This window comes from Trichomycterus rosablanca, chromosome 8 (genome assembly GCF_030014385.1).
Source record: "Trichomycterus rosablanca isolate fTriRos1 chromosome 8, fTriRos1.hap1, whole genome shotgun sequence".
NCBI lineage: Eukaryota > Metazoa > Chordata > Actinopteri > Siluriformes > Trichomycteridae > Trichomycterus > Trichomycterus rosablanca.
Genome location: NC_085995.1, coordinates 33,770,852 through 33,881,347, shown reverse-complemented (window position 1 = coordinate 33,881,347; position 110,496 = coordinate 33,770,852). Strand labels below are relative to the sequence as shown.

The following is a 110,496-nucleotide window of genomic DNA, read 5'->3' as shown; positions in this document are numbered from 1 at the left end:
ACTTTGACACAATGAAAAGTAGTCTGTGTGCAGCTTATATAACAGTGTAAATTTATTCTTCCCTCAAAATAACTCAATATACAGCCATTAATGTCTAAACCACTGGCAACAAAAGTGAGTACACCCCTTAGTGAAAGTTCCTGAAGTGTCAATATTTTGTGTGGCCACCATTATTTCCCAGAACTGCCTTAACTCTCCTGGGCATGGAGTTTACCAGAGCTTCACAGGTTGCCACTGGAATGCTTTTCCACTCCTCCATGACGACATCACGGAGCTGGCGGATATTCGAGACTTTGCGCTCCTCCACCTTCCGCTTGAGGATGCCCCAAAGATGTTCTATTGGGTTTAGGTCTGGAGACATGCTTGGCCAGTCCATCACCTTTACCCTCAGCCTCTTCAATAAAGCAGTGGTCGTCTTAGAGGTGTGTTTGGGGTCATTATCATGCTGGAACACTGCCCTGCGACCCAGTTTCCGGAGGGAGGGGATCATGCTCTGCTCAGTATTTCACAGTACATATTGGAGTTCATGTGTCCTTCAATGAAATGTAACTCCCCAACACCTGCTGCACTCATGCAGCCCCAGACCATGGCATTCCCACCACCATGCTTGACTGTAGGCATGACACACTTATCTTTGTACTCCTCACCTGATTGCCGCCACACATGCTTGAGACCATCTGAACCAAACAAATTAATCTTGGTCTCATCAGACCATAGGACATGGTTCCAGTAATCCATGTCCTTTGTTGACATGTCTTCAGCAAACTGTTTGCGGGCTTTCTTGTGTAGAGACTTCAGAAGAGGCTTCCTTCTGGGGTGACAGCCATGCAGACCAATTTAATGTAGTGTGCGGCGTATGGTCTGAGCACTGACAGGCTGACCCCCCACCTTTTCAATCTCTGCAGCAATGCTGACAGCACTCCTGCGCCTATCTTTCAAAGACAGCAGTTGGATGTGACGCTGAGCACGTGCACTCAGCTTCTTTGGACGACCAACGCGAGGTCTGTTCTGAGTGGACCCTGCTCTTTTAAAACGCTGGATGATCTTGGCCACTATGCTGCAGCTCAGTTTCAGGGTGTTGGCAATCTTCTTGTAGCCTTGGCCATCTTCATGTAGCGCAACAATTCGTCTTTTAAGATCCTCAGAGAGTTCTTTGCCATGAGGTGCCATGTTGGAACTTTCAGTGACCAGTATGAGAGAGTGTGAGCGCTGTACTACTAAATTGAACACACCTGCTCCCTATGCACACCTGAGACCTAGTAACACTAACAAATCACATGACATTTTGGAGGGAAAATGACAAGCAGTGCTCAATTTGGACATTTAGGGGTGTAGTCTCTTAGGGGTGTACTCACTTTTGTTGCCGGTGGTTTAGACATTAATGGCTGTATATTGAGTTATTTTGAGGGAAGAATAAATTTACACTGTTATATAAGCTGCACACAGACTACTTTTCATTGTGTCAAAGTGTCATTTTGTCAGTGTTGTCCCATGAAAAGATATACTTAAATATCTGCAGAAATGTGAGGGGTGTACTCACTTTTGTGATACACTGTATGTATGTATGGATAGATAAATGTATGTATGTATGGATCAGTGGCGATTTCTCTAAGACTGCAAGGGAAACTCAGCTTCCCCTAAAATGTCAAAAATTAAATGGTCAAATATGTACAGTTGTGTTAACATTTCATTGACTACAAATGTGTTAGAACACGTTCATCTCGAAGACGAGTTCGTTCAGAATCAGCTACTTATCACAAATCGACTCGATTTTGTTAACTTCTCATACATTCTCGGAGCATCAATGCATTTGCCCATAGAAGCTGAGCGTCTATTCACTTCAACGGGACTGCATGGAACGTTTTTTTTCATTGCTTCGAAACTCGCCGGTTATTGGATAAATGCCACGATTTCGTCCCGCCCCCGGACGCTGAGCGTCTCTGGGGGTGAATGGAGCTGTGGGCGGGTCTGGACGCTGAGCTTCTGCAAGATGATTGGAGGATCAGTCGAAAGGCTGAATACCGTTTTGATTGACAGCTATTTTGAGATCTACACCGTCAGTTAATCACTGGGAGCTTCAGTCCCATCGCGGATTTTGCGAGTGAAGTTGAAAGACAAACTGCAACCCATTTCAGGGCATTTTCTTGAAAAGGAACGGAGGGCAGAATTTATGTATAAATAAATTGACAAATTTTATGATGTAAGCCGACAATGAGCTTCCCCTCTTTGAAAGACCAGCAGCCGCCACTGGTATGGATGGATGGATAGATAGATAAATGTATGTATGTATGTATGTATGGATGGATAGATAAATGGATGGAGGGAGGGAGGGAGGGAGGGAGGGATGGATGGATGGATGGATGGATAGATAAAGGGAGGGATGGATGGATGGATGGATGGATGGATGGATGGATGGATGGATGGATGGATGGATGGATGGATGGATGGATGGATGGATGGATGGATGGATGGATGGATAGATAGATAGATAGATAGATAGATAGATAGATAGATAGATAGATAGATAGATAGATAGATAGATAGATAGATAGATAGATAGATAGATGGATGGATGGATGGATGGATGGATGGATGGATGGATAAATATATGTATGTATGTATGTATGTATGTATGGATGGAAGGATGTATGGAGGGATGGATGGATGGATAAATGGATGTATGGATGTATGGATGGAAAGGTAGATGGATAGATGTATGTATGTATGAATGGATAGATGTATGGATGGATGGATGGATGGATGGATAAATATATGTATGTATGTATGTATGTATGTATGTATGGAAGGATGTATAGAGGGATGGATGGATGGATAAATGTATGGATGGATGGATGGATGGAAAGGTAGATGGATAGATGTATGTATGTATGAATGGATAGATGGATAGATGTATGGATGTATGAATGGATAGATGGATAGATGTATGGATGTATGAATGGATAGATGGATGGATGGATGAATGGCTTTAAATTTGTGATTCCCCATTTTGTGTTTGTCTCCATTGTTAAGTTACCCATATTGCACCTAAGTACCCGTGCTATTTGGGTTACTCTTTTTAACCAAAACAGTGGGCTGAATGGGTGGAGACTGTTGAGTGGTCACAGGTGAGACAATAAAGTGCCATATTTTAAACCCAACCACAGTAGACTTTTATTAAAGTGTTGCAGTGACAAAAAATAAAAAGTTTAAAAAATGAAATGCAGCAGGACAAAGCAAATATCAGTTGCATTGTTGCTGCTATTGCTATTGTTTACAGTTACCTGGGTTTGTTGTCAGCGTCTCACCTTTATGCGACCCTGACCAGGATAAAGAGTTTGATGACAGTGAAAGGAAATGGACTGTGACTCTGAGTTAGAACACAGTGGCAGTAATGCTGCAGTGGATTGAGTAATATTGTTAATGTGAATGTAAATCGTGTATGGTTAAAATAAACAGACTATGACTTTGAAAACTGATTTATTAACATTAATCAGGGTCCAGAAAAATATTTGTAAAATAACAAAAAAAGCACTTTGTAGAACTGTAGGGCAAAACTAAAAAAAAATTTATTAAGAACAGGCGTAAATTAACAACTACAAAAACTCTAATCAATCTTTTCCTATTGAACCAAGTTCAGTGTCAAACCACTATGTATTATGTTTTTAATTCTTGTACATTTTTATTTCATTAAAACAACACTACACTGCCTCACTGTCTCAGCCTGACCTCCATCCTGTATGGCTTGGGTGTGACTGTTATTCCATATATAGGAGTAAAATCTGGTTCTCCTGCGTCCTCAGGCCAAACAAACTTAAAGCGGCGCAGCAGGGTGACCAAAATAAGGAAAAGTTCCATGCGAGCCAGACCTTCACCCAGACATGTACGAGGACCTGCAAGAAAAACACACACACAAAACCACATTTTACCAACCTTACCTGGGTTGACCTGGCTTTAAATTATTATGTTATTTTACATTGGCTTAACTTCTCACCTGCAGAGAAGGGTGTGAAGGCATCAGGCTTCACAAACTGGCCCTGATCGTTCAGGAAGTTGGCTGGGTTAAACTCGTGAGGAAACTTCCACTGACCTTCTTCATTCAGCACTGAGGAGAGGTTGGGGATGATTATAGTTCCCTGAAACAACAACAACGTAAAAGAAAGAAGTAAAGAGAACAGCACGGGACACAAATGAGAATGGTAAGCCTGGTACACAAGTGAGGCGTCACCTTTGGGATGCTATAGCCCATCAGTTGGGTATCAGCTGTGGTACAGTGGAACACACTCAGAGGGACAGTATCGGCGATGCGCTGAGACTCGTGGATCACTGCTTGTATGTATGGCATGTTGTGTCTGTCATCAAAAGTCACCTGAGCTTTTCCTTCCAGAACCTCATCAATCTCCTGCTGGCATTTCTCTGGAAACGTGAGCCAAAGTTTATACTGCATATTTTTTTATTATCTTTGTATGCATTTTACCCCCTTTACTCCCAATTTAGTGTAGCCAATCTGCTGCTGGGGACCCCAACAGCGTCCAAGGGGGGTGTATATTCATCTGATACACACTCCCTCCGACGTGTGTGCAGTTCACCAATCCCTTGTTATTCACCCATACTTCAGTGGATTTGCGCGTAAGGTTGGCTTCCCACATGGAGAGCCACGCCCTGTCTTTCCCACCCAGCAGACTGGAGGCCTGGAATTTTGTCTGTGGGACTGGAATTATGCCTGCTAGAGGGGACCCAGCCGACTGGTAGCAGAGCCTTTATACTGCATTTTAAATATTTTTATTATTCTGCCCACTCCACACTGAAGTAAGCAGACTGATAATGAAGTGCATAAGTCATTCAGATTTCCTACCTTGAATGTCTGGATGCACCATGAGGTAGAGGAACGCTGTGAGGAGGGTGTTGGAGGTGGTATCGGTTCCAGCAGCATGAAGGTTTAAAATAAATCTCACAAGCTGTTCGACATCAAAGGAAGATCCCTCAACTTCCTATTAAAAAACATATCATGACATGAAATAATAGTAAGTGTTTTGATAAGATATTAATTCATTCTTTATTCTCGATCAACATGCTTTGTAACCATAATTTCAAACCTTATCAAGTTCATCCAAATAGCAGTCAACAAGATCTCGTGGCTCTCCTGGAACTCTCGTCTTTATGTGTTTGCTGATCATGGCTCTTGTCATTTTTTTAAGGGTATCAAAATTATCAAACGCTTTCTTAAAGGGAAGGGGCAAAGGTCTCAGCAGTGGAAGCATATCGTAGATCTACAACATATGACAGATTTAAGACTCTGACACTGTCTCATCCTCAAACATACTGTATACAAGAGCAAATCTACTGAATATTAGCATGAATACAAACATTTGTGATTGGGCAGCGATACAAAGACTTACCATTGCCCATGGTCCATTAGCAATCTTAGTCAATTCTGTAAACAGCCGAATATAAATTTTAAGGGTTTCATCATCGTACTCAAAGCGAATGGCAAATAAAACCAGCGAGATGATATTTGATGCTGCACTATGGAACAAAGTCTGAGGACTCATGGTGCTTCCTAAGAAAAAGAAAACAAAAAACAGGCTTCATAAATCCAAGCAGATATTTGATTGGAAAGCAAACAGAACAAACTGAATTTAACAAAATGATAATACCAGCATGCTTTTCCAATTTGGCAATGAGGTGTTCAAGCTCCCCCAGAATCCTGTTCTCCATAGACTGCTTCCCCAGGCCAAAGTTTCTCAGAGTCATGAGGGCAAAGCGCCGATGCTCCTTCCATGGAGCACCATAATCAGCAAATATGATTCCTGTCACATTTAACCCACATTAGTAACCTATAATATCAAATAATCTTTAATGATGACCTTTTTAACACTGGTGCAGTGGTGTAAAACCTCACCTTTTCCTTCAGTTACATGGCTGACCAATGAGTTTTGTGGACGTCCTGAAAAATCTGATGATTTGATCACCAGAGCTTCTTTTATAGTTTTTAAACCATGAAGAACAACAGCTGGCCTGCTCCCAATATAGATGCTGTAAATGTTCCCATAACGTTCAGCTAACTAAAAAAATACACCAGAAGTTTGCAGTTACATAAGAGCAGTGGTTTAGTCCTGTCTGAAGTAGTGGTCTAATGCACAAATTGTTTAATAAAATTAAATTTAAAATACAGCTAAAGAGCTGCTCAGGTGGCACAGCGGTAAAACACGCTAGCACACCAGAGCTGGGATTTCGAATACATCGTATCGAATCTCAGTTCTGCCATACGGCTGGGCTGGGCGGCTGCATGAACAACGATCGGCTTGGTAGGATAAGAGCATTACGACCACTGCTGGCTGCTTGATGCTGTCTGCACAGAGTCGAGGAATAATACTGATCAGGGTGTGACTCTGTGCAAAAGGCTGATCCTCATATGAACTCGCCTCGTGCAGGTGAAAAGATGCAGTCGGCTACGGCACACGCATGATAGTTTTGCTCTCCTCAATCGGGGCAGGGGTCAGCTCCAGTAGAGAGGAAGCAAAACACAACTGGGTAAAACATTGGATGTGCTAAAATCGGGAGAAAAAGGGAGAAAATGCATTTAAAAAATACAGCTAAAGACTGTGATTAAATTGTCGTTTCAATGTTAGTATATTCGTTTTACATCATCACAAGAAACCAAAATAAACATCGGTAAGAAAAGTTCATATTTGTATTTGTAACAGGCCATGTAGCTAGAAATACAGGTCCACCAGATGAACAATGACCAAGTACCATCACCAATAAGCCGGTAATAGGTGGTAAAGCATTGCTAAATGTATAAAACGCAGTGCTTGCTACAGAAGAGAAGTAGAGATTCACAATTAATGTTTGTTTGTTTGTTTATTAGGATTTTAACCTCATGTTTTACACTTTGGTTACATTCATGACAGGAACGGTAGTTACTCATTACACAAGATTCATCAGCTCACACAAGGTTATATTGAAGACAGTCATGGACATTTTAGTATCTCCAATTTACCTCACTTGCATGTCTTTGGACTGTGTGAGGAAACCGGAGCTCCCGGAGTAAACCCACGCACACACGAGGAGAACACAGAAAGGACCCGGACCACCCCACCTGGGGATCGAACCCAGGACATTCTTGCTGTGAGGCCACCGTGCCGCCCCCACGATCAATGTGATTTCCTTTACCAACCCTAAAGCAATGGCGGCTGGACACAGTGCATGCTACACTATGCAATGGGACCTAATGGAATTTCTGTCTGAAGCCAGAATTCACCTAATTAACTTTCACCTCGTCTGGTGAGCTTCAGATATCACATGGGTGAAAGATCCATGTTGTAAAAGGTCTGTTGTTTTTTTTGTGTCTGCTGTGTTGTTATTTTGTTTTGTGTTTAATTCAAATGATGCATTGTGGCAGTATTTATGTATACAAAACAGTTAATGCCAGTAGGAAACTGACAATGCATCTGTCCAAGTAAGTGGTGAAAGCAAATTCTCTCTGCAGATAAAGTGACGCCTGTTTTTATCCTTTACTAATTTTCATCATATATTTGTAACATTTAAGCAACATTTGATACATTTACTTTATGCTGTACAACTCAAGTTCTCAGATCTCATGCACCAAATACCCAAACAGAGGGTTTACTGGTTGTCAATTAAAAATTGTCCAGAATATAAAAATATGGACATGCTATTCCAAGTAAAGTAGATTCTGCTATCATTGCAATAACAATCAAGTGTATTTAATATGAGCTAGACCAGTATTTAAAGAATAAGACACTTTACCTTTTCAAAGTCCTTTAGAGGATTCTTGAGATTAATTTGCAAAAGGTTCCCGAATATGGGTACGACCCGGGGTCCAGGTGGGAAGTTCTTTGGTTTCTGAATCCTAATGATGAGAAAGAGGAGGCAAAAGCAAAAACCAAGAAGAATCCAAGAACCCAACATGATTGTCGTCCTGCGGCTCCACACACTGCAGACCTTTAGCATGCAAAATCATTTTACTTTACAGACTTTAATGTCTGGTAAATCATTTACAGAACTGGGATCCATTTCAGCTCAAACTCTAAGCTAAAAGAGTTCAACAGAGTTCAATGCTCTTATTTGTTATTCATTTGATGTTTTAAGCACTTACCTTACATTAAATATTTTGCTTATACTGAATATATTTAGAGAATTTAGTACAAAACCCAGTTCTTTCCTTTTATTTATGAGCTGTCTGGAATGAGGTGCAAGGTGCATTAAAATGTTGCTTTGAACAAAAGGTGTAAGTGGACATCGCCTTTTGCACATATGGTCATACTGATACAGAGATACGGTCATGATGTTTAATCTTTTGAGCTGTATTTATTCAAATAGACTTAAATATAAGAAGGGAAGGGATATTTAAGGGTTTAACATTTTGAGCAGAACCTCAAAAACTAAACTATGTCTGGCACTGCACATCAACTAATACCTGGCTAATACCTTTCCTACCTTGAAACATTGTGGTGCTATGAGGGTACTTTTCAGAAACAGGGACTGGTAAGAGTTGAGGAACAGATTACTTTAGACAAATATAACCACATTTGTGCATGCAAAGTCAGATCTCTGTTTGGGGCAAATATCTGTTCTGAATGCTCTTGACTGATCCAGCCTAAGCACAGGCTCAAACCTTTTAATTTTTTAATACTTTTTAATTCCTTTCATCATTTTGGGTGATTAAGTGTAGATCAAGTGTAGAGTGTAATTTCAGTGTGTAAAGGGCAAGGGTCCTCAGATGACACTGTGTCAATACAGAGTTACATGCACAAATGCCTTATAAAACTTTACTGTGCAAAAGGAAGACTTATATTTTCATGTCCGGAAGCAGTGTCGAGTTTTTTGGGCTCAAAAGAATCTGGGATGGACCATCAAACAGAGGAAACGTGTATTTGAGTAAGACGAATCTCCGGACCAAAGATAAAAAGGACCATCCACACGGGTTATACCAATATCATTAATACAACAAATGTAAAGAACCCTCCAGCAGTGACAATCAATTCATTTGTGATTAGTTTTGTATGTTCTCCTTATGTATGCATGGGGTTTCTTTCATATTTACTCTCGCCTTTTAAAAGCATGCCAGTAAGTGGACTAAAATTGGCCCTTGGTGTAGATCAGGAGTGCCCACCACGTCGATCTAGGAGTGGACGCTGGTAGATCGCGCCTCATTCCTACAGGTCAACGTGATTGACATGAAATGTGGCCACTGTTTATTTAATTTGCGGTTTGCCTCCACCTAGTGGACATTTTGAGAAATGGAAGTTATTACAGGTTAGAACGAACTGGCGCATGTGCTCCCCATCAGTGGCGGCTCCTGCCAAATCTCTCGGGGGGCAATTGTTGCGATGATGGCCAAGGTGACCCGTTCAATGGCTAAATTAAAGCTTAAATAATGAACATTAAGTCATCTGTCAGTTTGCCCTCACAAATAACTTTGAACATGGAGAGAGACCAGCTTTACCATTAATCATAAAATTAAGTAAAGCCTTCACACTAACAATTTAATTCAGTCTCGGTGCAGCAGATCCAGAATAAAGATTGGGGCATCGGGGCTGATGTGCAATGAATAAAGAAGTACAATTAAACAATTGGGAAGATACAATAAGTGCAATCACAATTCACAATTTAAAAATTATATTACTTACTTGTAATTTACTTGTAACTTATATAATTTCCCCCCCTTTGTAGATACTTGCTTGATGTTTGAATTTGGTCTGGGTGGCCCTAATTCTTAAGTTGCTAATTTATCCTGATTACTTCGACGACTGAATGACACGATGGAGTTGCTCCGAACTGAGGTAATGGTAGTCATGGTGACGAGATCGCGACACCAGGTTACGTGTGACGCAAGCACGTAAGTGCGAGCCCTCCCGAAACCCATTCAGATTGTATTGTAGCGCCTGCAGTTTGAAAAGAGGAGCCTTAACATGAGAGTCTATGAGAGCAATCCGGGGCGGCACTGTACGGAACACAACTCGACGCTGATTGAACTACGATATTCAGAGGCAAGACAGACTCCAAAACAGTCACAGCTGTGATAGAAAAATTTCTTCCCTTTCGCCCTTTGGTGGTGCGTCGCCCGATCGCCCTAAGGAACGAGCCGCACCTGCTCCCCATGGCTTCTATCCGGGTTTGAAAACATGCCAGTAGGTGTAGTTGCCGCTCTAAATTGCACCTGTATGTGTAAGTGATTGAATAAATTAGTGTTTGAAGCTTTGAGATGGTTTGACGCGCCCTGTCCAGGGTGTAATTTTGTCTTGCACCCAGTGTTTGTGACACATGCTTGCCCTGTAATGCTGAATATCAATATAGGCAATTGAAGCACATTTAAAAAATGACCTGTTGACTGAAATAGTAGATCTCAAGCCACAAAAGTGTGGGCACCCCTGGTGTAGATAAATAAACGTGTAAATGGGCGAGTATGTGGTGCCCTGTAATTGATAAATGGTCTCAGGTACTCATGTTCAGCAGGCTTAAGTTCCCTCACAAGAGGAGATTGAAGTACAGTTTTGAATGTGCTTTGCATCAATTACAGCGTGCTTATTAGTTTATAATAGGGCTGTAACGATACACTCTACCCACGATGTGATTCACGATACTGGGTTCACGATACGATTTTTTCCCGATTTTTTATTGAATTTGAAGACAAATTATGACAAAGTTTCCTTTTATTATTTCTCTTAAAAAAAGAATTTGTAAGAAGAATTTGAAAGTATTTGTGATTATCTTTTATTTATATTTATTTATTTACATCTTTTTTTCTGAGGTAGGTGCAAACTATGCAAAACAATTTTGAATTAAGCCCAATTTGGATGAAACAACCGCGAATTTGGCAACCAGGCGTATAGCGCCAATGACGTCCACCGAGCGAGGTGAATAGCGCCAGTGCCCTCTGCTGTTTAAAGTGAATATTGATTCATTATACATGTAAACCGATTTGAGTCGTGGAATTTTTAAATCGGTTATTAACTTTATTGTGGTGCATCGTTACATCCCTAGTTGATAACATTGTAAAATTCAGTGTGCCTTAAAGTTACTCTCTATTTATTCTCTTTGGGTGACCAGTCAAATAGAACTATTATTATAACAAATAACTAAAAGTTTTTATTCACAATTGTAATGTGAACCCTTTTTTTTACATCTAGGTTAGTAATGAGGAACAAAAAATCACATTGTCAGCACAGTGGACTACTATGTTTTTTTATATTAAAACAGTTCAGCGGGAGTACGTCGTATGGAATCCAGCTCTGCCTTGCCGGCTCGAGGCTGAGTGGCTGTATGAGCAACGATTGGCCTGTTGTTCAGTTGGGGGGCGGGACAAATAGCCGGATGTGGGTCTCTCTCTGTCAGAATGCGATTACAACCTCTGCTGGCTGATTAGAGGCACCTGCACAGAGATGAGGAAGAGTGCCCTTAGGGTGTGTCTCTCCGCATGCAACGCTAGGTGGCACAACACTCATCAATGTGTGGGTGGCAAAAATGCATCCGGCTGCTGCCCATGTCTCCGAGGGGATACGGGTTAGCTTCGATCTCCTCGGTCAGGGCAGGGTTCGGCATAGGCAGAGAGGAAGCACGATGCAAATTGGACAATTGGATGCGCTAAAGGGGGAGAAAAAGCCAGTTCAGCTGTATTTCGGCTTTGCCACCGCACCCACTGCGGACCCAATAAATCAACTAGTGTAAAGAATAGAAGTACTGTACTGTAGATTTTATTTGGTGTTTGTGCGCCCTCTAGTGGAATTAAGAGTTGCCTGCAGTCTCTTTTTTGATCTCGATTCGTCCCATGATGCATTGCTGCTTCAACGGCTCCAGTCAATTCAAGCAGAAGTGCAGCCCGGTGTGAGAAGCTTCCAGCGTGCATGTGTGTGTGGGCTGCCGTTCCTCGCTGTGTCGGTTCAGGAACCAGTGTGTTTAAAGCGGACCGGAACCTAAACCGAGCTTGGCCGGGCAGTACAGAGGGCGGGTTGAGCTCAGTGCTATGGGATCTTGTTCGGCCTGTAACGGGAAGCAGAAGGTTTAGGCGCCAGAATCGTAGTGCTGAGTCGGATACAAACACACACTGAGCTGAATTCAACAGCTGGATGGATTTGGATTCTGGACGAAACGAACCGGGAGCGATGGGAGAGTCCATACAGCCGGCCACACCGAGCCGCCATGAGAAAAGTCTCGGACTATTAACCGCCAAGTTTGTAACTCTGCTGCAAGAAGCCAAGGATGGAGTTCTGGACCTTAAAGCTGTAAGCGTGACGTTAGCCTGCTAGCATGCTGCTAACTTACTTACTTACTCATTCACTCACTCTGCAGTTTGTGTGCTGTAAATTTATACATCCCTATAAATGAATCCACGTTCGATTTAAACCTAACATTGGTTAAGATCATTTTGTTCAAGTTTTTTGCTTTGGTTTGCCTAGTTGAACAACAATACAAAAGTTGTCCGTGGCTTGGTTCCAAATTCCTCTCTGTTTCCTACATATGTGCCCTACAGTAGCGGATAAGCTACTGTTTTCAGCACTGTAGTTAGTGTACTAGGTGGTCAGTAATGAGGCATTTGCACTTCAGCCGAGAAGTTGGCTGCTGGGTAGCGAGATGTTCAAAGCATAAAAGCCTGCAGTTATCTTATATTCGCTTTGTAAAATATAATGTTTTGTAGTTGTTCGGTTTCGTTTTAGCTCTTGTTTAATCCAGGTTGTGTTGTAAAAGAATAATTTCTAACCTAAAAGTTGACTAAAAGTAACTGCGTGTGACTTAAGTACTTTAGTTGTTTCCAGTAAAACCGCGATACAAAAACTGTTCAAATTCCTCTCTGCTCCCTACATATGTGCACTACAGTAGCGGATAAACTACTGTTCTCTGCACTCTGTCTAGTGCACTACATGATCAGTAAAACTACATTTGCACTTTCGCCGAGAAATATCTACATAGAGCTAGTTATCGACATGGTTAAAGCATAAAAGTCTGGTTTGCGTGCAGTAAATTGCTTATTCATTATACAGTTGATAAAATAAAATGGGATTTAGTGAACTACTGTAATGTAGAACAACTTTTTTAAAGCCAAGGGCCCCTTTGTGTCAATTTTCTTACTGTCCCTAATAGACTTATTTAATAAAAACAATTAGACAGAGAGATAAATACTTTCCTTTGCAGGAAATTTCTTTGTTACATCTGCCACACAACTTGTTACATACATACAACATTCACTGACACAGTATAATAACAAGCTTTAAAGATTTACAGGAATATCTATATACATACATCTATATACAGGGCAGTTGTAGCCTAGCGGTTAAGGTACTGGATTAGTAATCAGAAGGTTGCTGGTTCAAGCCCCACCACTGCCAGGTTGCTGCTGTTGGGCCCTTGAGTAAGGCCCTTAACCCTCAGTTGCTCAGACTGTATGCTGTCACATTACTGTAAGTCGCTTTGGACAAAGGCGTCTGCTAAATGCTGAAAATGTGAATGTAAATATACATGTTAGATGTTGGTGTATGGATAGCATACACTTTTGGTAGGTATTTATTATACATAATTATGAATTATTGAGTCTGACTGCAGCTGTTAAAAAACACTTTCTGTACTGTTCAGTCCTGTTTATAGGAGGAAAATGATTCAAATTTTAATGATAGAGCCAAATACACAAGTTTTATTTTTCTGTTTTTATATTAATTATGTGATAGTTTTCACTCAGGTACTCATGTTCAGCAGGCTTGAGTTTATTCACAAGAGGGAGATGGAAGTACAGTGCTTCACTTCATTTACAGTGGCCTTAATAATTTATAACATGTTAAAATGTATTGTGCATTAATATTACATTTATTCTATTTAGGCGACCAGTCGAATAGAACTATTATTGTAACAAGTAACTGAAGTATTTTTTTGTTTTTAATAAGTGAACCCTTTTCTTTATATTCAAGTCAGTAATGAGGAACAGAAAAATCACTGTCAGCACAGTGTACTACTATGTTTTAATATTAAAATAGTTAAGCTGTATTTATGAAAGAAGCCTTTTAGTGCATAATTATGGCAAACAGTCCTCGTCCTCCCTCTTTGACAGCTTTAGATATTTTTAGTTTGTTTGCTGTTCGGGTGTTTAAAACCAGCACATCACTTTGCACTGAATTATTAAGCTGTAATGTGTACTACCTGGTGGCATATATCCTGTTTGTATTGTTATTTCAGGATTCATTCTGGTTTTCCTCCAGTCTAGTCGTATCCAGTTACCCAGTTATATCTCCTCTGCTGCTGCGGATTCCTACCCTGGTTGAGGAGAGAGTCAGTTAACAGTCTGAATTCTTACTGTAGGCTTTCCCCTCGGTTCAAAACAAGCTTTAGCTGCTGGAAAATAATGTAAATAACATTTTAATCGACAGCATTAATATTGAATAGTGACTTTGTAGGTTCTTGGTTAACCAGTTATTTAGTAACATCCTTAGTCTGTAACCAGTATTGGCCAATACTTTTGTTGGGTATCATAATTAGTGTAGGGATTAAAACAAGGCTTTAATGGTATAGAGATTTATATATAACCTTTTCATTCAAAAAATAAAATGATCATTTACCACCCCTTTGTCCCAATCCGATGGGTCCAGATTCTTCGTAATCACTGGACACAATGGATTATTGTTCTGACAGTCGTGATCTAAAGTGTAAAAGGAATTTCAATGCTAGTAAGGTCAGTGTTTTCTTAAGAAGTATACTTTTTGTTTTTAGATGTTTCAGAACAATTGTGTTGTGAAGCTCTGTTCAGCAAAAAATAAAAACCCCTTTACTAAAATCGAGAGCCGTTAACCTTGGTGTTTAAGCATTTACATAAACCCAAATAGACAAATCAAGTCAATAAATTTGCTGTACAGTTTCCGACTAATCAAAGTGAAATTACTTTGAAAACAGTGGGTTTTGGGGTTTTCCTCTTTATATACAGACTGTTTAATGAGTGTACATTAATTGTATAATTAACAATACTTAAAGAATACAATTAAATACCATCAGCTTAATACCGTTCACCACCAAGGCCCCAGGCTAGACTTAGAAGCTTATAGAACATCACAATTTGAAAGCCTATATCAAAGCAGACGAGCCTTAGCTTCACACCAGGAAACAACAAATAGTCTCCAAAATACCACCAAACTCCAAGGAAAAAACAGCTCATTCATCTGTCTTCAATAACCAGTACACTATAGGCCACTAAACCAAAACAGATTAAGCCTTTTGAACTGCAGACAAACCCAAGCTCAGATACATTAAACATCCTGTCAGACACACCAGTTGCTCCTTCAGTGGGAACTCAAGCAACGAGTAATCATATTCATATTCATATTCTGAAGCCTGAAATCAAAGAACACCCCCAACTGACTACCATAAACATTTCTCCATCATCAGAAAAAAGTATCCAAAACACAACCAGATCTACACAGATGGGTCCAGAACAGAAACACATGTAGGAGCAGCTTTTCCTGCTATCGACCACAATCACAGCATCCACCTACCACAACTCTGCTCTATTTTCATGGGAGAAGCATATGCTATACTACTCGCCAGGAATTTCATACAAAACAGCCCTCACAAAAGCTTCCTAATTTGCAAGCCATGGAATATTTAAAACAGACCCAGACCACCCCATTATCTCAGAACCATTTGCAACAGCAAACCAAAATAGTTTTTTGCTGAAAACTGACTCAGAAAATCAAAAAATGTATAGTCTTGTGAGGAAGACAGAAAAGGAATACCACTACCTCTCACTGGACCAATCAATTTACAGAAGATGCCATATCAGCCATTCAGACTTAAACTTAATCCTGCTGTAAACCCCATAAGACAGAACGACTGTAGGGAAGACACTTTATGGACCTATTTGAAAAGACTATAATCCCATGAGCTGCATTTAAAATAATTAGAATTTTGTTGTAAATGTGTTTGCCGTGAACGAATCATGTGTTAAGGTGGCAATAAATAGCAACTTACCAACTAACCAAAAGATTATTCCTTAGAATTTACACCTGTGTTCTAATTGAAAATATTTTCCTTGTCTTTTGTTTTGCCACCCAGGCTGCTGATACTCTGGCTGTCAGACAAAAGCGGCGGATATACGACATCACCAACGTTCTGGAAGGAATTGGTCTGATTGAAAAGAAATCGAAGAACAGCATTCAGTGGAAGTGAGTTGACTAAGTTCAGCTACAGCTAGTTTGAGCAGTACTGACTGAATCAGGCACCAAAACTAAAATACAATAAAACAGTGTTTGTTTTTGTAAATTTTTTATTATTATTTTGGAACAGTTACTTTCCAGTCTTTATCAGCTGACCATCATTAGTGACCATGAACTGAGCATATATTAATAAGTAGGGAGTAAGAATGAAATGCAAGTCTCAAATAAATACATAAATAATAATTACAAATAAATAAATAAAAGTAACTCAGGAGCCAGATATTTATGCAAGTTTTGCTACGCCTCCCAAAAGTTTCATTTGATGTTTCTGAGAAAGTAAATACACATTAAAAAGACTTTAGTAGTAATTCCACATACTTTTAACTAGTGTAGTGCAGTATGTAATTTGGGACACAGCACACATTTTCCATCCTGAGGATATCGGAATTTAAAATCGTTGTTTCCTCTGAATCAAAAAATGTTACAAGAAAATTGAACAAGCCCATGTACATGACCGCTATATAGTGCTCAGTAAACAGCGATTGTTAGCAGTTTATCTGTTTTGACTGAGCTCTGATTTTTGTGTCTCACCTGCTGTTTTTTTATTTATTTATTTATTTTTATTTACTGGCTCTGCTCCCTCAGTGTACAGCAAGAAATTGTACTGGCTCTGTTGTGTTTGTGCATTCAAGTAAATTACCAGGTTGCAAGGGTTTGTTCCAAATTGATCATGGTATTCATAGTAATTATACTATGTGTTTGTGTTTTAGGGGTGTAGGTCCTGGCTGCAACACAAGAGAGATCGCAGATAAGCTGATTGACCTGAAGCTGGAACTGGAGGATCTGGACAAAAGAGAACATGAACTTGACCAGCAGAGGGTCTGGGTTCAACAAAGCATCAAAAATGTTACTGATGACTCACAGAACAGTCCATATCCTTCATTTGACCATTTTACATTATTTAACTGACTGATTTAATATGATGCACAAGAATCCAGAGCAAGGCTGCTCGAAATTATTTTTTCCTTCAAATATAAATGTGTAAGATCATGTGGTCTCTTCTTATAGCCAAAATGAACGGCTCTTTTAAAAACAAATTTAATGTGAACTGCTGGCCAATAGCGCTGTAAAACACCTTTGACCTCTGCGCCACCTGAGCACCTTTCTTAAGTATTTTTTGTTGTTAGGATTCGGTGCATATACACACTCTCACTCTCTCTGATTGGTTTAATGGGGGGTTTCTGTATAATGATGGGGTTTTGTATGTTGTGTGTGTGTGTGTGTGTGTGTTTCCTTAACAAAAACAACTCTGGCTTATGTAACACATCAGGACCTTTGCAACTGCTTTAAAGGTCAGTATGCACTCTCAGTAACACAGTCATGTAGTCTGACTCAAACTCTACAGCTTATATCTAGTCAATATTCTGACTATTAAATTATATTAAATGATGCAAAATATTCACATCTTTGTAAAAAAAAAAAAAAAAGCAGCTTGTGGTTTTTGTTCAAGATTTAAATCATTATTTATGCCTTAAGTGTTCTGTTCGGATAAGAACTGCAGCACTTGCTCTCAGAATGAGTATAAAAACTGTGCGGGCAAGTTATAAATCAGTACTGTCAGTCTGTTGCTCCACTTTCAGTTCCAATAGTGTCAGTTATTGATAATGAATTTAAGACACTGAACTGAAAGCATACAAGGACTCATTTGTTCAAACAAGGAAATTGTTGGTTAATGGTTAACATTTTAAATCAGAGCCCTGCTTTAATACGCTCTACTTTTCTTTTCTGCCACCAGGTGACACTCTGCTAGCAATTCGGGCTCCTTCTGGCACACAGTTAGAAGTACCGATACCAGAGTCTGTAAGTACAGTGTTTAATTTTCAGTTTCAGCTTTCAGTTTAGGTTTCAGCTCAGAACCACTGATTACTCATCTTACTTAGAAATGTGCATAACGAATTTCTGGCCATATGTGATAACCACTGGGTGGAGGACTTGCTACCAGTTTAGTGGTGCCATCTTTTTGGCCAGAGTCCACATAGTACTGTGTCGACAATTTCCTTCCCTTTTGGGATCACCTTCTGCTCTAATTCCACCACAAGTCTTTGCTGAAATGCCCAGTGATGTTCTGTTTAACTATTCTATTTCTGCATTTTCCCTTTTTCTCAGAATCTGGTCATACCCAATTACTCAGTAGTCTCTCCTCTACTGCTGCAGACCCTGACCCTGAACAAAAAGGGCCGTACCTAACCCTCTGGCACCTGTGCAGTTTTGCCACCCACTTAGTTTCACCTGTATGAGGCGGGTTCACACAGGGATCAGTATCGCCCCTGAAGAGTCACTGAGCTCCATTATTCCCGTATCTTTGAAGACCAACCAGCAATGGGGAATCCTCTTGGCCCGCCCACCCACACATAGCCAATCATGTCTGTGTAGGCACCAGGCCGCACAATAGCAAAGCTAAGATTTAGACTTGTGAGCTTGAGATCTCAGCAGTGGTGGGCTAGTGTTTTTTAGCGCTGTGCCACCTGAGCGCCCATGCCCAGTGATGTTTGAGGGAAACACAAATGTAACGCATTTAGCAAATTATATAATAATAACTTTCATACATTCATGTGCATTATATGACTTTCATTACTAACTTCTCAGCCAGCATGGGATAGTGCAGCTAGATTTCATGTAAAAAGGGATAAACGTGCTCCCCTTGCTGTCCCCCTACATGCTACACAGTAGTTACTGTAGTTGATTTTGGTGAAAGATTGATGTTATGAATATTAAATTTAGTTTTTTATGGAATCTATTAAACAGACCCCTGGAAATTGGTAATTATTGCTTAATTTTACTTGTTTTACTTTCTCTTGTAGGTAGTTAATGGACAGAAGAAGTACCAGATCCACCTGAAGAGTTCCTCGGGTCCCATTGATGTTCTCTTGGTGAACAAGGACCCGTCCAGCTCCTCTCCGGTTGTCCTACCCGTTCCTCCACCAGAAGACATGCTGCAGAGCCTCCCAGCCTCGGCCTCCAATGCTTCTACCACAATTGCAACCACCAAACCTGCAGGAAACAGTTGTACAAGTTCAGCACTGAATACACAGACTCCTGCCAACACAACTGCCGCTGCGCCTGTTACAGGTTTCAAATTTGTTTAGAATTATTGTGGGTTCTAGTACAACGTTTTTTTTTTTTTAATAGTCGGCTCATATAATTATGAATGGCACCAAGAATGGCAAAGTACTTAGATAAATAAGTAGAGAAACAGAATGAATGCTTTCAGAATGCTGTAGTACTTCATATGATTAAACAATAGCATCGGACTATGTACAGTGAAGTAACAAGTCCCCAGGTACCTTTATTTGCCATCAAGATGGCAAGAGGAAAAAAATACTAGTGAAGACTTAGTGATCTTAGAAATTTTTGCTGGGACAAGCAGATGATGGGGTCAGAATTTGATCTGTGAAATACACCAAGAGAACAGTACCTGCTAAAATGCTTCAAACCCACAGTGAGGGAGTTTGGTGGTCCATTTGGCTGTTTTTACAGTATAGAATGTTATTGTCATATATCCATAAACATGTGTACCGTACAATGAGATTATTTTCCCCCCTGGCATATCCTGTGTTGTTTAGACGCTGTGGTCAGAACGCAGGATCATCCATTCTGCAGCACCTCTGCAGCCAAGATTTGAACACACAACCTTATGATTGTCAGCCCAAAGCCCTAATCAACAAATGCCACTGGGAGAGTCATTTCAAATGAATCCATAACAGGGGTGTAAAGTACAATGCACATGATAAAACCATATTTTGTTAATTTGATATGAACTGTATTTAAAACCAGTGTGAAAAACAATACCTCAGAGGGTTTAAAGCATAAATTGTCAAGCTTTGTTTTCTTGGCAAACATTGTCCCAACACTACTAAACTAGCACCACCAGTCTAAACCATCAACACAGGGTGGGTTACTAATCCATGGATTAGTGCTGTTCACCAAATTCTGACCCTACCCTTTGCTTGTCTCTGCAAAAATCACATTTCTGATTTGTTCCTGTAAGTCTGTGCCTGCTATTGCCCCAGCTTCCTAATCTTGGCTGGCTGACTGTTGTAGCCTGTCAGCCTCAAGATGCTTTTCTGCTCCCGTTGTTGTAAACAATAATCATTTCAGCTTCTGTAAGCTCTCATATCTCCTTTCAGTCTTCTAACATTTTTACTGTTGGTGTGTCTTAGGTTTGGTAGAAGCGCCCAGCACTGCTCTATCAAACATACCAGCCAGTCAGACTTCACCAGAGGAAAGCCAACAGCTACAATCATCTGCCTCATTGGACAGCAGCTCCTCCCTTCCTGAATCCTCAACAGTCTTTGAACCAATTAAAACAGACCCATCAGAGTGTAAGTGCAAATTTTTCAACTTAAATAAATATATATAATATATAAAATCTATATTATCATGGGAAATTAAAGAATAGTGAACCTTGTTAAGTGATTAAACTTTAAACCTTTACACTAGCTTTCCTTCTGTTCTGTCGACTTTCGCATAATACCCAACAAAACTGGTTACTCTGTTCTTGTTTGGATTCCTGTAGTACTGGACCTCCCCAAAGAACTGTCAGAAATGTTTGACCCTACTAAAGGTAAGACATTTAAAGCTATCTTGAAATGTACAGCACACACTAAACATGATATTGAGATTCATCACATTCTTGGGAATGCAAATTGCTCTCTTACTGGTATATACAGGAAAAAATATATACATGTTAGGTCAAAAGTTTACATACAGGTGGGGGGCATGTATGCATGACGGTCTTTGGTGATTTCTACAATCTTTTCATGACTGAACAAATGGAACACAAACTTATTTGTTCACTAAACTCTGTAATTAACCTGCTAACCAATAATGTACTAAGCAGTCTTTGTTGTATTAATGTTGTTGGTTAAAAAGGGTCATTTAAATACATTTTAAACAGCCAATGCTTGATTTCAACTGAAAGAGGAGCTACAGATTTCCACACACACACACTTGAGAGCTCAGACTGTCAAAATTAGTCCCCCCAGTTATTCCAGTTAACTGACACTGCACTGCATTGGATGATGAGTGTTATTCTGTCACTGCTCGAGTTGCTTACCTATTACAAAAATGCTCTAGTATCTGTTAAAACCTAGTCTGGAACACACAGTATCAACATGTTAAAACTTTGTACATTGTCGCACTCGGGTGATGCAGCCCCAGGGTATCCACACAAACACAATTAGCTGTGTTTGAGGGAGAGAAGGTACAAGATGGGGGCAAGTCACATGGAGCTTAGCGTAGCTTTCTGTACGGGATATGGCTCTGTGTGGGAACTCGACACTGGCAGGTGATAATAAGCAGCCCCAGATTGGACACGTGTTGGAGGGGTGTGTGGTAATCTGGCTTTGCTTGTGCATGCGGTAGCAGATTCACAGTTGGGAATCGGAAATGACTTAATTAAGGAGGGAAATAGATCAAGAGGGAAAAAGAGGTCACCTGATACAAACTGTGCTGTTGCTGATCTCTGCTCTGTGTTTTTTGTGTGTGTACAGAAATCATGAGTGCAGATCTACTGGAAGAGCTGATGTCATCAGAAGGTAAAACTGGCCATAAACCAGATCACCTGTACATAATTTACTACTGAATATAGACGGTGCTTTATTAAACTCTGACTGTTTCAAACCTGTAAAAAGTCAACTGTAAATTTTGAAGATATGTATACTATCCATGTACAGTGTTTTATTTATTTTACAATAAAATAGTAACTTTCCATTTGTCCATTCTGAAGGCATTTAAAAAAATCTTTGTATGTTAAAAGATGTGTGGCAAATTAGAATGTGTTAAAAAAAAAAGTATGGGGGCGCTCCTTTACTGAGATCTGAGTTTGAATCTCAGCTGTGCTATCGGCTGTGCTATTGGCCGGCCTACACGGACACACGATTGGCTGTGTCTGCATGGGGAATAGACAGTTCTCAACTAGGGCTGCCTTATTTCTACTGCAATTTACTAGATGCCTGCAAGATGCCTGCACAAGGCTCTCTGTATATGATACTGCAGTCTTGAGCAGGTGAAAAAAAAAGCAGTGTTTTGTCATTTCAATTATTTATTAAACCCTGGGCTCAGGGCAGGAATACCCTAGACCAAGCACCAATCCATTACAATGCTTTGGTCATCTCCCCTTACACATAGCCAGTCATGTCTGTGTTATTGTTCGACTGTCTGATCGATAGCACCAACAGGTAGTGGGTTAGTGTGTCTGAGTGCCCTGTTTTAGAAATTGTATTATTAGTTTTTTTTGGGTTTTTACATGTTGTAATCTTGGAGTGTAAAACTTCATCTAAAGCATCCAGAAAATATGTATTTTATTTTCATTCTACATGGGACATTAGCTCTGAGTCTACTGCAACCCTGTCCATGATAAAAGGCTCCCTGGAAATGAATTAAATGAACTAAATATATTATTTTTTACTAGTACATTTAGCCATATTTTCCAGGTGTAGTTTGTGTGACTATATCCAACTAGTTGTACTTTTTATAGTATTGCATAGACTGCAAAGTCTTTTAAAACCATACTGCTATGTGTAGCACAACATGGACAATTCGTGCTTTCGGGTATGAATTTTAACTGTGCTCAGCAGACTCACTATTGACTCACAATTGGTTGTGTCTGAGGGACAGAAGGTTGGACTGCATCTCTTTGTCCATTGTCACTGCAGTGTGACCTCTGCTGTCTGGTCAAGGCAACAGCACAAATAGGATACACAGGGCATAGTGTGATTCGCCGTCAATGGCATGTCATTCTGTGCTGAAATTCGATGACTATACTGTCCGATGGGATGGAGCCAGCCTGAGGGTGGTGCATGCAGCTGAGACATTGCAATAGAACATTAGAAATTACCACATTGGCAGACAGTTATGTGTATATTATTATGCTATTAAGTAGTTATAGACTCACCTCACCACTGCTTGATCTGTTGTATAGTCTAATTCTGTGTGAAGAGCAGCTGTCTGCCTATTTAGATTTTTGTATTTATTTAGATATTGACTTTTAAAGCGGCAGTGGTAGCTCAGTGGTTAAGGTACTGGATTATTAATCTAAGGCTCACTGGTTTAAGGTCCATGTTTGCCAGGTTACCACTGTTGTGCTCTTGAGCAGGGCCCCTAACCCTCAATTGCTTGGATTGTATATGCTTACAATTGTAAGTCTGAGAAAAATGTCTGTTAAAAGCTATAAATGTAAATCATTGTGTATTATTACATTGCTTAATATGCTTTTTGCTAGTCTGTACAACTTTTGCAAGTATGTACAACTTTGCAAAATGTAATTCTATTTAATACACTTTCCATGTGCTCATATAAATTACATAAAGTGTTGCATATCATTGTACCGTGTACATTAAACGTTTATATACACCTGTAAAGAACATGCTTTTTTTGTATCATGTTCATGGTTTCCTCTTGACTGAATGGTTGGAACACATAAAAAATCCTGAAATTACATTTTTATAAGTTAATTGTGGGTTTTCTGAAACATATTGGTAACAAAAAAAATAATAACCTGCTCTGAGTTTTTCTGTCTTTGATATTAATAATAGTAAATTTGAGTGGTGCTTTGAAGTGCAGAATTTCGAGCAAGGCCCTATAAAGTGTACACACACATTTTTGACAACTGAATATTCAGACTGGTTTGGCTACTTTGAAATGTATGAAATTTGAAAAACACTGACCAGTCTGCTTGTCTGGGGGAAGATAAAAACTACATGATGTGTCATGTGCTGTGCTGTCCTCTAGATGTGTTTCTAGACTATTATATTACCTTATTGAGCATTACAAATACTAAACAGTTACTTATCAGTACTAAACAGTTTATTATTCTGCTTGTATTTTAATGCTTTAACATATTTCTTTCTTGCGATCTAACCACTAAAATTCGTATAGTAGTTTGTTCCTACGCTTAATAAAAGTCCGCCTGATGTACCTTTTAAGGAGAAGCAGCTCAAAAATAAATCCATTTTTTCATTCTCTTCATTTCTCTTTCATAGTTTTCTCTCCGCTCCTCCGCCTCTCTCCTCCTCCGGGCGACCATGACTACATCTATAACCTGGATGAAACCGAGGGCCTGTGTGACCTTTTCGATGTCCCTATTGCCAACCTCTGACCTTCAAGCACATGCTAAGAGTAGTGTTCCTGTATTTAAAAAGAACCAAACAAACCACCTTTTTGAACCGTTTGTAGAGGTAAAAAGTGTGGTTCTGTTTCAGATCCATGTGAATAAGCTGATGTACGTGTGTGTATATAGAGTTGTATGTCTTATTTTTGTTCCTCTTTTGTATACCCCTTACCCAAAGCTGCAATCTACTGAATAACGGCACACGTTTTCCTCACCCGCTGCCTGATACATGCTTTACTCATTCCTGTTAGATTTTATTAACTTTTGGCTTCTTATTGAATTTTAAATGACTGTACACAGATCTGACTTCCATACCCCAAATGAGTTCATACTCATCTTAAGAACATTGTACTTTGCTACATTGCTACTTTGTTTTTAAATACATATATCTCTAGAGCTTGAAGATCAGTCTAAATAATTTGATAAACACCAGATGTGTTATTTACATAAACCAGATCTATTTCCTAACCTTGGTGAACGTTGAGTTCTTTGTACATGGCAACATTTGCTTACATGGTGTCTTAGAGCTTGCCAGTCTATATTTTCATAGTAGTTCGTATTTTACACCTATAATGGACATGTATCTCATGGCAGTCTTAGATTCTTTTTTTAAACTTTTCTTTTATTGTGATTTGTATTTTGGTGCTCAGGCGGCACAGCGGGCTATTACACTAGCCCACCACTGCTAAGATCCAGGTTCGAATTTTAGCTGTGCTGTCGGCGGGCGGTTATCCACACAGATATGATTGGCTATGTCTAAGGTGTGGCCGGTGGTCAAAGCCCTGGATTGGATTGCACCCAGTGTTTCCTGGTGGAACTGGACCCTCTGCAGCCCTGACAAGAATAAGCGGTTGATAAAAATGTAATAAACAAATGATTAGATATTTTCTGTCTTTAAAAAATTTTCAAAATGTGAAAAAGAGAAGAGATCTAGGCTCATGATAACATGAATCTGATTTAACTGTGGATACAGTCACCCATGTTCCAGCAGGTAATAATTAATGACGCCTGGTTTTGTTTCTTGGTTTATGTTTAGTTATTCGGATAAGTCCCCCCTCCCCCAACGTAACCTGATAACTCATCTCACCCAAACCAAATCATGTCTGTCATAATTACTAATGAGGAACTAGGTCATGCCTCAAAGTTAATCATTAAGTTAACATTATGAAACCTTTTTACACTATTAAACAAGTTCCTTTTTGCAAATTCTGAATCCAGCAGGTTTTTGGAAACCCTCTAATAATTAAACAAATGTTGACTTTTTAATATGTGCTCCAATAATTCAGTCAAGACTGCCATGACATGCATGTCTCAAGTTAATTTAAACAGAGTGACACTCTAACTATAAAAGGCTCCAATTCTTCATATTTAGCTTTAAACTGATCTGTAACCTTGCTACAACTTTTATTTGTAAAGTATTATATATACATTAAATTTTTTCACAGCTTTTAATTTTGCATATATGTTTATGCAAAGCATCAACATGTTAAACCATCCGATTTGAGCTTATAACTGAAGGGCATTTCATGTGATGCTAAAACATCAATACCTGATGTGTAGTAGTCATAGTCTTAAAACATACAAGTGCTGATTACACTTTTATAGATGACACTTTCAGAGGCACTGGTTACAGTCGTTGCTGAATGCAATCTTTATTATTTAAAAAAAGGAAAGAAATGTTCTACCCTTAAACAAAACACAGGGAGGTTTCACACCTGCTTTTTGTTCTGGATCAGAGTGTAATTAAACCTGGAGTTTGGTACGTATGTATAGGTAGATCTGAAAGCTCTTGGTCTGTCTGAAAATGGTCTAGGTCTGTCTTACAGGTTTTACCACGTGTAAATGTGAATTGCTTCTGAGGCTGAGCATCAGATAGCGAGATTTATAGAACATGGCGTTACGTTGTGTTTAAGGTTGACTGGTGGGTAAAAGGATGCTGTGATCAACTAATAAATGCAGAAACTGTATGTTGCTTGTATACAGCCTACAGATTAAAAAAAATATCTTTTTTTTAATCTACAATAGGAGCAAGGGGGCATTACATATGTAAAGAGCTGCTTTGATTACAAGCTGCCAAGTAAAAGTAGCACCAAAGGAATTGAGAAATTAAACAATAGTTATGAAAATGCATATCTGTTAATCTTATATTTTTAAGCTAAAATTTCCTGCACCTAAGAAAGGTTTGATAAAATATTATCAAATATTTGTAAACAGTTCATTCATAATGCAGGGCATTAACATACAATAATTAGAGGCTTTTATATACATTCTTTTCTTGAAACAACTATCAGGTTGCTTAAAGCAACTTAACCTTGTATAAATAAAATGAGTACATGCATTTATATTTAAATTCTTATTACTAAACCTGGTTTGGTCTTTTCTGTATCCATTTGAAATATATGTGTGGGTAACTTAAGCTATTAACGCTGACTAACATACAGATGGATCACCAATTTCAGGAAAATAGAAAAGCAACACAGTGTCTTTGTAAGGTATTAGGACACAATGAGCTTTCAGAACAGCTTCAGTAGCATCTCAGCAAAGAGTCTGAAAGTCTCTAGAACTATTTCAGAGTAATGTCTTAACATGTTGGTCAAAAATCTCCCATAGCTGTTTGGCAAGGTCAAGATGTGGTCAATGTGAAAGCCACAGTATATGATTAAAAAATCAATGTTTAAAAATCAAAATAATAAATAAATAATAATTTTTATATTAATAAGACATTTTCCAGCTGACTAGAATTTTTTAAATATAAAAATTACCTCGTGTTCATTTGCAGTGACCCAAACAATGACATCTACAGCACAACAGAGCTGTCGTGCTCCCTTAGTGTATGAGTCAAGCATTCAGGCCTGCACCATTCTCTTGGTCTTAAAGAATGATTTGTCTGGTTGTGTAATTATTTTCATTTTGTTATCTTGATCCAAAGTCAACTGGACCTGCTCAGGATTTTGATACATATTACAGAGCGTGACTGGACACCTGGAACCATTTCTTCGGGTTTTTACTTTAACTGATCACCTGTCTATAAAGCAACGAAACCTTATCTTGTCTCAAGACAAACATCCTTACCCTCTTTTTCATGTGTTAGATTTTATCTTATAGTCCTTATGCATTTACATGTATGTATGTATGTGTATTTTTGTTTGTCGTCACTAAAATTGGACTGTAGTCATGTTTGATATTAACATGATATTAACCATCTTCTGTTTTCATAGCTTACCACTCCTCTCTGGCCTGAGTTTTTGAAATGACTGCTTCTAGCCGAAGGATATTTTTATGGTTGTAAAAATCACTGGACAGTTTACATTTATTTTCTTACAGGTTAGGTAGACAGATGAACATGGTAGCCACAGACGGAGCTTTTTTAGGCTCTTTTCATTCGCACTTTATAACAGTCTTATCAGGTTTGGTCCACTCCTTTTTTCTAGATGATGATTAAGAGCTCGTTTTAGGTTCAGGGAACTGTTAAAACCTTCACTCTTTGATCTAAATGCCATCTACCGAATACGTTTGTAACAGAGCTGTTAGTAGCCTGCCAGAATGGCTCTATGTGAAAGAAATAAAAGAAAGTTTTGTAACGTGTTCTGATGATTCCGTGCTTCAGAGTTTCACTCTTTTTTTTAACTGAGTGTTTGTAGATTATAGTTCTTTTCACAGGAAGTGACTGCACTACATGAAACTTCACAGCCTATTTTGAAAAAAACCAAAGTGTGAAAAATTATTTATATATATATATATATATATATATATATACTGTATATATATACTGTATATGTATATATACAGTGTATCACAAAAGTGAGTACACCCCTCACATTTCTGCAAATATTTTATTATATCTTTTCATGGGACAACACTATAGACATGAAACTTGGATATAACTTAGAGTAGTCAGTGTACAGCTTGTATAGCAGTGTAGATTTTCTGTCTTCTGAAAATAACTCAACACACAGCCATTAATGTCTAAATAGCTGGCAACATAAGTGAGTACACCCCACAGTGAACATGTCCAAATTGTGCCCAAATGTGTCGTTGTCCCTCCCTGGTGTCATGTGTCAAGGTCCCAGGTGTAAATGGGGAGCAGGGCTGTTAAATTTGGTGTTTTGGGTACAATTCTCTCATACTGGCCACTGGATATTCAACATGGCACCTCATGGCAAAGAACTCTCTGAGGATGTGAGAAATAGAATTGTTGCTCTCCACAAAGATGGCCTGGGCTATAAGAAGATTGCTAACACCCTGAAACTGAGCTACAGCATGGTGGCCAAGGTCATACAGCGGTTTTCCAGGACAGGTTCCACTCGGAACAGGCTTCGCCAGGGTCGACCAAAGAAGTTGAGTCCACGTGTTCGGCGTCATATCCAGAGGTTGGCTTTAAAAAATAGACACATGAGTGCTGCCAGCATTGCTGCAGAGGTTGAAGACGTGGAAGGTCAGCCTGTCAGTGCTCAGACCATACGCCGCACACTGCATCAACTCGGTCTGCATGGTCGTCATCCCAGAAGGAAGCTGACGCACAAGAAAGCCCGCAAACAGTTTGCTGAAGACAAGCAGTCAAAGAACATGGATTACTGGAATGCCCTGTGGTCTGACGAGACCAAGATACACTTTTTTGGCTCAGATGGTGTCCAGCATGTGTGGCGGCGCCCTGGTGAGAAGTACCAAGACAACTGTATCTTGCCTACAGTCAAGCATGGTGGTGGTAGCATCATGGTCTTGGGCTGCATGAGTGTTGCTGGCACTGGGGAGCTGCAGTTCATTGAGGGAAACATGAATTCCAACATGTACTCTGACATTCTGAAACAGAGCATGATCCCCTCCCTTCGATAACTGGGCCTCATGGCAGTTTTCCAACAGGATAACGACCCCAAACACAACCTCCAAGATGACAACTGCCTTGCTGAGGAAGCTGAAGGTAGAGGTGATGGACTAAACCCAATTGAGCACCTGTGGCGCATCCTCAAGTGGAAGGTGGAGGAGTTCAAGGTGTCTAACATCCACCAGCTCCGTGATGTCATCATGGAGGAGTGGAAGAGGATTCCAGTAGCAACCTGTGCAGCTCTGGTGAATTCCATGCCCAGGAGGGTTAAGGCAGTGCTGGATAATAATGGTGGTCACACAAAATATTGACACTTTGGGCACAATTTGGACATGTTCACTGTGGGGTGTACTCACTTATGTTGCCAGCTATTTAGACATTAATGGCTGTGTGTTGAGTTATTTTCAGAAGACAGTAAATCTACACTGCTATACAAGTTGTACACTGACTACTCTAAGTTATATCCAAGTTTCATGTCTATAGTGTTGTCCCATGAAAAGATATAATAAAATATTTGCAGAAATGTGAGGGGTGTACTCACTTTTGTGATACACTGTATATATATATATATATATATATATATATATATATACACACAGTGGGGTCAAAAAGTATTTAGTCAGCCACTGATTGTGCAAGTTCTCCTACTTAGAAAGATGAGAGAGGTCTGTAATTTTCATCATAGGTACACTTCAACTATGAGAGACAAAATGAGAAAAAAAATCCAGGAAATCACATTGTAGGATTTTTAAAGAATTTATTCGTAAATTATGGTGGAAAATAAGTATTTGGTCAATAACAAACAAGCAAGATTTCTGACTCTCACAGACCTGTAACTTATTCTTTAAGAAGCTCTTCTGTCCTCCACTCGTTACCTGTATTAATGGCACCTGTTTGACCTCGTTATCTGTATAAAAGACACCTGTCCACAGCCTCAAACAGTCAGACTCCAAACTCAACCATGGCCAAGACCAAAGAGCTGTCGAAGGACACCAGGAAGAAAATTGTAGACCTGCACCAGGCTGGGAAGAGTAAATCTACAATAGGCAAACAGGTTGGTGTGAATAAATCAACTGTGGGAGCAATTGTAAGAAAATGGAAGACATACAAGACCATTGATAATCTCCCTTGGGGTCAAAATGATCATGAGAACGGTGAGCAAAAATCCCAGAACTACACGGAGGGACCTGATGAATGACCTGCAGAGAGCTGGGACCAAAGTAACAAAGGCTACCATCAGTAACACACTACGCCGAGAGGGACTCAAATCCTGCAGTGCCGGGCGTGTCCCCCTGCTTAAGCCAGTACATGTCCAGGCCCGTCTGATGTTTGCCAGAGAGCATATGGATGATCCAGAAGAGGACTGGGAGAATATCATGTGGTCAGATGAAACCAAAATGGAACTTTTTGGTAAAAACTCAACTCATCGTGTTTGGAGGAAGAAGAAAAACCCAAGAACACCATACCTACTGTGAAGCATGGGGGTGGAAACATCATGCTTTGGGGCTGTTTTTCTGCAAAGGGGACAGGGCGACTGATCCGTGTTAAGGGAAGAATGAACGGGGCCATGTATCGTGAGATTTTAAGCCAAAACCTCCTTCCATCAGTGAGAGCATTGAAGATGGAACGTGGCTGGGTCTTCCAGCATGACAATGATCCCAAACTCACCGCTCAGGCAATGAAGGAGTGGCTCCGTAAAAAGCATTTCAAGGTCCTGGAGTGGCCTAGCCAGTCTCTAGACCTCAACCCCATAGAAAATTTGTGGAGTCCGTGTTGCCCAGCGACAGCCCCAAAACATCACTGCTCTAGAGGAGATCTGCATGGAGGAATTGGCCAAAATACCAGCTACAGTGTGTGCAAACCTGGTGAAGACTTACAGGAAACGTTTGACCTCTGTCATTGCCAACAAAGGTTATGTTACAAAGTATTGAGTTGAACTTTTGTTATTGACCAAATACTTATTTTCCACCATAATTTACAAATAAATTCTTTAAAAATCCTGCAATGTGATTTTTTTTTTTCATTTTGTCTCTCATAGTTGAAGTGTACCTATGATGAAAATTACAGACCTCTCTCATCTTTTTAAGTAGGAGAACTTGCACAATCAGTGGGTGACTAAATACTTTTTGGCCCCACTGTATGTATATATACGTATATATATATATATATATATATACAGGTCCTTCTCAAAAAATTAGCATATTGTGATAAAGTTCATTATTTTCCATAATGTAATGATAAAAATTAAACTTTCATATATTTTAGATTCATTGCACACCAACTGAAATATTTCAGGTCTTTTATTGTTTTAATACTGATGATTTTGGCATACAGCTCATGAAAACCCAAAATTCCTATCTCAAAAAATTAGCATATCATGAAAAGGTTCTCTAAACGAGCTATTAACCTAATCATCTGAATCAACGAATTAACTCTAAACACCTGCAAAAGATTCCTGAGGCTTTTAAAAACTCCCAGCCTGGTTCATTACTCAAAACTGCAATCATGGGTAAGACTGCCGACCTGACTGCTGTCCAGAAGGCCATCATTGACACCCTCAAGCAAGAGGGTAAGACACAGAAAGAAATTTCTGAACGAATAGGCTGTTCCCAGAGTGCTGTATCAAGGCACCTCAGTGCACCTCAGTGCACAACGAGAAGAGGTGACCGGACCCTGAGGAAGATTGTGGAGAAGGGCCGATTCCAGACCTTGGGGGACCTGCGGAAGCAGTGGACTGAGTCTGGAGTAGAAACATCCAGAGCCACCGTGCACAGGCGTGTGCAGGAAATGGGCTACAGGTGCCGCATTCCCCAGGTCAAGCCACTTTTGAACCAGAAACAGCGGCAGAAGCGCCTGACCTGGGCTACAGAGAAGCAGCACTGGACTGTTGCTCAGTGGTCCAAAGTACTGTTTTCGGAAATCAAGGTGCCAGAGTCTGGAGGAAGACTGGGGAGAAGGAAATGCCAAAATGCCTGAAGTCCAGTGTCAAGTACCCACAGTCAGTGATGGTCTGGGGTGCCATGTCAGCTGCTGGTGTTGGTCCACTGTGTTTTATCAAGGGCAGGGTCAATGCAGCTAGCTATCAGGAGATTTTGGAGCACTTCATGCTTCCATCTGCTGAAAAGCTTTATGGAGATGAAGATTTCATTTTTCAGCACGACCTGGCACCTGCTCACAGTGCCAAAACCACTGGTGAATGGTTTACTGACCATGGTATTACTGTGCTCAATTGGCCTGCCAACTCTCCTGACCTGAACCCCATAGAGAATCTGTGGGATATTGTGAAGAGAAAGTTGAGAGACACAAGACCCAACACTCTGGATGAGCTTAAGGCCGCTATCGAAGCATCCTGGGCCTCCATAACACCTCAGCAGTGCCACAGGCTGATTGCCTCCATGCCACGCCGCATTGAAGCAGTCATTTCTGCAAAAGGATTCCCGACCAAGTATTGAGTGCATAACTGAACATAATTATTTGAAGGTTGACTTTTTTTGTATTAAAAACACTTTTCTTTTATTGGTCGGATGAAATATGCTAATTTTTTGAGATAGGAATTTTGGGTTTTCATGAGCTGTATGCCAAAATCATCAGTATTAAAACAATAAAAGACCTGAAATATTTCAGTTGGTGTGCAATGAATCTAAAATATATGAAAGTTTAATTTTTATCATTACATTATGGAAAATAATGAACTTTATTACAATATGCTAATTTTTTGAGAAGGACCTGTATATATATATATATATATATATATATATATATATATATATATTTATTCTTTTTAATTGTTTTTTTACAAAATATTTACACAATGTTTAATATAGAACAGTGAAAACAAAGTAGAACTGTCACCTCACAGCTGTGTTTTATTCCCAGATGGAACGGTCTGGGTCCCTTCTGTGTGGAGTTTGCATGTTCTCACTGTGCCTGTGTGGGTTTTCCTCTGGGAGCTCCGATTTCCTCCCACAGTCTAAAGACATGCAGTCAGGTTTTAAATCATTGTCCTGATCTAATGATGCTCCAGCTTCAGCTCATTAAGAGGTGACCTAACATTGTCCTTAAAAACTTACAAATAAAGAGTACATTTTGCCTTGTTATTAATAAATGAGCCTTTTTGGCAGTGGTAGCTCAGGGGTTAAGGTACTGGACTTGTAATTCTAAGGTTGCCGGTTCAAGCCCCACCATCACTCTTAACCCTTAATATGAATTCAGTAATAATTGTAAGTTGCTTTGGATAAGTGTCTGCCAAATGTCGCATTGACCATTGCAGTGGTTTTCTCCATGCTACACTTCCATAGCTCCTACTTTAGTGTTCTTGTAGACACTTGAAGTTGACTGACTTTTTGACAGTTATAGGCTATGGTTTATGATGCCAACATGCTTTTGGCCAAGAAGCAAATATAAACTATTAAAGTAAAAAGTTCACACACCCAGAATGATCTACTGAGTCAAAAATATTCATATAGCAAACTAGATATTTCATTTGGTGGTCTAAAAAGGTGCCACCCTGATTTCACAATAGCGACTACAATTGCATACAGTTGGTAACTTAAATTGTTCCAGTATGAATGGGGCGGATCTGACTGGACCCTGAACCACAGGCACTGCAAAACGTTTAATGCACAATTTGGTAAGTAAACCGTAAATTTAGAGAAATGTTGTTTGGATATTTTTGAAGACATATAGGTCTGTCCATAGTCATCACCCACAGCCATGCAAACTATACAACTAAAAAAAGCCCCTGCACCAAGATAGAAACCTCTAGAGCTTCACTGAGGTTTGTCGTCTCGCTTTCTGGAGTTTTGTAGCCAGATAAAAAGGAAAGATATGTGTGTTTGTGTATATCTGTGTATATAGAGGTTTGTTTCGGAAGAAAAAAGCCTGTTTCAAGATCTACAAGACATGGGCCACAGTGCACGTGTTTTTATGTGCATTTAAACTTGATTTCAGCTGTATATTAATATCATTGATATGGAATGATTTATACATATTACATTTAACCCCTATGTACCTACGGTTTCATAGACTCTGATTTTAAGAACTTAGTTGTTTTTAAGAAGTTTGTGTTCCTAATACTCTGTATAAACATTTATAGTCACTTTAAGTTTTATTATATTAAATGTATATGTAAGATTACTAATGTTTTGTAATAAAATATCATTAAATCCTAATATTTTGCGTTATAACATTGTATAAAGGCAAACAAAATATGTACAATTTGATTCTTTCAGGTTTTTACTAAAACAGTAAAATGGCTGAGTAATCAAGGCTTCGTCCTAAACCGCACACTCCCGTACTTAATAGTGCGTTAAAATGGGTTTTCATTATTGGTTAACCAATTGTGCCGTACTATATAAGTTAGTACTCTAGTTTGCGGTTTGGGACGGAGCCCGGGGCTTGGCGTCCCTTCCTCTGGACTTCATTCAACCCGGAACTGGGAATGTCGTTAAGGCGGAACAACAAACATGCCCGTACTTTCTAAACAAGCGGACTACACAGAAGTGTGAAATAACGGCGTTTGAGACCTACCTAGTGCACTTTGTTTATAGTTTTGAGGTAATTGAAACTTAGCTTAGTTCTTGTACTCAAACTTGAAAGGAGTGTGTAACACGTACGAAGAGCTTTGCAGGAATGAACTCAGTCGGATAGTTAATATTTTTAGGAGAAAAAGCTCTGATGTGCAAAGATTTTCTTCTCAGCAGGTAGGAAACGAGGTTTCGCTGATCAGAAACGTTTCGGGGAAGTTTATTTGTGATGACTTGGTTTAAGTTTGTGCAGAAGTTTGAGATTTGTTCAACACGCCTCAAAATAACAGTGAGGATCACTGAGGTTTCTGATTTAATCCCACAGATCATAGTTTTTTATATTTGTGTTTCTGGAGCTTGATAACTTATATAAATAACCTATGTTGGCAAGATCTCGCTGAAATGTCCTCTGATTTCTAACATATGTGCGGGTATAGCTTAATAAATAATGTATTTAAACTGCAAAATCAGCGTTTAGTTTAAAATAAAACTTTCTTCCATTGTTTACCAGTTCATTTCATATTGAACTTTTAAAAAGTGTGTGGGATTTACTTTATAAAGTACATTTCCCTAAATGTATCTGCTTTCATTTCCAGTCTTCTTATCAGTAATTACGACCATGTTTGTTTGTTTGTTTGTTTATTAGGATTTTAACGTCATGTTTTACACTGTGGTTACATTCATGACAGAAACGGTAGTTATTCATTACACAAGATTCATCAGTTTACAAGGTTATATATCGAACACAGTCCTGGACAATTTAGTGTCTCCAATTCACCTCACTTGCATGTCTTTGGACTGTGGGAGGAAACCGGAGCACCTAGAGGAAACCCACACAGACACGAGGAGAACATGTAAACTCCACACAGAAAGGACCCGGACCGCCCCACCTGGGGATCGAACCCAGGACCTTCTTGCTGTGAGGCGACAGTGCTACCCACTTAGCCACTGTGCCACCCTACGACCATGTAAAGCTCGCTTGGCTGTGGTTAGTCTATCTGAATCTGATTTATGTCAGACCAGTTTTTGTTTTACATACATACATCCACAAATTTTCTATCAGCATTTGGTGACAGATGTGGATTTTCCTCTGGACTCTGGCAAAGAGAGCACTGTTCTATGTAATCTGGAATGTGTTAAATTACAAAAGTCCTGTTTATATGTGCACAGACAAGTCACCAGCTGTAGTCAATAATAAACATCACTGAAAGGGAATCAGTGGGCCGTGGCACAAAGTTAAAGAACAATATGAAAATTGCACCTGTATATACACTGATCAGGCATAACATTAATTCCACCTCCTTGTTTCTACACTCACTGTCCATTTTATCAGCTCCACTTACCATATAGAAGCACTTTGTAGTTCTACAATTACTGACTGTAGTTCATCTGTTTCTCTGCATGCTTTCTTAGCCCCCTTTCATGCTGTTCTTCAATGGTCAGGACTCTCCCAGGGCCACTACAGAGCAGGTATTATTTAGGTGGTGGATGATTCTCAGCACTGCAGTGACACTGACATGGTGGTGGTGTGTTAGTGTGTGTTGTGCTGGTATGAGTGGATCAGACACAGCAGCGCTGCTGGAGTTTTTAAACACCTCACTGTCACTGCTGGGCTGAGAATAGTCCACCAACCAAAAATAACCAGCCAACAGCGCCCCGTGGGCAGCGTCCTGTGACCACCATCTAAAACGTGGACCAACTAGGTAGGAGTGTCTAATAGAGTGGACAGTGAGTGGACACGGTATTTAAAAACTCCAGCAGCGCTGCTGTGTCTGATCCACTCATACCAGCACAACACACACTAACACACCACCACCATGTCAGTGTCACTGCAGTGCTGAGAATGATTCACCACCTAAATAATACCTGCTCTGTGGGGGTCCTGTGGGGGTCAGTAATTACAGTCAGTAATTGTAGTACTACAAAGTACTTCTATATGGTAAGTGGAGCTGATAAAATGGACAGTTAATGTTATGGCTGATTGGTGTATATATTTTTACTCACAACATTGATAGATTATGTCAGTAAAGATGTAAATTCAGAGTTTAGTTTCTAGTAAATTCTGTCTGCACTGTTTGTTTGTTTATTACACATTCAACAAAAGTTAAATAGAACAGTGTGTGCCTGCACTATGAACTAAATGTATTTTATAAGAAATGTATCTGCTTCCTCTTTTGTTTTGCTAAATGGATTCTGGTTACTGGTTAAAATCACTAATCAAATGTAAAACTCATTTGACTGTTGACTGTGTCACCAAGTAATTGTAATTTCTGCCAAACCTGTTTTTGGATTAATTGTGACCATTCAGACACATCTTCCTTCAACATAAGGTGACGGGTTAGAATTTTCATCCTGCTTCGGCAAAGAGACCATTTTATCCAAAATTACATACAGTTACTCTTTGTTCCTGGGCCCAACATTGGTAACTTGAACCAACAACATTCTGATCACTAGTTCAGTTACTTATTTACAAGAACACCACTGCCACTGCATATTATCTAGCAAGGACTTAGGAGGCCACGTCACAAAGTGAAACGACAATTAAAAACGTACTGTACTACCAAAATGATCAATAATTTATGTTGCTGTGTGTATATATGAACCCATCATTTACATTTACATCGACTTACAATTGTTACTGAATACTGTCTGATCCTGCATTAGATTTTTTGAGGGTTAAGGGCCTTGGTCAAGGGCTCAACAGTGTCATCTTGGCAGTAGTGGCCGATTACTAGTCCAGCACCATTACCACTGCATCTTCAGAAGGTAGGTATGGTAGATACCTGGGAACATGGTTCATGGATCCTAGAAACACGGTTGGTAGATCTTTAGGAATTTAGTTGTTAACTCATCAGGAAAGGGTTGGTAGGTCCTCAAAATAAGGTTTGTAGTGCTTCAGATAGTATTTAAAGCAGGGTTGGTCAAGCTTTAAAAAATAGGGTTGGTTGAGTCTAAGGAACAGAGTTCAGAGTCTTTAAGAGCAAATATGGTAGGTCTTAAAAACACACTTGCAAAAAAGCTTGATAATGTTGGTGAAAAAAGCATCACATCTGAACCAGTAGACATTTAATGTGTTGCTCTTCACACTACTGGAACGACATTTCAGTAGCATTTGCAGCATAACTGCTGGCATTTATTTTTAATTTTGCCCCCAAGAACATTAGAGAGGTTGGGTGCTGTTTTGGGGTGACGAGGCCTGCTCACCATCTGCATTTGCAGAGGTATTTGTAGGGAACCAAATAATGCATTTCCAATGCCTCATACTCCAGTTATGTCTACTTTGCACAGCTTCACCCGATAGTTGTTGTTGTGCATGATAATCTTAGGCTTGTGTATGGCTGCTTATCCATAAAAACCCAAACAATGAAGCTCTGAATGAACAGTTTGCAGCACATTGCATTATAGCATAAGATTTGAGATGTATCAATCCTGGTTCTGGTGAAACCCTGTCCTGCATAAATTAGATATGTTGAAACCTGGACAAGCCAGTGGTAACTTGGTGGTTATGGTGCTGGATTAGTGATCAGAAGGTTGCTGGTTCAAGCTACACCATGGCCAAGTTGCCTCTGAGCGCGGCTTGTAACCCTTAGTTGCTTGCATTGTATTCTTTACAATTGTAAGTTGATCTGCTAAATGCTGCAAATGTAAATAGAAAACATGAAAATATGCTGACCTGAATTGAGAAGCACTAGTGTAATGGACGTTATTGTAAATATCTGTAATTGGGGCATTACAATGACGACCTTTCATTGCGTGGTTGATTGTGAGTGGTCGAACTGGCAGTCTGCATGTCCCATACATAGTTGCACGCGAGTGGACAGACTGAGCTGTTTCGAGTGGGGGTTTCGGAGGGCGAGAGAGACTAGCACATTAGAGAGGGAAGTGTGTATGCATAAAACCACAGTTTCAGCCCACCCTGCTGCCTCTTCCACACGAGATCTGCTTTTACACGACCACATAGTTCTAAATTCTCTCTGTCTCTCTGAGTCTGGCTCTATTTGTCTCGCTCTACGTAGTCGTGGGTGGATGGGTGCATGTCTCAGGGTTCGGAGCATGCAGGGGCACGCTGAGAATGAGGCCTGAGAAATACAAACACATGGCCATGAGCCTCTTCTAGTCCTGAGTTAAGTGTGCAGCTTGAGAGCCAAGCCTCTAAATCTAAGCAGAACGAGGATTGTGCTTTTGGTGGTTTACTTTTTGTAAACTTCCTATTGGTTTGCACAGTATTTCCTATAATTGGTGCACTATGTTGTCAAAAGTATAAGGACACCTGGCCACTGTGTCCAGTGTGTGTTTGGAAATTTGTCCTCTTTAAATCAAATAGTGTTAGTAAGTTCATGTACTGGATTGGAATGCCTTGCTTTGGCTTACAATCGATGTTCCAATTTATCCCAAAGGTCTTTACTGGGGTTGAGTTCAGAGCTCTGTGTTTATAGACTTGGCTTTGTTTATGCTCATGCTAGATGGAGCATTTCCCAAACTGTTGCTAGTAAGCAGGAAGCATATATTTTATTTTATATAATTGAGTTTCTTGTTAGCAGTGGGTGTGACAAACACCTGAAATCAATAAACAGAAGAGACGTTCACATGCTTTTGGCTATATAGTGTATATATGTACGTATATTTTTGGTATGCAGTGTTTTCACACAATGCTTTTAGTGACTAGGCACCACAAATTAACAACATTGGCAACTGCTCAAGTTGTGTCAAGTTGTGTCAAGTTGTGTCAAGTGCTATACCTTTTACAACATTAATGTTAATTAATTTTGGCACATTTTTTAAATTGTCTTTTATTTCTCCAAGGAACAGTGTATATACACAAGATGCCGCATAGGACACACCAAACTGACCCATACACGCCTGCTTAAAAGAGACTAGGCCCCACTTGCCCCCTCTGTAAATCAAGAACTTCTATCAAACAATATTCTCTACTCATGCCAACAAATGAACACCATCAGAACACAATTCTACAGTACAAATAGCTACAAGGAAATCTTCACACCCAAAAAACTGTTTAAATTCTTGGAATCACTTGCAGTTACAAACACCATATAAGTTAGACCCTCACAGTAACACGAACACTCTTAACCCACCACCATGACGTTTACATAATCTATTAGTTAGCCATTGCAGCTGACATGGCGTTAAGAATTAAACAAACAAACAAACTTCTCCAAGGTTGCAAAAGTCCCTCTGATGGGCTAAAATTTGACATTTAAATCAATTCATAAATTGGCTATATAGTGTATATTATACTTTTTGTTCTGTGTTGCACCCTGGTCCTAGAGGATATTCCTTTCAGTATGTACTTGTATATAGCTGAAATGACAATAAAGCCTCTTGACTTTTGACTAAGCCATGCAAGCACATTTGCCTTTGTTTTCTTAAGACTTCAGTTATTTTGACTGTATGGTTTGGGTTCTTTTCTCCAGATTTTGTTTTTTGAAAATAAGAGTAAGTTCTCTAATGTCCCTGCGTCATTTGTGTTTCCTTTGATGTTTAATGTCCCCTTTGTCCCTCAATGTGAGTCTGGTGTCCTTTAGATCATAAGCACGGCCTTTCTTGCAGCTACCATGCCTAATTATCGTTTTCTCTGTGTAACTGTTGTTCCTGCTGCATTTAGGTCATCCTGCCACTCTTTTGCCACTCAATTGTCTGCTGGCTTGTACTGACAGGACATTTAAGGTAATTGCCGTGGCTCTGTAGCTTTCTCTATTTAAATGGTAAAGAAGTGAATCCCTGAGAAAATACGGAACCTTCCTAATCTTCACCATGATTGTGTTTAAAATAAGGGATCAACAGAAGTACTGAAGCAGAATTTAGCTTGCAGGTACTGGCTGTGTGACTTTCAATTGAGTAGCTTGTTTAAATATTACCATCTTGAAATGTCTGCTAGCTACTTTAACTCTCAGGTGGCTCAGCAGTCTACTATGCTAGGGTTTGAATCTCAACACTGCAGTCTCCAGTTTGAGCTTGAAAATGGTTTTGATGTGGTTTCACTTAATTGACGATACAACAGTGACTCTTGCTGTCTGGTTGAGAGGTCATCACTAGCGAAGGGTGATAACTGGAGTATAGTGCATTCATGCTATTGTGCACTTTTATGGTCAGTTACAAATTAAGTACTAGTATAATTGTCAGTTTTCTTGACATTTTAATGCTTAAATTGGATCTTAAGGTCTCTGGTTCAAGCCCAACTACTGCCAGGTTGCCACTGTTGGACTCTTAAGCCCTGAACCCTCAGTGGCTTGAATCATGTACAGTTACAATTGGATACAAGTGTCCATTAACATCAATGTTCTGATAGACTTTTTGTAAATGTAGATAGTTGGTCCCAACACTAAGGACCTTTGCTTTGACATGGCAGTCTTGCATGTGAGACCGGTTACAGCTGTTGAAGTTTTTTACGCTGAGGTTGATTAGAATCAGGCAGAGGAGGTCACTGAACCCTCATCACATTTCCTTGTCTAGAACACAGAGGCCGAGCTTCGGTGCTAGATGTGTTACTCAGTCACTCCTGCACATATGGAAGCACTTGAGCTTGTTAAACAATTCGACAGAAGCTTCTGGTAATAAAAGCAGAGTGTGTTGGCGAGAAAGAGAACCTTTATAGCAGATATACTGTCAGCGATACGTGCTTCCCATATTCACATATGAACTGTTTCAAATGAACTGTGCTCACAAGTTCTGCTTTAAAAGAGGAAGATGCATTGTGAAAAATAGTAGTGCATTTATAATGCAGCCTTCCTATCTCTGTACTGCTATTACGGGTTCGGGTGATATGACCTACTGATATCTGGAGGTTATTTCAACTAGTAAGGGTGGCAGGTGGTAGTGTGTGTGCCATACAGCAGCAACATGGGACCCGAGTTTAAACCTCTCCTATTGTTGTTGTCTTTACAGAGTTTTCTTTGTGGTAAATTGGTTTTCTATTATTTTCCAAAACCATGTAGACTGCCGTTTGACTGCTCTAACTGATCCCTAATGTATTTTTTGGCTCCGCCCACAAACAGTTTTTACAGCGTCTAGAACTTTATAGGACTTTTTTGCTAGCTTAGTAGTTACATTGGATTTTTCGGAGATTCTCCACCGTCAACATAAAAATGAGCCGACTTTATATTCCAGATGTTTTTAAGTACAGACATTAAATAAATAATTAAATGAATAAAAAGTACTTAAAATATTAATATTAGTGGGACATTCCGCTAGCACACCAGCGCCGAGATTCTGAACTCCTCAGTTTGAAACTTGGCGTTGCCACCGGTTGGCGCCATCTAGCGGGCATAATTGACACGTTTCTGCTAGGGTGGGATGATCGGACTATGTGGGTGGGGTCTTCAAACGTTGTGTAAGGACCCTGATTGGCAGATAGAGAGTCACCTGTGCAGAGCGCATAGGTGAAAAAGCATTCTGCAAAGGGCTGCTCGCGGGTCGGAGGAGGCGTGAGCAGCAAAATACCCACCTCAACTAAAATCAGGGATCCCCCAGCAGTGGAAGACAAATTGGCTATACTAAATTGGGAGAATGGGAGAAAATGCATAAATAAAATAGGGAATATATATAAATATATATATTTTAAAACTAGATTATTTCCAACAAAGATGTACACATTTAGAGTGTATAAAACTCTAAAATTGCAAAAGTCTGTTAAGATATAACATCAAAACTTGAAAAGAAAAACATCGCATCCTAGCTAGCTAGTATTGTTTCATTTTGTTTGGTTTCTCTATGAAGTAACTAGCTAGAAAACATGTTGCTAGCATGTTTACGTTAGCTTGCTGGCATTTTTTATTTTGTTTTTGCATCCTCCCGATTTTCTGCTAAATTAGTCGTGTCCGATTGTAACTTCTTTCACTGCTGCAAAACCCCACCCTGACCAACAAGAATTGCAGATCATCACCTGCCCCTCCCTTCCCCGTGCACAGTCGCTGACCTTCTCAGCTGACCGTCTTTTCCCTGCCAGATACGGAGTCTCACAGAAAACAGAATGGCGTAGAGATAGCCATGAACTATCATCTGTCATTGTAAATCAATTTCTCATGCATGCGCCTTGACCGGCCAGCAGAGGCAGCAACTGCAGCAATGAGCAACCCATTTGACAATCTAGCACCCTAATTGGTGCACAGCCTGGCTGGTTGATAGCACAGCTTGACAGTGGTGGATGCTCAGGTGGCGCAGAGGTAAAACACACTAGCACACCAGAGCTGGGATTTCGAACACATCGTTTCGAATCTCGGTTCTGCCATCCGGCTTGCCTGGCAGCTACATGAACAACGATTGGCTGTTGTTCACACAGGGTGGGAAGTCGGACCAGGGCTCCTCATAACTGATGCAATGACGGCCTCTGCTGGCTGATTAATGGTGCCTGCACAAAGTCGAGGAATATGGCGTTGACCAGGGTCATTGACATTTTGACATTTTCAGCATTTAGCAGACGCTTTTATCCAAAGCGACTTACACAATGAGCGGAACACGATGAGCAATTGAGGGTTAAGGGCCTTGCTCAGGGACCCAACAGTGGCAACTTGGTGGTGGCGGGGCTTGAACCAGCAACCTTCTGTTTACTAGTCCAGTACCTTAACCACTGAGCTATCACTGGCCCACAGGGTCAATATGAACTCGCCTTGTGCAGGTGAAAAGATGCAGTCGATACTGCACATGTGTCGGAGGGGGCGTGTGTCGGAGTTGCGGTGCTCCACAGTCAGCAGTGGAGGGTTTTATCGGTAGAGGTGAAGCGTGACACAATCAGGATAATTGAATATGACTAGATTAGGGGAGAAAATTGGGGAAAAAAAAAACAAAAAAAAAAAACTTGACAGTGGTGGGTTTACGCATTAGAACGCTGTGCCGCCTGAGCGACCAGGTTGCTACAATTTTAAAGACCTTGCATTGGGACTTCAGCTATCAATTCTTTTTTCTTTTTCTTTAAAAATATTTTCTTTATGCATTTTCTCCCCTTTTTATCCCTTTTTTGCATGTCCAATTGCACGATTGCGTCATGCTTCCTCTCCACCAATGCCGATCCCTGCTCTGATTGAGGAGAACGAAGCTAACCCATGCCCCCTCCGACACGTGGGCAGCGTGCCGCATGCATTTTATCACCTGCACTTTGACGAGTGCAGTGCAGCTCAGCGTTGTGTACGTAGAGACACACCCTGAGAGCACTCTTTTCTCATCTCTGTGCAGGCGCCATCAATCAGCCAGCAGAGGACGTAATTGCACCAGTCATGGGAGAGAGACCCCATCCGGCTTAGTCCCGCCCATATCTGAACAGCAGGTCAATCGTTGTTCATGTGGCCGCTCAGCCTTAGCCGGTAGGCAGAGCTGAGATTCGATACGATGTATTCAAGATCCCAACTCTGGTTCCAGCTTGTGTTTTTACCGCTGTGCCACCTGAGCGGCCTCAATTATTTTCTTAAGGACAAACTAGCTAGCTTGCTTTCTTTTGCTATAAACATTTACAGCTACATTTATAGCCAGTATTATTGTGGAGTGTTAATAACGACGAGTTTGACTGGTTTGCTATGTAACACTTTCTGTCTGTTTGCATCTTTTCCAGCGTTTTAGGGGGACAGGCATCCACTTACCAAAATGCCACAGCAAAAGGATATAGTGAAGATCGCCATTCAGATGCCAGGGGCGTACCCGCAGCTCATTCAGCTGGACCAAGTAAGCTCCTCCATCTTACACTCAGCGTGTGTGTGTGACTGATTCGATGTCAAATCTTATAAAACAGATGCAAGATGTTGGAATATTTTTTCTCTTACATGAAAAATACTAGTATATAGTCTGTTTTAAATCATTTTAGTTCTGGAATTTTCCTGCCTGCCGGGCGATTTAGGTCGGTTTTGTCTGTCTCTGCTCTCACATGTTTGGAATGGGGAAGTAAAGAGATAGAATTCATTAAATTGAGTACAGACAGGCTGAAACAGATTTCTGAACAGCATTCACTGGGTGTGTTTTATTAATGCCCTGCTGAGCTGAAAAGAAATGCATGTGTACATTTACAGGCAAAGGTTTACATACACTTATAAGCAATGTTTTGCGGCATGGTGGCTCGGTGGGTAGTACTATCGCCTCACAGCTGGAAGGTCCTGGGTTCGATTTCCAGGTGCCGTGGTCCAGGTCCTTTCAATGTGGAGTTTGCGTGTTCTCCCCGTGTCTGTGTGGGTTTTCTCCGGGAGCTCTGGTTTCCTCCAACAGTCCAAAGACATCCAAGTGTGGTGAATTGGAGATACTAAATTGTCCATGACTGTGTTTGACATTAAAAGACTTGAACTGATGAATCTTTTGTAACCACTAACCTGTCCATTACATGAATGTAACCTAAGAGTGTAAAACATGATGTTAATGTCCTAATAAATAAATAAATAAATATGAGCAATTGTGTATAGTGCTGGCCAATTTAATAGGTACACCTAATTCGTATGTACACTCACTGGCCTTTTTATGAGCTACACATACCTTTATCTTGTCTGTACAGTCATTGGCCATTTTTTGAGCTACCACATTAATGCACTTTGTGTGTATACAACAACTAACTTTTACCCACACCTGGGCATTGTATGGCCCCCGGGGCACATCCGGCCCTTTTGCTTTCCCTGACCGGCCTGCATGAGGTCAGTGGTGTTTAGAAATCAGACATAAAAATGTGTACATCATACATGCAATACAATAGCATTGTTTTTATTTTGAAGGGACTGTTATTTTTTCAATTTACCTAGGTTTTAATTTATGTTTGTGCGTGTGTGCAAGTATTTATTATGTGTTTAGTTTGTGACCAGACAGCTGTGTTGAAGGATTACAGTTTGTATTGCCATCACCAGACTAAACAGAGAACTGTAAGAACTTGAATGATGTAGAGTGGTCATATCCGAAGCTTTGATGGCTAAACTTCAAAAGCAACAAGGACTTATTTTATAAACCTGAACTATTATTCAGGTCAGTGTACAAGTGTATGAGGTGTAAGAGTGATGACCTCACTGTTAATGCTGGGAGGAGAATTACCAGAAGGAAGTTGCTCTAGTTTCTGGGTATGTGTTTCTAATAAATAGCTTAGTATGCCTCTGCAGATACTCTCTTGCTCTAAAATCATCACCTTAAGGCTTGACAAAAGACTGAAGGACAAAGCAAGTCTCCTTAAGATTTAACTCTTGGATGAAGTAAAGTTGGACACACACCCTTATTTCTCTTAACTCTTAACTGTGCTTAGTGCAGACAACACCTTCCGGCTGCATGTAAAATAAATGCTGTGTATTTAACAAGCGAATGATATGAATAACCTGACACAATAATTACGCCACCTGGCTTGTACTTTACTGGCCCAGAGAGCCATGTTTTTCCTGAAGTATGTTAAGTCAGTAACATTAGTATTTTTATGCATAGCTGGTAGTATGGGCTGGTAAAATATAAAAAATAAATAAAGCTTTACAGCTGTATGAAGCAGAAGCTGAAAGCTAAACATGTTTCCCTCTTTAACAGGTTTACAGTGAGCAGTGGTGCAGGAACGGTGTGTTAGTAGTTGCATACCTGATGCATTCTGGTCTCTCCTTGAACTAGAGATCAAACGTTTTTTGTCCTACACTTTACTTGAAAGCCACATGAACAGAAATCAGACACCTTATAATTACCCATGATTTGAAGTACTTCATTAACAACTTTAGTTTTGACTAAAAGCCCTGGTTCATTTACCATCCTGGTCAGGTTTGCAAAGGGTCCGGCTTCCCAGAAACCCTAGGCTCGAGGCAGAAATACATTCCAGATAGGGCACCAATCCATCTTGGGGCTTTGGCCATCCTTTCTCAGGCATAGCTGATCATGTCTGTGTAGCGTAATAGACCGTTGTGCCTGAGTGCCGACTCAGCGTTTGCCTGGCTAAAGATTGTTGCTCCTTACATGGATAAAAAACCTTCTGGAGGTCGGCTGAAACAAAGATTGACTTATTTGTCTAAGGCCTAATAGAAGGCCCCAAGTACACCAAGGAAAGACAACAAGTACACATGCCTGAAACCATAAAAGAAACTCTTACACAAGACAACACAAGAACAGTTTTAACCTACCTTGCAGCCATAAAAATGAAAAAATAAAATGGCCCAAGATATAAAGAAAAGATAAAATAAACAGACAGAAACTTAATACCTATTTTGCCATTAAATGACACATATGTGTTAAACATGGCATTAAAACTAGAGATGGGACGATCGATCGGCTACGAATCGGTATCGGCCGATTTTTAATCAAAATATGCTATCGGCGATCGGCGATATTTCCTAAAAGTAGCCGATCCGATCGTGTGATATATAAAGACCATGTTAAGTTAACAGCTCAGTGGATTGATCCAGACTTTGAGCTACGAAGCACCAACCATCACATCACCATTCATCAACAATCGTACAGAAACCATCGTGAAAGCTCTTACGATGTAATTTTGCTGATTGTAATATTTACTTTAAAAAGATAATTCAACCCGGTCACATCTGAGTCGATTCTATCAGCACGTTATATAAACTCCTGGTTCACTTTGGTAAATCGTAAGGGGTTCTTACTTGTGATGTAGATGAGAACAGAAGACGTTACAGAGCCAATCCGAGGCAAAAGTTTATTCATTACCAAATTCGTTAGTTCAGGATCATCTGCTGAACTTTTAGAAAACTTTTAGCTCCTTAGACGGAACGAGTCTGACTCGGTTACAGATCTGTGGTAATAGCAGTTTAATTAAGCTTTTTAATTAAGCTTTTTAATGTAAGAGAGTCACACAAAATGTTCTGTAGTAGCTGGTGTTTATTTAAAACCACGACATTTAATTAATAACAGTAAACACGGAGAGATAACTGAGAAGAGAAACTTACGCTTCACATAAAAACGAATCAACTCATGAATCAATGAATCACTTATAGCGATACTGTGAACAAAGCGTCTCTTCCAAAGGCACAAACACACACACACACACACACGCACGCGCGCGCGCTGCTCCGGTTTATCTTTACTGTGAGGCTCTTTTTAAGTTTATTTACTGCTAAACCCCCCCCCCCCCCCCCCGATCGGAATCGGCTATCGGCCGATGTCCCTGAAAGGAGATCGGAGATCGGAATCGGTGCCAAAAAACCCCGATCAGTCCATCTCTAATTAAAACCCAAATAAATTTGTCTACGGTGACATAATTTTCCTCCCAATCTAGTCGTACCCAATTACCCAATTGCATTACGCTTCCTCTCTACTGGAGACTAACAATTAAACACATACTGATAGACTGCAAAACACTAAACTCAGAAAGACTGAGGTTTTTTAATGAAAACGAGACACGAAATGTGCTTAAATGTACAGCACCAGGGAAAATTATTAATTTTTTAACATATTTTAATCTAAAACATCTTTTATAATTTGTTTTAAATGACACAAAGTGAAGAAGCAACTTGAGTACTGCCGTATAAATGACCCCAGCGTGTCATTATGTACGGCGCTAAAACTAATCAATAAATCAATCATTCCTCTCTACTGACGTTGAACCGTACTCTGACTGAGGAGAGCCGGGACTAAACCACACCCCCTCTGACACATGTGCAGTAGCTGACTGCATCTTTTCACTTGCATGAGGCGAGTTTATATGTGGATCAGCTTTGTGTACAGGGGCCACACCCTGATCCCATTATTCCCTGTCTGTGTGCAGGTGCCATCAATCAGCCAGCAGAGGTTGTAATTGCATCAGAAATCCCCTCCTGCACCCTGCCCTTGAACAACAGCCAATCGTTGTTCCTGTAGTTGCCCAGCCTGCTGTGTGGCAGAGCTTAGATTCAAACCAACGAGATGTCAGCTCTGGTGTGCTAGCGTGTTTTACCGCTGTGCCACTTCAGTGCCCCACGGTGACGCCTTTTTTAAAGAAGAAAGATAAAGCATTCGAACCCAACAACGCTGTACCTTCTGTCAAGCTTGGTTATGATGGCATTATGCTGTAGGGCTGCTTTGCTGTGAGTGGAACTGGTGCATTACAGAAATTGGGACTTTTTTTGAAGCCATGCCTGCAGAATCGGGACTGGCAGTACAGTGTTCAGTAGCCGACTGCATCTTTTCACTTGCATGAGGCGAGTTTATATGTGGATCAGCTTTGTGTACAGGGGGCCACACTTGTAGGTAGAGGCCATGCCTGCTGTACTGGGACTGACAGTGGTACCAAGATTTAATAGTGATAACAATGCATCTACATTTTTTTAAAAGACTAATGACATTTTGATTGTGGAAGTTCCACAGCTCTCCTTGTCCACAGCAGAAAAAAATGCTAATATATTTTATGGCTAAAGAGTGCTGTAAGCCATAATCTTTGTGATTGGTCCTTCGAGAACCCTGTGTGATTGTTCTGGCTTTCCTGTAGCTGAGTGTCTGTCTCGGGTAATGGTTTTGTGGTTGTGGTCAGTGCTTTGTTTCTTCTCCCCTGAAACCTTGAGGTGAATGGCTGTTCTGCTTGAGTGACAGAGTGGCCAGTGCCTCTGCTGGGTTCACCGGCCCGTCCGCCACAAATTACAGTTCGCTGATCGGTCTACCACTCGACACCAGAAACTGTAACTGGTTTACCACACCGGCCACCACTAATTGCTGCGTTTCCTCTGGGCAGTAAGAAAAACCTGTGTGCTATATTTATTATTCTGGAGAATTTTAGGATATGAGAAGGCTGAGAAGGCTTGGGCTTCACATTTAGGATTTTCCTCCTCACAATTTTCCTTCTAATCTAGTCATGTCCAACTACGTGATTGCGTTTCGCTTCCTCCGACATGTGTGCAGTAGGCGACAGAGAGTCATGCACTCATCTCCATTATCCCTCGTCCCTGATGCAGGCACCATCGATCAGCCAGCAGAGGTCTTAATTCCATAAATTATGGGCCAGCTGTAGCCTAGTGGTTAAGGTACTGGACCAGTGATCAGAGGGTTGCTGCTGTCAGGTTGCTAGGTTGCTGCTGTCAGGCCCTTGAGAAAGGTCCTTAGCCTTCAATTGCTCAGACTGTATAATGTCATAGCACTGTAAGTCGCTTTGGATAAAGGCGTCTGGTAAATGTTGAAAATGTAAATGTAAATTATGAGGAATCCCGCCTGGCATCTAACCCTGACGGACAAGCAAATCATTGTCTGTGTAGGCGCCCAGCCTGCTGGTAGCAGAGCAGTAGATGTCAGCTCTGGTGTGCTAGCGAGTGCTCCATCTGTCTAGCTTACTTTTGAAGTAAGCTTGAGCCCAGTCAGCAGCATTTCTGGACATAGTTGACATACTGACTCTGCTGTGCGTAGTACTTAGTGTTTGTTGATGCAGAGATTAACCTCATTTATTGACGATGGTTTGTTGAAGTATTCCCAGGCACCTGTTGATGTGATGATCTAAGCATGTTGCTTTACATGTTGTGCCATCTAAGTGATTGTAGGTCATTTAATGATTAACTTATGATTTAAGAAACTATTGTCTTCATCATCATCTGAAAATAAATGTTGTTTCTGACAGGCATATTCTATGTTCTTTTTTTATTTTAGAAACAGCCCCTTACTGCTGTCATCAAAGAAGTTTGTGAAAAGTAAGTGTGTGTGTGTGTGTGTGTGTGTGTGTGTGTGTGTGTGTGTGTGTGTGTGTGTGTGTGTTTGGCTGAGAGAGGGGACAAACACTATGTTGTCAAATGTATGTGGACACCCCACTTATTTACTGAGTTTTGGTTTTGGGCACCTATTGCTGAAAGGCATATAAACATTATTTGGTTTCCAGCTTTTTTACAACTCATTGCTATTGAAGATGTTGGAATGTGATTGGGAGCCATGCCTGTCATTAAAACAAACAAATTCCCACAGACACATTCCAAAATCCCTAGAAGAGTGGAGGCTTTTTGAGCTGCAAAGGAGGGTCCAGTTTAATGCCTGTGGTTTGGGGTTTGATATCCAGATGCTTTTGATCACATAGTGTCATGTTTACAACAGAGGAATAATTAAGGATTGCTAGTTGTTTTAACATCTAATTCCATTGTTTTTATTTAAGTTTTTTTTTTTCTGCAAACACTTTATTAATAATGCGTCAAACTAAGTAAAATGTTTTTAATGTACTAAAAAAAAAAAGTAAAAAAGTATTTGCTTTTGTGATTTCATACCAGTTATACAAATTATTATTACCTTTAATTAGACTAGACACTCCAGGCATGATTATGCTGTGTTTTATTGAAACAAAATATAATGTTTCTAGCAATTTAGAGTACATAAAAGCTCTTAACAAGCAACACATCATTCAGCATAAAAAACAGTTAATGGATTTGAAGTTATTATTGATATTTGCACACTCTACAGAAGTTAAAGTTTCACATTTAGGATAAATTACTTATTGTAAAAATTTGATTAAATTTTTTACTGGTATCAGATCTGTTTATACATGTAAATGCAGCCTTTTTTTTTACACATATTTAAATGCTTATTAAAAGTGTATATTATAATTACAGATATTATTTCTGTTGAATAAATGTGGTTTGTGCTCTTTTAAAAGGTGGAATCTTCAGTGCCCAGAAAACCATGCTTTTCAGTATGCAGACGGAGGCCACACCTACATCACTGAGTCTGTAAGTCATTTCTCGAAGATGGTTTAATTAGCACCTTTGAGGCTGATACAAAGTCTTAAAAATATCAAATAGTGCAACTGTCAGAGTATATACTGCATGCATATGCATATGGTTTTAAGAAAAGACTCAGGATATTGCCTCAGTAAGTGGTACAATATTGAGGTCATTAGCATTTAGCAAACATTAAAAATAGAAATAATTACAGTCATGATTAGTCAGTTACCAAATCTCTATCCAGGGTGGGGTAGCAACACATATATACCAGACATTGTTTAAACTGGTTTCTAAACAACCAGACCAACTGTTGCAGCAAATTGCATAGTAGTGCATTGTCACAGTTTGTGGTCAAACAAGTAATAATTTACTCAGGGTTTACGACATGAGGTGTGGGATTATTGTGATTAAACTCTCTGGCTCAAGCACATGGTTTCAAACACACATACCAGCCATAAACCAGCCATGTTGAAAATAGTTCAGTTGTTATAGAAGGAATAAATTACCCCTGTGATGCTATATTTATCACTTCTGCTTTTTCAGATCTATATGTACTTGTGTGTTGATTGTTTTCCACCACAGAATAATCACTTAATTTAACACTGATTTTTCTTTTGGTTGTTTGCATATTTTTATGGTCCACATACTGCTTTGGGTTTGGAGTTGATCGTTCCTGACACAGCCCCTTTTTTATCCTGGCTTAGGATATGTACTAAGAGCACACTGACAAATGCACTCCCCAATGGCCAGGCCTTTTTGGCTGTACCCTCTTAGACATTAGCCAATTATGTCTGTGAAGATGCCGACCAGCCAATTGCAACACTGAGATTCAAACCCTGGATCTCGGTGATAGTGGGCTAGAGTGCGACATGCCCCAATTTTAATTCTTTTGTTTAGTTTTAATACTGTAAGCAGGTCTACATGTACATGTTTTTCTTAGCTGTATTACTTAAGCACTGGTGTGACTCGGTGTTTTGTAAATTTGTGTAGAATCGATTGGACATTAAGAACGGCAGCATCCTTTGGCTGACCAAATCTCCGGTGAGTGACTTTCTCCTTTCCATATTCACACAGTCACACAAGTTGTTGATATCTAATCAGTATTCTAAGTTTTGCGGTGTCTGATGTATTTATACTGATACAACACTGGTGGTGTGTTGCAGGGCCTCTGTGCGGAGGACCTGTTCAGGGGCATCCAGAGCTTGGATTCGGATATACGCTGCAAAGCACTGAAACAGCTGGCTGCCGTCTCCAAGGATGTTACCTTTGCTCAGGAGTTCATCAGTAGAGACGGACACTCCATGCTTGTCCAGATAGTAGAAGATGACCAGGAGTGCGTATCTAGTTCCTAAAACTCCCCTAATATCATTTAAAGTCTTCTGTTTTACCCCTGTAAAAGCTAGTGAAATGCTAATAGCATAACCTTGTCCAAAACTATCATGTAAAATGAAGCCACCAATCAAAATGATTCAAACAGGTAATGGAAAGAAAAAAGATCAGTTAGTGCTTCCATCAAGCATCAGAATATTCACTACAGTATTTACAAGTGGCTGCTTTTTGTATCAAGTGTTCAGAAGGTTTATATGCTGACTCACTTTTATAAGGTACACCATGCCAATGCTGGGAATGAAGCTGTTTGCCCTCAGAACATCATCAATTCTTTGTCATCATTCTTTGTGTGTTCCTAAGAAGTTGGAAGCATTTGTTTGAGATGTTGGTACATGCCAGCGTAATTGCTGCAGATTTGTTAGCGGCACAGAAAATCTGCTGCTCCACTAAACCCAACGTTCTCAGTTGAAAAAGTAAAAAGCCATAAAAGTGCACTGAAATATTCATATTAATGCAACTAGCTTTAGACTTGTTCTTACCTGTCTTTCGTGACATGGCACATTATGCTGGAAGTAGCTATTATAAGATGGTAAGTAGGGCAGTGTTAGCTCAGTGGTTAAGGTACTGAACCAGTCATCAGAAGGTCCCTGGTATAAGCCCTGCCATCACCAAGTTGCAAATGTTGGGCCACTGAACAAGACACTTAACCTTCAATTGCTTGCTTTGTATGCATTGGATCAGCTGCAATTGTATATCTTCTTGTATAGAACTGTCTGTTAAATGCCATAAATGTAAAGTTTGGTCCATAACAGAAATTACATGGTCAGCAGCAATATGCAGTCAGGCTGTGGCATTAAAATTATACTCAGGCCAAATGTTCCAAGGAAACATTATCATAGCATACCACCACCATTAATAGCAGCCTAAGCTGTTGACCAGATACAGGGCTCTAGACTAACGTTTTGCACTGGTTGCACTGGTGCGCCTAACTTTTTTTTCTTAGGTGCACCAGCACAAAAGTAGGTGCACCCAAATTTTCGACCGCATCGCATTTAACACCGCAGTTTTACAGGTTCACTTTTTTTTTTTTTTTAAATCACTGTCCATACAGGCAATATTGACTTATATATAACTAACAATCTGGTCAACATGGCCTCGTCTGATGATCTGTTTGCTGCTGCTTGCCGCTGAAAGGCAGTGGGGAGAGGGGACACTTGGGCAGTGCATTTATCGCGGCATGTAATGTGTTTTATAGATGCATTGGGCTTTTTCAGCCTTTCAATTCGAAATGTATTAGAACCAGTCACAAATATACTATTGCCGGCCACTGTCTTCCCATGCTCTTTACAGTTAATATAGTAATTATACAGTTAATTATAGTATTATAGACTAATTATAGCACACTTATAAAAATTATAAAAATGAGTAAATGTGTATGTATGTGTGTATATCTATTTATATGTGTGTGTATATTTAAAATTATATGTTTGTGTGTGTGTGTATGGGGCTCTAGAGTGTTAGGGTAATCTTAAATGCAGTGCATTATATTATCTGCTTTACTGTATCTTTTACACAGATTCCCAAAATCGCTTGCGGTGCACTCACTGCGTATTTTGACTACATGTATTGTAATATATTATGGTCTTTTAGTTATTTTTATATTTTACTTAACAAAAATATTGTCGTGTTTTTACTTTCACTATCGCCACACTTTACCGCTAGCATTAGCCCCTTGCTACTATAGAGGGTCGGCTAAACTTACTGCAGAACGTCCGAACGCACGTGTATAAACCTGGTGCTGCATTCTGATTGGCTGAGCTGAATGTCGCTCACATATCACCGCTAGAATATTGTCCCGCCCTTCACTATCTCTGATTGGTTTAGACCATGATATTGGCCTAATGTGTGTCTGTTTTTTTTTTTTTTTTTTTCCTCGGATGCCTGGTGGCACCGGTGCGACCTGAGATTTTTTTAGTCGCACCATTGAGAAATTAGGTCCAAATCCAAGGGACCAAATTGGTCGCACTCTAGAGCCCTGAGATATATTGATTCAAACTTTTATGACAAATTCTGACCCTAACATTTTATCAAGTCTTTAACAGTCAAGTCGTGGTAAGTTTGTGTTCACTGTAGCCGCAGATTTCTGTTCTTGGGGTCCTTGGGCGTTGCAGCGATACAACAGTTTGAATCTCAGCTCTGCTTTCAGTCAGCTGGGCACCTGCACAGACACACGGTTGGTTGTAAGCCTGTAGGGGGAGGAGCAATGTCTAAAACAGGGTTCCTCATTGCTGGGCAATTACACCTGTGCCTGCATGGTGGCATCTAATCACAGATGGCAGTGCATGGCACTTTGCACACAATACTATGGTCCATGTTCAGTGGAGGTAAAGATTGGGGGTCCATGTTGCTATGTGACACCCACCCAACTCGCACAGTGCCATCCTAGGGAGCTAATATTTTAAACCCAAGCAGTAAAGCCAGAATTTAATGAGGTTTCTTATATGTGCAGGGCTCCTTTGATAATGACCCACACACTCACAGCCTTCATGGAGCTGATGGACCATGGTATTGTCTCCTGGGAAAACCTGTCCACTATTTTTATTAAAAAGGTGAGAGCCAAATCATGCACATTCTTCAAGCACGTTTAGCATGTGTCAGTTTTTACTGAATATTTTTAATATATTATTTTTAATCTATGTAGAACAATCAAACTTTAATCTGGGAGGCAAATATAAAACCTACACTGTGTGATAAATAGAAACCTGAAAATTTCTCTCAGCAACATGACTGGATTTGAATTTTGCCTCAGGTTACATAAGACACAAAACCAGTTGGTGCTAATTGTCCAAACTGATTAAAAAATGGAATGTCTCTTTAGAGTAACACTATTTAACCTGTAGTGTTAAAGTTGATATTAGGTGATGAAATTCCTTTTTTGACTTTTCTGTGTGTGTATACCCACAGATTGCCAGTTTCGTGAACGCTCCAGTGATGGACGCCTCCATCCAGCAGGTGTCCCTGGATATCCTGGAGAGCATGGTGCTGAGCAGCAGCAGTCTGTTCCGTCAGATTCGAGAGGAGATCACCCTGGATAGACTCATATCCCACCTGCAGGTGTAAGGACATTTGCACAGTTTATCTGGATTTGAAACAAAGCAACTTTATATCATGTTAATAATGTTTTCATTCTAATCATTCTGAAAGGTGTTTATAGCATGGCTTTTAAGATGTTCACCAGTATTACAGAACCTAAACATTTACTATTGACTTTTTGATCCATAAGAAAGTATGCCTAAATGAAATGTTAATAAAAAAAGGGGCGGGGCTGAACAATACCAAGACGTGAAACGAAGCTTTGTTTCCTACACCAAGTTTGTAGTTTGTCTAAAATGGGACACTACACAGGGTGTTATTTAAAGAAAATAGTTTTTATTCTCATAATACTTTGTATACGTTTAAAAAAAAATAAAAAATAGATTGCAGAGACAAATAATAATAATTAAATAAACAGATTTTAGCTGGCACAAACACGAAATGAACTTGAACACGAATGCCCCCTTATGGAGGCTTCAAATGATTGAGGGTCCGATTTCGACTGACCCCTCCGGATCTCCGAGGACTTCTGTTTACTTGTTTTTGGCGGCATGTTGTTGCTGAAGAGTTGTTAAAAGTGATACTGATAATACCTACACACATTCAGCAGAGAGAGACAAAAACACCACTTACTCCATCCCTGCTCGCTTAATTAAGTATATTTTGTACTGTGTTTAGTTTTGATGCATTGTTTGTGTTGTCTGAGTTGTAGAAATTATGGAGAAAATGTGGGTTGCTTTAAAAACCTTGCTTTACAGTACTTCACATCAACTGACCTTTTGCCTTATTGCAAATCTTCTGCCACATGCATCAACCCTTGCTGACCGAGGAGAGCCACAGACTAGCACCTGTCCTCTCGGACATATGCAAAGTTGTCTGCTGTTTCTTTTACACCAGCAAGTGCCAGATTTTCACAGAGTGCCATACAGAGAGATATACTATGCCTTAAGAATCCTCCAATAGACGTATCGGTACCTCAAACAGGGTCTGTGATTTTTTTTTTTTTTGTGCATTACAGGTCGAACCAGCAGCTTCAGACCAAAGCCATGGCTCTCCTCATGGCTCTCCTGCAGACTGCCAGGGACTCTGACAGGCGGGTGAGTTACCCTATTTCCTTATGCCATTGTGAACGTGGACGACCTTTGTTCAAAAAGAAACATGAGGTCCTGTTTCTGTATTAAGCATATTAAAGGCCCTGCAGTGTATAAATTTCTTCCTCTTAACAACATGCTAATGTCCATCGCAGCTGAACTGATACCTCAACTTCCTCTGTTCTTTTTGTGCAGATTAGTTTGATGGACATTCTAACACAGGGAGAAGTGCTTTCTCATTTTAGCCTAAAGTCACCTCACTTTAGTTCTGTTTTATTCGACAATTACAGGAAAAGTTTGTAATTGTAAATGTGATTGATGGGGGAGTGGGTACATTTTTACTGATGTACTAAGAAAAGGATTATTTATATGAAAAGGTTTGCGTATAGTGTCAGTAACGGCATTAAAACCAGGTCATCTTTGGATTATGTGTCCCACCCTATTTGGCTGGAATGAACTTCTCAGAGAAATTGGTCAGAGTGAAAGAACAAAAGTTGTTTTTGAAAAACAATTATGTTTCAATCATTGTGTGTGTTTTTTTAATCTGCCCTTCAGCACTTAAAATATTTCACGTCTCTTTGCTTTGTTTACCATTATAAGCCTTTTTTGATAGCCATAAACAAGCTTTGCATAAATTTTTGATTGAATCTTTGACTCCACCAGTATTGGTGGCGTGTTACTGAACGTTTTATACCATACACATTCCTAAAAAGTTTAAAGTGTAAAATGGTAGTCTTTGTTCCTTATTTTGTTCTCTTTCTGCAATGCAGCATTTCCACTGGCAGCAAAACAACCGCAAAGCACAATGCTGCCACCATGTACAATCAAACATGGTGGCAGCATTGTGCTTTGGGGTACTGTGTTGTTGGGATGGAATGCCTCACCTTTTTTTTCCTACTTCAAACATACTTCTAGTCATCTTGTCCAAATAACTGAATCTTTTTTTGTTTGTCAGAGCCCTGTATAGGGTGTTAGTCCTCTGCAAGGAATCACAAACTTTTACAAACAAGTTCACAGTTGAGAGTAGCCAGTTTACCTTCTGCATATTTTGGACAGTGCAAGAAAACTCGTTTTTAGTATAACAGCAATGCATTTGCTGTGGTTATGCATTACTTGAACACCCCAAGGAGTGCAGCATCGCCTGTGCTTGTCTTACTCACTTTGTGTCACAAACATGATGTTGAACAGTGTCCTCACAAGAGTTGCTTGTGTTGTGGTCTGAATCCTTATAAGTTGCTTACTGAAGCAGATGTGATTTGTTCTGTATTTCAGGATCTGTTTGCCTTCCTTGAGAGGAAGAATCTTCGCCAGTTTATTTATAAGGTGAACTTTAATTCATGTTTAATAGCAATAAACATGTTGGTTAGAAATGAACATACGTGTAAACTCCGATTTCTCTGTTTCAGAATATAATCCACAGTTCAGGTCAGATTGTAGATGAGATGGCTCACTACCTGTATGTGCTACAGTCCGTGTGTCTGAATCATCTGGAGGCTCGCATGAGAACACCTTTGGACTCCTTTAGCCAGGTGAGCTTTCTCTCCTTAAAAGGCTTGTCGCATTTTCTGCCAGAAATGTCATTAAAATTTGGATGTTTTCTAATTTGACAGTAAACAGAATAAAAACAAATGTATGCAAAGTTGCATATTTGACAGAATCTGTTAAAATTGCAGGGATGGGTCTTTTAGAGACTTAAAAAAACATCCAAAACCAAGTATTTGGATAGTCTGAACTGCGTAGCAACATTATATAATTTCACTTCACATCAGCTTCTCTGTCTGCTCATATAAACACACCCTTTTACTTGGTGGCATGAATTATTTATTTACTCCTCTTTTCAAATGTATAATTTATTTGCAGCTGATGTCGTAATTACAGCAATTACGTTTTATATAAATGTTTACATGCAGGGTCAGGACACGAGGACTGTGATGCTTTAAACTGCATATCTAGCAGAAACAAAAATGCCTAATTATAATTATTTATTCAACAGTTATTAGAGTTGAATGTGTTAATAAATCAGTGCTGAAGTTTAAATTAGAATTCATTTGAGTTTTATTCATTTCTGATTGGTTTGAAGTGACATATATAATAATAACATTTGCCAGTTTATTACATGACAGTAAACTGAAGTGAGTGGCTTTTGAGAATATCTTTGAATGTCCCTGAGTGGCCTAGTCAAACCGTATCAAACATTAGAGATGTAAATATGGCATTTCACAGACCCTCGCCATCCAGTATGAGAAAACTTGAGAGGATCTGCCTTGATGAATGTATAAACTGCCCAAATTCACGTGTGTAATGATTTTCGAGAAGCAGCTGTAATTGCTTCTACAAATTATTAAAACAATGATCTGACTGCTTTTGTAAGATATTTTAGTTTTTGTTTAATTAGTGTTTGAAAATCTCAAACGTACTTTCACTTTGTCTTCATAGGTAAATAAGTGCAGATTGGTGGAAAAATTTGTACTTATATTTGCATTCATAACTAAATTCACTACACAAATTGCGTAGAACATTAAGGGGTCTAAATGCTTTCTAAATTCACTATATGTGATGTCCACTGTGTTGTTGTATAAAATGATAGAATTTATCCAGCTATCCCTTTCATACCATGGTATTTTGTTAGTAAAATATTTGCATATGTAAATGAAAAAGCTAAAATTCTGATGTGGTTGAAAGGTGGAAATTTTTACTGTACCTCAGATACTTGTGACCCAAAGTTATTCATGCTCCATATGCTGTTATAGAAAATATTTTATTCTTTTTTTGAACTTTGAATCTAAAAAAGGTTTTTAAAAAATCACTCATCACTCATTTCTCTGTTTGTGTATGTTTTAGGAGCAGCGGGAGGCTCTGCACAGTTTAAGGCAGGCTGTGTTTGAAACGGACAACGAGGGCAATTTAAGTAATGACCGCCGGCGTTCGCTCTGCGCTAAAGAGTTTAAGAAGCTTGGTTTCTCTGTGAGTATACTCTACTAATGGTTTTATATTCTTCATTTTCATTAACCACTTTATACTGTTCACACTTGGACACACCGGGCACAAGGCAGGAATACCAGCGACAGATCGTCATGGCTGGATGATAGCACCACTGATAGCTTAGCTACTATGTTCCTTCATTCTTTCATATTTTTACTATTAATTTTTGTGACCTCAAATGTTTTAGATGACATGTTCCATAGACCGTACATTTTTAATGTGTCATTTTGTCTTTGTGTTGCAGAACAACAGTAATCCAGGACAGGACCTGGGACGGATTCCTCCAGGACTTCTCGCTCTCGACACCATGACATACTTTGCCTCCCGCTACCCTGATGCTTACAGCAGGGTAAGATACAAGTGACTCATTCACAGAGATACATACTACTTAGATGTCCAGTGATGCTCTTGTGTAAAAAGCATTGTGAATCAATTTCCATTATGCTGGTGTGTGCTGAAATAATACCCAAACAGTCATGCTCATAAAGCTCTTTGAATATAATCACTTCGCTAAAGTCTGATTTAAGGAACTGCATTAAAAAAATTACTTAAATCTTCAAGGGGTTAGCTAGACCACTAGCCAGTCTGTTGGTCAGATTTATTAATTAAACTAAGCTCAGTTAAGCAAGTAAGATGATTAAAGTGCTGGTGGGGGAAGGGTGGTGTTATAACCAGACCTGTTGTTTAATGTTAATTGCAGTTATTGACTAAATAATTTTTCCTTTCAGCAATTACTCTAGCCAATCAGCAATTCAGGGTTCGAAACCCCAGCTGTGCTATCTGCCATCTATATACAGACATAATTGGTTATGTCTTGAATTTGGCTATGTAAACCAATACTCGAGTGAATTTACGTACTTCAACCAAAACATGCAGCAAGCAGAAGTCCCCAAATTATAGCCAAATTAAAACCCACCCTGTAAGCATAGATGACAACCATGCAGAAATAGTTCTTATATTATAAAACTGTTGTCTTATCTTAGCACACATGTTTGTTCTCTGGTGGACCTATATAAAAACGACCCAATTTGTAAAAATTCTGGACTTCAATATCATATCTGAATCTAAAGCACCTAATATATTACCAGCAGTCTTAATGGCTCTGTAATAGATGGTCAGAGGTTTAAAGTGTATGCCATAGGTATAGCCAAATATATGCTCAAGTGGGATTAAAAACCAAACCTAACCTAATTTGGACTTATAGTTCTTGGATTTTGGTCCACACTTATTTGCATATTTAATACAGCTCTTACATTATAGCATAAGAGTAAAACAGTATTTTTTTCTTTGTTTTTAAAATTGCTGTAGTTTGTTTTGGAGAACAGCAGCCGTGAGGATAAGCACGAGTGCCCATTTGCCCGCAGCAGTATCCAGCTAACTCTCATTCTGTGTGAGATCCTGCGTATCGGAGAACCACGTAAGTTCAGGACCAAAACCAAGCATAATGTCCAAACAAGAGCACATAACAGTATCATGAGTTTCATTTATCTCTATAGTCTCTTTCACACATGTTGGTTTAACTGGGCGTCAACTGCTAATGAGTCGACTTAACGTGGTGAACGTGACACACAGATTTACCAGGTCTGGTACAATTGCTGAATAAATATGTGGGAACAAAAGCTGATGTCACCATCTAAAAGATATATTAAAGATTTAAACATGATCTTTTTTCCAATATGCTTTCCCTTGATCTTTCTGTACTGTGTTGGAGTGAGGATGTCTGTAATAATTAGAACACTGCACAAAATCTCACCTAATAATTCATACATTACTTAAGCTTGAACATGCCAATGTACAAACACAAAAATCTTATAAAGCTTTGTTTCCATGTCATGTATGAGATATTTATCAGTGTTTTATACCCAATTTATGCAACATCATCTTTTAAAAAACTAATCACAAACAAGAAATAGCTGCAGATTTAAATGACTGAGAAGTAAAAGTGCTTTTAGTGGCCCAGTTTCTATTGCCACCCCACCCAATTCAGTCATGGCCAATTGACGCTTATCTTTCTCTTGTGCTGCCGCCACCCACAATTGAGAAGGGCAGAGGCTGTCATGCACCCCCTCTAACAAAAGCAAGCTCTTGCTGGTCTGTTTAATAAATGTGGTTTTAAATAAAACACTGGTTAAGGTACTCTACTATTGACCGGCAGGTTGCTGGTTCAAACCCCAAGTTCCCACTGTTGAGCCCCTAAGGCCCCTAAACCTCAATTATTTGTTCTGTATTTAGTGACAGCTGTTAGCTGCTTTGGGAAAAGGCGTCTGCTAAATGTCGTAAATGTAAAATGTTACTTTTAGACATTTTTTTTTGGCAAATTATCTTATTAAACTGTGTATTGAGTTTAATTTTATCAGTTTTTTGTTGAGCTTTATTGAGCTTTTTTATCAGTCTTGCTCTCTCAATTCTTGTCTCATTTTTCTTCTGTCCTGCAGCTTCAGAGACAGGCTCCAACTACCACCCCATCTTCTTCGCGCAGGATCGGCTGCTGGAGGAACTTTTCTGTATTTGCATTCAGCTCCTCAACAAAACCTGGAAGGAGATGAGAGCCACACAGGAGGACTTTGATAAGGTACATTGTTGTATTTTTTCACCCCTTTTGACATATTAGACATATTAAGGTGTTATAAAACTGCTTAATACTGCTTAATATACATCATCAACATGTACACTTACTGGCAACTATATTGGTCTGTATTTGTACAAACCCCATTTACGGGAAAGTTAGGAACTAGAATTTGCATATAAATGTATGACTTTGCATAACAAAGTTTCAGGTTAGAAGTAGATGATGTATGTTGATTTTTGTTAAGAGAGTGGTGTCATTGTTTAATGTTTTATGAGACATTAAGGGATATTTGATACCGAAACCAGACTCTAGCACCAATACCAATGTAAAGATAAAAAGAATTAATTATAGGGATTTCCAATTATTTTTAGAATAATCAAGTGTTATGCTTAACCTTAGTTTCAATCCAGCTAATTATTATCTCACCTGGGAATGCAATCACAGTTAAGTATCACCATCCATCATCATATTGTTTAAATGATGTAAGATTTCAGAGTTAAAATGGATGAGGAAAATATTTACTAGCAGTGTACATATAAATCATGATCTTAATAGTAAACAGGTTCTTGAGAAGATCAGGTGTACCGTTATGTGATTTGTAGATGCATAACAAACTAAAACAAAGCCATAAAGAGATGCAGAAACTTTTGCAGATGAAGAAGTTGGTAATGAATGACGTGTCCCTGTTTTTACTATGAGCATTTTAGCAGAAAAGTCTTTAAACTGTCTCAAAACTGACTTGTGTGATTAAGTTGGGTGCGAGCAAAGACTTATATGTGCAGTGAATTTTACAAAGAGTAAATGCTTTTAATTAATTAAAGTCAGTACAGTGAAATAATTTTACCTGTTAAGTAGAAATTTCGAGAATAAAGTCTAAATGATTTCGAGATTAAAGTCGAAATATTATGGCGATAGCAACCTCCTCATGTTAAAATGAGGGATGTTCATGATTTGGTAAGTTATACTTTCTTATTAGTTTCACATATAAAGAAATCCCCAATCTCCTGTCACATCAGCACCAGTTTGTTATTAGCATAAGGGCACTGACATGGCTTTGCAATAAACTGTGTTTATTTAGAAGAACGTGCGCTCAAGTCTGCGTCGTTGCCAGTACTTCAACCGAGCCTTATGGACTCGCACGATAAACTAAAGCCGTATGGCATCGTTATAAATGGTTTCATTGACGGGTTTAGTCATCACGTCATGCGGATGGAAGTGTATTACTGAATAATCACAGTAACTCACATTGGAGACTGCCCTCAGCGCTCTTTGGCCCAAATATTTCGACTTTAATCTCGAAATAATTTTGACTTTATTCTCGAAATTGAAACTTAAACGACTTTATTCTCAAAATCAAAACTTAAAGTTTCAGTTCAATGCAAGTTAAGAGTACAGGACGGTGCAGAGCCTAACATATCTAGGAGAAAGCATATGTAAGCCTTCATCCTCCTGGATTGTTAACTGTAAAGTAATGGACGAGTATATGTCCAGATGTTTTATTAGTTCTTTTACCATGATTTTAGGTGAGGAAAATGCATCGTAAAACTGAAGGTCTCAAAGGTGCTCTTAAATGAACATCTGTAAATTGTCGTACTGCGTGACTGTGTGAAAGTGACCAGCTGTGCTGCTGATTTATAGTTAGTCATAAACACACAGCACAATGGAATATTTACTGCTCATCTAAACAAGTTGCACAGCTACAGATACTGAGAAGAAAAAACGCCAGTAATTCTCCTAAAGCAGCAGATTGTTTCTGAAATAGCTCACTTTTTATTGTGTGACAGAGTGTCCTGACTAGACAAAGTCATCTGACGGTGCCCCCAAAACACAAAAGGTTTGGGTGTTAACAGACGACTTTTTAACCTCTGGGCTGAAACAAGTGGCTTTTGTTTTTCAGTGAGTGCTTTCCCTCACAGTCCTCGTAGCTAGAGTCATGGTTTTTAAAAGGGTATTAGTGTCACAATAGCTATTCTACTCGGTTGGAAGTGAACTCTGTTGCAATCTGTTCCTAACACAATTGCTTAGTTAAATCAGCACTAAATGGTGCACATGATCAACAAACCCCAGTCCAGACAAAACATAATGAAGGACAGAAGCTCGCTTTGTAAACAAGTGGGTTTTTTTGCATATGTTTTTTTTTTCTCCTGCTTTTAACAGAAAATGAAGCTTTAAAAAGGCATAATTTTTGTTAAACTATTTATGAGGGACAAAACTTAAAGAAATGGACTAAAACAGAAAAGGAATCTCCTTATGCTAATGTTAAGGAATCCAGTATTAATTGTACTGATGTATTAAATTTACCACAGAAGCAAATTTTGTATTTGGGGGAAAAAGTGTATGACTAGGGCTATAACGATACATTCTACCCACAATGCGATGCGATTCACAATACTGGGTTCTTGATACAATTTTTTCCCAATTTTTTCCCAAACTGAAATTGAAGACAAATTATGACAAAGTTTCCTTTTATTATTTCTCTTAAAAAAATAAAATAAAATACAGTATTTGTGATTATCTTTTATTTATCTAAATAATCCCTATTTACATCCCTATGTATGACATTATCGTTCTTAAGTTAACTTGCAGAAATATAACTCTGATTTACACTAGATGCTAAGTATAATTTTAGTAACTAGTCATTTCTAAGCTGTTTAACAACACATTTCAATTTTACATTTAAATTTGTACAATTTACTTGTAATAAGGGTGTTTCATACAGACAACAGTGTGATGATACGCAAATTAAGAAACACTAAACTTGCTAATCTAGCTAGCTAACTTATGTTAACTCGTTTATTTGGACAGGTTGGATTGCTGTTATGTAGATTCTTCAGAATGGAACGATGCAAACTGAGACTCTTGATGCCTAAGTCCTATTCATCTTTAGCTATGCCAACTGAAAGCTATTTTACTAGCTATGTTTAGCTAGCTGGCCAGCTATGTTCTAATGTTTTTAGTGTTTTTTAGCAGTAAGACATATCACTTTGATACATTTGTATGTTCGTTTTTTTTTATCCAGCTATTAATCTGCCAGTCTTTCTGTCTACAGTTACCTGTCTGTCTTTTTACTGTTGGTCTGATTAGCTTTATGTCTATCTGTCTGTCTGTGTGTCTAGTGGTGTTTTTCTGTCTGTTTCTGTCTACTTTTAGGCATGTCTTTGCTTACTTTTGTCTGTCTGCAAGTCTGTTGATGGCTATCTATCTTTCTGTCTGTCATCTGTCTGTTCCCGTCTGTTGCTGTATGTATATTTGTCTAGACTATTTGTTCAACCATATGTCCTTATTTCTTACTTTTTCTAAACACATCTACAGTGGATTGCAGTGCACAACTTTTTTGGGGGGTTGCTGTGTTTTTAAAGCAGCCTTAACACATTTTCCCCCACAAGATGTGAGCTCATTGGTTTCTAGTTCATATTCCTCCATATGTGCCATTCGCTCTGTTTTGTGTTCTTTACACCTCTGCTCTGTACCTCCCCTTCTCCTTTAAACCCTTTTTTTTCTTTTCTTTTTTCCATTTTCTTTCTTCTCCAGTTTTTTTTACGTCTTTTTCCTGAACCGCCAGACTGTGCTGTTTGTCTCCACTGTTAATAATCTCTGGCAGCCCGTTTCTCCAGGCTGCTTCATGGAGCCCAACATCAGTGTGTGTGTGGGTCCAGCTGTAGGTTTGTGTGAGTGCATTGGTGTGTATTCTCTCATTTAAGGGTGGGTGTTTAAAGGGATGCTCCTGTTTTGGGAAATATGCATGTGTGTTGCAGGTGCTTTAGGGGAGGATCTGTAGACTTGCATGTGAACACACACACACAGACACACACACACACAGACACACACACACACACACACACACACACACACACACAGAGGCACGAAAAGGTGAGGATTCATAAGGACAGACTTTACCACAGCAGAGGTAGGTTTACAAGATTAATACTTAATTATAGCATTAAGTAAAGGATGACAATTTCAAGAGCTGATCTTCAAGACTAATGCTGAAAAACAGAAATAGAAAAGAGATTAAAAAAAAAAAGTCTGGGCGAAATGATAGTTGTGCTGTGATTGTGTTTGTGTGTGTTGACAGTACTTTAGCTGTGTTACTCAGTACCAGTTAGCACTAGCCCTTCGCTATCAGCTGTGTAAAAAGCTTTTTGCTGTTAGTCCATGTTGCAGAACTTTAGTGTTTGTTCTCATTACTTGCCTTTGATATGTTTTATATCTGGATGTCTTATTTAGTTTTAACAAAGTATCAAACATCTTAAAGACAACTGCAAACACTTCTTGAAATTTTTAGCTCTTTGCCAAACTAAACTGATCGAACCATATCATCCAGTGAAGATTAACATATTTATGTACATGTGCATGGATGGTAGGTAGGATCAAGAAGAAAACAAAATATCGTTTCAGGATTTCATTATGACTGTATAATGAATCCAGCTTTAAATTTGCAATGGTTAATCTTTTTCCAGTGTCAGTGAAATCTGGAACTGTTCAGTGCTTTTCCATTACAAAGCTGGTAAAATCGGTTAGTACCAGCACCAAATTGCTTCAGAGCTGGAAGTAAGAAGCTGTGACGTCCAAGCATGGGACTTTTTAACTACCTTAAAAAAATAGTGTCTTGAGTGGGTGGGGGTTAAAATGACTGATGTAGCAATTGTACTGGAACAGAATAACTGCTGCCATAAGGATTATTATAACATAGAAAAAGAAACAAAGTTTCTGTGAAATTTTTGCAGATCAACATTTGGTGAGAGTAAAGTTTGCAAGAGAAAGCAGGTGCAAATTATAAATTTGTTGAAATCTGACCTGTGAATTTGCGAATGTGATGATTAGGCCGACTGCTCTGCTGTATTGACCTCTGAAGGGGTCCTTCAGGTGGGTACACAGCTGAACCAAAATGCTAGAAGTACTTACTGATGGAGCATACTATCTAAAATGTAATACAATATTACTGTCATACAATATATTGTATTGTAATACTTACTTAATACTTTTACTGTAATACTTAATGTTTCTTACGCACCTTGAGCCTTACTTAATTATAAATTTTTAACTGAGTCACCAAAAACATTGATGTAACCATATATTTATTTATATTTTTATTATGAGGTGGTTTTGTCCTAGGACCTGATACCCTGATATTTATGAAGCTTAAATAAATGATCAAATTGTCTGTCTTGCTAAATTGCTAATTAAACCACAATGGTGAACCATTTCAGGCTAAAATCTCCTTGGCTCAGCATGCCCACTATGCATGGTGGCTCAGTGGGAAGCACTGTTGCCTCAAAAGCAAGAAGGTCCTGGGTTCAATCCCCAGGTGAGGTGGTTCGGGTCCTTTTGGAGTTTGCATTTTCTCCCTGTGTCTGTGTGGGTTTCAAAGATGTGGAGATACAAAATTGTCCATGACTGTGTTCGATATTAAACTTGTGAACTGATGAATCTTGTGTAACGAGTAACTACCGTGTCTGTCATGAATGTAACCAAAGAGTGTAAAACCACATCTGGTATCTGGTATATTTTTTCAAAGTTTTCCAATTTGTCTGAATGCTTTTGTGTAAATTTTAGAAGCATTTGTTTTGTGCAGGGTGTGGGAATGGAGATGGCTGTTGCAGTTTATTGATTCTTATTTGCTTTATTAAAAATATTTTTTTCTCTGTTTTACTTTGTTGTCACATCTTGCGTTAGGATCTAAAACCATTTCATGTGATATAAAACAACACAAAACAATTTCAAATGTATTTATTTTTTTCAACATTTGTTCATTCATTAAAGTGAAAATGGTTAAACAACCCCTATATAACCATTGCTTTCTGTTTCAAGAGAAGCAATTGCTCCCTCATTAGGCCAGTCAAACATTCTAGTTTAGCATTGCCATGCTCCCGTCCATGGATTATTAGAGAGAGAGAAGGTGGGTGGGATAGAGCAGGGCTTGGTTGGTGGTTGGTTGGTTGAATTGTATGGATGTGAACAGAGGTCAGTCCTCTTTAAACGGCTGAGTTAGCATAGCATTGTGCTGCTGTCACCACCACAGCTGGAGATCCTGCACTGCACTGAGAGAGTCTGAATTCTTTTGTGTCTGCTCATTCTTCTTCTTTTCATTTCCACCTCTTCGTCTTTCCTCATCTTACCCCGTCCCTCCCTCGCTCCCGACCTCTGCCAGAGGTGAAAAGAGGTCAATATGTTAGTGTGTGTGGGAGTGCTCATCAGGTCTTTTTTGGTGGGGCAGGTCACTCATTAATGTCACATTACGCATGTAGACATGCTTGAGATGCTATGCTGCTCGTTTAACTAATGCAGCTCAGCACGGTAATGAATAACAAAAAGCACTCAAGTGATGTTTGCTCAAGAATCCCATGCCTGATGCGCTGGTCTGTGTGGTGTTTGTATACGCTCGTGTACAGGTGATGCAGGTGGTACGGGAGCAGATCACGAGGACCCTGTCGAATAAACCCACCTCACTGGAGCTCTTCAAGAACAAAGTAAATGCACTTAACTACAGCGAGATCCTTAAACTGCGCCAGACCGAGAGGCTGCACCAGGAGGAGACGCTTGCACCGCCAGTACTGTGAGTAAGCCGTATCAATGTGACACACCTATCAAGCAGTGGGTAACACTGTCGCCTTACAGCAAGAAGGCCCTGGGTTCGATCCCCAGTGGGAGCAGTCCGAGTCCTTTCTGTGTGGAGTTTGCATGTTCTCCCTGTGTCTGTCAGTCTAAAGACATGCAAGTGAGGTGAATTGGAGACACAAAATTGTCCATGACTGTTTGACATTAAACTTGTGAACTGATGAATCTTGTGTAACTAGTGACTACCTGTTCTGTCATGAATGTAACCGAAGTGAACTTAAATTTTTGAGGCATTGTAATAAAACTGGGAATTTGTGATTGTGCCTGCCAAGTGGCCCAGCAACATATCATTCTTCCTATTCTCCGGAGTTTGTGAGTTTGAACCTCTGTGATTGCTTCAAGTTCACTGCAAATCATTCAAAATGCAGCTGCCCGCCTGGTTTTATCCAACCTAAACACTGCCACATCACCCCACTGCTGCATTCTCTTTACTGGCTTCCTGTAGCTGCCCATGTTCAGTTTAAAACAATGATGCTTGCCTACAAAGCCAAATACCACGCAAGCTTCAAGCCACTAGTCTCACTCATCTTGATTCTCCACCCAGAACTCGAGGAACTTGATGACCCACCTCTTTACTAAGCACTAAGCTGAGAACTAACATGCACTTACTAGCCTTCTATAGCATCTTATTTATTAAAAACACCTTAGTTCTAACTGGATTTCAGCATATTTGTATCACTGGACTGTTGTTTACTTAAACTAGAGTAGGCAAATGTTTACAGTGGAAGCAGAGCTTCTGGATAAGAGCGTCTGCTAAATGCCGAAAATGTAAATGAAATGTGCAGAAATAGCAAACTCTTTCATTTCATTCTCTTCAACTGCTTTGTCTTGGTCAAGGTCAGGCTTGGCTGGAAACACTGGACACAAGGCAGGAATACTTGACTAACATGAGTGCCCAGCCATACAAATGCTGTTTTGACTGAGTGAACACAAATTCCCACAGACATACTTCAAAGTCTTGTGAGAAGCCATGTGAGAGCCTTATTCGGAAGCATGGCGGCTGTTATACTTAAAAAGGTCACATAGAGGTTTTACTGTTACTTGTTTTTGAAATGGGAGCTGATACTTATTTAGGATTGGCTGGTGTCAGCTTGTTATAAGAAGAACATTGTGTATGGTTTACCAGGATATTGAATGCACAGATAGTTATAAACATTGCTCATCCTGCATTATTTCCAGTAGTTTGATGTGTGTTTGTATTGATTTTTGCAGTGAGCTAAAGGAACGTCTGAAGCCGGAGTTGCTGGAGCTGATCAGGCAGCAGAGATTGAACCGCCTTTGTCATGGTACCCTGTTCCGCAAAATCAGCAGCCGCCGGAGACAAGGTGAGAAACCTTAATGTACCGGTACATCAAATTTAGGGCACTAGGGTAATGCAACAGTTTACCACCGCTAAGATCCACAGACAACCACACTCACCTTCGTCTGAGGATGAAAGGTTGAACAGGAAATCAGCTCCTTGATGCTGCAACAGCGACATCTACTGTTTGGTTGAAGCACCAGCACGAGGTTTACTCTGTTAATTAACATTTAACAAACTGTAATGACACAGTTAATTGTGTACTTATTAGAAATAACTTATTGCGTACACTTTTGGAAACAAAAGCAATACATTTAAGTGCTGCCTGCATCAAAATTGCACACTTACCAAGTATCATCCTGGCTTTACTGTCTTATTTTTTAGCCTGCTCAGAACAAAGTTTTTAGTTTTTTTCTGTTATACATATTATTATGTATTGTTTGAGTCATCATCGTAAATGGTAGTTTGTACCCAAAGGAAGAAAATCTTTTGTAACAGCTGATGACTGATTATTTCAGATAAGTTGTGGTACTGTCGGCTCTCTCCTAATCACAAAGTCCTGCACTATGGTGATGTAGCGGATGACTCGGATACACCCTCCATCGAGAGTCTGCAAGAAAAGAGTGAGTGCTCCTCTCACATTTCCTTTTCCAGTGATTCATTTAACATATGCTTTTGATTTTTAAGACTTTCCAACTGCAGTCATTCCTCACAGACTGATCCTGTAGCTTTATCGTGTCTCATTGCTGCTGGTGTAGATACCGTAGCCACGTAGCTCCAGTGCAAAACTAAAATATGGACTTCTTTATTTCTTTGTTGTTGTTGTTGTTTCTCAGTCCCTGTGGCAGATATCAAAGCTTTGCTGACTGGGAAAGACTGTCCTCACATGAAAGAAAACAAGGGCAAGCAGACCAAGGTTTGGTTTGATCAATTTCAGTTTTAAAATGTTGCACATAAAGTCTGTAATAAGTTCAATATTGACTCTCTCACATGTAAGAATTAATTACTTTCAATAGTATTATTTGTGTTTTTGTTGTTTAGGAAATGTTGGACCTGGCATTCAGCATTACGTATGATGTTGAGGAGTACAGCTTGAATTTTATTGCCTCTTCCAGAACAGATGTACGTATTGTTCATTCGCTCTCATCTTTTTTGACAATGTTTACTGTTTTTTGTATCTTTTTTTGCATTTCCCCCAAATTTTTCTTCCTATTTAGTCGTATCCAATTGCCCGATTGCATTACGCTTCCTCTTGACCACTGATGTTGATCCCCGTTTTTTTGCAGTTGAGGTGGGTATATTGCTGCTCACGCATTCGCTGACCCATGCGCAGCAGTTAACAGAACCCTTTTCCACTCATGCACTCTGCACAGACGGTCTCTCGCCAATCTGGGTCCTTACACAGCGTTTAAAAACCGCTCCCACATATTTCGGTCATCCCTCCCTGCAGCCAATTATGCCCGGTAGATGGCATCCAGCCGACCGGTGGCAACGCCGAGTTTCAAACCGAGGAGTTCAGAATCTTGGCGCTGGTGCGCTAGCGGAATATCCCGCTGCGCCACCTGGGAGCCATTTAACATTTTTTTTGATCAGTGTATATCCTTCTGTTTATTTCTTTTTGGTGATCTCACTCTCTCTCTTTTCCTCTTTCTGTCAGTTCTGCTTGTGGACAGACGGGTTGAACGTTCTTCTGGGGAAGGAAATGAGCAGTGAGTCGATGCGCAGTGAGCTGGAGATCCTCCTCTCCATGGAGATCAAACTCCGCCTTTTGGACCTGGAGAACGTCCCTATTCCCGATAGTGCCCCACCCGTCCCCAAACCGCCCAGCAACTTAAACTTCTGCTACGACTTCAGCCAGGCTGAGCAGTAACACCACTGGATGAGAAAAAACTCTGCTCCTTCTACACAATCCACACCAGTCTACTAACAGATGGAAGGTTGAAATGTTCTGTTCTGCAGATTACTGGGGAAAAGACAATTGTGCCTTAGAGATTAAACGTGTTAAAAGCCACTAAACCTTGACTGACACTGTCGAGAACGATGCTGCACGTCACTGCCTTTGTAGGACTAAATTAAAAGTCAACAGATTTCTATACTGGAGGAATTGCAGGGTGCACATAAATACCTTTTCTTTTATTCTTTTATTTACTGCACTCCTTTCTTAATAGTGTTTACTCTTTCCCACTTTCTTAATCATATTTCAAATGGACTGCAGCTTAATTAGGTACGTTAGGTACGTTAAATATCAATCATAATTATTCATGATATTTTATCCAGTATTGGAATAAGTAGAAGTAGAGTTTTGTAAATGGTACACCACACAAAACATTATGAAACTCGCTTACTGCTACTAATACTATGTGATTTATGACATTCAAGTTCTTTCAAAATCAACTTCTGGATGTTTAGTTTATACTGAATGTAAAAAAGCAATTAAAAACAAAACTTTTAAAGAAAAAAATTGGTACAAAGCAATATACACTGATCAGCCATAACATTAAAACACCTCCTTGTTTCTACACTCACTGTCCATTTCATCAGCTTTATTTACCATATAAAAGTACTTTGTAGTTCTACAATTACTGACTGTAGTCCATCTGTTTCTCTACATACTATTTTTACCTCCTTTCATGCTGTTCTTCAATGGTCAGGACCTCCACAGGACCATTACTGAGCAGGTATTATTTAGGTGGTGGATCATTCTCAGCACTGCAGTGACACTGACATGGTGGTGGTGTGTTCGTGTGTGTTGTGCTGGTATGAGTGGATCAGACAGCAGCACTTCTGGAGTTTTTAAATACCGTGTCCACTCACTGTCCAGACTATTAGACACTCCTACCTAGTTGGTCCACCTTGTAGATGTAAAGTCAGAGACGATCGCTCATCTACTGCTGCTGTTTGAGTTGGTCATCTTCTTGACCTTCATCAGGGGTCACAGGATGCTGCCCACAGTATATTTGTGGTTGGTGGACTATTCTCAGTCCAGCAGTGACAATTAGGTGTTTAAAAACTCCATCAGCACTGCTGTGTCTTATCCACTCATACCAGCAAAACACACTAACACACCACCACCATGTCAGTGTCACTGCAGTGTTGAGGATCATCCACCACGCAAATAATACCTGCTCTGTAGTGGCCCTGGGAGAGTCCTTACCATCGAATAACAGCATGAAAGGGGGCTAACAAAGTATGTAGAGAAACAGATGGACTACAGTCAGTAATTGTAGAACTACAGTGCTTCTATACGGTAAGTGGAGCTGATAAAATGAAAAATGAACAGTGAGAGTAGAAACAAGGAGGTGGTTTTAATGTTATGGGTGATCAGTGTACAGTGGGTACAGGGCACAGTGCTAAATGCTCATGGTACTAGCGGTGTTGGAAGAAAGCTTCATAATGTGGATTGCAGATTAAATTACTGTTTTGAGAAACAGAATGAAACGAATAATTAATGCAACCTATCATTGATCCTAGCTAGAGCTGTTTAGCCAAGACATTTTTTTTAGTTTTGCACTGGAACTAGGAAGCTAAAGGTACTATTACGGATGCAGATTTGGTGAAAGTGTTTAATCCATAACCGGCTGCCGTGATTTAAAAAATCATTCTTAGCCAACCTGTAGCAACTTCTTAAAATATGAAATATTGCTGATTTAATGAAAACAAGAATAATATGAATTTAGTGCGAAAAATTATTAAAAAAGGTACGAGATGGCGCCCAGGTGCTGCAGCGGGATATTCCGCTACGAGATTCTGAACTCCCCGGTTCAATACTTGGTGTTGCCACCGGTCGGCTGTGTGCCATCTAGCGGGCACAATTGGCAATGCCTGCAGCAGACTTGTTTCTGCTTCTTATGACCGGACTATGTGGGTGTGGTCTGTGGGTTTGTTGTGCATTATGAAATCTGTAATCATATCAGTTTCTTCCCAACAGTGGGCTTTTAATTATATTTTATAATTATTAATAATTATATAGTAATTGTATATAGTGTAAGTTGTGTTCATTTAGTGGTTGTTTATATACAAAGGCATTTTGCTTCTGTTCTTCACTTCCATTGTTTTTATGTTTTAAATTATCCAACTAAAGGTTCCTGGAAGTGAGTCAGTTTTATATGTGTTCAATTAAATTGTACCAAGACGTCAGTACACGGTTACAGTGATGGTTCTGATAGACTAAGTGTCTGTAAAAAAAGTTAAAAGCCACCAACCAAACAGCACAAATTGCATTTGTACTTCTGAAACCTCACTGTTTCTGTGATGATTGGTGATATGATATGATATGGTGATGATTTTCAAGACGGAATAAAAATAAAAAAAAAGATTATGTCTAGCCGCTCAGGTGGTGCAGCGGTAAAATACGCTAGCACACCAGAACTGGGATTTCGAATACATCGTATCAAATCTCTGCTCTGCCATGTGGCTGGGCGGGGCGGCTATATGAACAACGTTTGGCTGTTGTTTATCCAGGTAGGGAGCTGGATAGGGACCTCATAACTGATGCAATTATGACCTTTGCTGGCTGATTGATGGCGTCTGGAGGCGAGGAATAGTGCTGATAAGGGTGTGGCTCTCCGTGCACAAGGATGATCTGCATATGAACTCGCCTTGTGCAGGTGAAAAGATGCAGTCGGGTACTGCTCACTTGTCGAAGGGGGCGTGTGTCCGTTCGCTGTCCTCAATCAGGGACGGGTCAGCACCAGTTGAGAGGAAGCATAACATAATCAGGTAAAAATTGGACGCACTAAAAATGGGGAGAAAAAGGGAGATAATGCATTAAAAATAGAACCAATTTTACACATTTTTCCACTTTGTCCAAATGTACCAGCTGAAGAACATTTGATTTTGGATGTTTGCTTCTTTTCTTTTTCCCTGGGGCTAAAATGCCAATGTAGCTAAAAATAATAGTCTGTTTTATCCCCAAAATGTTTGTAAATCCAACCAATCCATTCAACGCCGACTTGTAGAGAATTTCTGAAAAGTGTTAATGGTCTTTTTAAACAGCACAGAAATCACATTTTATTGCCAATGTTTACACTGATTTAGTTACTTTGATAAAATAATATTTTACTCATATCTTGGGGGACATTTACATTATGTTTCTGTTTCCCCAACATCCTGCTGCCATTTTCCATGTAACCATATGGGAAGAACATGCAAAACTTTTTACAGATTTCAGGACTCATGTTACTCTGTTGTACTCACCCTACCAGCTTTACCTCCATCCTGGTTCTCCTGCATAATCACCTCAATGCACCTCAGAGTGCAAAGTGTCATTTCTATCCAGTTCCATCTGACTGTTTCTATGACATTTTAATGTTGTTTTTCTTCATCAAAAAATAGTTAAATTTTGTTGTTGTGCATTTTTCTTTTTAATCATGATAGTTATTGTTTTATTTTCAATTGACCAAGACGTCTGTCAACTACAGCATGGCCAATAATAATAATAGTGATGAATAATAATAATATTTTTAAAACCTTTTGCTATTTATTTTGTAAGTCTGTTGGTATTTTAGTAAAAAAAGCACACTACAAACATGTCAGTAATAGATTTGCACTGATACTGTTACAGTAGCACCATCTAGTAGCACTTCAGTTAAATAACATTTACATTTTCTGCGTTTAGCAGATGCTTTTATCCAAAGCGACTTACAGTACTGTGACAGCATACAGTCTAAGCAATTGAGGGCCTTGCTCAAGGGCCCAGCAGTGGCAACCTTGCAGTTGTGCGGCTTGAACCAGCAACCTTCTGATTACTGGACTAGTACCTTAACCACTAGGCTACAACTGCTAACATGACTGGTCTGGGATAGTACGAATAGTGTTCGTTAAACTGAACACATTATGGTTAGTGTCTGTTATGCCAAATTAACCGGTCAATGGTCAATTAAATTGTCAGTTATCATTTTCTATGGCATGATAGTCCAGAATGGTTCACGTTGTGTCTGTTATTCCAAACCTGCTGGTGGAATTTCTGTAAAAGAACATTCAGACCTCTGGATTTCAGCCTTAACACAGTTTGGATGGATCATTATATATACTGCATTTTTATAATGTATCATACAGTAGAGTCTGCAAGAGACTGATACATTAGGTTCTTAGCCTCATAGTTCCAGTGGAAAACAGTTCTTGGCTCAAACAGTTGTCCCCCCAAACCCTGCACATGGTACATATTAGTTTGAGGAGGCATAAGTAGCTCATGGGCTTGTGTCCTCACATGGTTAACCAAATAATCATAGTAAAACACTTTTCTGACAATCTTTCCAATGACAGACTGTACACATCCTGTAGTTTTAATTCATGCAGTTTGTTTCTACCACTGTACTTAAATAGCATCATTTTTCTGATTGTAACAGCAACTAATTAACTTTTTACTGCTTTGTGCACTAAATAGCTGTTCAAATGAAATGACTGGATGTTTTGGCATGCAAAGTCGATGTATTGCTGGAAAGAACGCACTGTTGAGACGTGACTCTTGATTGGTATGAATTTCTTAATCATTTAAATAAATAAAAGTTTCTAATAACCTTTGTACTTTTACTATTTTGTTTAAATTGGAAAAGGTCAGTGCAGTTTAGGGCTGAATGATTCATTCACTGCTGGGCTGTTACAAGATCAACAAACAATAGGAGATTAGTCAGAAAGTACAGAACGTTTGTGACGTGTTTTCCCTTAAGACGCACATGGTCAGATTTGTATAAAGAGTTTCTAATAAGAGAAGATGTGGAGAAAACATGTTGAGGGATTCTGGCCTAGATGTAGGAAGGAAAGTTTCATTCAGTCATTAATAATGAATTGTTTAAGCCAATTTATCCCTCATAAAGATCGAGCTCATAGTTACTTGTAAGTTGAAGTAGATTGTGTCCCAAACCTAGCACTACTGTAGCAAAAAGTATGTTTTGGAATTAGGAATCTAGGGTACTTAGGCAGTGCACCAGTCTATTACAGATCCAGGTTAGAAACTTAAAGGATCTATGGCCGGCTAGACGTCGAAACAGACATGATTGGCTGGGTCTGAGAGGGGATTGGAACCCTGTCCAGAGTGTGTTTATGCATTGCACACAGTGATTCCACATGGAATCACCTCAACCCTGAGCAAAATAAAGTGTTTGATGAAAATGAAAGGAAATAAGTGTTTTATGAATAATATTGTCAATCATTATGTGGGTAGCACTGTCGCCTCACAGCAAGAAGGGCCTGGGATTGATCCCCAGGTGGGGCGGTCTGGGTACTTTCTGTGTGGAGTTTGCATGTTCTCCCCGTGTCTGTGTGGGTTTCTTCCGGGTGCTCTGGTTTCCTCCCACAGTCCAAAAACATGCAGCCAGGCTCATTAGAGACACTGAATTGTCCTATAGGTACCAAGCCGCTAGGATGCATAAACCAGTGCATTGTAGTGTAGGGGGTGTATAGGGAGGGTTGATAGATAGATATTGTCACTCATTATGTAGCAAATAAGAAATGGTTTTAAATCAACTAAACAATCACTGGTGTTTGCTTTGCAATGTCAGTTAATAACAGATTTAGACATATAGTTAAATGACTGATAACAAATCAGTTAAGTGTGAAGTTCTGAGTCACTAATGTGGAGAACATTGACATGAAGTAAAAAAAATACTTAAACATTAGCAGACTTCCCACAAGATACCCTAAACAGATTTACATTTACGGTATTTAGCGGACGCTTTTATTCAGAGTTACAGTTGTGACAGTATACAATCTAAGTGATTGAGGGTTAAGGCACTTGCTCAAGGGCCCAACAGTGGCAAACTGGCAGTGGTTGGGTTTGAACCAGCAACCTTCTGATTAATAGTCCAGTACCTTAAACACCAACCTACAACTGCCCTTTTGAATTGAATTAAAAACACCATTAAGAGAACTAGATCAGTAAATCAGTTTCTGAAACATTTGATTTATTTATTTTGAAGCGTATTGTTGTCTAACACCCAGTTTATGATCAGATGTAACTTTATCGTTGCATCATGTCCTGGTTGGGCAGCCCCAGCTAAAATGAGTTCCAGGAGAACGCAGAATGCCAATTATTTATTATACTAAGGCAGTTGCCAACGTTATGTAATTTCCTGTACAGCAAATACAGTCAGTGCTTTATCTTGTTTCACATGATTTATCAGGCTTGGTACATAGCAACTGGTTGGAACTTTGACCACTGAAGGCCTGAAATGGGAGCGGCTGTTTTTTCTTCATTTAGATTCATATTCTGACTACATAAACTGTGTAGCTTAGAAAAAACAAACAGTAAAATGTATATTATAACAAATATGGTTTATTAATAATAGAGGGTACAATAAAATGAAACAATTACTGTATGATAACTTCACAAACCATGTATCTGAGTTTCAGTGCATTATGGAGCTTGCAGCTTTCCACTGAAATGAAAGATTAATGCTATATAACACTACAGGAGTAAGTGCTATCGTACTAATCCAGACCAGCAAATAATTAAAACACTTGTTCAGGGATTTAGTCAATTTTCAGTACTTTCATTACAAAAGTCTCACATCTTATTAATAACAAGATAATTATTAGCAATATAGCACAACATAAGGAATATGTTTAGTAAGGAAGTAATATTGTTAGCTGATATATAGCATAAATAAAAAAGAGTACAGTTATACCTGCACTGGAATTCTGTCAAAGCATAAAAAAAAACACACATTTAGTGGATTGGAGTAGTGATGTGATCTGATGTGATATTTTCCCCTGGTTGAGACTTGGCTCTTTATTTATATCTCAACAATACTGGCAATTTTAAATCCTGAACTCTAAAAAAGAAACTAAATGACTGTTTTGCAGTGGCCCAAGGTCTTGACTTAAACCCAATAGAACTGTGGTGAAACCCGAGTTGAACAGTGTGTGTCTGCAAAAATGAGTGGACTAAATTTGCTTCACAGTGATGTGAAAAACATCAAATTACAGGTTTTAGATGCAGTCAATGTAATAAGCATTGCATAACAATTCTTAAATGAATGAATTTGTTTTACAATATAAGGTTTTTGTGTTACAATTGCACTGTTAATGCATAACAATAAATGCAATCAGATATAGGGCATTTACATTTACCCACACTTACAACAACTAGATGTTTCTGTGTGTACAGTATATGAGTACTAAATCTAAATGTTTGCTTTTGAATTATACTTCAGTAGGTGTAGACATGACTAATTATTGTATTATTTAAATAAAGTGACTAGGAATAAGTGATAGTTTTACACATGTTGTAAAGCAAACCAGATTACAAATGATCTCAAAATACAATTAACTCATCGTTAGTGCATAACACTGAATACATTATTGCATACTTATGAAACCTTTTTAAAGTTAAATATTAGTTTATTACTTAAACATTTTAATAGTACATACAATTTCATACACTGTATGGTCAAAATATGTGGCCACAATCCCATTCCAAAATTATGGGTATTAATATGGAGTTGCTCCTCCCCTTTGCAGCTATGACAGTCTCTACTCTTCTGGGAAGAATTTTCAACAACTTTTCTCTAAGATGTAAAGTGTGTCTAAGGGACGTTGTGTCCATTCAGTCTAAAAAGCAAGGTCAGGTACTTATGTTGGAAAATGTCTAGTATGCACTTGATGTTCAGTGGGGTTGAGGCCAGGGATCTATGCAAACCAGTAAAGTCCCTTCATACCAAACTTGACAAACAATGACTCTCCATGGACAAGACTTTGCACACAGACTTAGTCTTGCTGGAACATCCATGCTGGACTGTTGCCACAAAGTTGGAATGTTTTATACACCTGTTAGCAATGGGTGTGACTGAGCTCGATAATAAGGAGGGGTGTCCACATATTTTAGGCCATTTACTGTAATATGACAATGCAGTTGTTTACAAATGTTTGGTTGATGGATTTTTGGAAGCTGATAATTGTGCAAAAGCTTAAAGAATAATTACCATCGACTAAAATAACAATAAAAACATGAAAACTGTCTTTCCCACTGTCAGTTCACATTCACTATTACAATTCCTCCTTCACTTGCACCAGCTCCACACTGGACTTGCATCCAGGCCCAGGCAGCGATAGATTATAACGGAGCATTATGCCATGTCTGTTCCTTCACTTGTGTCAGCACCACAACCTGACAGCAGAAATCACTGTTGCAACCCATGGCAAAAAAACAACACAATCTCCACAGTTAGAGGATGTTCACCCAGCTGAACACTGATTTCATGACACATTCTTTACACAAATTAAATAAATGATATAAATTAATGGTAGATCTTTTACAAATAACATAGTGTTATGTAAACACTATTGATTGGATCAATCAATTGAATAAACATTATTTCATTTCTTTGAGGCATGTTTTACAAAGCAAAAATGTTCAGCTATTAAACAAATGATCAATATGACAATAACTCTTGACCTCTCCCTGGTAATGAGCTAGCATACTGGTCTGCTGCACCACTAAAGCACACCAAATTTCTAGTCTATAAGCTTGTGTAAAAAGCAACAAATCAGAGTGTGAGGATCAGGTCTGCTCCTCCTACAAACCGATAGTGCACTTCCTCCAGGAATGGCAGGTGTGATTGAAGAAAGTCCACTTTAGTTACTGTAATGTCCTTACACATGGAGATGTCCAGCGTCCTCAGTCTCCTACAGTGCTGCACTATCAGATTCAGTGACCTGGCAGAACACGCAAAACACAAAAGCTACGTCAACTGCCAAATATTCATCCTAAAGTTGGTGTAATTCACACCATGTGTAATTAAGTGTCAAATTGATGTTGGCATTCATTGTTGACTATTTGCAACAATGTGTGTGTGTGGGGGGGGGGGGGGGTATGTGAGTATGGCTTTTGCAACCATTAAAGACACAATTCCAGTTCTTCCCAGTCTAAGAACTTAAACTGCACTTCATTGGTTCATGTTCCAGAGGCTGAGGTGTGGTTTGGGCCGGCTTACCTGTCTGTGATGGCATTACAGTAGGCGAGCTGCAGGTGCTGAAGCCTGTGCAGATGTGGCAGGGCACGTACCAGACCCTCGTCTGTGATCCGGTTACAGCGACTTAGCGCCAAACTGGTCAGGCAACGGCAGTGAAGTGATACAGACACCAGGCTCTCGTCGCTGATCTCCGGCAGCATGGAGAGAGAGAGTCGCTGCAGCTCAGGGAAGCGTAGCACCTAGAGGAGAAACATCTACACTGTATGTGCCATAATACATCACAAAGAAGGAGATTATTTATTGGTCTGATACCAGTACTCTACCAATACTCAGTAGTTGATGGGAAGAACAGTGTGACTAAATTAATGGAAAAATTCAAAATAAATAAAATTTATATTCTACAGAACCAAATAAAATCAAACCGAATAAAATCAAGCCAGGTTGCATGTCATTTTCATCCCAATTTACATGCAACCCGATAATAGTTTCTAACAGAAAATGAGATTTTCATCGTTCACATTTGACAATTAGTATAAGGTCTCATGTGAATTACTATAACACACTGTCCTGCTTGCTTGTACTGACTGAACTTCATGTACCCACTTCTGTTATACTGCAGTCTGTCAGTTTGGAGCAGGCAGTCAGGTCCAGCTCCTGTAGGCCCTTAAGTGCTCGTAGTGAGGCTGCTTCCTGCTCCCTGAATGCCCCAAGGTCCTCGTCCGTGACCAACCGTGGCTTGTCCTCAAACGGCATGCTGGGAGGCTGGAAGAAGCCCATGTTCCCGAAGGTCCGGGTGAAGCTCAGTCCTTTGTCCTCCTGCATGATACAAACATTCAATGTTCACACTGTATGGTGTAGTGCTATGAAATGCTTGTGGTTAGGCTGGTTTACCCTGGGTTTAAGTTTAAGCGACTTTATTGTCATTTAAGCTACGGTGGATATAAAAAGTATGAGTATAAAAAGTATAAAAAACAGACCAAGATGAATTAATTAAAAAGGAACTGAAATCATTTAGAGAGTAAAAACAACTTAAGAGTAAGATAAAGTGGTCATGGAAGTGTGCACACCCTTATTGGAAATGTGGCTGGGTTCAAAACAAACCAATCACATTCAAGCTTATGTTAAACAGTAGCCAATGCCTGCCATCCATTAAAGTTTACTTATTCATTTAGTTGTTTTACGCCGTGCTTACACCATGGTTATTTTCACAATAGGAACGATAGATAATTCTCATGTCAGTCTATCATCATTGTCAAGTGCTGTTCTTATGATGTTCTTTAAATGCACCCGTATACCATTTTCTTAAGAAATTAAAGATTGTTTTGATAATGGCTTGGTTAAAGATTTTGTCATAGACTTTGGTATTGTTTGAGATTTTCATTCCTGTGTGTTTCATGTGTTTAATAGAAATAAATATGTCTTTAATAGAGGTATTGTGAAGGAATCACAGAGTTAATCGTGTGTGTCCAATGCGGCACCTGGTATAAATCACCTGATCAAATAGTTTCTCTGGTTAATTTTTTTAGTTGGTGGAAGTTGTCAGGACATATTTTATAAAGTATATTTTTTTACTTTTTGTGTTCCATTGTACTGGCCATCAATTAAAGTGACTCTGATAAACTGCATATAAAGTTCAGCTCTTTCTCATTTTTCTGACAATTACGTAGTTGCCATCCTACAGCAAAAGCCACGGTCCGCAAAGAGCTTCCAAAACATAAAAGTCATCAACAAGTGGATCAAATATGGCACAACAGTGTCATTACAAAGAACTGGACGTCCCTCCAAAATACCTCCCAAATGGTACAATTGTGTGTTAACATGCCACTATCTTAGGTGGGTTTAGCCTGAACCTCATGGACTGTAATTACTCTGCATCCAGAAATGTCATTCCTAAACTCAATTTTATTTAAACAGGCTACCATAACTTTTCAGCAACTGGATTCCTCACCATATCCTTGCTTGGCTTATAGCTATCAGTGGGCTCCTTCATTCCCATCAACCCCCAGTCTGTAATCTCCTTGCAGAAGCCAAGCCGCAGTTTCACCAGTCCTGGGAGATGGGAGATGATGGCACGAACGCTCGGATCGGTGAGGTGAACACAGGAACTCAGATCCAGCTCTCTCAAACTGGTGGTAAGTAACTGAGCCAGTGAGGAAACATCCTGATACCAGAGAGAGTAAACACATAAATAACATTAACACATGGCATAATGTAGTACTAGTGTTCTGGATTTCTTCACACATTATCATCATAAGCATCATCATCATCATCAAGATTAAAGACTAGACATTATAACACTCTGACTTTGACCAATTAAGGTAGCAACGGTCTCCTCTCATGCCTGGGAGCCATTCAGCATTTGGCCTATTCAGCAATTTTCACCTGTTCAGACAAAAAGCATTTGTAGATGTGTTTGTACATGCACTAATGTTAGATGAGAAGGCCAAACTCACAATCGTTGTTACGATTCTCCCGAGGTTGGAGCACCAAACTTGTCAATCCATGTCTTTATGAACGGGACAGGAAAGGTTTCTCAATTGCTACCAGAAAGTTGGATGTATAGCATTTAGACGTACTTAAGGCCATACAGTGTTGCTTTTTACTGCTGTGAATGGCGATCCTATGCCGCATACACCACCTCATTCTGTCATGCAAATAGTATTAGCTAAATGCTTTTTATTTACCGTGGCGAGGCCACACACAGAGAGTTATCATGCATGGAGAGTCAGGAGTATCTTCGTCGCTCAGCTGGCACCTCATTGAGTTGCAAAGGTAGCAAATTGCAAAGCGGAGAAACCCCGTCCAACTTTCCCACCCAAAGACAACCAATTTTGCTTGTTGGATGCCCGGCCAGGTCGGTAGCGGTGCTGAGATTTGAATTACAATAAACATGTCTTAAACTAATGGTCCTGTCTGATTATGTAATTCTAGCAGGCACACCAAGACATTTACTGCTTACCCTGATATAGGTGCAGTTCCTGAGGTTAAGGTTCTCCAGCTGAGCTCTGCACTGTGGAGCTGACAGACCTTTAACCAGTTCCACTCCGCTCACATGCAGACACTCAGCCAGGTCCAGTGATGTCAAATTCGGCAGTGCCATTAAATCTGCCAATCCTTTATCTGTCATTCTCCAGTCCCGGGCCAGAGACAAGCTCTCCAGCTGTTTGAGATTGGCAGCTATGGTCAGCACACTGCGGCTGGTCAGCTCGGTACAGGCACTTAGATCTAGTTTCCTGAGGCTCCGCTGGTGCCTGCAGAGCAGCTCAATAGAGTAATCTGTAAGCTCCTTACAGCCTTGCAAGCTCAGCTCCTTCAGATGAAGATCTGAAACCTGGGCTAGCAAGCGAAGAGACTCTGGGGTGATGGAGGTGCGACTCAGGTCCAGGCAGCACACTGTTGAGCTCTGATCCCGAAGGAGTCTGAGCAGGTTTCTTAGAGAGAGCATGGCAGAAGATCCCAGACCCACCGGGCAGCCACGGTAAGGGTCAAACTCAAAGGCAATGTGACAGCCAGCGAGCGCTAGACGTCGAAGTCTCGGCGTGCAGCCTGTTAGACGATTGAAAGTGAGATCAGAAAGGTAACGGAGATCAGACAGGTCTAGCTCTTCCAGGTTCCTCAGTGCAATTCGAACCTAAAAATGTAGAAGAGTGGATTTTAAATTAAGACTAAACTTGTGATTACCATCTGTTAAAGGTTTCTCATGTTTATGACTGTTGTGTTAAAAGTCTCACCTTCTGCCGTTGTTCCTCGCGGCTAAGAAAAGCTCCTGACATGAAGAGACTGTCTAGACCATTAAGGTCAAGCTTGCGCAGGCCACTCAGGCATGGTAACAGGTTCAGCAGTGAGGACTCAGACATGCTGCTCCCCGGCAGTGCCAGTCCCATTATCTGAGGACCAAGATGAACCCTGAGCTCCTCCAGAACCTGCCGTGAAAGGCTGGAATTGTCCACATGACTGATTATCAGACTGCATTGAGAGCGCTGAGCAAGACCACGGATAAAACCCAAAGATGATGTGCAGGCCGGGAAATGGAAGGTGACATTTCTCTGATAAAAAGAGCAAGATGAGTAAATAAAATAACTATTACCAAGCAACTGTCATTTAAAAGTTAAGGGAAACTAAATTAATTAATGAACCTGAAACTGGTGATCTTGGCTGGCTTCATACCAGCTTCTACACACCAGTGAGGCCTCCTTTCGATCCGATGAATGAAGAAAGCTAAGGATGTGGGAAATGACCTGTGATGATAATGATGACAATTACACATTATAACATCAGTAGAAAACATTTTTTGTCTATTAATTTATATTTAGAAATTATTTAACCAGTCAAATGTCACTGAAAGTTCATTATCCAAAAGTGTAGAGCTATTATCGTCCAAACTGCAGGTAAGGGGTAACATGATTTATTACCTGAATTGTACAGGTGGTGAATAAAATATTAGAAACAGTACATAAAAAGAATCCTGACTCTGTACAGAGCTGCACAGCTATAAAAGAGCTCTGTCTATAAGCATGTTGATAATAACATGAGGCTCCATCAATTAAAGCCAAACATTGACTGCCCAAAGTACATGTTACTTACTTGAAAAAGTGTCACAGTCTTTAGTTATAGACACAGTATCACATAGAGAAAGCACATAAGCAAATAGAAACAGTGGTCACAATTCAAAACTATCAAACAGGAATAGTAGAAACTACTAATTAGATTAATTAGGTGGAATTTATGACAGAAGCTGTCATTTAGAAAATGTTTATACAAAGGACAATGCACAAATATATATAATAAGGTATATAGAGCACAGAAACTGGACCACTGAGCAGCAAAAGAAAATAGAAATCTGGGTCTACTGTCATTAAATCTGTTATATCTGGACAATGGGTTAAATCTCAGACAGTGTTGGGCGTTTCACCAGGGCAAAGAACCAATACAAATACACACACTCATACTAAAATGATCTTTTGTACTGGCCTCGCTAAAGTCCTATATTTTTTGAACATAAAATGTGGACTAGTAGGAAGACAATACATGTCTAGGTCAGGAAATCAATCAGTTTGAATGAATGAACACCAATTCTGCCAAGTGAAGAAGTCAAAGATCTGACCAGAATTGTACCAGAAGCTTGTTGATGTCTAATGTCTATCAAAAGCAGGTGATCAAGGTAAAGAAAGGGTAAGAGACATCAAACCAAATACTGATGTACTGTATATATATATATATATATATATATATATATACAGTATATATACATATACACATATACACGTATACACACACACACTGATCAGCCATAACATTAAAACCACCTCCTTGTTTCTACACACACTGTCCATTTTATCAGCTTCACTTACCATATAGAAGCACTTTGTAGTTCTACAATTACTGACTGTTGTCCATTTGTTTCTCTACATACTTTTTCAGCCTGCTTTTACAATGTTCTTCAATGGTCAGGACCACTACAGAGCAGGTATTATTAATTACACATGGATCAGAAACAGCTGCACTGCTGGAGTTTTTAAATACTGTGTCCACTCACTGTCCACTCTATTAGACACTCCTACCTAGTTGGTCCACCTTTGTAGATGTAAAGTCAGAGACGATCGCTTATCTATTGCTTGTTTGAGTTGGTCATCTTCTAGACCTTCATCAGTGGTCACAGGCTGCTACCCACAGGGCACTGTTGTTTGGGGTTTTTTGGTTGGTGGACTATTCTCAGTCCAGCAGTGACAGCGAGGTGTTTAAAAACTCCAGCAGCACTGCTGTGTCTTATCCACTCATACCAGCACAACATACACTAACACACCACCACCATGTCAGTGTCACTGCAGTGCTGAGAATGATCCACCACCCAAATAATACCTGATCTGTAGTGGTCCTGACCAATGTAGAACAGCATGAAAGGGGGCTAACAAAACATGCAGAGAAACAGATGGACTACAGTCAGTAATTGTAGAACTACAAAGTGCTCCTATATGATATATATATTGTGACCAAGTATTGGGCTTTTATGTTATGTTTTCAGAATGTTATTTTATGTTTTGTTATGTTATTGTTATGTTTTCAGAAGACTTAAAATAAACGTATGAAAGTAAACATTGTAAAAGCTGTTGTGGACCTGAAGTATCGAATCAAATCATTTACTTGCAAAAATCTTGCAGAAATCTTACAAATTTCAAAACTGCCATAACACACACGGTTCTTTACAACTGCATGTCGGTTTGATTCCAACTTATATTTTAGTATATTACAGGCACATTGTGTTTTACCATGCCGGTATCAGGATAATATTAATCGTGTCTACTCACCTCGAGTGGCAGAGCTGGTGTTTCCATCATCTATCCCACAGTCATTCAGTAACTCAGTCATCCCAGCTCATCAGCATCAAACCATCATGTAAATTCAACTTATACTCAGTCACACCCAAAACCACATCTTATTAAATTATACACAGACATTTCATTCTTAATAGTTCGACGATTAATTCTCCGTTTTGACCTTAAACTAAATAGTAAAAGTCGGTTTATTCTTCTTTTCGGTTCATGTTTGGGTTCACATAAGCACAGACTCGACATGAAACACACATGTGAGCGGGTATAAAGATAAACATTAGCCTGTGCACCGGAAGAATCATATGACAGACGGGCAGAGGTTTATGGGTAATGTAGTTTTCCATTACCGCGTGTTGTTGTTCTTTATATCCGGCAGATGTCGCGTTTTGAATATATTGTATAAAAACGTTCTTTTTAACGTTTTTTTTCTGCCAAAAGCAAGTCTCAGTGGCCACACATTGGAATAATTAATTTTTAATTCATTCATTAAATGTTTCAATTCACCCATTTCACTGTACCATCCTAATCAGGGTCCAGCACACGTGGAAACACTGTGCAAAGGCAGATACATTCCAGACAAACCATAGCAGACCCACTTAGTCCCTCACTTACATTTATGGAGAACATTTAAAGTTTTAAACACAAGTCCTCAGGAACAGTGGCAGCTCCTGCCAAATCTCTCAGGGGGGCAATTGTTGCGATGATGGCCAAGGTGACCCGTTCAGTGGGTAAATTAAAGCTTAAATAATGAACATCTCAAGTCATCTGTCAGTTTGCCCTCACAAATAACTTTGAACATGGAGAGAGACCAGTTTTACCATTAATCATAAAATTAAGTAAAGCCTTCACACTAACAATTTAATTCAGTCTTCATCAGATAGCATTTTATTTTAGGTGCAGCAGATCCAGAATAAAGATTGGCATCGGGGCTGATGTGCAGTGAATAAAGAAGTACAATTAAACAATTGGGGAGATACAATAAGTACAATCACAATTCACAATTTAAAAATTATATTACTTACTTGTAATTTACTTGTAACTTATATAATTTCCCCCCCTTTGTAGATACTTGCTTGATGTTTGAATTTGGTCTGGGTGGCCCTAATTCTTAAGTTGCTAATTTATCCTGATTACCACGATGACTGAATGGCATTTCCCTTAATGACACGATGGAGTTGCTCCGAACTGAGGTAATGGTAGTCATGGTGACGAGATCGCAGCACCAGGTTACGTGTGACGCAAGCACGTAAGTGCGAGCCCTCCCGAAACCCATTCAGATTGTATTGTAGCGCCTGCAGTTCGAAAAAAAGAGCCTTAACATGAGAGTCTATGAGAGCAATCCGGGTCGATTTTTAGTCAGACTGAAATCGCCCCAAAAGGGGTGGTACTGTACGGAACACAACTCGACGCTGATTGGACTGCGATATTCAAAGGCAAGAGACTGTCCAGAACAGTCACAGCTGTGATAGAAAAATTTCTTCCCTTTCGCTCTTTGGTGGTGCATCGCCCGATCGCCCTAAGGAACGAGCCGCCCCTGCTCAGGACCATGTTGCTGTGTGGCAACCACTTTACCAGCTACGACACTAAACAATAAACAATAAAGTACAGGTCAAACCTCTCTTGTTAGTTGCAGGTTAAGAACACCTGGAGTAAGATTATGGGCATCTACACAGGACATGGGTCTTAAAAACATATATTACTAATATTAAATTAATCTTTCATTTCAGAAATCAGAAGGAAATCAGAAAGGCTTTATTGTCTTTATTGAAATTGAGTTTACAACAAAAAATACGTTTCTTCCAAAGCCACATTCTAACATACACTATACAGTATAGTCAGAAGTAAGTGGACACCACTTATAGTTTTTGAGGTCAGTGTTTTAGACAGACCCATTACCAACAGGTAAACTTTTTCAATATTTTAGATAAACATTACAATTAAATTACAAATACAAAACACACAAATTAAAAGTAATAACCACTATTTATTTGGCTACAGCAACATACAATATTTTCAGTAATAATAAATCCACAGATTCAGAAAAACAATAGATTAATTCACTTATTACAGTAACATACAATACAATTAAAATAATGATTGTTTATATTTACAGTTTTCACAGTGTGACTATTTTATAAGTTACAGCAACCGTACAGATGAACTTTGTGGGTATTTAATTATCACCTGTAGCCCATCTGCTCTGTATACACTTTGATACCCACTTGTACAGTGACAGTGACAGTGAGGATATGAGTGGAAGCTCAGTGGTTATGGTACTAGCCTGGTAATCTGAAGGTTTCTAGTTCAAACCCTACCACTGCCAAGTTACCACTGAGCCCCTTAGCAAGGCCCTTAAACATCAATTGCTTGCAGTGTATTTGGACATGATTATAAGTTGCTTGGATAAAAGTGCTTGTTAAATGCCACTGTACTTGTATTTGTGTATCAGGTGTTGGAGGTTGTCAATTCTGGTAGATTAATGGTGCTCCAACCACAAATATAAAGCCAACAGAGTCCTCTGATCAGAAAGTGTCCACTGATAAAAGACTAGATGATAATGACCACTTGTTATGCATGAAAAAAGAAAACAGCTCTAGTCTCTGACTGCACACCTATAACCAGTGCTAACAGAGTATGTGTTCCTAATAAAGAGGCCAGTAAGCTCAAACAACATTTATAAATCTCGCAACACTGCTGCACTTGATACACTCATACTAGAACAACTGTGTTATTAGTGGGTTAGTGGCAATGTTCCAAACACTGTCTGGTCAGTGGAGGTCCTATGGAGGTCTCTTTCAATTGATAAGTGGGGTACAGGGGTGACAAAATGAACAAAGCAACAGTATTTTTACTACATCTGTATACTTGGTGTAGATGTATGTATCAGTTAGGTGAATCTAATAAAAGCCTAAGGTATACATTTTATGTGAAATAGTTCTATACTATACAGATGCTAAAATGATTAAACAATTAATTTACATGTAGACTCTTAAAGTACAGATTTTGTACCTTAAGTGTGCATTCTGTATCATGAAAGTACAAATAAACCATCTATAGTACACACATATACAATAATGTACCTTCACATGTAAAAACATACACACCTCAAATACAAAATATGCACCCATGAAAAATACGTTTTCGTACCTTCCTTCTTAGTGTTTCTTAAGAGTGGTCTAATATTATACACAATATTTACAAGCAAATCTAAAAAATATTCATAAAATGCGCTATACATACTATATACACTATAAGCTATACTCTCTCTCTCTCTCTCTCTCTCTCTCACTATATATATATATATATATATATATATATATATATATATATATAAAAAACAATGGAAAATGTCCCCTTGAAAAAATACAGTTATAAATATTGTATGAATAAGGCAGCTTGTAAAAGCATCTGTTTCTTGTTAATAAAAATCTGCTACATTTTTCCTTATTATTATTATTGGCGGGGCCCTTCCTACATCTGGATGTTATAAAGGAGAGAGATCTGCTTAAAGTTTACATTTTTACAGCTTTTATTATCATATTCTTATAATTTCAGACACAATTAATGAGTGAAGTGTGTTCAGGTTAGTGCTTACTTTCCTAACTGTGATTATTAAAATGCTCACATTTTTCTGCTGATGGACTTGAACTCCATCAAAAACAAATTCATATTCAAATGTGTTTCCTGATGACTAGTTTTTTTTATTTCCATTTCATTTTCATTAACCACTTTATCCCTGACAGGTTTGAGGCAGCTTAGGTTTTACCGGGAAACACTGGGCATAAGGGAGGAATACTCTGGACAGGGTGCCAATCCATTGCCCAGCTGATGGTAGTTACTTGTAGTTCACGTGTTGAATGCTGCAGATTTGGCCAGGATACATGCCTGAGTGACCTTTTACAGGGATCATATCGTTATAGTCAGATGACAGGGCCGAAATATCTCTAAAAAGGCAAGGGATGCTCACAGGCAGCCGTAGTGCTGATCCACTACGGCTCGGAAAATGGACAAGTCACGAGTCGCCAAGAATCATTAATGCCAGGGTACGTGAAGGCTATGCCATCTGATACGGACCAACAAAAGGGCTACTGTGGCTCAAATGACTGGTGATGAGGGGAGTAGAACACAGTGTAGTCGTAGGCAAATCAGATAGCTCATGCTAACCCCTGTCCATCATTATAAGCACTTACACTGGGCACATAGGCATTGGGACTGGACATCAAAGCAATGGAGAAAAGATGACTGGTCCAACTGTTTTCTCCAAAAAACACCACATTTCATATAAATCATTTTCACCACCAGGATGCACTAAGGGACGATCCACCACACAACGTCAAGAAACTAAATCTGAACTTTTCAACTAGACTGTAACCCCAAACATTATTCTAAAAATTGAGGTTGCATAGCCTAGCCAGTTGTGAGAACAACCAGCACCAGCACTGGAACTGGAAAACAAATTGATATAAGACTAAATTTTAAAGAAGCATTAAAAATAAAAATGACCCAGCCGACCCTTCATACTCTCATTACCCACTAACAACAGCAAACCACCGAATTTACCCTAGATGTTTCAATGATTGTTCTATGTTAATCCTCATCCATCTTCTCCTTTCCCACTATTTCTCTCCTGTTTGGTGGTGGCCCTTCCTGCACTGAGTGCCTATCACTGTCAAGGTAGGAGGGGCTAACAGGGGGTCCCGGTATGGTGCTGTCCGAAACCTGGGAAAGTATATCGGGCTCCTGCTCTGAATGAGGCCTGTGGATCGGAGAGCCTGGCAGCACAGAGGAACAAACAGATGGCTGGAAAAGAAAAGAATTCCAGAGTTATTTCCAGAGTTCTATAAGAACTTTGATGAAAATAGAAGACCGGTACAATATACAAATATCAGTGAATTGCTTGGATGTACATGTTCTACTCATTCGGTCACAGAAAAAATCATTTAAATTTCAGGACTGTACATGAAATGCAGTACATGCCCTGTATAAGTGTACTTAAAAGTGACTTTAGCTGTATAATAAAGAGTGATGGGAAAAGTTTGAAAAGTGGAAAATGGAATGAAAAATGGAAGAACAATGTAAGTAAAGATCATTTACGACTGTTTGTACCTGCAGTGAGACACAGGACCTGTTGTTCTTTTTCTCCTTCATTTTGGCCATTGCACCTCGGAGACCTGATTTCTCTTTCATTTCCAGTGCTGCCTTTAACAGTTTGGGGGTCTTGGTTCTTGTGGGGATCACCGGCACTGGCTCCTTCTCTTCCTTTTTCTCTGGCTTTTTATCTGCCAGCATCTTCCTTCATGACACACACACACACAGAGAACTCCCCATCAGCAACAGATAATAATATATTGTACTACATCGCTCAGTATTAAAATGACAACCAAGTAATGGTAAACGTAAACGTGTTCTTTTATTAAGTTTATTGTGTGGCTCTTACTTTGCTTTCTTGCGGAGCAGCTTCTCAGACTCAGGATAATGCACCAGAATTTCGTTGAGGCCCTTTTTTTCTAAGATGAAGAGGTTGGCAAAGCCATGTGCTATGACGTTGGCAGTCCGCCGGTTTCCTCCTCCGACCGCTAGTAAGCTTTAGTCAAAGAGACAGAAAGAGAAATGCTGTAAGCTTGTGCTTTTATCTTAGATAGCAGATGATTCTAGGCAAAATATGGTGGCCGAATAAATAATCTGTTGGCTGTAGTCCATTCCAAAATGGGACTGCTCACAGCAGCTATTTGTAGGCTATTTTTAAACTAATGAGAATAAGCGATTATTTGAAAGGGCACATTGCAATTGTCCTTCTTGAAAAAAAGCAACTAATATATGGTTCAGACATTTTTATTCAAAATAAAGGAATGATGGGCAGTCATAGATTAATGAAACGTGTAAATTATTTTACTGCTATTTTCCCACCTCGTTTAAGGTTAGCTACAGAGTGCCCAATCTTCAATGGGAAAAATGGCATAGTCAACGACTTCTTTGTCTGTTTTGGTTAATCTGGTAATCACTGCCACCCCTACATACAGTTGTGACCAAACACAATGCGTGCAACTGAGGGTAAAGGATCTTTCTCATGGGCTTTGAGTGGTGAGGTTTGAACCAGCAACATTCTGATCACTAGTTAGATAAAAGTGATGAGTGTGGACGAAGAATTGGTTCTTATAAGAGGTGTTTTTTTTACCTGATCTCACCAAACACAGATCCTGCCTTTAGTGTCACAAACACGGTCTTTCCATCTGGACCACCAACCACCTGCACAGCTCCTGATTTTATGATGTACATTTCTCTGCCCACCTCACCCTGCATAACATTGATACACAGCAAAGTGACTTTTACATAACACTTTTCTCATTTAAATATTGTGTAATATAGTACGTAAGGAAGCAACAGATCACTTTTCTAAGAAGTTGCCTTTCCTAAAGGCCTCAGATTACTGTTATTTTTGTAGCTAGGTGTGTAACCAGTGTTAATGAACAATTAGCTTATCACAACTACATTTTTAAACATACAGTACATAGTAATAAGCAATATAAGCAAATTAATAATGAGCAAAATAATTATACGGGACCTTTTTGCAGACATAGTCTCCAGGAAGGTACACAACTGATTTAAGTCTTTTCAGCATGTCATAGATCATCTGCCTGTCACAGCCCTGAGAAGAAAATAAAAATAATATCATCAATAGTGTAAGATACCTTAAACACTTTAAACACCCCAGAAAAAATATTAAAATAATAAAATGTTAAATCTCTAGACACTTCTACAAACTATGAAGGAACAATCTAAAGGATGCACACTGTTTTTCTTATCCCTATAGCAAAATGAATAGCATTTTTATGTCCTAACATGCACTGCTGAGCTCTATTACTTAAAGGTACAAAAAGGTAAGATACACAGGGGAAACAAAATGTTTCATCTTGTGACCTTTTACTAATTAGGAATCCCAAATGAAACACTTCTGTTCACTAACACTGGAGACATTTAACACAGTGTTGTGTACTGATTTTATGTGTTCTTACTGAACAAGGTTTGAGTCTCAGTTAACATTGTAGTATTTTATGTGATTTATATGAGACTTAACCAAATGTGTCAAAATATGCCATAATATACCAATACAATCAATAATTTAGCACAATTGAGTAAATTCCAAAGCTGTTCAGAGTGGTTGAGGTCAGGGCTCTGTGCAGGCCTCTGGCGTTTCTTCAAACCGAGCTTTTATCCATGTCTTTATAGACTTTGCTTTGTTTACAGGGACACATGAATCAGAAGAATATAATTTCCTTTATATAACTGATTTATTCCAGCTGTTAGCAATTGTTATGGCTGAAACAAGAATTCATACTTTTGTCCATAATTAAGAGTTTCAAATGAAACACTTCTGTCTACCAACATTGGAGACATTTAACACAGTGTTGTTTACTGATGTTGTGTGTTCTTACTGTACAAGGTTTGAGTCACTGTTAACATTGTAGGATTTTGTGTGATTTATATAACACTTAACCAAATGTGTCAAAATATACCATAATATACCAATACAATCAATAATTTAGCACAATTTAGTTCATTCCAAAGCAGTTCAGTGGGGCTGAGGTCAGGGCTCTGTGCAGGCCACTGGAGTTCCTTTAAACCGTGCTTTTATCCATGTCTTTATAGACCTTGCTTTGTTTACAAGGGCACAGGAATCAGAAGCAGATAATTTTATTTATATAACTGATTTATTCTATCTGGTATCAATTGTTATGGCTAAAACATATATTCATTAGAAGCAGTTAACACTGTAGTATTTTGTGTGATTTGTATAACACTTAACCGAATGTGTCAAAATACATTATAATACACCAATAAATACAAAAATTTAGCACAATTAAGTTCATTTCAAAGATGTTCAGTGGGGCTGAGGTCAGAGCTCTGTGCAGGCCTCTGCAGCTTTTGTCCATGTCTTCATAGACTTTGCTTTGTTTACAGGGACACATGAATCAGAAGAATATAATTTCCTTTATATAAATGATTTATTCCACCTGTTAGCAATTGTTATGGCTGAAACAAGAATTCATTAGAGGGGGTGTCCCAATACTTTTGTCCATAAATAAGAGTTCCAAAAAAACCCTCTTTTGTTCACCAACACTGGAGACATTTAACACAGGGTTGTTTACTGATTTTATGTGTTCTTACTGTACAAGGTTTGAGTCTCTATTAATATTGTTGTATTTTAAGTGATTTTTATGAGACTTAACTAAATGTGTCAAAATATACCATAATATACCAATAAAATCAATAACTCAGCACTCTTTTAGAATCTTAAAGTTAAAAGTTTAACCAAATGTAGACTATCATGAGAAACCATACCTCAAAGAGTGGGACTTTGCTGACAATAGAGTAATTGACATCCACTGCTATATCCAGCCTCATCTTGTCTGGTAACTGCATAAGCAACTCCTGTTCATCTAAACACAGAATGATATTAGTTTTGGCTGATATTTTGTAAATGGATTACTTTTGTTTTTGCTTAATTAATTATTTTAATAACTCCTGATCGTCTGGCTCATGTGTGCAATAAGAACCGGAAAACCACAAGAATTGGCAAGCAGGCCAGATACCCTGGGTCCAAAGATGCTATATTCTTACCCAGCATGCCCTGAGACTGCCAAGTATAGTTGTACCAAGTCTTAATCCGATTCTGCACATCTTTGGGGATGCGGTTGGAGCCCATGTACTTGACTGTATTGTCCATGCATGAGCGGTAGTGCGTCTGATCAGCTGTGGCTGCACCCACCACGTCTCTCATCTAATATGAAACAAACCAGTCTGTTTTACAACCCATCCATTCAACTAAACCGATCTACTAACACTAAAACATATCAGAATGAAAAACGGTATACCTGTCCTATCATAATGGAGAAGATGAATACCCCAGCAAAGTAGTTGACAAGCTGAAAAAGTCTCTCAAAGAGATTGGTCGGTTCGGGCAGTCCACCAATAGTAATCAGAGTCTTCACAGCAAAATAGTAACACCGGATGTACCTGCAAGAAAAAATAGCTTTGCATTTGGTAGAACTAGGGACTTCGTTCTTGCAAGGCAGTCCCTAAACATATAGCAGTGTAAAGCTAACTTGACTGTGGAAAGTTTGGTTTTTAGGAGACCTTGACAAGGCCAATGCTTTGTGTATATTTTAATAGATGCACTCATACTAATCCTAATTATATGGGCATAGAGTCCCCAGCTATAGTCAATCATAATCATAAGTGAGAAATGGCACAAACTTCTTGCACACCACCAACACCACTGGGACCACTGTACCACTGAGGGTAAGGCAGAATAATATATCAGCTTAATGTTGTTGATAACCAGGTCCCCAGTTTGTGTTAAAAGCATGATAAGAATTCACATAAAAAATTATCTGCCAATAAATTAGAAACGCATTACACATGCCAAATAAGTAATCTGGAAAAATGATCTTCAAATATAAGGCTGAAATCTAGACTTGTTTTGCAAACGTCATGAGGTCTAAGACTGGCTTGATTATGCTGAAGTGTGAGCCTGGCATTAGCAACACTGGACAAAAAAATCACTATAACCACGTACGCATTGCCGATTCCATTGTAGACCCATGATGAAGAGCCTATGCCTTCTAGGTCAGAAAACCAGTAATAAAGACAGGCATTGAAGTGAAGGGCGTACAGCAGGTAGCCAGTGGTGCGAATGACTCTGTGTACAGAAGACAAAGAGGATTATTACATTATAATAATTAAATGATGCCCTAATAGTGATATAACATAAAATGCTCACCTGTAAACATAGGCCTTGGTCAAAATTGCCTCCAGTCGGACGTTAAACTCAAAGTAAGACAAGATCTGTAATACAGTGAGAGAGATTAGGATTCTGATTGTACTGGGTCAGGTTAATGTGTTAATTGTTAATGAGGTTTTCACTTACACACACTAACATTGGTAATGACTGACAAAGTGACAGTAACATGTTCACAGATTTAAACTAATAGAGATTGTCTCAAAGCATTCAAATAGATTTGTCAAATAGATTTGTAGTTATATTTTGGTGAAACAGAATCAAACCCTGGCAGTGCTGTTTCATACTAGGTACCTATGGTTCTACAAATAATTTAAACTGGGTTGCACTATTAATTGTTTTTTTAGCTGGTAACCATCCAACATTTCATGGGTTTTTGCAGGTCAAGCATTTTGTGTGATTTGGAAACAATAATTAAAACACTATAAATCTATCTTTTTTTGTATTTTATTAATATACTGTATAAGGTGATGAGGAGAAGACTGAGGTGCACATGTATCAGAATTCAAATAATCTATTTTATATTTCAATTCCCTTTTAAAGAAAGTGATTCAACCAATTACAAAGAGCTATATTGCTGCTTTTTACTAATCAGTGACCAGCATTTGCTATATGGTTTTTGCTAGTCACACAATACCATCTCTGCTTTAATTAAACCAACAATAGACAAATAATTTGCACTATAGGTCAGCCTAGTTTACAGAAAGCCAAGCCAAGCTGTTTATACAACAAGGAGTCCCATTTTTTATTTAAAACTTAGCACTTTTGCATAAAACTGATTTCATGCAAAATAAACATGCAGACAATTAAACTGTCACCTCCAAATAAATAAGTTCAGGTACTCCCATGGATGTTTAAAACCAATTTTACATAATAGCCTGTATGCTTCTAACTTCATGGAAACAGTTTTGGAAATGCTGTTGCTCCAGCATGACATTGTTTGACTGTTTGCTGTAGAAGAACGTCAGTGGCCTGTACCTAGCCCTGACCTTAAATTTACTCAACACCTGGGAATAAATTAGAATGTGGATTGCGAGCCAGGCTTTCCCACCCAACTTCAGTGCCTGATCTCACAAATACTGACACTCTACAAAATCTCCCTTTAATTTTGGTCATATAGTGTAAAATTTCAAAATGTTCAAAGCCAATTTAAAGTAGTTTTCATTCAAAAATACTACATTATTTTACATACAGTGTATCACAAAAGTGAGTACACCCCTCACATTTCTGCAAATATTTCATTATATCTTTTCATGGGACAACACTATAGACATGAAACTTGGATATAACTTAGAGTAGTCAGTGTACAGCTTGTATAGCAGTGTAGATTTACTGTCTTCTGAAAATAACTCAACACACAGCCATTAATGTCTAAATAGCTGGCAACATAAGTGAGTACACCCCACAGTGAACATGTCCAAATTGTGCCCAAATGTGTCGTTGTCCCTCCCTGGTGTCATGTGTCAAGGTCCCAGGTGTAAATGGGGAGCAGGGCTGTTAAATTTGGTGTTTTGGGTACAATTCTCTCATACTGGCCACTGGATATTCAACATGGCACCTCATGGCAAAGAACTCTCTGAGGATGTGAGAAATAGAATTGTTGCTCTCCACAAAGATGGCCTGGGCTATAAGAAGATTGCTAACACCCTGAAACTGAGCTACAGCATGGTGGCCAAGGTCATACAGCGGTTTTCCAGGACAGGTTCCACTCGGAACAGGCCTCGCCAGGGTCGACCAAAGAAGTTGAACCCACGTGTTCGGCGTCATATCCAGAGGTTGGCTTTAAAAAATAGACACATGAGTGCTGCCAGCATTGCTGCAGAGGTTGAAGACGTGGGAGGTCAGCCTGTCAGTGCTCAGACCATACGCCGCACACTGCATCAACTCGGTTTGCATGGTCGTCATCCCAGAAGGAAGCTGATGCACAAGAAAGCCAGCAAACAGTTTGCTGAAGACAAGCAGTCCAAGAACATGGATTACTGGAATGCCCTGTGGTCTGACGAGACCAAGATAAACTTGTTTGGCTCAGATGGTGTCCAGCATGTGTGGCGGCGCCCTGGTGAGAAGTACCAAGACAACTGTATCTTGCCTACAGTCAAGCATGGTGGTGGTAGCATCATGGTCTTGGGCTGCATGAGTGTTGCTGGCACTGGGGAGCTGCAGTTCATTGAGGGAAACATGAATTCCAACATGTACTGTGACATTCTGAAACAGAGCATGATCCCCTCCCTTCGAAAACTGGGCCTCATGGCAGTTTTCCAACAGGATAACGACCCCAAACACAACCTCCAAGATGACAACTGCCTTGCTGAGGAAGCTGAAGGTAAAGGTGATGGACTAAACCCAATTGAGCACCTGTGGCGCATCCTCAAGTGGAAGGTGGAGGAGTTCAAGGTGTCTAACATCCACCAGCTCCGTGATGTCATCATGGAGGAGTGGAAGAGGATTCCAGTAGCAACCTGTGCAGCTCTGGTGAATTCCATGCCCAGGAGGGTTAAGGCAGTGCTGGATAATAATGGTGGTCACACAAAATATTGACACTTTAAGCACAATTTGGACATGTTCACTGTGGGGTGTACTCACTTATGTTGCCAGCCATTTAGACATTAATGGCTGTGTGTTGAGTTATTTTCAGAAGACAGTAAATCTACACTGCTATACAAGTTGTACACTGACTACTCTAAGTTATATCCAAGTTTTAGTTCTATAGTGTTGTCCCATGAAAAGATATAATAAAATATTTGCAGAAATGTGAGGGGTGTACTCACTTTTGTGATACACTGTAGATTGTTTTCAGTAAGGGCGGCACGGTGGCTAAGTGGGTAGCACTGTTGCCTCACAGCAAGAAGGTCCTGGGTTCGATCCTCAGGCGGGGCGGTCCGGGTCCTTTCTGTGCGGAGTTTGCATGTTCTCGCCGTGTCTGCAGTCAGGTTAACTGAAGACACTGAATTGCCCTTTAGGTGAATGGATGTGTGTATGTGTGTGTATATGTGTGTGTCTGCCCTGCGATGGACTGGCGCCCCGTCCAGGGTGTTACTGTGTGCCGTGCGCTCATTGAAAAGCTGGAATAGGCTCCTAATTGGATAAGCGGTTAAGAAAGTGAGTGAGTGTTTTCAGTAAAATTATCCCCTTCAGGGATTCATAAACTCTTTCAAAGCAAAGCTAACAATTTTGGTGAAAGACTAAGCTTTGAGATTTACCTTTAGTAGCCGAGGGCATCGTAAAAGGGGTTGGAATCCTATTAAGAGATAGAACAGCTCTAGGGGAATAAGGCTGATCAGATCCATCTGCAATGAAACACCCCATATACAGCAAGCAAGGATTAAACAGACATTGACAAGACATCAGAGCTCAAATACTATATTGTTCAAGTAATGTCTCTTACTTTGAAGCGCAGATTTTTCATGTAATTGTTTCTCATTTCTTTTTTGTCACTCTAGAAAAAATATAACCAAGCAAAGTAATCGACATTTTCATCTCAACATGCTAAAATTCATACTCGCTATGATATTTCTGAGATACATACCACAATGTCACCACCTTGAATAAACTGCAGGCGTGGCTGGAACAGCAGAATGTCCAGGATGTAGATGCTATCACACAAGTAGTCAGCAATGAGATACAGGTAGCAATCTTGTCCAGTAGTCCCAAATTTAAAAGCCCAGCGCACTGGGATCATCCATACATTCCAGTTCCAGGCCAAAGCAACAAAGAACAGCCACAGGACGTACAACAGACCTACAGAAACAGAAGAGGTACGTCTTTACTGTACACAATAAAACCCTGTATATATATGTATATATAACTGTAAATATAATTGTATATTTAATACTCTGACCATACCATTAACATACATAAATTTAACTCTATTGCATGGCCTCCTTCATATGTAAGGTTCTTACTGGTAAACGGATCGATGCTAGCTGGGAAACGGATCTGAAGTAGGTGTCCGATCCTGGACTGAGGCTTCACCTTAAAGCACAGCAGCTTGATGTACTGTTCCTGTTGCACAACCTCCTCAGTAAAAGGAGCCTGGACCTCCTCTTCAGGTGCTGGTTCTTTTGGTGGCTCAGGAGGAGGAGGAGGCACTGGAGCTAAGGTGGGGGTAATAGAAATGATATATGTTTTTTTATATTGGTCATTTTTTACATTTAACCTGACAAAGGGTCTTTATTCCTAAATAGCTTTAAGCAGATCTCACAGCCAGGTGGTGTGTCGTCATTCTCATCAGGATCGATGAGTTTCTCCTTGGCGCGCTCTGTTCTCTCTTTAAATAGTTTGACCAGTTCCTGCAGCCGTTCGTTTACCATTGTGCTCGCTTGACTGGCTGCTGATGACGGACGCTCTTTCAGCCTGGTAACACAGCACAGGACACACAATAACCGGTGTTATAATAATCTGCAAGGCTGTTTGCTGCTATAGCTGATACAAGCAATCCAACAGCGGACCACAAAAGCATGCAGGATTTAAAAGAAATGTATTTGTCTTAAATGTATATTTTTTATAACGTTTCACATTGTAAATAAAGAGAGACCTTAGTTAACATGGCAATACCAAGATCAAGCAGAAAGACAGATATGAAAAAGGAAAAAAATTATATGCTTTTGGATAAGCATATCCTCAAACAAAATGTGGCTAGTTAGCTAGAAGTGAGTTTATTAACACTGAGTTTGCAGTGTGAGCTCACAAACACAGAGAATACCAAGTCTCTGATGTTCAGTTAGACAACTTAGCTATCCAGCTCGTTAGCTTGTTTAAAATGACAAGGGCAAGAAACATTAAGGTTTGGTTTTGGAAGAATGTAAATCCAGGCACCATGTCTGGTTTTGCTACAGCTGAAATTTAGCAACCCTATCAATCAGGTCATGGGCTACAGTAAAACAATTTTTCTGCACTTCTGTATGAAAACCATTTGCTGACCAAATCTTATTTTTGATTGTAATTATAGACAAAATTAGGCATAACAGCAAATAGGCTACAGTCAGTAATTGAAAACATTATATATGTGAATGCATTTATACAGGGTGATTATGTTAACACTTGAATGGCGAAAACCATTTATTCACAAAACATACTTCATATGTGTAAGATGATTTACAGGACAGTCTCAGCCTGTTCTCCATCATGTTCAACACACAAAAACCAGCGAGCAACTGTATCATTTAAAGGCACATTTAGAGGGGAATAGATTCATTAGTGTTAACATAATTTTGACTCACCCTGTGTAACAAAAGTGCTAGATAAAATGGTCAAATAAATGGTAAATGGTACCTAATAAATGGATGGATATTGTGTATATACAGAACTTTGTATAGCTGTGTTATTCTTAGTTAAGTGTTTTTTACCCATCATCAGCACTTGTAATGCTGCTCTGACTTGCCCAGGCCCTAACTGTGGGCTCCAGCTCCTCATCTTCCTCATCTCCTGAAGAATACAGCTTCTTTCTGTCAGTGAGAGTGAAAACAAACAATCATCTGTACAGTTTATGAGGAAAACTGATTAGTCATTTAGATGTTTGTCTAAATATATACAGATAAAATAAAAACAGGTCACTAAATAGTTTACTAAATATGAAAATTATATGAATTACATGTTCTATGGAGTCTAATGGAGTCTAATGGAGGTCTATGAAAGTTTTAGACCATGAAGTTTTAGACCATGAAGACCAATGTGTTACATATTGCTCCCCAACAACCACAATAAAACAATTCAATCCTTTTAGCAACTTTATTTTTGTGCTTGGAATACATACATCTTTGTCCAAAAATAAAAGGACGTATTTCCATTAAATTTGACACAAAGTCAAGAGTCAGGAGTATAAAAGTACTGTCCATAAATACAAAGTACAAATATAAAAGCAAACCCCATTTTTGGAACAGTTGGGACTTAAGTGACAAATCTACAAAGATAAGATTTCAAAACTTTGAAATATAGAAGTCAAATATTGTGTTTCTAAACTGTTTTTAATTTAACACAAGTAAAAGAAAATTACGTACTGTCCCAACTTTGTTGGAATAAGTCTTGGAATACTTGGAATGAGTCTTTTTGTCTGAGTGAAGTTACAAACAGGAATAAAAGATAGATGTTAAATGTAGATGTGAAATGGATAAAGATGTGTGTCAGGCAAGATGCATAGAGACTGGGATGATGTGATGAAGCCACATATAATAATAGACCAATTCATTATAAGCAGCTTACATTTTGGTCCAAATAGTTTGAGGTTTTCTATCCCTGAAGCCAGCATAGTTTCCGTCGTAATGAGTGTGTGTGTGTGGGTGTGTGCAAGTGTGTATGTGCGAAAAAGAAATACAAACATTAAGCATGATTAAAACCAAAGCAAAGTGTATAATCAGACAAACAATATCCTAAAAAAAGCACATTTGTTATTTTATTTTGTCTGAAAACTAGTCTATATAACAAACGTAAAAAATATTCATCATATTCATGATATTTTATCTTGTGCACAAAAACAAACAAAAAACAACAACTAGAAATGTACTTACTACCACTGACAGGGAAGAACAAGACAAATTAGAGAATAAAAAGGTTCAAACCTGGTTCGGCTTGGCTTGGGTGGTCCTGGAACAGTGAGAGTTTTGAGATTGGGGTCGTGTGAGGTGATGATCTGTGGCATGTTGTTAGATGTTTTGCCTTGCTGTTCATTGTCTGAGTCGATGTCTTCCACATTTACGGACGGATGAATGCTTAGTCTGGAACTAGCTGCAGAAGAGTTAAACAATACTGATGATACAGGGTGGATCTTAAACAACAACTCAGCCCTTTTAACGGATCACCCCATTTCTACAGTACCCTCGTGGGTTGGGTCATGTTTTACATTTTGGTTACATTCATGACAGGAACGGTAGGTACTCGTTACACAAGGTTCATCAGTTCACAAGATTATATCAAACACAGTCATGGACAATTTTGTATCTCCAGTTCACCTCACTTGCATGTCTTTGGATAGTGGGAGGAAACCGGAGCACCCAGAGGAAACCCACACGGAGAACATGCAAACTCCACACAGAAAGGACCCGGACCGCCCCACCTGGGGATCAAACCCAGGACCTTCTTGCTGTGAGGCAACAGTGCTACCCACTTAGCCACCATGCCCCCCTCTCCTCATGGGTTGAAAAGGGCTGTAGACTAGCCTCCTCTGACGTGCAAAGCCACTGGCTGCTGCCATTTGAAAACACTGGGCATGGGATCAATGTCTAAGTGGGGTCCACTTTACCAACTGCACTATTATGCTGCCCTATATGTCTATATGTATTAAATGCATATCTCATTTTTTAAGGAAACTGGGGTTGGGGTTAGCAATGGTACAGCACCCTCAGAGCAGGTGTTGAGTAAGGGCTTTGATCACGGGCCCAACAGTGACAATCTGGCAATGGATTTGACCACTGTTGTGCAATTTTACTACCCCATGATCTCAATTAATGTAAATTGTCATTGCTTATCGCAAAAGTCTATCACAGTTCTGTATGCTACCATTTTGCATCAAGGCATCAGGTACAAGTATTTTACATGCGGTTCTTGATGACGCCTGTTGTATTTATGTAACAGTAATATAGAATCACCTGAAGGTCTTGCGGAGGTGGTCTTATTCTCAACATCGAAGGCAGGGTTGGAGAGACCCGAGAGTTGGCGTGATGGGCAGATGGGGGGAAGTCGGGAATAGGAAGGCACGTTCGGCAGGTCCAGAGCAGAGCCTGGTGAGGAAGGGGACGGGGTGCATGGGGTTTGAAGGGGAGATTGACGGACCAGACGGTCCAGCTCCAAGTCCTTACATTCCTGATGAGGTTTAGACATCCTGCTGTGGTGTGACGCCACTCAAACGGTTCTGAACGGTAGAGCAGCACTGGCGGGCACGCTGGGAAAAGCTGTATAAGTGTTGGGGAACGCTGGATATGTGATGGGGAAAGTTGGAAAGATGCTGAGGAATGTTGGAGAGATTTTGTGGAAAAGCAGACAGTTGCTGTGGAAGATTTGAAAGTCCTTGAGGTAATCTGCTGGAGAATTGCTGAGGGAATGTAGAGAGTTTCTGTGGAAAGGATGGAAGGTGTGCCGGGAGTTTGGGCACCCGCTGGGAGATGTGCTGGGGTATTTGTGTGATTTGTTGAGGTAGCTGGTTTAGTCCAGTAGATAAAAAGGGCAGCTGTTGGGTGATCTGGGATAGTCCTTTAGGCAGTTGTGGCATAGGGTGCACTTTGGGTACGGTGAAGTTGTTGTCTTTTAGCAGCTGGTTAAAGCGGTTCAGACACACTTGTCCACAGGGAACGTGCATCAGGCAGGACTTTAAAGAGTCACACCTTGATGGAACTGGAAACAGAAAGCAAAATCATCAGCAATCACGATAAATTTAATTTAGACTATTTTACACTTAGAAATAGCCACAGCTTTATAGCTCCTTCAATGGAGACTATTTTGGATTTGATTTGACTTTGACTCCTGTCCTGTCGGTTCGGTTTGCCTTGCTTTTGCCTTTGTCTGTTAGCCTTAGCCTGTTTGTCTTATTCATGCCTTGTTTAGTTCTGTTCCTGTTTGTCTTCAGTTTAGTCCTTGTTTGTTAGCTTTGTGTGTTTAGATTTAGTATTAGCTTAACATATGTCACATGTGTTTGTATATGTGTATTGTCTTGTATATTCCCCTGTCTTGTCTTTTGTTATTATTAAATAATTAAGCAATAGAACACGATAGGGAGTGTGTCGCCTTCGGCTCGTGCCTGCGACCAAATCCCAGCCGTGATGTTATTCGCGATAACACACGACCTCAAGTGTTCTATTGCTTTTATACAACCGAATAATAAATGCTTTTTATTTTACAAAATAAAGAAAGAAAATATATCAAAGAAGCCCTGAATTTCATATTAAATATGCTTTAATATTGACAATACCTTCCGCCAAAAAGTAGTTCCACAATGAATATAAAATTTAACACTACAAAGCAGACATCCCAAGTTGCAAAAACTCATTTTAGGGAGGTAAGAACAACAAGAAGAAGAAGGCAAGAACCTCCGAAGAGAAAAAAAGAAATAAAAAACCTCTCACACACACCAAAGGATATGGGTGATAACAGAACTCTTAGGAGCTGCTAACTGGGCTATTAAGCTAACTGTTCGCGTTACAAACACATTAAAGTTTCCTACATAGTGCACTAGATTGTGTATCAGATCACGGATTTATGTTCCCGACATAGTGCACTAGATAGTGAATTAGACAATTGATTTATGTTCCCTACACAGTGCGCTAGATTGTATATCAGATAACGGATTTAAAACGCGATCGGGAAAAAAAAGTCTGTGTCGCCTGCGTGCGCGTTTGTGTGCATGAAGCTTGTCATTACTGGCAATGCGTCAGCGGAGTAATACAGTTGTGGTGTGAAAAGGCCGTGCTGTTATCACGAATATCAGCACGGTTAGAACGCTTCTCAACCAATCAGATTGTAAGGTCGGAACTTACTGTTGTATAATCTTTGTTAACATCTCTGTGTGTGTGTTCACCACTCTTGTCTTGTCATAGCCCATAAAGCGTTACAGCAGGCTGTTCTTTAGCACATGCTGGTCAACTCAACAGTGGGACCTGTTTATATTTGTGCCCAATATATGCAATATTCAAACAACAACATAAACAATACTAACTAGTAACGATGAATCATAACAAAGCATGACAATGCTAAGAGTGAGACCATGCATGGCAAAGATTAATGTATACAATGCATAAGATAACACTATATAAGCCACATTATTATACTTATTACATAAACACACTACATACAGTATAAAAAATTGCTCCTGCCTCCTTATAAAGTGCCATCTAGTCTACAGGTCTGACACATTTATGTAACAGAATTTGAAGAAAAAAACGTACCCTGAGATCCCTCCTCAGTTAATGTTCCGTTCTCCTAAACACAAAAAAGTACGAGTGAGCAGCAAGAGAAAGAACAAACAAACAGCAAAGGTCATGACAGTATATATCAAGTATAATGGAATAATGGCTTTTTACAATAGAGTTGCTACAATTTACAATTTTTACAATCACAGCCTCAAAATACCCACAAAATTAAAAGTGCACCTCTATAACCCAGTCATAACAAACACTATACATCCTAAGCTTTACAGGACTGAATGCAAGGCAGAGCTTCTATTCAAAAACCTTTGGTATTAAAGACCATTATAAGATGCATAGCTTGGTTAAAGGAGTATAGTAACTGGACCTCTGAGCATTAAAATAGGCTTGGTGAGTTAAAGTTTATTATATTACTAACATTTAGACATATTTAAATGCTATTATTTAGCATTCTAAGGATAAAATAATTAATTTTTATTTTTATATCAATCAACTTTAGTGATTTTTTTAAATTATTTTGCTCATTCGTGATCAGCGGCAAACTTCAGTCAAGCATCAAGTTGCCAAGTGGGGGCAGCCTCTCAGCCTGTGATAATGTCAAGCTTGAGCCCTTAACTTTGGACTGTGACACCAGTGTGTTATTTGCATCTCATTTTATTGCCTTTGACCGCAGGGCCGGCGCTGGGGAAGGGGGGGGGGGGGGGGGGGGGGGGGGGTTTCTCACTTCCCCCCCAAGCGCAATGGAAGAAAAGGCTATTTTTTTTAAAATTATCTCTAAACCTGTAACGGGGCGAGTGGTTTCTGACTCTACCGTGGGAATTAGAAAGCGTCACGTGTGTTATTCCACCCTTGGTTCGAATCTAAAGTAACACAAGCAGGGCCGGCGCTATGGGGCCGCTGGGGTGGGCATTGCCCCCCCAGATTTTCTCACTGCCTCCCCAAGCAACACAGTCCAGAACCGGGGCTGATTGACCGCTTTATCCTTGTCAGCATTGTGGCGTTTCTGGTTTCACCAGAAAATACTGGGTGCAAAGTGGAAATACCCTGGATAGGGTGCATATCCATCCCTGGATTGGTATGTGTTTGGGGAAAGCTAAAAGAACATGAGCTGTGGAATATGATGGGGGAGTACCAATGATCTGGTTTGAATGGTTTGAGCTGAACTCTTTAGTCTTTAGAACTTAATAAACCAATAAATCCAGTTTACAAAGTTTAAGAAATGCCCATTCCTGATTCAGTATGAAAATGTCCTTGTGTACAAATGAAAGCTTAAAATATGGGTCTGCTAAGTTTAATGCTAAAGAACTGCACAGAACCTCTGACATTTGTGGCTGAATTGTAGGAAATCCTAAAAGCTGTTTTTTAAAAGCTAGAAATGTCAAAATATTTGGTTATATGAAAGTATTATTTTGCAGTACAGATTGGCCCAGTAGTGTATGAGCACAGCTTTTCATCATGGAGACGATAGCCTCACCTGAGTGTCATCATGGATCGCACTAGCATTATTACTGCACTGTGGCTGTTGAGTGATTGGATCTGGTTCTGATTCAGCATTGGATGATCTATCAGAACCGTCTTCCTCTTCTTCCTCTGAGTCTTCAGCTGGTGATGCTGTTGCTCTAATTGGCTCAGGTGGGGGAGAAGCAAGCCTTGTTTCTTCTACTGGAGGCCCCACTACATCATCTACTGCTTCATCAGGCTCCTCCTCAATGTCGTTTAATACTGTCTGTCGGTCTTGTGCAGTGTTCTCTAGCTCTTCAACCTCTTCGACAATGTGTTCAATAGGCAATCCTAGTTCCTGACACCTGTACATCACAAGCACATACATTATGACAGATTTGCAAAGCCATCTGGGACCAAAGGTTTCATAACGATACTGTAATAATACACTATCCTGCCGACAGTATGTGGACGCCTGACCATAAAATGTTACTGTTGCAGCCTGTGAGAGCTTAACAGAAGATTTTTTTAAATTTGTTTTTATGATTGAGGATAGCGAACTGACACACGTCCCCTCTGACACGTGAGCAGCACTCGACTGCATCTTTTCACCTGCGCGAGGCGAGTTCATATGCAATCAGCCCTGTGCACAGAGAGACACACCCTGATCAGCATTATTCCTCTCTCTGTGCAGACGGCATCAATCAGCCAGCAGAGGTCATAATTGCACCAGTTATGAGGTCCTTATCCGGCTCCCTCCTTGAATGAACAACAGCCAAATCCCAGCCAAATTCCAGCCAAATCCCAGCTCTGGTGTGTTAGCGTATTTTACCGCTGTGCCACCTGAGTGGCAAAAAATACAGATTTGACTTAAAAATGTTTTGTTATTAAATAAAAGTATTGTACTTTATAAAAATCTACTGGGTCAAAATACACATACAGCTACTTAATACACTAAATGACTTAGCAGATTACTAATCTGGTGGTGTAAAATATTCTATGAAGACATTTAAATGTTTGGTATTGCCTTTTAATGTCATGTTTACATATAATTGGGCTGAAAGTCTACTGCGCAAAAAGAATGGCTTGTTTTAAGCCCAGTAATGCAAGCATAATTTAAAGCTTGCTTAAATGTGGATAGTCATTGTCCGAACCAGATAAATGTACTCTGAGCACTATGTGACAGTTTGTGTTTTGTTTCAGACCCTGGTAAATAAAATTTTTTTATTGTTTTGTATAATTATGAAGTTTATATGTATATGAAGTGTACATGGAACTTAAAGTTGTTCAGAACTCTATTTGCCTTATTTATATGGGCACAGAGAAGTTACCAGTTGTAATAATCACTAACCAGAAATAACAGTTAAATAAAGAATATGACCTTTCTACACATCCAGACTAATAATGTAAATTTTGTATCTATATTTTGGCATATATTCAGTCCACAATAGGCTAAAAGAACTTAAATTCGTCAAAGAAGGATGTGTTTTAATAATTTAGTTACAGAAAAGAACAGTTGCATAAATCATAGAAATACCAAGACTGACATTTATAGTTGTCCCTTACAATTTTATGTAACCTTTGTAATAGTTAGAAACAACAAAGAAAGAATAATGTAATAATACAAGAATACAGTAAGTGTGTCACAAATCACTCATGTATGAACTTACTCTGAGATGGAACTGTGATTCGATTAGATCCTGAACACCTGTTTCATATTTATTCACCACATATTTTAACTCAAGATTAATTTCCCAAATATTTTATTAAAAATGATCACGATGCATCCGCTTCATTTTTGATTGATATTAATTGTTTGTCATTTGAAATCTCTTTAAAACCGCTGCGGCTTTATCATCCTGAACGTAAACAAGCTGCTTAATTCTGGTAACCAGGCAACCACGGTCGTTAAGTGATGCAGTTGTCAGGGTCGGCGTTGTCTAGACTACATTTTATTT

The 110,496-nt window shown here is 39.4% G+C and overlaps 5 protein-coding genes and 2 long non-coding RNA genes across 10 annotated transcripts; 3 read left to right on the top strand and 4 right to left on the bottom strand.

Moving 5' to 3' along the window:
- Window positions 1-3,460: 3,460 nt before the first annotated feature.
- LOC134319101 (cytochrome P450 2F2-like) lies at window positions 3,461-7,947 on the bottom strand. Its single transcript, XM_063000099.1, has 9 exons — window positions 7,771-7,947; window positions 5,900-6,062; window positions 5,655-5,807; window positions 5,397-5,557; window positions 5,094-5,267; window positions 4,853-4,988; window positions 4,226-4,413; window positions 3,992-4,133; window positions 3,461-3,890 (listed from the first exon to the last, which is right to left on the bottom strand). Exons 1-9 carry the CDS (start codon window positions 7,930-7,932, stop codon window positions 3,709-3,711), a joined length of 1,461 nt encoding a protein of 486 aa, XP_062856169.1. The 5' UTR covers window positions 7,933-7,947; the 3' UTR covers window positions 3,461-3,708.
- Window positions 7,948-11,817: 3,870 nt separating this feature from the next.
- On the top strand, window positions 11,818-24,789 carry e2f4 (E2F transcription factor 4). The gene is made up of 10 exons (XM_063000766.1): window positions 11,818-12,245; window positions 16,051-16,160; window positions 16,922-17,083; window positions 17,460-17,503; window positions 17,947-18,011; window positions 19,013-19,280; window positions 20,372-20,533; window positions 20,728-20,775; window positions 21,704-21,748; window positions 24,194-24,789. The coding sequence occupies exons 1-10, from the start codon at window positions 12,090-12,092 to the stop codon at window positions 24,307-24,309; spliced, it is 1,176 nt and encodes a 391-aa protein (XP_062856836.1). The 5' UTR covers window positions 11,818-12,089; the 3' UTR covers window positions 24,310-24,789.
- Window positions 24,790-34,759: 9,970 nt separating this feature from the next.
- On the top strand, window positions 34,760-72,348 carry elmo3 (engulfment and cell motility 3). 3 transcript variants are annotated; one of them, XM_063000096.1, is made up of 21 exons: window positions 34,760-34,845; window positions 44,228-44,337; window positions 50,176-50,216; window positions 51,164-51,236; window positions 52,221-52,271; window positions 52,394-52,563; window positions 55,069-55,168; window positions 55,524-55,675; window positions 56,671-56,749; window positions 58,016-58,066; window positions 58,150-58,272; window positions 59,585-59,707; window positions 59,970-60,074; window positions 61,034-61,142; window positions 62,161-62,297; window positions 68,687-68,850; window positions 70,125-70,237; window positions 70,731-70,835; window positions 71,049-71,128; window positions 71,254-71,334; window positions 71,870-72,348. In XM_063000096.1, the coding sequence occupies exons 2-21, from the start codon at window positions 44,260-44,262 to the stop codon at window positions 72,080-72,082; spliced, it is 2,148 nt and encodes a 715-aa protein (XP_062856166.1). In that variant the 5' UTR covers window positions 34,760-34,845; window positions 44,228-44,259; the 3' UTR covers window positions 72,083-72,348. The 3 variants fall into 3 exon arrangements, with proteins under 3 accessions (XP_062856166.1, XP_062856167.1, XP_062856168.1); XM_063000097.1 differs by lacking the exon at window positions 34,760-34,845 and adding an exon at window positions 37,349-37,434; XM_063000098.1 differs by lacking the exons at window positions 34,760-34,845; window positions 44,228-44,337; window positions 50,176-50,216; ... (10 more) ...; window positions 61,034-61,142; window positions 62,161-62,297 and adding an exon at window positions 65,886-65,956.
- A 6,120-nt stretch (window positions 72,349-78,468) lies between these two features.
- On the bottom strand, window positions 78,469-87,696 carry fbxl9 (F-box and leucine rich repeat protein). 2 transcript variants are annotated; one of them, XM_063000763.1, is made up of 8 exons: window positions 87,428-87,696; window positions 85,259-85,360; window positions 84,854-85,168; window positions 84,082-84,753; window positions 83,071-83,283; window positions 81,726-81,938; window positions 81,144-81,361; window positions 78,469-80,865 (listed from the first exon to the last, which is right to left on the bottom strand). In XM_063000763.1, exons 1-8 carry the CDS (start codon window positions 87,455-87,457, stop codon window positions 80,697-80,699), a joined length of 1,932 nt encoding a protein of 643 aa, XP_062856833.1. In that variant the 5' UTR covers window positions 87,458-87,696; the 3' UTR covers window positions 78,469-80,696. The 2 variants fall into 2 exon arrangements, with proteins under 2 accessions (XP_062856833.1, XP_062856834.1); XM_063000764.1 differs by lacking the exon at window positions 78,469-80,865 and having other exon boundaries at window positions 81,246-81,361; window positions 81,722-81,938.
- On the top strand, window positions 86,143-102,939 carry LOC134319534 (uncharacterized). Its single transcript, XR_010013523.1, has 4 exons — window positions 86,143-86,294; window positions 100,691-101,005; window positions 101,145-101,349; window positions 101,435-102,939. It is a non-coding gene; the product is annotated as an uncharacterized LOC134319534 (long non-coding RNA).
- LOC134319531 (cyclic nucleotide-gated cation channel beta-1-like) lies at window positions 90,811-105,564 on the bottom strand. Its single transcript, XM_063000762.1, has 18 exons — window positions 104,831-105,564; window positions 103,805-103,970; window positions 102,596-102,694; window positions 101,452-101,603; window positions 101,153-101,344; window positions 100,777-100,988; window positions 100,636-100,686; window positions 100,451-100,537; window positions 97,233-97,297; window positions 97,029-97,151; window positions 96,325-96,466; window positions 96,071-96,230; window positions 95,792-95,889; window positions 94,014-94,097; window positions 93,627-93,745; window positions 92,889-93,035; window positions 92,558-92,744; window positions 90,811-92,251 (listed from the first exon to the last, which is right to left on the bottom strand). Exons 1-18 carry the CDS (start codon window positions 105,060-105,062, stop codon window positions 92,039-92,041), a joined length of 2,529 nt encoding a protein of 842 aa, XP_062856832.1. The 5' UTR covers window positions 105,063-105,564; the 3' UTR covers window positions 90,811-92,038.
- A 1,567-nt stretch (window positions 105,565-107,131) lies between these two features.
- On the bottom strand, window positions 107,132-110,290 carry LOC134319535 (uncharacterized). The gene is made up of 3 exons (XR_010013524.1): window positions 110,209-110,290; window positions 108,573-108,903; window positions 107,132-107,153 (listed from the first exon to the last, which is right to left on the bottom strand). It is a non-coding gene; the product is annotated as an uncharacterized LOC134319535 (long non-coding RNA).
- Window positions 110,291-110,496: the final 206 nt, after the last annotated feature.

Coding starts and splice junctions, on each gene's coding strand:
- LOC134319101 (XM_063000099.1), bottom strand. CDS start 7,932: ATGTTGGGTTCTTGGATTCTTCTTGGTTTTTGCTTTTGCCTCCTCTTT. Junction 5,808..5,899: donor CCATGTAACTGAAGGAAAAG/GTGAGGTTTTAC, acceptor TAAATGTGACAG/GAATCATATTTGCTGATTAT. Junction 3,891..3,991: donor CTTCACACCCTTCTCTGCAG/GTGAGAAGTTAA, acceptor TTTTTCTTGCAG/GTCCTCGTACATGTCTGGGT.
- e2f4 (XM_063000766.1), top strand. CDS start 12,090: ATGGATTTGGATTCTGGACGAAACGAACCGGGAGCGATGGGAGAGTCC. Junction 17,084..17,459: donor GATGACTCACAGAACAGTCC/ATATCCTTCATT, acceptor AACAAAAACAAC/TCTGGCTTATGTAACACATC. Junction 18,012..19,012: donor AAGTACCGATACCAGAGTCT/GTAAGTACAGTG, acceptor TTTCTCTTGTAG/GTAGTTAATGGACAGAAGAA.
- elmo3 (XM_063000096.1), top strand. CDS start 44,260: ATGCCACAGCAAAAGGATATAGTGAAGATCGCCATTCAGATGCCAGGG. Junction 55,169..55,523: donor CCACTATTTTTATTAAAAAG/GTGAGAGCCAAA, acceptor GTATACCCACAG/ATTGCCAGTTTCGTGAACGC. Junction 61,143..62,160: donor CCTGCGTATCGGAGAACCAC/GTAAGTTCAGGA, acceptor TCTGTCCTGCAG/CTTCAGAGACAGGCTCCAAC.
- fbxl9 (XM_063000763.1), bottom strand. CDS start 87,457: ATGATGGAAACACCAGCTCTGCCACTCGAG. Junction 83,284..84,081: donor GGAACTGCACCTATATCAGG/GTAAGCAGTAAA, acceptor CTCTGGTATCAG/GATGTTTCCTCACTGGCTCA. Junction 81,362..81,725: donor CAGACTGCAGTATAACAGAA/GTGGGTACATGA, acceptor TTTCTCCTCTAG/GTGCTACGCTTCCCTGAGCT.
- LOC134319531 (XM_063000762.1), bottom strand. CDS start 105,062: ATGTCTAAACCTCATCAGGAATGTAAGGACTTGGAGCTGGACCGTCTG. Junction 100,538..100,635: donor TGAAAAATCTGCGCTTCAAA/GTAAGAGACATT, acceptor GTTTCATTGCAG/ATGGATCTGATCAGCCTTAT. Junction 97,152..97,232: donor ACCAAGGCCTATGTTTACAG/GTGAGCATTTTA, acceptor TTCTGTACACAG/AGTCATTCGCACCACTGGCT.